This window comes from Cynocephalus volans, chromosome 10 (genome assembly GCF_027409185.1).
Source record: "Cynocephalus volans isolate mCynVol1 chromosome 10, mCynVol1.pri, whole genome shotgun sequence".
Lineage (NCBI taxonomy): Eukaryota > Metazoa > Chordata > Mammalia > Dermoptera > Cynocephalidae > Cynocephalus > Cynocephalus volans.
In genome coordinates this window covers 94,195,355-94,317,250 of record NC_084469.1, presented here as the reverse complement: position 1 = coordinate 94,317,250, position 121,896 = coordinate 94,195,355, and the positions used below count along the sequence as shown (strand labels likewise).

The following is a 121,896-nucleotide window of genomic DNA, read 5'->3' as shown; positions in this document are numbered from 1 at the left end:
GGTGAGTTTCATGGTATGGGAATTATATCCCAGTTTTCAAATTAATACGAGGAAAACCAAGAAAGGGAATTGTGTGTGTGGAACCTCAGCGCCTGGGAAGTGCGAAGGGGCCGTGCCCGGCTGGAACCCAGGCAGAGACGCGCGGTGTTCCTGGGGACAGATCCAGGTCCCGAGGAGCACAACTGCTCACTCCGTTACTTTCCAAACTCATTATTTTCGCCAAAATCCCAAAGGCAATTTTGTTTTTTGGAACTTAAAGTAGTTCTAAAGTTCATCTAGCATATATACTTATAGTAGTCAAGAAAATACAAAAGCAATAATAATGGAGAGGAAATTATCCTAGCAGATATTACAATTACCCTATCTTGGGCTGGCCAGATAGCTCAGCTGGTTAGAGTGCGGTTTTATTTATTTTATTGTTTTCTTTAAAAAGATGACCGGTTAGGGGATCTTAACCCTTGACTTAGTATTGTCAGCACCACGCTCAGCCAGTGAGCTGACCGGCCGTCCCTATGTAGGATCTGAACCTGTGGCCTTGGTGTTGTCAGCACTGCACTCTCCTGAGTGAACCGCAGGCCGGTCCTAGAGTGCGGTTTTATAACACCAAGGTCATGGGTTCGGATCCCTGTACCTGCCAGCCACACACACACACACACACACACACACACACACACACACACACACACACACACACACACACACACACGCAAAGAATTACTCTAACTTTATAAGGTACATTAAAAGTGATGGTAGAATAGGCAAATTCCTAGCAAATTCAGAAACATATCTGTGTATAAATATTATTTTCAACCTGAGTAGAGGGTTATACGGTGATGGAATAGGGGGTTCACTTGTTATTTAAAATTTTTTTTTCATTAGAGCCTTACCTAACACCATACATGGAAATTAAACTCTCTAGTTTATCTCACATGTAGTATATAAAAAAAGAAAACTGTAGGGAACCAGAATAAAACAGAGGTGAATATTTACATAAATACCCAAGTTCATGAGCTCATCACCAAAGGGAGAAAGTGTCAAGAGAAAGATTGATTAGAATCAAAACTAAAAATGAAAATGTTAAAAAAAAAGATATCAAAATCACTGTAAACAGAGTCAAGGACAGACAACAAAGCAGGAGAAACATTTTGTAACATTTATGACCAATTATGTAAGTTACGTATAACACAAGCTTTTATAAACCACTATATAAAACGTTCATAAACCAACCTGTAAAAAGTTTTTGTAAACCAATAAGAAAAGACAATGTCCCAATGGAAAAAAATGGACACAGGATATGAAATTGGCCGTATAAATGGTCAATAATGCAATAGGTCAGTGAAGATTTTTCTCTATGAAATGGGTAGATAAGGGCCGGCGGGTCAGCTCAGTTGGGCAGAGCGGGGTGTTATAACACCAAGGTCAAGGGTTCGGATCCCCGCACTGGCCAGCTGCCAAAAAAACAAACAAAAAAATCATAAATGATATAAAAACCATACTTGGTGTTGGGGGATGATGTGGGAATGGAAACCATCAAACATGCCCATGGAGGTGTAAATCGGGACCTGCTTGCTCGCTGCAGGGTGGCCCCCGAAACACCCGACCTGCCCTAGCTGGGTGGGAGGGCAGCGGGGTTTACAATTGGTCACAACCGGTGACAGAATTCTCTGTTCCTTCTGCACTCCCACTGCTTCACTTGACTCATATGAAAAAAAAAAAATGATAAAATTGAATTTAAAATTTTTAAAAAGTATAAAACCCAAAGCAAAACAAAGAAACTGCCCTAAATCTCACTCCCTCTGACACCAACACCGAGTGTGGCGTTTTATTTATGTCAGTGATTAGGGATGATTATAAGTTTTCAAGCAGAGAAATATTTACTGTGGGCATAAAATGACAGCAATGGCCGAGAGGGGATTCGTCCCATTACAGGGCCCGTGAAGGGCTCGGTTCTCACAGAGACAAGATTTATCTGGAGCTTTTTCAGACCCCATCCTCCTGCAGAGACAGCTCCCAAACTCCCCCCAAGATCCTGACCACCCAGACCTTATCCCCTGCCCGTATCTCCATCTCCAGTTTTGGTTTTTTTTTCCCTGGTGTCTGGCCAGTACGGGGCTTGAACCCTGGACGCTGGTGTTATCAGCAACACGCTCCAACCAACTGAGCCAACCGACCAGCCCACTGATTAATTTTTAATTAGAATTTAAATAGCCACATGCGGCACGTGGCTCCCAAGTCCAGGCAATTCCTGCCCCGGTGTGAAGACTTCCAGAAACTGGTTCTGATCTTCAGAGACACCCTGGGGAGCAGTTCTTGGGTGCCAAAGGCCGCCTTCTGGGCTGTTCCACCTTCTCTGTCCCGGCCATTGGGACAACACAGATCTGCAGCCCCTGCTAGGTGCCTCCCGGCGTGAGTGTTCAAGGAGAGGCTGGCCCACAAGAACCTTCCCGTGACCCCCGTTCCTTCCACCCCTGCCCCAGCACACCTCCTGCTGGATGAGTTTTGGGGTAAACTGGCTGTTAGGATGAGGTGTTCTTGTGGCCCGTGAAGGGAAGAGTCCTAAGGATCCAGAGAAAAAGAGAAACTTGATGACACAGAGAGACTACGTACTCGCAAAGGGAGAATTAGCTCACACGCTCACCACGTGCAGATTCACACACGATGCCACCGTTTGGGGGGAAATTACCCAAGAAAGTACTGCAAGACAAGTGAGACCTCGATTAGAATAAAGTGTCTCTTAACTTGTGTGTTTCAGGTCGCCGAAGTCAGTGGGCCCCACCGTGTTTCATTTGCAAAATATTTCCTTATAAAGGGTGTGTGAGTGTCCTATTGATGCTGTAACAAACGTGGTGGCTTAAAACAACATACATGTATTATTTTACAGGTCTTGAGAGCAGAAGTTCTAAAGTCAAGGCACGGGCAGGGCTGGTCCCTCTTGGAGGCTCCAGGGCAGGACCCGTGTCCTCCTTTCCCAGCTTCTGGAGGCGCCCACAGCCCTTGGCACGTGGTCCCCTCTGTCTGCAAAGCCAGCAGCGCAGCATCTTCCAGTCTCTGCCTCTGACCTTCCTGCCCCCTCTTATGAGGACCCTGTGAGGACACTGGGTCTCCAGGTAACCCAGAATGACCTCTCATCTCAAGGTCCTCAACTTCATCTCATCTGCAGAATCCCTTTGCCATGGAAAGTGACATATCCACAGGTCCCAGGGATTAGGACAGGGACGTCTTTGGGGGCTGTAATTCAGCCAACCAAAAGGTGATGGTTTAGAAACCCTGTAAGGTCCAAAATTCTTAAACTGGCTATGGAAAGAGTTGAGGTTTTGCATTTGCAAAATCAAAAGGTCAAAAAACAACAGTGGGAAACGGTGGGGTGGCCTCCCTGAAAGGCACTTGCCAGTCACCCGCACTTTGAGGGAGGGAAATCTCCTCTTCCCAGCGGCGCTGCGCCCTCTAGGGGCGGGATGTTGCCATGTGACACCTGAAGGGGCGCTGGGCTCAGGGTTCGCGACCCGCAGGCCCCGCGGGGCGGCCTGCATGTGGCCTCTTCCCGACCTGCCCACCACGGCAGACCCGATCCGTGAGTCAAGCTGCTCTTCCCTGTCAGCCCCAGGAACCACGACATTTTACGTGGAAAGGGACCCTTGAGATGGTCGTCCCTTCCCCAGGTTTTTCACGTATAAAAACGCAAGTCTTAGGGCAAATTCATCCCGTGTTTAAGGCCACAGGGCTGACAAGTGACCGGCTGGAACACAAGCCTCCTTCTGTCCGCTCCCTCCAAACCCAGCCTTCAGCACGTGGTTAAGTTTTGTTTCCTTCTCTTTGATGGAGCAAACAAGGCAGAGAGCTGAAGTCACCTGTGGCAGGAGCGGACAGACCGGAAAGACACAACGGAGATGGGAAACTGATGGGGGCCTGTCGCCAGCTTCTCTCGGGTCTTTTTCCTAAGGCCCCGACCTCCCACTCCATGCAACTTAAATTCCACAGGCATGCTGTGTACCGGTTTACCTGGGAAACCATTATGATACCTAAGACTTTGGGGGCCCCAAGAGCCAAGGCCCCCGTGGACCAAGCCCCGCTACTGGGACGGCATTAATGGCCACCAGCAGCCATGGGTACCAAACGACACAATTTATTCCGATGTTCGTATCCGGGTCGGGAGGGTGGTCTCGGGCACAGGCACCCTGCCCACTGCCATGCCCTCCTTGGCTGGCGTGTGGCTGCAGCTCCACCTCTACCCTGTGGCAAGCTGCCGGGAACACCCCGTGTCCTCGGGAGGTCATGGTTGGGGATTTGCGTGTTGTGGGGTGAGGGAGATACATTCAATCCAACACTTCCTGGTTCATGAAGTCCTGAGAGGGCTGGGCCGTGCGGTGCTTCTCCGGAGGGCTCCAGTGGTTTCTGGAAGGACCAAGGGTGAGTTCCTGCAGCTTTGGGCTTAGGCGGCGACACGGTGTTAACTGCACCTGTTCAGTTTCCTGGCAGGAGCCAGGAGACAGGGGGACCGGCGCCCTTGTCTTCTGCAGACATCCCAAACAGAGATGATCAGAGTTCTGTGTCGTCTGGGACGGTGCAGGGGTCAGGCAGGAAGGGCCACTGAGGTCAAAGGCCACTGAGAACTCCGGTGACGGGGAGGTGGGTGGGTTGCGGGGGGCAGGAGGCGGCTTCCTTTGGTCAGGGGCCCCCTCACGCCTCCCCAGGGTCTAGGGGAGGAAGTGCTCTTGGATTTTGGTCCTGTCACCTGACGGGACACACAGACAAAGCATTTTGAGAGAAAGTTCGCAGGCATCTGAAGAAAGGCCAATTCCAGCAAAATGTTAGGCAGAATTCAAAGACCCCACAGCAGGGCGAGGTGTTCGTGAGAAGATCCGCTCCTGGGCTGGTCGTAGGGAAGAGCACGTGGTTCTGGACACGGAGCGGCTCACTATCTACTGGTTCTAAAAAAAGCCTTTTTACAAAACATCTCAGGATGGTCGTCAATGAGACTGTGTGAAAATGAAACCTCTGAAGGTACACGAAGGGGCCTTTGGGGAGGACACAGCACTGGGATTCCTGACGCGGCTGCGGCCGGGGGATGCGGTTGGTGGATTGTAGCTCCAAGGCCTGGGGGAGGTGGGTTCTTGCCCTCGGCTGACTCGGGAGCCCCCAGCTTCTCCAGAGACAGGCCAGGAAGGGCCAAGGCCACGGGCAGCGACTGGAGTAGGTCAAGCTGGGGTGGGGTGGGGGTGGAGGCAGAACTTCCCGAGGGGCTGGCTGGGGCCACCTGGAAGCTCCCCAGCCTCCCGGGAGGCGGGAGTGGTTTAGACGCACAGTGGTTTTCCCGGTTGCTGACAACATGCAGAATTAGAAAGTTCAAGTCCAATCTCCCCCCAACAAACGAGGAGACCGAGGCTCAGGGAGGCGGTGCTGAGTGTGGGGACCCACCGTCGCCGACACCCCGTGCAGAGGCCCAGTGCAGGACACCAGGGGTGCGGAGCTCCTAGATGCTGAAGTTGGAGGAAAACACCTCAGTGTTTCCAGATGTCCTACCCGGGGTCTCTGAGGCCAAGGGCGTGCAGGTGCAGGGGTGCGCAGGGCTCTTAGTGGCACATCCGTGTGGTCATTTCTTTCTGTCAAGAGCAAGTGGGACATTGGGTATCAACAGATGTCCACACAGAGGGGACGTGAATGACATGCACATGGAAAAGCAGGGGATTGCGAGGGTGGGGGACATGGGCTTCACCCAAACCCCAAAACTGACAAAACATAAGACTTAGGTCAGGGGAATAAACTCAGCTCTGCCTGGTAGCTCAAATGCCGCCACAGACAGCTGGTAAACTGAAGACACCGGCCCTCAGTGCCAATAAAACTTTATTTACAAAGCCGGCTGTCGCCCCAGGGGCTGCAGTTTGCCAACCCCTGCCTCACACAGCCCACTGGGCACTGGAAGGAAACCTCTGGAAAGCAGCCTGGAAATAATGATGACCCTCTTGCTACCTTTGGACTGTCAAGCACGCACAGTATAACGTTAAATCCAGTGAAATGTTTACTGACAGGCAACGCCCACAAGGGGGTATACAGAGATGAAAAAGCTGTGTGAAATGTTTTAACCATTTTTAAAAGTTGTAAAAGAATAGATTTTTGAAGATCTGAGTTAATGGAGGACTCCAGGTGCCCTGAGAGGAGTCACCTCAAAGTGGAACTCAATCCTCCCCGAGGAGGAACCTGCAGGCCCAGATCCCACAGGCCCTGGATTAGTCCAGCATTTCCAAGCTGGAGATGCCCGAGGAGGGACCGTAGATGCTCCTGTTTCCCTCTGTGACAGCATGGAAGTCTCCGCCGAGAGAGGCTCGGAGCTCCTTCCCTGCGGCCGGCTGCTCTGGCCCCGGCAGGCTGCCCCCGGGATGCCCGAGTCCCCCAGCTCTGCCAGGGCCAGGCTCACAAGGGTCCCACCGAGCCCTGGGGCTGCTGCCTGTGGGGACAGGGGCTCCCTCCTGGGGATGTTCTGGACCCTCTGAGAGTGACAGTGGCTACCCGTTGCCCTTTGACCTCACAGGGCCAAGATCCGGCAGGGCCTGCTCAGAGTCCAGCAGCGATACAGAGAACCCCGCGCTGGCAGTCTGCAAAGCATCAGACCCCTTCACTTGTACTGAATGACTGCAGCAGAGCCCCCCAAGCTGGGTGCCTGGTCACGCCCACATGACAGGTGAGGGCCCCAGGGAGCCCATTCTTGCTACCTAGCAATGGCCAACACCAGCGATGTGGCAAATCCACAGAGACAGAAAGTGGATTCGTGGCTGCAAGGGCTGGGGAAGGGGACGGGGAGTGACTGCTATGGGGAAAGGCCTTCCTTTTGAGGCGATGGAATGTTCTGGAATTAGAGGGGATGGTTGTACAACCTTGTGAATGTGCTAAAAAGCCACTGAATTGTGCACTTTAAAATGACTAATATTAAGCCATGTGAATTTATGTTTTAACCTAAGTTAAAAACAAAAAATCTCAATCTCGGCCAGGTAGAGGAGCTGGGCTGCTGGTTGCTTACGGTCTCCAAATAAAACCCAGGGAAATGGAAAACGGGCAGGCGAGGCCAGCCCCTCCCGCCCTCCAAGGCCACTGCACGCATCTGGGTTGGACTCTCATGCTCGCTTGCTGGTCCCTTTAGGAAGTGACACCCCCTGGATGTTTTCTGGACACCCCTGTGCTCAGGTGGGCAGCACAGTGTGGCTCGGGGAGGTGGCGTCCTGCGGGCAAGCTCAGGACCCCTCCCGTCTGTCTCTCTGTCAGGCACTGGGCTCAAGGGGTCCTCCTGCCACCCAGTCCCCAGTGCAGCCCCTGCCACCCCTCGGGCCGACCCTGCTCACCAGTGGCTCCAGCTCCTTGGTGTCGATGAGGCCGAACTCCCGGACAAAGTAATAGAAGTGCTTGTAGCAGGTGTTCACGTGGGCCTCGGAGCCCAGCTGCGCGATGCGGTCAAAGTGGTGGATGTAGACATGCACGAACACGCGGAACAGTCGCGACAGGATCTTCCTCACTGTCTGCAGGAAGTTCTTGGGGAACGGTGTGCCTGGATGGGCAACGGGGTGGGGGACAGGGCCGGTCAGGCCGAGTCTGCCTGGGACCCTGGCTCCTGACCCAGTGCTGAATCGCACAGGTGTGAATTGATAAGGCTCAGAGAGGTTAAGACACTTGCCTGAGACCACACAGCCTTCATCCCGATCACCTGGCTGGGTTTCCTCTTAGAGCCAAGTGCTGGCTCTGAGCAGGAGGCACCCGTCTGTCCCTGGGAAGAAGCCTCTTCTTCGGGATGAAGGTGACAGCCTGCGTCCCCCAGATCACCACCCTAGTCTTTTGCCCCAGCTCTCTCCAAGGATCTCCCTTGGAAACCCCTGTCACTGTCACCCCCAACCCACCAAAGCTTCATTGTTCCTTCCTCCCATTGGACTTTGCACAAACCCCTCTGTGATACCAACGATGCGATGTTAATGTACATATTTGTGAGCCTTTTCCATGGACAGGAGAGGCCACGTAGTCACTCAATCCTGCTGGCGTTCCTGAGCGCCCCCTGTGGCCAGTAATGGACAGACCAGCCTCTGCCCTTGAAGGACACACTGGCACATGACTAACTGCAGAGAAAGCCACAGTGTGCCCAGGCCACACCTTCTAGAAGATGGAAAACATCAGTGCTGGACAGCACTGTGCTTTTCAGGCCACGGGGTCAGCTGAATGAGGCCCCAAAGATGTCCCTGTCTTTATCCCTAGGACCTGTGAACATGTCACCTCACATGGCAGAAGGGATTCTGCAGATGGGATGGAGTTGAGGACCTTGAGATGGGAGGTCATCCTGGGTTATCCAGGTGCCCAGTGTCCTCACACCTCACATGAGGAGGCAGGAGGGTCAGAGGCAGAGACTGGAAGACGCTGCGCTGCTGGCTTTGCAGACGGAGGAAGGGGCCACGCGCTGAGGTCTGCGGGCACCTCTAGAAGCTGGGAAGGGAGGACATGGGTCCTCCCCTGGAGCCTCCAGGAGGGACCAGCCCTGCCCATACCTTGACTTTTGCCCAGTGAGGCCCATGTGGGACTCTGCCCTCCAGGACTGCGAGGGGACAAATGTGTGTGGCTCTGAGGCATGCAGTTCAAGGTGACTTACTGCAGCAGCTGCTGGAGAAGTTCACAGAGCCTTCGGCCCTTCTGCACTGGTGCCTCCTCTGAAACCCACTCTGAGCCCAACTTTGCGGGTGAGAAACCCGAGTCCACGCTGGGGCCACCAGATGCCCAGAGCCGCCCCCCAGGCAGTGGGGAGCCGTGACTAGATCAGGTCTTCCTCCTCTCAGAGCAGAGAGCACCGTGACGTGGTGGTAGCACAGTGGTGAGGCTGGGACCTCATCCGAGTGGGGCTGTGAGGCATGTGGGTCGTGCAGTGAGGACAAGGGTGGGCCGGGGTGGCGTGGGTGGTGGAGGGGACCCCTGCCTCGTGTCCACGGACAGAAAGAAGAGGCTCGGCCGGGGCGCTGGGAGAGCTTCACGGCCGTGAGCGGGAGGCCACACGAATCCTTTGGGATGAATCCATGCTGGCGTTCGCAGTGTGTCTGGGACACTAATGTGGAGACGGAAAAGGGGAGGAGGCAGGCTGCACACCGGACAGGACGGGAGCGCTCAGGAGGCCACGGTGAGCAGACGCAGGATGCAGGGGCCCGGACACACCACGGCCACCACGTGAAGACTGCAGCAGGTTAATCTCCCTAAAACATAGCTCTAGCACATTCCCGCTGGATTTGTGCCTTTCGCCAAGGCTGAAGCCCAAGACATTTCGCCTGATCTGTTGTCGGAGCCCCTCCCAGGCCACCCGCCCTCCTCCCTGCCTGGCAGATCTGTCTTTGGATGCCCCGAGGGTCGCCGGCCTCTCTGTCCACCTCTCAACGCCCAGAGATGGCCAAGTCCTCCAAGATGATCTTTGGCCCTGAGGCCCCGGGGCCCTGGGAGATGGAGACGTGGGCCCTTCCAGAGGGTAGCAGGAGGGGTCCAGCCCGGTGGTGCCTGCCTCCAAGATGCATGGGAACCACGATGCGCCAGGGCAGCAGGGCAGCTTTTACCAGCGAGCTTAGGTTCTGACCAGTCCATTTCAAAACGCCCTTCCCCTGGACATAAAGGGACAGGAAGGGTCTCCCTATGGATGGAAATTATTGGCAAATACTTAACAGCAGGATTTTTCTCTGCAGATACTTTGAGCAGCAATCCACCCAGGGTCCTGGAAAAGAGAGCGGGCTCCTTTTGCCAATTATGGAAAAAAAAAAATCTTACATCTTTTAGTTCAAAAGATTTGTAGAAGAACATTTTCAACACCTTATGAAGAGTTAACTTACTCAATAATGCTTATAAATCAAGAAAAGGAGGGCTGGCCTGTTAGCTCAGCTGGTTAGACTATGGTGCTGATAACACCAGGGTCCAGGGTTCGATCCCCATACTGCCAAAAAAAAAAAAAAGTTACGCAGAGATGCTTTATCTGTTTAGCTAACAAAATGCAAACTAACAAAAGGTGGATTTCACACGTCAGGCTGGAGAAGATGGAGTTGCTGGATTTCCAGGCCTGCTGCGGTGGGCAGGCCGGGCACTGTGAACTGCTGGGAGCTTTTCCGCAGGGACCCTGCGGTATCTGCCTCAAGTTCACGTCCATGTCCCGCAGATGGAGGAATTCAACTTGCAGAAGCTTTTCCTACAGAGTGTCACAAGTGCACAGAGACACATGTGCAGGGACGGTCTCAACAGCAGTGTCTGTAGTAAGACTGGGGCAGCCAGTCCCTGATGATGGCAGCTGGCCCCGAGGGACAGATCTAAGACGTGCGGAGTTAAAAAGGCAGATAAGGGATTTCTGAGATTGCCGAGACTCCAGTGTGACCTCAGGCCCTCCACGCTGAACTTCAGCACGGAGGTTCCAGCACCGGCCCGCTTCTCTGTCTGTCTGCAGGGACAAGTTCTCTCTGAAGCTGTGTTCTCTGTGTGGCACCTCGCCACCGGGAGCTCGCTGCATGGCTTATGTGTTGCGGACTTTAAGCGTCTGTGAATGTCTTTGTGTCACAGAACATGGGGCTCCTGGGGACCCATTCTGTGGAAGGTTTGGCCACCATCAGGGAGGACTCTGGGATTCATTCCCCCTCCATAGACATGACAGGAAAGTCGGAAGAAAAGGTACGCACCACGCTCCAGAGATGTACTCAATCGCCCACAAACCCACATCTATGGGGTGCCCTTGAAAACCTCTGAAAGCCACGGGAGGTATTACAGACGCCTAGCTGGGTGGGACACCACATCGAGGGGGTGGTCACTTTGATGGACTGGGGTGCTCTGTAAAAGTGGCTCCAAAGTCCAAGAGCAATGTCGAGCCCGAGCCAGGAGCAGTGCCCGGTTTGGCATCTGACCCTGAGGGTTCCAGCTGACCATCGCAGCCTTCTCCGCTCTGTCCCCTATGAGGGGGGTCAGGGTGACGAGGCGAAGGAGGAGCTACTTAAAACAACCGGTTCAGGAGAAGGATTTAGAAGTGGAAAAGGACATCTTTGCCCACACTTCTGATGACAGTCTCATAGGGATCGCAAACTACAACCCAAGGGCCAAATCTGGCCCCACTGCCTATTCTTGTAAATCAAGTTTTATTTGCACACAGGTCTGCCCTTTGTTATATATCGGTAGCTTTTGCATTACGACAGCAGGGCTGAGTAGTTGAGACAGAGACTGATTGACCTGCAAAGTTGAAAACATTTACTATTGGCCATGTACAGGAAAAGTTTGCTGACCTCCAGCCCAATGTCATAACCCGTCAACTGAGAACGGGGCAGGTGGTGCTGGGGCCTTAAAGAGGCACAGGCACGAATGCCCTGGACCAAAGGGAGACTGGGATAAAACCTCAGCCCCACCCTTCCTTTGCTCTGGCAGGCTCAGGTACTCAGAAATGCCACTGATAAGAAGCAAAGAGACCCCACTCTCTGCACGAAACATTTCATGCCACCCAGTTGGCTGGGAGGCCTTGGGTAGTTTCAGGGTTGAGACAGGGCTGGGGGCTACGAGAAAGGTCAGGGGCTGGCCCCAGGCTGCCCGCTTGGTGGCGTGTGACTTCTGTCAAGGTTATGTTTTCTCACTCTTCTGTCAGTGTCCTTGGTAAAATTACAAAAATTCACCTGCTGCAGGCAAGGGCCACTCAGGGTTTCTCCTGCTCTGAGGTTCTAGGATTCGGATCCCTCAGGAGCTGGGTGGGACTTTAGGGGGTCCCAGCAAGGCTGTGAGTCAGAAGGACAGGAAGCCTGGGCATGCACAGACCCTGGGCCTGATCATGGAGTAGGGAGACCCAGGAACCCCCATTTTGGGAAAGCACCAACTCTGGGGCAGCCTTTTTCCAGATGGGCACCTGAAGGTCCTCTGCCAGCGTCCAGCCCTTTCCCCTGGACAGAAGCAAGAGTGGTCCGGAGCAGTGAGGAGCTTGGTCTGGGGTGCGCAGCCAACGGCGTCCAGGGGCTGGGGCCCAAGACGCCCGAGGACACATGTCCTGCCCCGTGGGTGTCAAGCGCTGCCATGCTGACGCTGCAGGTACAGTGAGGAAGACGTCTGTCCCCTACAGCCACTGAGACAAATCTCCACAGACGCAGTGGCTTAAAACAGCACAAAACTGCTCTCTCACAGAGCTGAAGGCCAGGAATCCAAAATCCATCTCACTGGGCGAAAGTCAAGGCATGGGCAGGCCAGGTTCCTTCTGGAAGCTCCCGGGGAGGACCCGTGTCCTCCTCTGGAAGGCACAGCGTTCCCAAGCGCATGACCCTTCCTCACCCTTCCTCCTCTGCCCTCGTCATCTAGCCATTGTCTTCCTTGTCTGCATGTGAAATCTCCCTCTGCCTCCCTCTTATAAGGAGCTCCTGATGGCATTTAGGGCCCACCAGGATCATCCAGAAAACTCCCCGTTTCAAGATCCTTAACTTGGTGCAAAACGTGGTCCATCCACACAGTGGAACGTCACTCAGCCATGAACAGGAACGAGGCTCTGAAACACGCTGCCACATGGTGAACCTTGAACAGGTCACGCTCAGAGACAGACGCCAGACACAAAAGGCCACACAGTGTTTGACTCCATTTACACAAAATGTCCAGAACAGGCCGATCCACAGAGACAGAAAGTGGATTCCTGATTGCAGAGGCTGGGGGACGGGGATAGGAAGTGACTGCTAACGGGGACGGGGTTGCTTTTTGGGGTGACGGAATGTTCTGGAACTAGACTTTGGTGATGGCTGCACAACTCTGTGACTATACTAAAGCCACTGCATTGCATGCTTTAAATGGGTGAATCTCACGGTGTGTGGACTATGTCTCAATAAAGGCATTAAAGAAATAAAAAGCTGAGCTGCTCCCGCCGGTCCTTTCTGCTCCCTGCTTGGGCCTCAGCAGAGCAGGGTGGCCCGGGGTGCCAGGACCCCACCCGCACGAGCATCCCGGCCGCGCCGCCCCGACTCACCGACGTTGGTGGGGAAGATGCCCTCATCGTTGATCTGCACCTCGATCCAGTCCATGAGCAGGTCCATGTAGCGGGGGGCTGACAGCGCTGCGGGCTTGCGGAACTTATGCTCGTCCTGCCAGCGGTACTCGTACCTGGGGCCCCCCGACATGATGGGGCAGGACTGCTCGGTGCAGCCATCGCTGATGGTGCCGTAGATGAGGTTGACACGGTTGAAGAAGTCCACCACGTGCACGGCCACCCAGTCGTGCAGGTCCTCGCCCGGGGGCAGCTGCACGGCCAGGCGCAGGTCCAGCCCCGCATGCAGCGACGCCTGCGCCTTCTTGTGCAGCTCGAAGCGCTGTGTGCCCGGCTCGAACTTGCGCTTGGGGCGGAAGGTCTTGTCCTTGTTGAAGACCTGCTTCAGGAAGGGGTTGGACATCTTGGCCACGCCCGCTGTCCCAGGCAGGACACAGAACGCTCGCTGAGCCCTGCGGTGCTACCTGAGATCTGAAACACAGAATGGGGAAGGACTGTCACCTGCTCCTGATCAGAATCAGAGGTGTGCCTGGAAATTCTGTTCTGGAAGCATAAGTGGACAGGATGTGGGGTGTCTCCCAGGGCTTTTGGTTTTAAGGAATTTCTCCAAAAGGGCACCAGGGGACAAAACTGCCACGTGGCCTGGCCTAATGGCCTTGGATCAGAAGTCGCCTACAGCCAGGCCCCAAGTAATAGGAGCAGCCGTGTCCTTCCCCCAGGCCTGACGAGGGTCAGGATTCCCATTCCTGATGCTCCTTGTAACAGCGCAGAAGAGCAGGCCCGGAGAGTGACAGTGGCCACAGGTGACCGTAGTGACTGAACAGTGGCCACTGTGGAGATGCCTGGAACCTGCGTGTGTGACATTAGGTGGAAAAGTCGTTTTGCACCTATGTGACAAAGATAAGGGTTTTGAGATGAGATTGTTCTGTATTATCTGGATGGGTCCTAAATCCAATGACAAGTGTCTATAAGAGACAGAAGAGGAGAAAGATATGGAGAAGGCTGTGAAGACAGAGGCAGAGATCGGGGTGATGCTTCTACAAGCCAAGGAGCACAGGGACTACGGCAGCCACCGGGACCTGGGGACAGGCCTGGCGCAGATTCTCCCTCGGCTCAGAAGCCAGCCCTGCTCCCCCTGATCTCCAACTTCCGGTCTCCGGAATTGAGAGAGAATCAATTTCTGATCTTTCTGGGTTCTCCCCAATGTGACTGTGTCCCAGTAGGGCCCACCTGAGTCCCGTGTGACCTCATCTTAATTACATCAGCAAAGACTCTACTTCCAAATATGGTCACATTGTGAGGTTCTGGGTGGAGGTAAATTTTGGGGGGACACGATTCACCCTAGTACACCATGAAAATAAAGGAACCTCAGTGAGCTTGCCCGAATCCTGCCCACCGCTAAGTGGTGACTCATGGGACGTGCCTGCCGGTTTCTCTGGGACAGGGCCCCTGATCCGGGGTGGGGGCTGTGGCTGCCTGTCCCCCCGAAATCACAGCCCGTGCTGGAGCCCCAACTTTGACCTGCTTCTCCCTGAAACTCCTCGCTTAGTAAGTAGGACAAAAACTGACTCTGTGCCCGGGGGGGTGAGAGGATTAAATCATCCTACACCACACGTGTGCCTGGCTCACACACAGAGTGCAGTCCCTGCAGCAATGCCATTGTCACCATTGTCACTGCTATGGTGATGGCATGGAGGCTCTGTGGCTTGGTCTCCTTTTACATGCCCAGAGTGGAAGCTGAGTCCACCTGCTCTGCTGCATGTGCCCTCCTCCTGGGACTGGGGGCCTGACCACGACACAGAGGCGGGGTGGGGGCCCCCCACCGCAAGGAAGAGGAAGCAGCAGAAAGGGGAAGTCGTGGAGAGAGGTGGGTAAGGGAAGCCACGGCGTCTGCACCCGCCCGGGGCCCCTGGCTGTGCTCTCCTGGGTCCTGTGCACCCTGCTTATGACTAATAACCATTTATTGTATTATAATAATCCCCACCACCTGTTCTTTCTTTCTTTCTTTCTTTTTTTTTTTGCTTAAATTGCTGGAGTTAGTTTCTTTTACTTGTGACCAGTAAGTCCTGTCTTGTGCCCCATCTCTCGAGACCCAGCACAGGCTCCTATTGTGTCCTGTGGCTGCTGCAGTGACTGAACACAACACACACTTATTACACAAGGTCTAGAGGTCAGGAGTCCGACCCAGGCCTCACTGGGCTAAAGTCAAGGTGTGGGCAGGGCTGGTCCCTCCTGGGGGCTCCAGAGGAGGACGCGTGTCCTCCTTTCCCAGCTTCTAGAGGCGCCTGCAGCCCTCGGCTTGTGGCTTAGGCCTAGGGTTCCCTTGTGACACCTCCTTCTGCAGGGACTCTGCTCAATAACCCACGCTGAACAGGATGGCCTGCACCAGAGGACGGTCTGGCCCCAAATGTCAATAGTGCCGAGGGGAGGAAGTGTGCATGAAATGTGTGGAAGAAAACCGAGTTAGGTGGGGACATTTAATTGGGGAGGTCATCCTGGATTACCTGGGGGCCCAGTGTCCTCACAGGGTCCTCATAAGAGGGGACAGAAAGGTCAGAGGCAGAGACTGGAAGATGCTGCGGTGCTGACTTTGCAGACAGACGAAGGGGCCACGTGCCAAGGGCTTCTGGCACCTCTAGAAGCTGGGAAAGGAGGACATGGGTCCTGCCCTAGAGCCTCCAGGGGGGACCAGCCCTGCCCCCACCTCGACTTAAGGCTTCTGATCTGTATGAAAATTAATTTGTGTTGTTCTAAACCATGAAGTTTGCGGTAATTTGTTACAGCAATCATAGACAGGTCAGAATAATTCACAGTTCATCTGATGACATCCCCCAGGCCCTGGTTAAATGTGGGCTGAGGACCCTCCCCACCGACAGGTGAAGCCCACTCACTCTGGGACTGCGGGTGTTGGACGGCAGACTCGAGGTAGCACCAACAGCGGGAGACACAGACACTGGGCATCACCGACAGAAGATCCGACAGCAGACAACAGGGCGGGGGGCGTGGGGAGGCCAGTGAAAGGGGACAAAACAACCGCCCTTTGCTCGGACAGCTGTGATCAAAGAGGGGCACTCGCGCGTGCTGGCCAGGATGTGGAGAGATGAGACCCTCACGCACAGCTGGCGGTGTGTGAAGTGCTGCAGACGCTGCGGGAAGAGTGCGGTGGTTCCGCAAAAGGTTAAACCTAGAGTCGCCAACTGACCTCGCAATTCTGCTCCTAGGGATCTACCCAGAGAACTGAAAACACACGTCCACACAAAGACGTGTCCACCCATGTTCACAGCAGCGTGAGTCACAACAGCCAAAAGGTGGAAACAGGCCAAGTGTCCATCAGCTCATGAATGGACACACACAGCGTGGTCCATCCGCACAGTGGAACATGACTCAGCCATGAAGAGGAACGAGGCTCCGACACACGCTGCCACGTGGATGGACCTTGAACACATCACGCTCAGTGACAGACACCAGACACAAAAGGCCACACAGTGTGTGACTTCATTTACATGAAATGTCCAGAACAGGCCAACCCACAGAACTCTGAATATGCTAAAAATAACGAACTGCACATCTTAAATAGGTGGATTATAGGGTATGTGGTTCACATCTTGATAACTCTGATATCATAAAAAGCACCAGCGGGCGGGCAGGAGCCCAGCCTCTGCTGCACACGCCACAGGAAGAGAACTAAAGATGCTCCGCTCGGGCTCCAACTCAGGCAAACACCATCTTTTAAAAAAATATAAATAAAATTGACAAACCATTAGCATGGCTAACTAAAAAAAGAAGAGAGAAGATCCATATAACACAAATTAGAAATGAAAAAGGCGATATTACAACTGATTCATCTGAAATACAAGGAATCATTCGAGACTACTATAAACAACTATACGCCAACAAATTTGAAAATCTGGAGGAAATGGATAAATTTCTGGACACAAACAAGCTCCCAAAACTGAGCCAAGAAGACGTAGAAAATCTGAACAGACCAATAACAATAAAGGAGATTGAAGCTGTTATCAGAAGGCTCCCAACAAAGAAAAGCCCAGGACCAGATGGATTCACAGCAGAATTTTACCAAACATTCAAAGAGGAATTGACACGGATTCTTTACAAACTATTCCAAAAGATTGAAACGGATGCAAATCTCCCAAACTCATTCTATGAAGCAAACATCATCCTGATACCAAAACCAGGTAAAGATGTAACCAAAAAAGAAAACTACAGGCCAATATCCTTGATGAATATAGATGCAAAAATCCTCACTAAAATACTAGCAAACAGAATACAGCAACACATACGTAAAATTATTCACCACGATCAAGTGGGATTCATCCCAGGGATGCAAGGTTGGTTCAACATACACAAATCAATAAATGTGATACACAATATTAATAAAATCAAACACAAGGACCATATGGTCATCTCTACAGATGCTGAAAAAGCATTTGATAAAATTCAACATTCATTCGTGACAAAGACCCTCTATAAGTTAGGTATAGATGGAAATTATCTCAACATATTTAAAGCCATATATGATAAACCCACTGCCAATATCATCCTGAATGGGGAAAAGCTGAAAGCTTTTCCTTTAAGAACAGAAACTAGACAAGGATGCCCACTCTCACTACTCCTATTCAACATAGTGTTGGAAATACTAGCCAGAGCAATCAGAGAAGAGAAGGAAATAAAGGGCATCCAGATTGGAAAAGATGAAGTCAAACTGTCCCTGTTTGCAGATGACATGATCCTGTATATTGAACAGCCTAAAGCCTCTACAAAAAAACTCTTGGAGTTGATAAATGATTTCAGCACAGTAGCAGGATACAAAATCAACACACAAAAATCAGTAGCATTTCTATTCTCCAATAGTGAACATGCAGAAAGAGAAATCAAGAAAGCCTGCCCATTTACAATAGCCACCAAAAAAATAAAATACTTAGGAATTGAGTTAACCAAGGATGTGAAAAATCTCTATAATGAGAACTTCAAACAACTGCTGAGAGAAATTAGAGAGGATACAAGAAGATGGAAAGATATCCCATGCTCTTGGATTGGAAGAATCAACATAGTGAAAATGTCCATACTACCCAAAGTGATATACAAATTCAATGCAATCCCCATCAAAATTCCAATGACATTTTTATCAGAAATGGAAAGAACTATTCAGACATTTATATGGAATAACAAAAGACCACGCATAGCCAAAGCAATGCTGAGCAAAAGAAATAAAGCTGGAGGCATAACACTACCTGACTTTAAACTATACTACAAAGCTATAATAACCAAAACAGCATGGTACTGGCATAAAAACACACACTGATCAATGGAATAGAATAGAGAACCCAGAAATCAACCCACACACCTACAGCCATCTGATCTTTGACAAAGGCACCAAGCCTATACACTGGGGAAGAGACTGCCTCTTCAGCAAATGGTGCTGGGAGAACTAGATAGCCATATGCAGGAGAATGAAACTAGACCCATACCTTTCACCATACACTAAAGTCAACTCAAAATGGATTAAAGAATTAAATATACACCCTGAAACAATAAAACTTCTTAAAGAAAACATAGGAGAAACATGTCAGGAAGTAGGACTGGACACAGACTTCATGAATATGACCCCAAAAGCATGGGCAACCAAAGGAAAAATAAACAAATGGGATTATATCAAACTAAAGAGCTTCTGCACAGCAAAAGAAACAATTAACAGAGTTAAAAGACAACCAACAGAGTGGGAAAAAATATTTGCAAAATATACATCTGACAAAGGATTAATATCCAGACTATAGGGCCGAGCCCGTGGCGCACTTGGGAGAGTGCGGCACTGGGAGCGCGGCGACGCTCCCACCATGGGTTCGGATCCTATATAGGAATGGCCTGTGCACTCACTGTCTGAGTACCGGTCACGAAAAAGACAGAAAAAAAAAAAAAAAAAAATCCAGAATATACAAGGAACTCAAACAACTTTACAAGAAAAAAACAAGCAACCCAATAAAAAATGGGCAAAAGAGCTAAATAGGCATTTCTCAAAGGAAGATATATGAATGGCCAACAGACATATGAAAAAATGCTCAACATCACTCAGCATCCAGGAAATGCAAATCAAAACCACTCTGAGATACCATCTAACCCCAGTTAGGATGGCTAATATCCATAAGACTGTGAATGATAAATGCTGGCGAGGTTGTGGAGAAAAAGGAACTCTCATACATTGTTGGTGGAACTGCAAAATGGTGCAGCCTCTATGGAAAATGGTATGGAGGTTCCTCAAACAATTGCAGATCGATCTACCATACGACCCAGCTATCCCACTGCTGGGAATATACCCAGAGGAATGGAAATCATCAAGTCAAAGGTATACCTGCTCCCCAATGTTCATCGCAGCACTCTTTACAATAGCCAAGAGTTGGAACCAGCCCAAATGTCCATCATCGGATGAGTGGATAAGGAAACTGTGGTACATCTACACAATGAAATACTACTCAGCTATAAAAAAGAATGAAATACTGCCATTGGCAACAACATGGATGGACCTAGAGAGAATTATATTAAGTGAAACTAGTCAGGCACAGAAAGAGAAACATCAGATGTTCTCACTTATTTGTGGGAGCTAAAAACAAATAAATAAATACACAAAAAAATCGGAGGAGAGGGAAGAACACAACAATTACAATTCCTTGAAGTTGATATGAAAAGCGAACAGAAAGGACATTGTTGCGGGGGGGAGATGGGGAGGGAGATTTTGGTAATGGGCACAATAATCAACCACTAAGAGAAAATAAAAAATAAAATAAAATAAAATAAAACAAAAACAAAGAAAAAAAAAATAAAATCTTTTTTTTTTACTGTGAAATGTAACAAAACTACAGAAAAGTATACAAAGTACAAGACACAGGCCAGTGACTTATCACAGAGGGAAGCCCTTGTAAGCACGACTCAGGGACACTGTTCCAGGAGGCCCGTCTTCAGAGTTCTGCTATCGTCCCCACATCAGTTTTAGAACATTCTCATCACCCCCAAAAGAAAGTACCTACCAGTCACTCCACGTCCCCTCCCCCAGCCCCGGCAACCACGAATCTGCTTTCTGTCTCTGTGGATCGGCCTGTGAGCAGGAGCAGGGAGGACACGGGGCCTCCTGACCACCTGCGGTGACTAGAAAGGCCGGAACTTCCTCAGAGCCGTCCCTGGGGCCTCACCCTCCATCCTTACTTCCTGCCACCTGGGTTTGCACCCGACTAGGTGCTTTACACATTACATGTTCCTGGGAGAAAAATGCTAGCTCCATTTTATAGATGGCAAAACAGAGGTCCAGACAGGTCTCCCCCTTGGCACTGTGGATACTGAGGCCGGGTCCTTCTCTGGGGGGGCGTCCTGGGCACTGCAGGTGCTGAGCAGCATCCCTGGCTTCCACAGCCTCCATGCCAGGAGCACCCTCAGTTGTGACAACCACAAATGTCCCAAGACACAGCCCAGTGTCCCCTGGGGCCACATCACTGTGGGCAACACCCCTGGGTAGAAGATAATGGCAACTCTTTGTGTCAGCGTCTGAGGCCACATAGCTGGCAGGTGGATGAGCCAGGCTTGAACCCTCGACTGTGCCGTGAAGCTGCGGCTCTTTCTGCCCTGCCCCGCACCTCCCTAACACAACAACTCCTAGATATTTGGGGGTCCAGCTATCTCATCCCAAATCTAGTGACACGCACCTCTAGGCCATGGCTGCTCCTCCCCAGGGTCCCCTCCATGCTCTGAGCAGAACTGTGGAATGCTTTGTGGCTCTGAGGCTCTGAGGCCAGGGGCAGATGCCCTTCCTGGTCTTGCTGGCCAGGTGCAACCCCAGACACCCAGGGGGCCACAAATGTCCCCTGCCTGCTTCCCTTCCGCCTAGGAAGGAGCAATCCTGCAGCCCAGCCTCAGACCTCCCCAGCAAACGCCTGATTAAAAGAGCCGCCTGGGCCTGCCCTCTGTCTCTGTGACGGGTCTTAGCTGGACGGATGAGGATGTAGTAGTCACGGCAAGAGCCAGGGTGGGGACCCGGCGGTCCTTCCCCTGAGACTGCTGATGGCTCCAGTGCCCTGCACCTGTCCAGGTGATTAACTCTGCAAACCAGAGGTGCCCTCAGGCCACTCCTTGTGCTGTAAAGAAATCTGCTACAGGGGATCCTGTCTCCCATGTCCACTGATGGTCATTTCCAGAGTCCACTGTCTGCCAGGTGGTGAGTGGGACGCTTTTTCAATCTCCAAACACCGGCCCGTATGGAAACGAAGCAGGGGCACTAAATCCCTTGTCCACCGAGCGGGGGGCAGAGCTGGGCCAAGCCAGGCCCACCCCCAAGTCTCCTGCTGGCTCCTGCTTTACTTCTGGGTTCCTTATCGGTCACGCAGCTAACTTTCTTTTTTTTTTTGGCAGCTGGCTGGTACATGGATCTGAACCCTTGACCTTGGTGTTAACTTTCTAACACCAATGGAAATCACAAGACAAAGAAAAATCCAACCTGCCATGGCCCGGTGGCTGCTGTGTGTTTATTTTAGGGCTTCTCCAGTGACAGTTTTGGGAGGCTCGCCTCTGCTGGTGTCACCTGGGCAGGGCTGGCTGCACAGTCAGGAGTGGGGCCTGCGAGGGGGCACGGAGGGTCTTCCAGATGTCTCCACAGCCTGGCTGAGCTCCAGCCTTGGGAGGAGACGTCTGTCTGGGTGGGGTCTCAGGGAGGTGACTATCCCCACCGGCCTCGGCCCTCTGAGATGACAGGTTTTTCTAAGGGGCTTGTCTTTTCCACACACTTTTCCGCTGTCTACCAGACTGACACCAGGACCCTTCTAAAACATGGGACTGGGTGGTGGAAGGGGTTTGCAAAGTTCCTGCTCACGTTTCTATCTCCTCTCAGAAAGGGGAAGAAATTATTTTCTGAAAAACTGCCCAAATGGGCAGAGTTCACGTTAAAAGCAGTTTTCTATCAGAAACACAAACAGGTTCCACGACTGAGGGGCGATCGGCTGCAGGAAAGTGCCTTTTCCTACAGAAAGGGAGGCCAGGCCGGGCCCCCAGGGGACGACCTCCCCCGCTGCTGCCCCCCAGTCCCGGTTACCGTTTCCAGGAATGCCTTCTCTCTGCTCCTTCTAGAACCTTTCCGAGGTCTGCACGGGGAAGAAGCGTTGGGATGAGTGTTTCAGACGTGAAGACTGACCTTCTCCTGGCTTGCCCTGTTCCTCCCACCGACGAGATGTGAGTGGCTCTTGGAGACTTCTAGAGGGACAAGTGGTGAGATGACAAATGCCCCTGCCCTGACACACACACCCTTTTTCTTTTTTTTTTTCTGAAAACAAAACACAACACAGTTCCTCTAAGCAACCAACTGGCATGACCCCTCCCTGGCCGAGGTGCGGTAGCTCACGGCCCACAGTCACCCACTTCCTTCTGGAGGCTTCTACATCCTGTCACTGCTGTGGGGGTCGCTGCCCCGGAGCTTGAGAGGAGCCAGAGACAAGCCCCGAGTTCAGAGGCCGGTTCCATGTGTTCCAGATCAGTGCTGAACACTGGCTCCCGGCCGGGCAGCTCTGATATTTGGCTGGAAGATGCACACAGCTCAGAATCTGTCCTGTTAAAAAAGGTGGTGGTGCCCCAGAGCTGTCTTCCATAATCTAAATGTTTATTTTAAAATACTGCAGCTGCTCCTAGTGCTGGAAGGTCCCTCGGACCTGCAGAACACACAGGGGGATGGCTGTGGCCTCCTGAGTCACCGACGTGTGTGTTCTGCTGTTTCGTGCCCCGTCTTTGTTACTGAGTGAAGTTCTACAACTTCTGCTGTACTGAGGCGGCCGGGCAGGAGGTGAGGTTGTCAAGGGCAGTCCAGGCCAGGTGCTGTCAAGAGGTGAGCATGTTTTTCTAACCCTCCTGGTAATCTTGTCTTTTTTTTTTCAGATTAAGATAATTCACATATTGCAAATTTCAACCTTTGACAGTAAGCTATTCAATGGTTTTAGTAAAACCAGAGCTGTGCAACCATCTCACCATCTCATTCCAGAACATTCTCATCACCATAAAAAGGAACCCCATCCCATCAGCAGTCACTCCCCAATTCCCCTGTTGGAGGTTGAACTGTGTCCCCCCAAAAGATACGATTGAGTCCTAAGCCCTGGCACCTGTGACTGGGACTGGGACCTCACTTGGAGAAAGGGTCTTTGCAGATGTAATTAGTTAAGATGAAGTTGTACTGGAGCACGGAGGGCCCTACATCCAGGGACTGGTGTCCTCACAGATGAAGGAGATTTGGACACAGACACACAGGGAGATGGTCACGTGACGATGGAGGCGGAGATTGGGGCAGTGTGGCCACAAGCCAAGGACTGCTGGCCTTCCTGAGAGGCGGGAAGCATCCTCTCCTGGAGCCTTTGGGAGCTCAGCAGATGAGGAGGTGAACGTGGCATTTGAACTCGGGTCTCCCTACTTCTAACATCTCTACTCTACCAAGACAAGGAAAGAGAAGTGTGGGCAGACAGACCGAGCGATTATTCTACAGCTCCTGAAGGAACTCTGGATCTGTCTCCCTTTGCCTCAGTTTACCACAGGGTAAGGTCATGTCACCTGAGGGACAGTCACAGAGAAATGCGAAAGCCATCTTAGATGCCCATGGTGCCTGTTAAGGGCGTCCTGCCTCTTCCTTCAGAGGTTTCAAAAGACACCACCGGAGATTTAACTGCGCAGGAGGATGACAAGGGTGATAAAGAGGAAGACACAGAAAGAAGACCCCCAACTCCCACCCAAACATGGCCCGGCGCTGCTCGCCATGGGAGTTTCCTTTCAATGTCAGGACCCATGGGGCTGGACTTGACTTTACTGCTCTGGGAGCCAGGCTGCACAACCAGGGCCCTGCTGTGCCCCAGGTCCAGCTATAAAGAGCTCTTGGCTACAGCCATGGGTCTTGTCGGGGCAATTCTGCCCCCCAGGGGACATCTGGTCATATCTGGGGACATTTGTGGTTGTCATGACTGGGGGGTGCTCCTGGCACAGAATGGGTGGAGGCTGGGGACGCTGCTCGGCACCGTCAGTGCCCAGGATGCCCACCACAGAGAAGAGTCTGACCCCAAATGTACATAGGGCCAGGTGGAGATCCTGCCCCATGCCCCGCACGGGAAGTAGATAAGGGTTTCTCAGTGCCCGCCGGGCTGCGCGTGGTGAGTGCAGCCTGACATTAAACATAGCAACGATAAAAACATGTGTCATGTCTTAACATAGCTTTTAAACAAAAAGTCAAAATATAAGCTCTGCATCCAAATCAAGAAGACATGAGAGGAAAAAAACCACAACTTGTGGGGGACAAAAGAGAGAGAGATCCAAGTGAGATTAACCCCTGCACAGTAAGTAACTGAATGACCGGTTACTGCCATGCGGGTCCCGGGGAGACCTGGGAGCACACCGCTTCCTACAAAGTCATCCCCAAACCCACTGGGCTAGAGAGAAAACCCTTAAACTTGAGCAAAAACCTCTCAATCCTTGTGTAATCAAAGATGACACATCCACATGGTCTTAAAAAGAACAAGGCACAGGCCCCAACGAGGAAGGACTTGCAACATCTGCTACGTCAAAAAATTAGTTGCAGTGCGGTACAAACATCAGGACTTTTTTAGTTTAAAAAAACATTCGTGAAGTGTTACACCCGTGTAAAAACAACGATGGGGGAATGTTTTCCCTGGAAGTGAGGTTAAGCGTGAGAGTCCCTTCCTATATAGTACATAGATCCATCCCCTTGGATCTTTATGATCGACATACATTTCATTTTCCTGGTCTGGGCATATAGGAAAAAAATAGAATCTTGATATAATACAAAGGAAAAGGGAAGGGGCCGGGTGTGGCAGCCGGAAGGCACCGTGTGACAGTCCCAAGAACATGGAAGGCACTCTTCCCTGGAGGGGTCAGGCACACACCAGCATGGCAGCCACCAAACCGTGTGTTGCCGGAATCTTCTCTGGGACTAGGAGCTGCAGAAGAGAAGGTTCCCTTCCCAGAATTGGATTTCTGCCGTCGGATTCGCCTTTTCCGGTTAAGCCATCTGAACCTGTACATTCCAGGAAAACAGGAACAGAGCTCACCCGCTGGGGAATGCCTGAAACTTCCCCAAGGACAAACCCAAGTTCCCAGTCAGCGACACGGGGAATTTTTCTGAAACTTCCATCTTATGCGGCACTTAAGATGGGAGATGATTGATGGCCTGACTGACCATGCAAAGAATGTGGTGGCCTAGGACGTTTTTCCACATGAAGCTGACCACATTCCTCTCGTTCAGAATATCAAGCGTTTAAAAAGCTCAGGAACTAAACTAGCGCTTTTGCAAACTTCTTGCATTTGCTGAGCAAGAAAGAGAGGTGAATTTAGAATTCAGTGTGTCATTGTCACTTTGGGGCACCCGGTATGCAAACACCGTGGTAGACTTTGCAAGACAGGAGGACACGACGACACAGTTCCTTCCTTCAGGGAGATTTATTTATTTTTGGCGGCTGGCTGGTACAGGGATCCGAACCCTGGACCTTGGTGTTATCCGCACCATGCTCTAACCACTGAGCTAACCAGCTAGCCCTACAAGGAGGTTTAAGTGAAAAAGTATATAAGCCATGAAAAGACAGGGAGGAAACTTAAACACGTATTAAGTTTAAAAACCCAATCTGGAAAAGCTACACACTGTATATGATTCCAACTCTATGACATCCTGAAAAAGGCAAACTACAGAGGCAGTAAAACATCAGTGATCATCAGGGGTGAAGAGGCGGCACACATGGGACTTTATGGCAGTGAAGCTCTTCTGTATGATACCGTAATGGTGGACACAGGGCATTAAATGTTTGGCCAAACCCATAAAACATACAACACCCAGAGTGAACCCTAATGTGGATGGATGATGGACTCTGGCAGAGAATGATGTGTCCGTGTAGGCCGGTGAATCATGACTGCAGCAAATGCCCCACTCTGTGCATGTGTGGAGGTGGGGGGTGTATGGGGAATTTCTGCATCTTCCCCTCGGTGTCGCTGTGAAACCACAGCTGCTCTAAAAAGCAATGTCTATTTAAAAATTAGAGCAAATATTCATTCATTACTATACACCAAGCATCTGGCTTATTCACGCACTTAAGAGATAACTGGGTTGGCGGTGGCTCAGCTGGTTAAGAGCATGGTCTTATAACACCAAGGTCAAGGTGCTCGGATCCCTGGACAGGCCAGCTGTTTTTTAAAAATAAATAAATAAAGCCACAGAAGCAGAAAACGACACACCTCATGAAAACCGGGGCCCGACACCTATTTGCTGAGAAAATAAATGCTGTGGAAAGCACTAGAAATACGACAGGGGCTGCATACATACATTGTTTCCAATTTTCCAGGAGCCACATCAAAAAGTAAAAAGAAAAAAAAAAAACCAAACACGTAAAATCAATATTAATTACATATTCTATCGAATCCAATAGAGCCAAAATATCATTTCAACACCTAAGGCATGTGGAAAATACGGCGGAGCTACTGCCGTCCCGGGATCGGGTGTGTGTGTTAAACTCAGCACGCGTCCCAGTTGGACCGGCCACATTTCAAGGGCTCGACAGTCACAGGTGTCCTGAAGAGCTCAGCGCTACAGGGAAAAAATGAACCTGCAGGAAAGAAGCCGGATGGGACACAGTGGAGCAGGGTTTGGGTTAGGGACGGTGCCAGGAGGAAAAAGGCACCCACCCCCGCCAACGCTGGCTCTGGGCACAGGGAGCCCAGAGGTGGGGGCAGTGGCAGGGACGCAGGGGACTTTCCCTTTCTCTGGTGTCACTCTGTAATCAGTAGATGCGTGCAGTGAGTCTAGTAACAGATCCCCGTCAGGTGGGGGTTAAAAAACCGGACTCCTGGTTTGGTATCAGCGTGAGTTTGCCTCATAGAATGAGTTTGGGAGAGTGGCCTGGGTTTCAATTTTTCGGAATAGTTTGTAGAGAACTGGTCTCGATTTCTCTTTGAAGGTTTGGTAGAACTCTGCAGCGAAGCCACTCGGTCCTGGGCTTTTCTTTGTTGGGAAACTGCTGATGACAGCTTCAATCTCTGATTGTTATTGGTCTGTTCAGATTTTCTACGTCTTCTTGGCTCAGTTTGGGGAGCTTGTGTGTGTCCAGAAATTTATCCATTTCCTCCAGATTTTCAAATTTGTTGGCGTATATTTGTTTATAGTGGTTTCTAATGATTCCTTGTATTTCTGAGGTATCGGTTGTAATATCACCTTTTTCATTTCTCATTTTTATTTGTGTCCTCTCTCCTTTTTTTAGTTAGCCTTGCTAATGGCTTGTCAATTTTATTTCCCTTCTCAAAAAACCCACTTTTTGTTTCATTGATCTTTTGTATCATTTTTTGGGTTTCTATTTCATTTAGTTCTGCTCTGATCTTAATGATTTCTTTCCATCTACTAACTTTGAGTTTGGATTGTTCTTGTTTCTCTAGCTCTTTAAGGTGAAGCTGTTTACTTGCCATCTTTCCATTCTTCTAAAACAAGCATTTAATGGGATAAATTTCCCCCTTAGAACTGCTTTTGCAGTATCCCACAGGTTTTGGTATGATGTGTCATTATTTTCATTAGTTTCAATACATTTTTTGATTTCCTGTTTAATTTCTTCTTGGATCCATATGTCATTAAGAAGAGTGTTGTTTAATTTCCATGTGTTTGTATAGTTTCCAGATGTTACACATATATTAAGATTTACAAACATTACAAGTACAGCTGGATGAATTTTTAACCTATGCGCACGACAGGGAACCACCAGTCACATCAAGACTGACATTTGCATCCACCCTGAAGCTCTCCTGAGTCCTTTCCCAGTGGATGCTCTACCTTCCAGGGGTCATTACTGATTTCTGACTTGGTCACCACCGATCACCTGTTCTTGAAATTCATATAAATAGAAATCATATGGTATGCACTCTTTTGCAACTGAAGTCTCGTGCTCAATGTAACATTGTTTTAAAAAGTCAGTACTTTGTGGCCGGCCCGTGGCTCACTCGGGAGAGTGTGGTGCTGATAACACCAAGGCCACGGGTTCGGATCCCACGTAGGGATGGCCGGCCCATGGCTCACTGGGTGAGCGTGGTGCTGACAACACCACGTCAAGGGTTAAGATCCCCTTACTGGTCATCTTTAAAAAAAAAAAAAAAAAAAAAAAAAAGTCAGTACTTTGTTCTTTATACCGCTAAGTGATATTGCATTTTATGAATATATCCCAGTTTTTTAAGCCATTCTTCTAGACATGTGGGGTGTTTCCAGTTTGGAGCTATTATGAACAGAGTGGCCATGAACATTATTGCTCCAATCTTTTTGTGTATATATGGACTCGTTTACTTTAAATATTTACTTAGAAGTGGAATTTCAGAGTCATTGCATAAGCATATGTTTAATTTTATTAGAAACTGCTAAACAGTTTTCCAAACTTTCCACCAGCAATGTGTGAGAGCTCTGTTTGATCGACATTTGCATCAATGCTCGGTAGTATGAATCTTTTTGGTTTTAGCCATTCTGCTGGGTTTGTAGCATTATTTCATTTTGCATTCAATTGCATTTTCCTGATGACTTGTGATGCGGAGCTCTTCTTCATATATTTATTGGTTATTTGCATATTTTCTTTAGTAAAACATCTGTTCACATTTTTTTCTCCCATTACTACTTGGACTGTTTTTCTTTTTCTTATTAATTTGCAATAATTCTTTATACAGTCTAGATTAAAGTGCTTTATATGTAAAATGTAAAAAACCAAAAAAACAAAAAGCAAACCTGGTTCCTGGGGCTGGTTGGTTAGCTCAGTTGGCTAGAGCGCAGCATTACAACACCAAGGTCACAGGTTCAGATGCCCCAAAACAAATAAAAAACAACAAAAACCAAAAACTCAGTTCCCGGAAGCTCACAGAGCTGGGGCCCTCCCTGCCCAGCCCACTCACCAGTCCCTCCCTTCTCAGGCCCAGGCGACAGTAAGGTCAGAGGAATCTCCCCACCTACTTACTGCTGCCCCAGATGCCACCTCCCCAAATCTCTCTAAAACAAACAAGCCAACAAGTGAATGTCACCTTTCCTACACTAGAGGAAGAGTTGGCCTGAAAAGGCAGCGAATCCACAGAACAGAAGAGGAAACTGAGTTTTATCCCTCAGGTCAAAAGCCAGATGACCATAAACACGCAGGGAAACGATCACTCCGTCCTTACGACATGCCTGGGGGGAGGTCTCCCGGTGGCACCCCAGCTCCTGCTCTGGACAATGGGCCACCGAGCCCCTGCACGAGTGCGGGGAGGGGGAGACGGCCGGCAGGGGCTGACACCCCTGGGCCGCTGCAAAAGTAGTAAGTCCTAGACCAGAAGACGCAGGTGGGCACGGGGGTACGACGCACACACAAAGTCTGTCACCTCTCGCTCATGTAAACCTGTCCCCAACTGTGCCAGCAGTAGGACAGACCGGAGGCCTCAGCCCCAGATCACGAGCGGCTCTGCAGGGTGGCCCTGGGCACGTCTCCTCTCCCTCTCCTGTCACTTCTGATAAAACACGTGGTCACTGCACAGCTTTCCCGCCTCCGGGCAGCAGGAAGGGCGCTCAGAGGCGTCTCCCAGGCCCCGTCACCCGTTCAGGGGTGCGGGACCGGCCGCGTCGAAGGGTTCGGGGGGACCCGGGATCCTGCGGGATGTGGATCCAAACCAGGAGGCTGGGGGTCTGCAGAAGGCTGCTGAGCGGGCCAGGGGCTCACCGCAGATGGACATTTGTCACCACGACGGCAGCGAGGGCCGCCCGCGTTCATCCCTCCCGAGGGAGGCGGCCGCCCCGCCGCCCGCCTTCGCGTCCCCAGCACACACCTGCCGCCTCACGCCCGCGGCCGCTCCTCTGGGCCGCGCCGCCTCTGTCCTCTGGCCGCCCCGGTCTCGCTGCCGCCGCCGCCGCCGCGGAGGGACACGGTCCGCGGAAGGACACGCGACAGCCCAGCCCGGCCGCACCCGCGGAGCCGGACCTACTTCCCGTGGGGGACCCGGCCGGCGGGAGAGGCGGAAGCCTGCTCAGCGCGGAGTGGGCGGGGCTCGTGCCGTGGGGCGGGGCCTCCGCAGGGCCCGCCCCTGGAGGAGGAGCTCACGCCGGTCTCCGGCCCAAGCGAGGGGCGGGTCGTGGGCGGGGCCTGGGTGGAGCCGGCCCCGTCATTTGTCCGTCGAGTGAGGGCGGAGCCTCTGCTGGGGGTGGGGGGGGCGCGGTCAGTCGGGGCGCGACGGAGGGCGCGGCGCGGGGGCGCCGTTGGTTGGTGAGCGGAAGCGGAGGGGACCAGCCGTGGCCCTGCTGCTGTGCGTGGGCAGGATGGCGGCGCTGGCCCGCGGCTGCCTGCACTGGTGCGGCAACATCTCGGAGAAGTTCTTCTACCGCCACCACGTGTACCTCAAGTCCTGGGGGATGGGCGACAGCCCCGCGTCGGGGGCGCCGTTCACCGGCTGGAGCGAGGACACGAGGAAGGAGCTGCACCTGGCCATCCCCGCGGAGATCAGTGAGTGCCACAGCCCGGCCCGGGGTCGGCCCCGACCGCCCGGCGAGACGGGAGAAGCTGAACCACGTGGCGGCCGCCGGGTACCAGAGGATGGATCGGCTGTACCAGGGGAAGATGTACTTCCCGGGTAAGGGCGGGAAACTGAGGCAGGGCCGGCCCGACCTCCGTCCCCCGTCCCTCGCCCGAGCCTGACCTTCCTCCTCCTGCCTGCCCCCAGCAGGGTATTTCCCTAGCCAGCTGCTAACCATCTTTCGTAAGCAGGTGCTTGTCATCCAGGTGCCGTCATTGCAAGTGAGCAGATGCGGGCTCTCGGGCCAGGGGTGCTGCCCAGGGCCTCAGGACCGAGTGCTACGAGACCATCTCAGAGTCCCCACAGGGCTTGAACTCCTGCCATGCTGGGGGCCCCGCACCCAGGCGTGGTTGAGGCCGGAGAGACGGCACAGGACAGAAAGGGGGAGCATGGCAGCTCCCCAGGGAAGGGCCCTTCTCACCAGTGGTCCCCCGCCCCGCGCGGGCAGGATAGATACCACTACCTCCCTAGGGCCTCCCCAACTGGTACCCTGGAGGCCCTGGGAGTGTTGCAACTGTCCCTGCCCCCGCGTTTACTCCGTTCCATACTGGGAGCCACCTTGGGAACCCCTTCCCTCTGGGTCACAGGTACACGGCCCTGAGCCTGTGTCAGACTTTGGGAGGTGGGCAGGGCTGGGGACGTGGTCAGCACGCGCTGCCATCCTGTCCTCCCACAAGCCACATCGACTGTGAGCGTCACTGTGGTAAGTGGGCCTCCCACCGGCCAGCCAAGGGGCACGTGGCAGCCCTTCTCCGCAGGTTGCAGGCATCTTCCAGTACGACGCCATCTCCTGCAACAATTGCACAGACTCTCACATCATCTGCTCTGGCTACAACCGTGAGCAGGCTCAGGGGCTGGCCCAGGCTCTTCTTGGCGGGGTGAGGGGGGCTCCCCCTCCACCTTCTACTTGGCCATCATCTCCTGGGCCGGGTGGGATCTGGGGGTTGGGGGCGTGCTACCTCCAAGCTCCGTGTCCTACAGGACGTTGGCGAAGTGGGTGATAGCTGTGCTGTGCAGGGCCTTGTTTACTTGTGAGTTGGGGTCTTTGGGAGGCAGCAGCTTGCCACCTGGGATCAGGGAGGGGACATGGACCAAGGCCACTTGGCCCCCTGACCCCAAACCCCCTGTCGTTGTAGAAATAAGTGGCACAAGTAAGCCCCTCTTCTCAAACCCAACACAAGCTTTGCCACAGTGTGTGTGTGCACAAGAGTGCTCCTGGGGTATGTGTGGTGGCAGGGTCCCGCAGCTCCCAGCTCCTGGAGGGGCCACTAAGATGCAGGACCTGGCCCGTGTTCCGAGCAGGTGCAGGAGGCAGCCCCAGCCCCTGCCTCCCTCAAGCAGACCATCCTGGCTAAAGGGTCCCCAAAGTCTGGTCCTACCCTGAGTCGGTGGCAGAATGGTGGTCAGAGCCCGGGAGGGCTCCCCACGATGGCTGAGCGCCCCATGGAGGGCTCCCAAGCCTGGGGTCTAAGTGGGGCCCTGTCATGTCTGTCTTTCAAAGAGGACATCAAGATGAGTTAAGGCTGCCCTGGCCTGCCACAGGGAGGGGCGGGCAGAGGGAACGAGGAGAGGGTGCTGTGGGGTCCTCTGGGTCAGTGGGAGCGGACGGGGGCATGGCACCACGAGCAGCGCTGTCTCTGGCTGCTGCATCCACACCTGTGTGGTCGTTTCATGCATAAACTTTGCGCTGCTCCTGCTCCTCGCAGGACTGCAGAACCACCCCAGCCTTTTGAGTGACCCAGAGAGTGGCCTCTGAAGGCAGGTGCGCACCTAAAGCAGAAATCAAAGCCCCATGGCCAGTTTGCCACAGGCCTCCTCCCCCATCCCATTTGCAGCCACAGTCTGGAGAGTGCAGGGACGATGGTGGGTGCGGGGCCTCGGCCACACAGGACCGCCAGGTGTCCCGGTTGGGAAGAGGGGCCCAGGCCCCAGCAGAGGCCCACTGGGGAGAGGGCAGGGGAGGGCTGAGGAAGGCTGAGGGTGCCCTTGTCCCCCAACCAGGTAGTGCCAAGCTCCACAGTGTCTGGAGCCCCAGCACTTGGCCAACCTGACCTTGGAAAGTGCCTCCAAGTGTCTGGCCCAGCACTGACAGCCCTTGCCTGCCCCAGCATGTTGCCCTGGAGCAGGCTTGCTGCCACCTCCTGCTCCCCGACCCCCACCCACAGAGCAAAGCAGGCAAAGGTGGGAGCGAGGGGGAGGGGAGATGGGTACACAGCAGGGTCACAGAGCCATTTGCTGGAATGATTAAAGAGCCCTGATATTTCTCTTCAAAGAACAGTTCTTGTTGAGACATGAGAAGCCATCTGGGGGGCTTAGGGAGCTGGCAGGGGGCTTCTGGAGAGGTCAACTCCAACTAAGCAAGACAGGACCTGGCCTTGGGGCCACAACTGGGAGGCCCGGCTGATACGGTGCCACACTCACGGGGCCTCAGGGAGTGGGCCCAGGGACTCCCAAAGGTTCCCGTGCCCCACCAGGGACTGGTAGTCTCGTGGGAAGACAAGCTTCCTGGGTAAGTGGGTTTTTATGCAAAACGAGGTTGCAGTTTTGTGAAAGCCAGGACAGGAATCCAGAACCACAACTCTGTCCGTTGTCTGTCTGTGGCAATGACTGATGCAGACGGGGAAGGAGACACCGGGGCTGGTGTCGTCTGTGCAGCTGCTGTGGCCTGGGTCTGTGCGGTCTCCTTGCTGCCCGGAGTTGCCTGTGGCTCCTGTGCTCTGGCATGCAGGGGTGGCAGAACCCAGGTGACAGCCAACATGTTCACCAGAAAGCACTTCCGAGGGGATGCTGGGAATCGTGTTGAGAGCTGTCTGGCCGCTGACCTGGCCACCTGTCATGCCGGGTCCTCACTATCCCTGCCACTGACATCTAAGTGCTTCCTTCTGGGGCCTTCAAGGGACACCAGCCAGGGGCTGAGAAAGACATTAAGAATAATGGGGAAGAGGCTCCTCACGCATTTTTGCACCGATTTTGAAGAAGGGACGCTGTGTGGGGCAGGGGCACCCGTGCCGGAGCGGGGCCTGGGTCTGGGGTCTGGTCTGTCAGGGCTGCTCATCTCCCACTTACAGCCTCGCCAGCCGTGCAGATTCTTGCCCTCTGCTGCCCCGCGTGTCCTTCCTCGTGGTCCCTGGTCTCTGCAGGGCCAGCAAGGCCAGCAGAAACATGGCAGTGCACACGGAGGACCAGGCACTCTCCCCTAGGAAGGAGGGAACAGCAGGAGACACTCTGGCATGCACGTTTCATGGGGACTGCATGGGTGGAGGTCAGGGTTCCCTCAGCCGTCAGCACCCGCCCCGGGAGCTTGACTGGCACATCAGAGACTGTGGTGGCCTCCCGAGGGGACATGAGCTGCAGGCACATGAGGCGCAGTCTCCGGCAGCACCTGTGACCCCAAAGCAGCTCAGGCCGTCCAGAGCCCGGGGCCAGATACTGCTCCCTGCCGAGGGCACACACGGCCACGGGCAGGAGAACCCACATGTGAATGTCTGTTTTGCAACTTTATTGGATCATCTTGACACAAAATCATTACAGCAGAGTGATATGTCTCTCTCTTCTTTATACGGGAATGTCAATAGCAAATAAATTCTTATGTAACACATCATACAATTTCAAAATTCTAGAATCACTGCACAGGATTCTGTAATAGATTACTCTACATGCTAAAGTGACAGTTTTCATCAAAAGGGAGATTTAAACTGTCACAAAGGACCATGGTCATCTCAGGAAAATCCAGTCTCCTGCCCAAGCTGGCCAGCCACAGGGAACAGGCTGTGCCAGGGTCCCCCTTGTGCTGCCCAGCAGCTGCTCTGCCTGTGAGCGACTCTTCAGGTCCGCCCTGGGCCCTCCCGACAGCTATGGGTATGACGCAGACAAAGCCCTGTGGTGCGCACAGTGACTAGCAGGGGCACAGAACCCCACAACTCCAACAGTCCACCCTCAACAAACCCAATGAGATATACTTCCACTGAACAGGAAAAATGAAAACAAAAAGGTCCATCCCTGGCCCGTCAGTGGTTCTGACCACATCCTCCGCCCTATGTCCCTGGCCCTTTCTGCCGCAGCCTGGCCTGGGGACACTGGGGCTGGGCTGCCAGCCAGCCCACGGGCATGCAGGCAATGGACAGCAGCCTCATGACCGTTTCTCGCTGTGGGTTCTGGGGAGGGAGAACCTCGGTGACGGCAGCCCAGTCCTCACCTTCCGGCAGACGGCACCAGTCAGGACATCTGGGGACAGAAGCAGCCACAAGGGCTCTCCCAGAGGAGACGTGGGAAACACAGGGGCCACGGGAGCCCCGCCCTATGTGCTGGGCACCCCTCACCCTGATGGCCACCAGGTCCTGGCGGTCCTCCCGGATGGCAGTCCTGCTTGTGCCAGGGGCAGCCCCTGCTGCTGCATTCCCAGAGTCGACCCCTGCACAGAGCAGGGTGCAGAGCCAGGCTGGGGGGACCCCTTGCTGGTTTGGAGACAGGAACGGGGCTGCTTGCCGAAGAGAGTGAACAGAGTTGGAGTAAAAAATGATGATGAAACAAACCAATGCAACATGGACCTCTGTGTCTGTGCAGTGGACGAGGGTGGAGTTAGGGTGACGCTTGAGTGCGCCCTCAGCAGGTGGCCAGCGTGGCCCTCATCTCCTCCAGCAGGTTGGCCAGCAGCGTGGCTTCACTGCACTTCCCGTCCACCGAGACTGAGCTCTCGCCCTGAGAGAGAGGAGACAGATGTTTCTAAAAGCTGCACACACACCTGCCTCTTGAACTTCGCAAAATGCTTTCTTATCTGTCAGTGACCTGGTGATTGTTAGAAAATAAGACGGGAGGGCTTTGTGTGAGGTGGAGTGAGTACTGCACCTGCCGCTCTGGCAGCCACAGAGAAGCCACAGCCATGGGAGGACTGGGGACCAGAACTGGATTCCAAGAGCCCCACCACAGCTGGCAAGTTTGGCATTATCTGGCCTCCTGCCCTCCTGCCCCTGGGCTCAGATGCAGGTGCAGCTGTGGAAGAGGTCGACAGTGTGGGATAACAAAAGCCCCCGCCTTCTGTCCAGGGAGCCCCAGAGAGGAGGCCCTGTAGAGGAAAGTGCCCTGGAGAAGTGCTTCTGAAGTGCTGGGTTCAGCCTGTGCTGCACGCAGACCTCACCCCACAAGAGCACAGCAAACATGCTGAGTCAGATGGACCACCACCCAGTCCTGGACTGGCCATGGGGCACACACGAGAGGCAGCACTGAACAGCAACAGAGGCAGAAGTGGCCTGGGAAGCACGGTCCCCAGAACGCGTGGCTGGAAGCTAGGCACCACATTCTCCACAGGGCTCAGAACGTCCAGGATCCAGTCCAAAATTACTTGGCACGCAGGAACCAGGAAGATCTCAGCTTACATGGAAGAAACCATCCACAGACAGCACTGAGATGAGGCACAGGCTGAACTGAAATTACCCGACCAAAGCTTTAAAGGAGCGCTAGAAAATGCTCCAACAAACCACCACCAACACTGTTCAGGAGAAAACCAGAAAGTCTCAGCAAAGAAAAAGAAGAACCAAATGGAAATTTTGGACCTGAGAAATAAAATAACCAAAATAATAACTCACTGAATGGGCTCGACAGCAGAATGAAGTGGAGACAGAGAGAGCAAGTGAACTGGACAAATCTGAACAGGCCTCAGGGACTGAGGAACAACACAGAAGGTCTGAGATTCCTGTTGTCCAGATCCCAAAAGCAAAGGAGAAAAATGCAGGCCTAGAAGAGGATCTGAAGAATCACAGCTGTCCCACAGCCCCTAGGAGGGCTACACCATCGAAACCCAGAGAATGACAAGAGCTGGTGAGGACAGGAACGGGACGGAGCCTCCTGCGTGATGGGTAAGTGTGAGGTGACACGGCCGCTGTGCAGATAGCATGGTGCTTCCTCCGAAAGTTCAAAGCAGAATCACCACATAACCCAGCAATTCCGTTCCTTGGTATGCCCAAGAGAACTGAAAGCAGAGTCTTCAGGAGACACACACCATGTCCACGCAGCATTATGTACAGATGCCCAAAGGTGGAAGCCACCCAAGTGTCCACCACAGATGGACAGACAAACACAGCATGGTCCATCCACACACTGGACTATTACTCAGCCTTGAAAAGGAAGGGAATCCTGGCACGTGCCACAACGTGTGATCTCAGTGAAATAAATTGGTCACAGAAGGACCATGTGATTCTACTCACAGGAGGTCCCTAGAGTTGTCAGATCCACAGAGACAGAAAGTAGAATGAGGGGTGCCAAGAGCTGGGGAGGGGGACGGGAAGTGAGTGTTTAATGGGGACAGAGTTTCAGTTTGGGAAGATGATAAAGTTCTAGAGATGATGGTGGTGATGGCTGCACAGCAACGTGGATGTGCTTAATAGCACGGAATCGTGCACTTAAATATGGTTAAGATGTCAATTTTGTTATGTATGTTTTACCACAATAAAAAAATTAGAATAAAGAATAGATGAAAACTTCCCAAATTTTAGGAAAGACAGAAACAGAGATTCAAGAAGTTCAGCAAGTTTATAACACCAAGGTCCAGAGTTTGGTCCGTGTACTGGCCAGCTGTGTGTGCCCCCACCAAAAAAAATTCAGCAGACTCCAAAATAGTTAAACCCAAAGGAAATCATGCCTAGAAGACACATCATAAAGTACTGAAAACTAAAGACAAACAAAACCTTACAAACAGAGAAAGACAATTAATTCCCTATAAAAAGAACAGTGGTTTAGATAACTAGACTTCTCATCAGAAAGCGCAGGTGCAGAAAGGAAATGGCATGACACATTTAAAGTATGGACAGAAAAGAACTGCTGAGCCAGAATTCTATCTTTAGCACAAACAGCTTCGAGGAATGAAGGTGGAACAGGAATGATCAGATGAGGTAAAGTACGGGAACCAGGGGCTGGCAGACCTGCTGTGAAAGAATTGCTGAAGGAAGTTCTTCAGACAGAAGGGGAGTGACCTGGAAGACACTGGAACATGAAGAATGGACACAGAATGGAAATGGTAAACATTGGCAAATGAAAGAGACTGCTCTTCCCTTGAGGTCTTTAAAATTAGTTTTGACAGTGTGAAGCCAAAATGACAACCTGGTGTGATAGTGTTTCCCACAAACATAAACACAACACCCAGGACAACTGGTAAATAATAGGTCCCAACGGGTACTGAGGATGCTACGTTCCACTTGAAGTGGTAAAACTTTACCTCCAAGGAGACGACGAAAAGCTGAGTATGTATAGTGCAATCCATAGACACCTGTACTTACAAAATACAAAGACAGTGTGTTAAAGACACAGTAGATGCTTATGAACTGAATACTAAATGATGTTGACATAAGCCAAAAGTAGGCAGAAAAAGGAAAAAGAGGAACAAAAAACAGAAGAGACAACTGGAAAACAAAATAGTAGAAGAAAATCCATATGCTACCAGCAGTTACTTTAAATGTAAACAGTCTAAACACACCAATTAAAAGACAGAGACTGGAAGAATGGATAAGGAAGCATGGCACAAACTAGAAAGTCACTTTAAATATGACGAGGTGCTGGTGCATTAGCTCACTTGGGAGAGTGTGGTGCTGGTAAGGTCAAGCTCAGCTGCCAAATAAATAAATAAATAAAATAAATAGAACAATGAAGGCTACCAGTGAAGGATATACCATAGAAACATCAATTGAAGAAAGTTGCAGTAGCTATATTGGCAGCAGACAAAGCAGACTTCAGAGCAAAGGAAATTACCGGAGATGAAGAGGAACACTGCATATTGACAAGAGTCAGTATACCAAGAGGATATCAGAATTCTAGCTGTCTATACATCCAACAACAGGGCTTCAAAACCCATGAGGCAAAACCTGACAGAAATGAAAGGAAAAATAGACAAAGTGAAAACTGGTGACCTCAACACTCAAAAGAATCATTTGATAGGACATCAGCAAGGATCCTGAAGAATGGTACAAGGCCACCAACCAACTGGATCTAAGTGATAGTCATTCAACATCCCGCTTAACAAAAGCCGACCGGTGGGGCATTTACCAAGATTAACAATATCCTGCGTTAAACACAGACCTCGACAAGTGCAAAAGAAGTAAAATTCTAAGTAGGATGTTCTCTGACTACAGTAGAACCAAACTAGAAATCAATAATAAATAAATAAATAAATAGAACATACCACAATTTGTGGGATGCAGCTAAAGCAGGGCTCAGAGGGAAATTTATAGTATTAAATGCTTTTATTAGAAAACAAAGTTGTCTTGGAAAGGTCTATGCTTCCACCTTAAGAAACTCACAGAAGAGCAAAATAAACCCAAAGCAAGCAGAAAGAAGGAAAACAGGTAAGAGCAGAACGTAAAGAGAAAGATGAAAAACTTTCTGAAACTGAAAACAGAAAGATGATAAAGAAAATAAAACAAAAAATTGGTTCTTTGAAAAGAGCAATAAAACTGATAAACCTCTAGCCAGGATAACTAAGAAAAAAGAAAATATGCGAACTGCCAACATGATGACTGAACACAATCCCATGGACATTAAAAGGATAAGGGGGATCCTATAAACAAGTCTACACCTATAAATTCAGTAACTCAGAGAATAACTTAGACTAGTTCTTTGAAAAGCACAAACTACCAAAACTCACCCAGAATGAAATAGATAACCATTAAAGAAAGTGAATTTGTAGATTAAAAACTTCAGCAAAAGAAATCTCTAGTCCCAAATGGTTCGCCTGATGAATTCTAACAAACACGTTTTATGTCTAAGGAAGACATAACATTAATCACACACAATCTCTCCCAGAAGACAACCAAAGAGTAAACATTTCCCAACTCATTTTAGGAGGCCACTCTACCTGGATGACAAAACCAGACAGCCAATACAGAGAAAGAAAACTAAATATTCCCCACGAGCACAGACTCAAACACTCTTCACAAGACAGCCGCCAACTGAACTATGAAATATATTCAAAGAGAAGAGGACCCCACAAAACCTGGCTGAGAGAGGCCAGGGAGGAGGGCAAGAGGTCACTCTGGACACAGAGCAGCGGGAGGTAAGGTCACATACCTGGGGCCTCCGTGGCTGCATGTAAGTACATGGGGGTGGCCTAGTGCCCTGGAAGCCTTCCCACTGACGTGCCCAACCCACACCCATGCTGCTCCCTTTCAGTCTGGGGACAAGCAGAGCAGGAGGAGGAAGCCCTGTTTTGAGAGGGCAAATCTGGACTGCTAGGTATGGGGTGGCCCTGTCCCCTTCCCTGAGCCCTCACAGCCCTGGAGCTCAGCTCAGGCATCAGGCCATGCAGTGGACCTGGGGTGGGCTCACCTTCTTCACCAGCAGGCAGATGTGGTGGCCCTGGATGGAGCGGCTGTACATGGAAGCACAGGAATCCACTCGCTCCACAACTGCAACAGAACAGGAGGGTAAGGCCCCACTTCTTAGGGACACTGCGACAGCACACAGCAGTATGCCCTCAGCGATGGCTCCAAGAGACCCCTCAGGAGCAGGAAGAGGCCCTATTAGGTCCCGGGGGTCAGGGTCCCAGGCCCGATGGCATGGGGACGCCAGCGTGTGAGCCTCAGGTGCAAGGGCTGCAGGCCAAACTCCAGCAAGGGAAGGGCTGCTTTGCCAGGGCCGAGACACATGTGTGTAATGTGCACGTGAATACCGTGAAACGGAGCAGGTGTACCACACCCCTTACCAGAAAAATGGTGATGGAAACAGATCTTTGCCAGAAGGTTCTGGAAGGACATGGTAATGCCATCGACTTTGATTGAGCCCATGCTCAGGTCCCCAGACTCCAGCAGCTTGGCAAAGGCGTCGCTGTGGGGAGGACAGAGGACAGAGAGGTGATGCAGGCAGGGGCCAGGACCCTTGTGGTTCCCTGGCATCGACGCAGACAAAAGCCCACCCTTCCTCTGTGTGCCTGGGGCCCGGGAGGTCTCTGAGGGTCTTGTGAGATGCTACAGGCTGAACTGTGTTCCCTCCCAGCAAAAATTTGAAAATCCATATGCTGAAGTCTTACCCCCAGGGCCTTAGAATATAACTGTATTTGGAAAAAATAGCCTCTAAAGAGGTTGTTAAAATAAAATGAACTCATTAGAGTGACCCTAATCCAATATGACTGGTGTCCACATGAGGAGATTAGGACACAGACACAGAGGAATGCCCACAGAAGAACATGGGGAGAAGACGACGTCTACACACCAAGGAGGGAGGCCTCAGGAGGAGCCAGCCCTGCCAGCACCTTAGGTCTTGGCCATCCAAGTTCCAGAACCAGGGGCAGTAAAAGTCTATTGCAGAAGCTGCCCAGGCTGTGGTGTCCATCAGGGGGCCAGGCAGATTCAGACATGAGGCAGCCGCACCCCAGCAAGCTGGTGGCCTGACCCCGCCTCCATCCTTTCATGTATTAGGACCAGAGGTGCTCTGAGGTGACTGCCCAGAAAACCCCCGACCACAGGACAGCAGCGCACCTGTAGCATGGTGTGGTGATCAGGTACGAAGTGCAGCTGAAGTGCAGCCGGAAGTCCAGCTTCTCATGGGTGGCCCCTTCGTCATTCTGCAGAGGAGTGAAGGCAGCAGCTGGGCGGGGAGGTGGCCCAGCTCAGGGCACACCAATGCCCCACGGGGATGAGAGGAAGCACTCCCGGCCTGCAGGGCTGGCTCCCTGCGGTGCCTACCTTTGCAATGAAGGATAGGGTCCCCTTGAGCTTCTGGGCCATGATGATGCTCTGGACAGTGAACACAAACTGGGCTTCATTGGAGACACCTGGTAAGGGTGGGCAAGGTGGTAAGTGGCAGTCGAGCCAGCAGGGGAGGCCCCTGGTGTCCCCGCCAGGCCTGGGCCTGGTCCCACCACCATCTCACAGATCGCTGGGGCTGCGAGACTCAGGAAGGCCCAGGCCCTGCCCAAGTCCACATGCTCTTCAGAGAGCCATGGTCCACTCGGCCAAATGAAATCCAGACGACCTGGGAACCGCCAGCCTCCGTAAGTGGGACAGGCTGAAACAGGGACAGCAGGAGGGACTCACCTGGAGGCAGCTGGAAAGGCACGGGGACGCCGTCATGCACCGAGGAGCCCTCTGGCCGGGCCATCCTGGCGTTGAGCGAGTCGAGCACGGTGAGTTCCATGCTCTTCAGAAAGCTGCTGCTCTGGTTCTCCAGGATGATGGACACGGTGACCTGGCTGTCCTTCTGCAAGCTGCCCTGGATGTCATACGTCTGCACAAAGTAAGGCCCAGGGTCAACCGGGGGCACAGCAGAAGCCCCAGCAACTGGACCCAAGGGGGCATGAATTCATGGCTGGAACGAGGACCAACACCTTTCATTGTGGTTGGTGACTGCAAAAGCAACGGGTGTCCCCTGAGTGCAGAGAGGACCAAGCGTGCTACGCCCCCAACCCTTGCCTGAGAGCCACACTAAAGGCTGTTCATGGCCAGCCACTGCCTGCTTTTCTCTGTGGACATGCTGTGGCAACCTGCACATCGGCCACCTGGCCCACAGCGAGCAGGCCTCCACAGTCACACCAGCCAAAGTGTGGCTAGGCCCGCGCTGCTGCCTCAGGAATGTCTTCCAGGAACACAGGCCCTGAGCCATGTGACACCTGGGGCCTCTTGAGCTTTCCACACAATCCTCATGTCAGCAGGAAATGAACCTGTCCTGCCTCCTGCCCCCTCGGTCCTGCCCACACACTCACCATTTTAATGTAAGAATTTTCAGCGAGGAGGGAGTAGCTGGACATGGGCTGAGGAGAGAGAAGATGTGTCAGCTGTGGGGGACAAGGCCCATGGTGCCACCCAAGGCTCTGCATCTAAAGCCACAACTCCCAACACTGAGGAGCTGGGAAGATCCGAGAGCACAGCGCGCAGCCCAGGAGTGAGGGCGCGGAGGGGACTGTGCCGCCTGCAGGCAGGGGTGGGGACTCCGGGTCTGCTGGCTCCCCAGCCTCACCGGGAGCGGCTCCTCCTCCAGCGCGCCGTTCTGCACGGGGCCCGCCGCGCTCTCGGGCTGCTGCCGCTTCTTGGGCTTCTTCCTGTCTCTGGGCCGCTCCTCCTTCTTGTGCTTTTTCTTCTTATGCTTGGAGGGATTCTGCCACAGCAGGAGGGCCTGCAGTCAATTTCCAAACCTCCCCAGCGAGGGGCCCACGACAGGGCACTGCTGTGGCCCCCAGGAGCAAGTGCCCTGCGTTTTCTGCCCTTGGGGCCGACTGTATCAAGGTCACAGGGACACAAGCCAGGTGGGATGGCAGCATAATGCCACAAAAGCAGCTGACACCCTGAATGACACACTTGAGCCAACTGACCTTCACAACTTGAGAATCTTACCTCAATAAAGCTCTTACTAAAAAAGAAAACTGTAACGACAGTGACAAAATCTGACAGAAAGCGCGATCTGGGCTGCCCTGCCCAGGGGGATTCGGGCCACAGGAGCCCTGTCCCGTCACCACATGGATGGTGCTGCTCTGTGGCAGCAGGCAGAGGACCCCTCCTGCCAGTCTGGGGCCTCCCCTACCCATACCCTGCAGTGGGGACGCGCCTGCCATGACGCACCTTGTCCGGGCCTCGCTCACCAGCCTCTCCCTCCTCATCCTTTGGCTCCTCCCCTCTGGGTTCCTCACACTCGTCTTTAGGGACGACAGTGGTTTCCACACCCAGCTCATCCTGCAACAAGGCATTATAGGATGGTTAGGGCTGGAGGGGGCCCAGGGCTGCCCGCGGGATGTTCACAGCTCAGCAGCGAGGGCCCCTCCTCCATGCCACTCCAAACAGCTCCTGCAGCCAGGCTCAGCACTCAGCTCTCCCCAGCCCTAGGAAGGGACAGAGGGGCTCAGGGCAGCTCCCTTAGCCAGGCTTGTCCCTCGCTCCATTGAGAAGATGACGACACCCTCTAGGTGACAGAGGCCTGGCTGCCCCCACCCCATCCCACATGTCTCATCAGGATATGGGAAGGTAGCTCCGGCCCCGGACAAGCGCTTCGTCCCGAAGCATGGAGAGATGCTGAACAGGAAGTTCAAGAGGTCTGAGCATGACCTTTCAGGACACACTGGGACCAGCACACAAGCTGCCTGCCAGGCTCTTACCGAGGAAGGGACTGGGACAGGGGCAGCGGCAGGTGGTGGGGTGGTAGACAGCCAGAAATCTAAGTCCTCGCCCTGAAACCACAAGAAAACAGGCTTTTGGAAAAGACAGTGGGCCGGGACCCCAGGAAGAGGGTCACAGGAACAGCAAGGCCAAGGGTGGCTGGTCTCACAATGGCTGGGCTGCCAGGACCCTCCTGCTGGCCACCCCAGGTGGCCCACCCACCCTCGTGGCCCCAGGACACAGGACTAACTAGCTCTGCAGAACCTCTGAGGCCAGGCGCTGGTGACAGTGCTATGTGCCACAGGCTACCAGCTCTGGCTGCTGCTGCTTGAAGAACAATCGCGGACCCGCATGCAGACCTGTGCTGCTCCCAGTGGTCAAAAAGCCAGCAACAGCGAACACAGCGGCTGTGCAGGACCGACACGGAGTGCACAGGCTGGCTGGAAAGCCCTGCTGCTAAGCAGCAAAGCAGCAGGGCCCCGCGGGCTGTCCCTCTGATCCACACATTTTCCTTCCCCTAACTTGGGTGCAGGGATGGCTTCGTCTCCACCCAGTCCCCCGCTCCAGTCTGCCCCGTCCTGCAGCCCTCGGCCTGCACCCCCTTCTCCACTGTGCCCGACTCAGGCTCCCACGACATTGGGGTGAGGGAAGGAAAGTCCAGAACCCGAGCCCCGGGATACCTCCTTCTTCTCTGCCTGCTTCCCTTTCTCTTTCGCTTTCTCCTTGTGTTTCTTCTCCTTCTTAGGTTTCTTCCTCTTTTTCTCTACTACGGGAACGTCCTCTTTCTCGGGGGATTTGGAGGTCTCGGCGTTTCTGTGTTTCTGGACGGGAAGCTTCTCGCTGTCAGCTAAGGGCCTCAGGAGGGGACAGGAGGAGAGTGGGGTCACCAGGCTAGCAGCTGGCCTCGCCACCCAGGTCTGCGCAGCACCCTGTGTCTTCCCGCCCAGGTCATGGGGCGTGGGACCTGCTCCTCCAAACGTCCCCCTCCCCTGCGCCCTGGGGCTGGAGCCCTCAGAGCCTGCCTGAGGGTCTCAGGAGGAACGCTGCTTGGGGAAAGCCCCTGCAGGGAGGCCCGCCTGTCTGTGGTGGCCACAGGGTAGCATGGCCCACCCACGTGTCCCCTAAACATCCACCCGGCTCGAAACTTACTTATCCAGGTCGATGTCCAAGGCCCTGTAGGGGTCGTTGGGGTCTTTGTCATCCTCATCACTGGGCAGAGCATTCTAAGGGGGTGGAGAGGAACTCAGTGCCCAGTTCAACCAGCAACTGCAGAACCCCCAGGGGCCTGGCAGAGCCCCTCCCCATCTAGAATGTCTGAAACAGTGGAACTGTCAGAAACAACCACACCCGTGGGGTCCTGACGCACACAGAACATCATTCAGCATCCACACACGCAGGGTCACAGTGACAAGTGGACATGTGTCCCCCTTGAGGCGAGAGGGGCGGCTGGCCTTGCAGGGCGAGTCCGTGGCAGGTGGAGCCACCTCCACGCCAGGCAGACAAGCCTCCTGCCTCTCGCTCTCTCCAGACCAGGAGTGGGGTCAGCCACCAGGAAAACAGTGACCAGAAGAGACTCAAATGTGTGTGCCCCATCCCCCGCAGAAGGGGACCCACAAATAACCGTTTCATCCAGGGCCAGACCCCTCCCACTGAGGACCAAAGAAGTGACACCCCAGCTCCAAGGAGGCCGCGACCGTGTGGGGGGCGGACCTCAGGCATCTCCTCAGTGACGATGTCCACCCGCTGGGCGGGGGCGATGTCCTCGTCGCTCTCTGTGGGCAGTGAGCTGTGGCGGTGGTGCCGGCCCCGCCTCGCCTTCTCCTTCTTCTTCTTCCGCCTCTGGTCCTTCTCCAGCCTCTGCTGGTGCCTACGTTCCTCCTCTAGCTTCACGTACTGCTCAGACATGGGCATCCCTGCAGGCGGGCAGGCAGGCACTCAGCCCCAGGACCACGGCTCACGCGGCCATGCAGCGGGGCTCGGCCACTTGCACGCCAGCAGCACTTGCCTGGGACTTTCAGAGGCACCGAGAGGTCAATCTGCACCACAGGTATGTGCTCCACGCCCGGCATGTCCTGGTACCGCTGCGAAGGCAACATCAAGGCGTTATTGGCTCGTGAGGCCAGGTTATTGTCTCATGAACGATGAGCCTGGGGATGCAGGTGCCCTGCCCAGTGTGATAAGGGCATCTGCAGCAGCAAGGGGCCTCCCCAGAGACACTGGGACTGTGGGGCATGGGTGAAACTCATCTCTGGTACATGTCTTAAAGACCACGGGAAATTATGTCATTTGAGCAAAACATCATGAGTCTGTCACAGAGGGCAAAGCACGTTTTTATCAGTTTTATCTGATTCCTTATTTTCTCTCCAAACTGAAAAGTAACGTCAGCCTACCCCCACCAGCACAGTGGGAGTCAAAGCCAGACAGTGCTGCCAAAGAGTGGAGACATCGGGGCCCTTGTGCTGGAAGAAGACCCCATGTGACCCCATTTCTGCTTCTAGATCCAGCCACAAGCACGGAAGCACCGAGGCCCCGGGGCAGGGAGAGCATGAGTGCTGAGCAGGCACTGCCTGTGTGTGACCGGGAGGCTCTTGATGGGCAGCCGGAGCAGGGCACACCAGTGGCACTGGGCACCACCCCGAGATCTAGAATGTGCTGTCCCCAGACCCAACCCCATGTGCACCCCTTCCCCTTCAAGAGGCACCAACCCCCCCGTCAGCTGGGCGTGGACACGTGCACTGCGTAACGAGGATGAGCATCTCCTTCCAGCTCCTCCTCGCTGCAGCATCTGGACCTTTGTGCTGCTGTGCGGCAGCTACTGCCTCAGCCACGTGGACCCACCCCACGGGTGTACCCAAGCACTGCTGGTGGCTGAGGGCACTGGCCCCTGGGCACCTGTCTGGAAGGGGTGCCTGGGGACAGGGGAGGCAGATGATCACTGTCCCGTCCGGGTGTGCAGGGACAGGCCTCACCTTCTGTGGGGATGGAGAGCTCTTGATGTAGAATGGGTTGTTGGCCTGCTCCTGCTTCCGCGCCTCTCGACGCTGTGGGGGACAGGGCTGGACATGAGCACGTAGGACACCGGACAGGAATGCCTAGGGGAACAAGCCACCTCCAACGGCTCCCTGAACACCCTGGGTGAGGAAGCTGGATCTCTGATTTTTACTGTCAGCCTTTTACTTCCAGGGAAACTGAGGCTCAAAGTTGGAAAGAGCATGTGTTGGGAAAAAGGAACTATTACTAGTCCTGGAAGTGGAGACAGCCTCGACCTCCACTTCAGGGATCAGGGCTCAGAGAGGCTGGGTGACCTGCCTAAGGGTGCCCAGCTCCTGAGGGCAGAGCAGCACAAAGCTCAGCACCCAGATCCATCCCCTCCATGTACCTGCCACTGCGGGGTCCAGGACAGGAGGGACTTGTGAGAGGATCTGCTCCTCTCCCCTTCTGGAGAGCAGGATGCAGAGAGAGGTCACTAACTTCAGAAAGGAGCCCAACACAGGGAACTAGGGATGGGGCAGTTTTCCAGCTCTGGAGACAGGGCCCCCGTGCAGATCAGGCTATGGCGGTTCTCTTGGGGGAGGATATGGGACTGGAGAAGCCACTGAACGTTTCCATGAAATTCAACCCTAACATCAGGTATCTGCTTGGCGCTCCTGGGCGGACAGCGGGACGCAAACCCCTGATCCTGCGGGCTCAGGTGAAAGGAGCCAGTGCCTAAGGCGGGGTGCCTGACTTGGGGATGCCCTAGGACGCAGAGGAGCGGTGCTCACCCGGGCCAGCTCCTCTTCGTCGGCCTCAGGCGGCCGGGGCCGGGCCTGCCTCTGCTCCTCAGCATGGAACATAGCCGTGGGCTTCTCATCCTCTGACTCGCTGTCCGAGGGCGGCTCATTGATCCAGGCATCCAGGTCCAGGCTGCGTCAGACGGACGGTCACACTGTAGCACCAGCCACCCTGCCAGCCAAGCACTGCACCACGATGACAGCAGGGGTCTACCCAAGTGGGGTCACCAAATGCTGTCACCCACACAGGACCCATGAGCTGGGGCATCACTGTCCCCACAGAGACAAGACACAGATGGGGATGCTGTGGCTGATCAGGCAGAGCCTCGAGGCTCAAGGGTGGGAGCAGACCCCAGGGAGCAGCGCTGGGCACAAGTTTGGCCCCACAGAACCAGCCAGTGCTGGGGTCTGTCCACATGAGCGGCCCACCCAGCCTGGGGCTGCTGCTCTCCCCCTCCTGACACCAGGGGACCACATCAGTTGGTGTGGCCACAATGCCCTGCCCTGTCCCCGCTCCCTGGTCCTTACCCTACAGGGACTGGAACCTTTTTCTGCGCCTTGGGAGCCACTGGGTTTAGCTCTCCTGCAAAGAGGGCGCTCACTTCCTCTGCAACAGGCACATCTTTGGCCTGCAGCTTCTGGATGTGCTTGACCAGCTGCAGGATGCAAGACGCCTGGAGAAGAGGGTGGGGAGTCAGATGCACGTGCCCTGCAGGCCACTCGGCCACCGCCAGGGGTATGCGGACAGCCTGGCCCCAAGGGACAGTGGCTCATGGCTACTCCCTGTCAGAGCCAATAGGCTCAACAAAAGGCCCCTTGCAGTGGAGAGACCCAGCCTCCATAGCCATCTTCTTCACCAGGAGGCAGTGGAAAGAGACAAGTCACGCACAATGGGGGCCACAGAGGGGACTGTGCTCCACATGTGAGAACACTCCACAAGGGGGAATTTGCCCTGAGACAAGTGGCACCATGTCCACAGGGGTTGCTGCCCACTGCTTGGCTCTGCACAGCCAGACTAATGCCCACGTGCAGCAGGGCCCAGGTCGGGCCTCACGCAAACCTCTGGGGCTCATTGGTCTCCTTGGTCATTGGTCTCCATTGGGGCCAACATCACATACCTAACGTCCCCTGCAGAAGTCCAGGATCCAGCAGGCACTGCCTGGCACTAGCGCGTGGCCTGGTTCTCTGAGAACCCATGTCACCGCAGGGCATCAGGAGGAGCTACAGCCATCTGCCATAATCCCTGGGCCACCCAAGTCCTAATGACTGATCCCCAAGCCCCAGCTGGCATGAAGCCATGACAAGAGGATCACACCAGTTCCACTGCTGGGAAATAGAAAACTGCAAGGTAGCTGAGAGCTCCTTCAGAGGCTCAACGCCATGGAGCTGGGGCCACAGTACGGGCCGTGTGCACCACACGCCTGGCCTTACCCGTTCTTGCACCTCCAGGTCCGCGCTCTGCACAAACTGGGGCAGCCGGTCGACCATGAGCTGGGTGACCTCTTGGGCTGCCTCGGTCTCCGTAGCCTGCTCCTTCTGCTGCAGGATGGACGCGTACAGCTTGACCACGTTCTGCACATACACAGCCTGGATGTGGCCGGGCAGCGTGGTGACTTTGGGCCGCAGCATGGCCTCAAGGGTGTGCTGAGGTTCCTGTAGATGCCTGGGGGACAAGCGGCAGGTGAAGCCTGTGGATGCCGGCCCCAGAAGATACTTATCCCAGCTCCCAGCAGGTGAGAAGCTGAGAAAAGGGGGCCAGGCTATTCACAGGAGGGGTGACCCTGGGGCTCTCCCATGTCCTGAGCAGGCACCAAGGGCTGAGAGATGGAATATAAGGGAACCAGGAACTGTAAATGGCCTATAACATGGAAACGCAAAGATAAGAAACTCACAGAGCAGCCGAATGAGAAAAAAAAAAAAAAAAATAGGAGAGGAAAACCCTGGAGACACTGAGGGCTGCTCTGGAAAGCTCACGACCTTAACAGGTGAGGACACAAGGGAGACGTGGGGAGAGGCCGGCCCGTCTGAGCGCGAAGCACCCTGTACAGGGCGGCTCACTGACACTTGATCACATTTCTTGTAATCAAGAAGAAAATGACAGAACTACGCATCTCCAGGATGGAGGCCTGCTGGGATTCCCTTTTGGGATTCCGGGAGATCAGGCGCCCTCAGGAGGGATGGGGACAGTGGTTGGCGGACAGGGCGACTGCCTCACAGTGCCTTCTGGACCAGGCCCAGGAGCGGGGGAAGCAGAGAGACTAGCAGCAAAGCTTATAACTTCCCAAGGGAAATGTGAAATCTAGGTTTTTGTGTGACAGCTCCTGAGATTCTTAGTGACAAATTCAATCCTAGGTGGGGCTGGAGATCTGAGACTGCCTGCACAAGGGCCATCATCTGTCTCTGGGAGCCAGTGTGTCCCTGGAACCAGGGAACCCAGAGAGAATCTAAGGACAGTGTTAGATAGAGGTGTCAGGACCTCTTGGGCCACCCATCCATGGCTGCTGGAACCTGGTATGAGACCACTGTGTTCCCAGAAGGACCTGGCAGCGGATGGGCAGGTGCAAAGTGCCAAGATCCCCACTTGAGGGACAAGCTGGGGAGGGGTGGGGGCCCCACGCCCACTCACTCCGAGAACTCCCCGCAGATCCAGGCGGCAGCATAGAGCACCTCACAGATGCCGTTTCGCTGGGTGCTGCTGGCCACCAGGTGGGCGCTGTCAAGCAATGCGGACATCTGGGACACAGCAAACCTGCGGATGGCCTTCACCCGGATGGCCACGTCCAGCATCTGGGCAGCGATGAGATGGCCATGGCGGGTGCCCTCCAGCCGCGTCAGCTCCACCAGGATGCTGATGTACCACTCGAAGTTGGTGATGTGCTGGTAGTTGGCCTGGCTGCAGATGTCAATGATCTTAGTGAGCAGCTCGTCGCGGTAGGTGGTGCCTTCAGCCTTATCAACGTGTGTCATCAGCTTCTTGACGATCTCCATCAGGTTCTTCTTGGACACCTGGGCCAGGCGCTCAATCACTCACGGCCGCCAGAACCAACCCACCAGCCTACCTTGGGAAGCACCAAATCCCTGTTTCTTAAGACAGAATTCACAGGACATGGGCGGGCCCAAACACACAGATCTGCACAGGGAAGCCGCACGTCCCAGGGGTGCCTGAGGTCAGGTGTGTTGCAGGTGGCCCGGCTCAGCCTATTCAGTGGGCTCTGCCCTGGAGCCCGCAGCCCCTCCCCGCCCCTCTAAGACAGAGGCTCTGTTTAACTTGCCAGGGTAGCTGTCTGACCGTGAATGTGAGGGGACTTGTGAGGCCCCTCCAGTTAACACCCCCCTTACAGAACGATGGCCAGGAGGAGAGCGGACACACCATCCCGTAGAGCAGGTCGAGGGCCCGCAAGCGGATTGACTCGTCCCTGTCGTCTAGGCACTGCAGGACGAGGTCTTTGTGTGACTGCACGGACTTGGGGTGGGTCTTCAGGATCTTGGACATGGCCAAGAGCCCCAGATACTTCACTGTGGAGAGAAGGCTAGAGGTGACTGGCCAGGGACCCAGAGCAGGGCAGTGGGCATGGCACACAGGCCCGTCTCCACCTCAGGCCACTGCTCAGCCCTGACAAGCTGGGAGCACGCAGAATGTGTCCCTCTGGCTGGCATGCTGTGGGCGGGCCATCGCTTTAGTATGGCCCCACCCTGGCAGCAGGAGTGGAGGCCATGGACTCTGCCCTCCTCCGGCCATCCCCACAGGTGCCCTGGATGACACAGTCCACACGAGGCACCCTTGGGAAGGGGCAGTGGGAGAGGCGGGTGTCTGGGCAGGGAAGGGGAGAACCCAGACCCCCATGGCAGCGATCCCTCCAGAAGCCCTCCCCTTACCACTCACCACATCTCAGTAGCTACCACTAGAGTATGGCAGTGATGGTTAACAGCCCATCAGCTGCCGGCAGGCCTGTGTGGGCCTCACAGGTCCTGGTGCTCACTGACCCACCTCCCCACCCTAACTACACCAAACCCAGCTTGCAGAGGACGGAGAGTCCAAGGTGAACACATGATCCTCCAAACCAGGGGCCACAAGCAACGGCCCCAGCAAAAGAGGGTTCTCTAACCCACAGCCATGCCCACCTGTTCATGCATCCTCAGCTAGGCCCCACCTCCCCGTGTGCACGTGCACGCGACTCAGCACAGGATCCTCCTGGGGAGCTCCTGGCCTGGACCAGAAGGCTGCCTCCACGCGTGGATGAGGGCAATGGGCATGAGGGAGCCAAAGGGTGTGCACAGAGGCTTGTTCTGAGCCAAGCTGTCAGCCTGCCAACACCATGTCGAGGGAGGAAGAGGCCCAGTGCTGGTCATGCTGTGGCCACCTTTCTCTGAAGCTGAAGACAGCCCTAACTGCACAAAGGCTTAAGACACGGAGACAAGAGAGCCTGCAGGGAGGGGAGCAACTTACAGTTTTGATCGGAGTCTTCTATTAATATCCTTAGTTTCTGAACACAAAGCTGTAAATAGCAAACACAATGCTGGTCACTTTTAAAGCCAAGGGTGACGTCAGCTGACCCTGGGCCTGCCCTATGTCCCCTCCATGGCCACCCCCACCTGCTCTCAGGCCCAGGGATCGGACATGTCCCGCAGCCCAGAAGCACGAGAGAGGAGCTAGCAGGGCCCAAGCAGCGCACTGGGGGTTGGACTGTCTGTGGACATGGCAGAGCCCCACTTCATGGGGGCACAGCCTGGCATGAGGGGCAGCAGAGCCCAACAGCGTGGACCTGCACCAGACACTCTGTGTGGGAACATACGCGGGGCAGGCATACGTCCAACCACACGGGGTGCCCCCTGGCGGGGGAATGGGATTTGGGGACTCACTTTGCACATTTCTTTTGTAATTAAAATATCACTGAACCAAAAACTGGAAAAGCAAAGGAGGTGACCATCCCGTGGTCTCTAGGCGAGGCCAGTTAGGAGCTCCTGAGGCCTGAGCTACAGGGTGTCTGCACATTTTACAAAGGTCACAGAAAACAGCGTGGCAACTGGGGGGTGGTTAACCCAAGGGACAGAGAACAGCTGTCTACAAACCCTACTGTCTACAAAAAGGATCCAGAGACACACCAGGGTGGCTGCAGGCGAGCAGCCATTACCCCTCGCTGCCTCAGCTCCACCCATGCCGTGCAGACACCCAGTGGGGCCAGGTGCAAAGCTCACAGACAGGGCACATCCCTGGGGAGGGACAGCCCACGAGCACAGGGAGGGAAGCACAGCTGGTCCTGAGGGCTCAGTGACCGTGCAGGCCACACCCCCACCCCCACCTCCATATCCCGAGCCTGGGGTTGGGGCTGGCTGACACGCACGTACCTGGATGCTGGCACTGTGGTTGGGCATGCCGGAGGACAGGGAGATGAGCACTGCAACAGACAGCCTATGAGTCCCGCCACGCCTGCGTCACGCCCACCCAGCACCATCCCCCGATGGCCACTCATGTCTATGAGCACCTATCCCTTGCCCAGTGGGAGGGACACAAGATGACAGTGCCACTGTGCTCGGCCCAAATGGCATCTGAGCAGAACAGGGCTGGCCCCGCAGGCCCAAGGCTGCCTCCTCAGAAAGACGGCCACGCAGCTGACTCCAGGTAGCATGAGGAACCTGGACCTCGGGGCCCCACCCTCACTGGCAGGAGAGGCTCCTGGGCCTACACTGCCCATGCAGTATGGTTTAAGTTCAACCCGCCTTCCCTCTGGAGTCTGAAATCTTGCACCTGCCAGGCAGAGAGGACTGCATGATCCCTCCCAGAAGACCCCCAGGGTACTGGGACTCCATACGCTTCCCTGGGATGACACCTCACACACGTCATCACGGCCCATTACTGGGGATAGAGCGTGTCCAGTGCAACTCCCTTGGGGGAGAATTCTGGAAGCCATGTCTGGGCTCCCCCAACCCAGTCCACCCCACACGCCTTTTCCCTGAGCCAACTCTGCTCCGGTCCTTTTGCTGTAATAAGCCACAGCCAAAAGGATGACCACGCTGAGTCCCAGGAGCCCCCCAGTGGATCACTGTGCCTAGAGTGGTCCTGGGACCCCAACTTGCTGTCTGTAACTCCAGGCCTGGCTGTCCTCCTCCTGCCACCCTCAGCCCAGGTCCCAGGGTCAGGAAGGCCAAATTCAACCCCCCAGGCTGAGAGGGAGATCCCAGCCCCAAGAGCAACGGGCATCCCTGTCCAGGGAAAGTTCTGTAGAACGTGGGCCACTCCAGGTGTGAGGTGTATGTCCCACATGCACGTGCAATCACCCCAGCCGCCCCCAGCCTGGGGCTTCCTAACAGCTCTGGGCAGGGACAGGCAGGGCCAGAAACAGAACCTCATCCAGCCCGGCTCTAACAGGCAGTCCACAAGAAACATGTGGGGCCAGAAGATGGCCAGCCCCGTCCAGGAGCAACGATTCCATTTCTCTAATAGACAGACGGTGCAACCGAGGGGCGAAGGCCCCTCTGATTTATCAACAGTAAGGAAACACAGCAGCAAACGCACTGCGTGGCCCTTGCTGGACCCCGAACTGAACAAGCTGTCCTGAAGAGACCCTCTGAGATCAGCTGGAGTGGACAGCAGGCCCTGCGGATGCCGCTGGGTGTGAGGCACATGGGTTTTGGCCTCATGAAACCTCTTGCTGTGGATGCTGACACCTACGCATCTGTGGGCGAGCTGACATGGCAGCTCAGGCGTGTTTAATGGCTCAGCAAAGTGCAGTTCCGTGGGAGCGGCAGAGGCCCACAGCTGTGCAGGCCCCAACACCCAGCCTTCCCCTCTGCCCTGCAGGGTGGCGCTCGAGGACACCAGGCTTGGCACCCTCTTATCCCCCCTCTGAAACCCCAAAGGTCTCCCTGCTAACGACCGCTGGCTGCCCTTCCAGAGCAGGGCAAGTGCCGGCTCTCACCTGCGATCACGGTGTTCACACATTCGTAGAGAAGGGACATGGCAGACGTGCTGCAGAGACAAAAACAGGGAAATGGTGTGAAGACCCAGGCCCGTAAGTCTCTCAGACCCACGGTGACAGTGCTCTGCCGGAGGCTTGGCCTAGGTGGCCTCCCAGAGAACAGCCAGCAGGAGGAGGATGGCAGCTGCCCCTCCACGGCCCGATGGCGCCACTCGCCCTCCCTGGGTGGGGCTGGGGCTGGGGCATGGTCCTGGCTCCTCTGCAAAGGAAGAAGCCTGAGCCTCCTACTGCGTCTCTGGACTGCCCCACGGTGTCTCAGCACCTGGCACCTCCACCCCCACGTCAGTACAGTACAGCCAACCACACTCCCACTAGCATCATTAGATTCTGTGCAAGGGACAAAAGCATCCCCCTCTAATAACCAAAGACAGCCGGGCCCAAAAAGCTCCTGCCACAGGACCCTCTTCCCCTAACCTCTCAACTTTGTGATACCCACGAAAAAAACCCGAATTCCCTTAGCGTCTCTGGCAGCATGGAGAAGAGTCCAGCAGCCCACACCACCACCATGTGGTTCTACTCCAACAGGGAGAGCCCGAGGGGCAGCTGCACATGGCCGTGCACAGATGGGCAGAAGGTGTGGCATCCACAGCCCCAAGGCCAGCAGCAGGGATCAAACGACGACTAGGACAGACCCTGCAAAGGGCCGGAGCAAGGTGGCAGGAACCAGAGGAGTCCACTCTTATTTTCTCACAGGGTGACACTGTAGACCCCCAATTGGCAAGCCCCAGAGGTGGCGGCGCGCGGGCTGGGCGTCCAGGAGAGCAGGCCTGTCAGAGCCGGCTCATCTCCAGGTCTCAGAAACCCACAGCTGCTTTTTCATCCTCTCTGAGAACCACAACCACACTGTCAACTCAGTGTTTGCTGTTTGTTTAAAACCAAAAATGTCCCAAGCCCAGACCAGAGGTTTATCTAATTTTCAATGTCTGAACCATCTATGACCTAAAGAACCATCTATGATCTAAAGAACTACATCTCAGGAGATAGCAGAGATCTGACCCAGGCCCCAGGCTCAGCACAGGAGCCTAGATCGGATGCAGACCCTGGCTCCTGGCTCCTCCCGCGTCCACGACGCCTCCGTGTGAGGCCCCAGGAGGAGGACTGCCTGCAGCACCTGTCATGAGCACCAGGAAACCCGAGTGTGACCCCCACACTGTAGGCACCCTAAGTAGTTTGGAAGCTCCTAGAACAGTTGGTAGGTGGCCAGTGACAGGCCCAGTTAAGGCCACCCAGGCCACAAGGCAACAGAGGGCCGTGCTTTGCCTACAACACCCAGGCCCATCTCACTAGCTAACTGCTGTCCTTCTGTTTCCTTCCGCCATTGCTCTTTCAGAAAGTCACTTAACAGGGTAAACCCCAGGCCCTGGGGTCCCAGAAGAGAGAACGATGCCACAAGGCACAGCTCGGTGATGGGAGCAACCTCAACAGGGCTGTGCGTGCTTTTTCTGTGATGACCGCATTCAGGATCCTGTGAGGCCCCACTCCAGGTAACTCCCTTCCCTACCCCCAGCAGGCGGCAGCAGGGGCCAGGTGCCTACCTGTGGATCAGGTTGGTGAGAGGCTCGATCAGCTTCTTGCCCAGCCTCGGCTCCAAAGGCGTCAGAGCACCAAACTACGGGACAAGCGGAGCCACATCACTCACAGCAGGTAGCAGCTGGATGTGGCCTTTGTTGTGACTGTGTGGACAGGGACACCACACCCTCCAGGGCTGCCAGCCTGCAGGGACCCCATCCCAAGCAGTACTTGCCAGTTTGATGATCTTGATGAGGACCCAGTTGTTGGTTGAGGATGTCATCAGCTTGAAGAACAGCGGGGCCAGGGACAGATAGTTCTTGGGGTTGCGCCTGGCCAGTTCGCAGATGACATTCACGGCTGCTGACTGAACCCCTGTGGATGAGGGGCATCCCCATCAATATGAGGGGTGTCTCCATAAATAAGGAGAGGTGTCCCCATCAATAATGGGGGCATCCCCATCAATAAGAGGGCGGTCAACATTAACAAGGGGGGGCATCCTCATTAATAAGTGGGGCCATCCTCTCAAGGGAGGGACGTCCCCATCAATAAGTGCGGCATGTCCCCATCAACAAGGGGGGCATCTCCATCAATAAGAGGAAACATCCCCATCAAAAAGGGAGGGATTCCCCACCAATAAGGGGCATGTCCCCATCATAAGGGGTCCTGGGGTTGGACTGGAATTGCAGGTGTGGGAGCGAGCTCATGGCTGCTGACACACACAGCTCACAGACACAGCAGTGCACACAGGTGTGTGGGCTCAGGTGTGCAGGTGTGTGGGCACAGGTATGCGGAGGTCCTGGTGGAGGCACGCACAAGATCCCCAGCTCTGCGTGCTGAACAGGCTGAGCAGCGCCAACGCCCCAGCGCCTGGAGCACCCCTGGTGTGCAGAGCTTGGCTTCTACACACCATTCCCCACAAAAGAACCAGGGCTGCTTGGAGCAACAGAGACCCCAGGGCCTGAGCAGAGAAGGTGGATGTGAATCTCACGTTGTGTGGGGCCAGAAAGCAAGGAGCTGGAAAAATAAGGGGGATGCCAGGTGGGCAGAGGAACCCACACAAGGGGTCCAAGAGCCATCAGCAAAAATGGGAGTAAAACACATGGATCATGAGCCATAGAATCTGCCCTGATGTAAACAAACAGGGGAGTAACTGTGTGCATGGGGAAGAACAGAGGATTCTTCTTGCACAGAGTCCTGACAGACAAATGAACAAACAAGGACAGAAACAGAAAAGCACCATCCGGCACACCCCAGGGCTGCATGGTTTCATGGAAGGGTCATCCACAGACACAAACTGGCAGGGAAAAGCAGGCTATCTACAAGGCTCAACACAGCTCCCCACGAGGCACTTATCAATTACTAAGGGAAAGGCTCAATGTGCCCCCAGGGCAGCCTGGCAGGTACCACTGAGCCTACGGCCCAGGTTAACGTGGACACCGCAGGCCACCCCGCACGGGGCCGAGCAGGACACAGCACCATGGCTTGGAGGATCCTGCCCAACATGCAGAACTCAGTCCAATCATGGGAGAATGCCCGGCTGAGGACATCCTACAATATATGTTATACCCCAGGCATAACAGACAGACAATGAGGGACTCAGGTCAAAAAAGGTCCAGACCCTTGACAGGGAAATTCCCCAGACCAGCAAAGGGCCGTGGGTGGAACAACTGTGCTGTTTAATGAAAACTGCCTGGTCTTCATCCTGTCCCAGCGAGAGGAACACCTGTCATCCATGAGCCCCAGGATCACGGTTGAGTTCATGACAGGGACTTGGTCATCAGGAAGACTGCCCCTGGGATGATCAGAGGGTGGGGAGCTTTGAGCCCATGATATCAGCCCAAGGTTCAACCCCACAGCCAGGAATCCCATCACTGTACCCTGTGTACAAAGCCCCATAAGGACCAGGACCCTGAAGCTGGGGCCTCCTGGCAGGTGACCGTAGGGTGTGCTGGGGGTGATGACCCTGGCCCTACCAGGCACCAATGGAAGCCTGTGTTAGAACCCCAGACTACGCCCTGTGGTCCCTGCGTGTAGCGGCTCCTGAGCTGTGTCCTTCACAATAAAACCACCATCATGAGCAAGTGCTTCTCTGAGTTCTCATAGGTGTTTCAACAAATTACTGAACTGAGGGGGCCGTGGGGATCTTCAAATCTGCAGCCAGTGGGTGAAGTGGGTCAGAAGGGTGGATGGCACCTGTTGGGGGCTGTGCTCTTTCACCTGGGGGGGGTCTGTGCTAAGAGCGGGGGGTGAGGGCCCAGATGCTGTCCAGGGCACGAACTGTGCCTGGGTGACTGGCCAATGGGAGTAAAGTCAGTGCTTGGCCATGTCAATGTCCACTGCCTGGTCTTAATGATTTCACTTCTGTTACATAAGACAGAAAATTTGGGAAAGCCAGGGGAGGGCATGTGGGAATTATTTGTACTATTTTTCAACTTTTTGTAAATCTGACGTTACTTTAAAATGAAAACTTGGGCCGACCCCGTGGCGCACTCGGGAGAGTACGGTGCTGGGAGTGCAGTGACGCTCCCACCGCAGGTTCGGATCCTATATAGGAATGGCCGGTGTGCTCACTGGCTGAGTACCCAGGTCACGAAAAAGACAATAAATAAATAAATAAATAGATAAAATAAAATGAAAAGAACTTTTAAAAACTTTAATTAAAAAAAAAAGGCAATTTGGGAAAAAACCACCCCCCAAGTCAGCTTCTAACAGTGTAAATTCAGCTCATGTATGAGACGGGGAAAGGGCTGGATTGGGTGGAAGGGCTGTGGTATGACAGAAATCCTGTAAAGTGCTTTCGATAATCATGTGCCTTCCACCCTCCCAGTCTTCATGACCAAAGAGGAGGGTCTGTGGGCTGCGGCAGCTCCCAGAAGTGCCCTGGCTCTGTCCCCTCCTTGTGTCACAGGGACACGAGTCCACAGGCTGATCTCCTGGGGCAAGGGCACAAGCAGCCTGCCCATAGGTGCTCTGAGAAGGCAGGGTACCAAGGCCACACCACTAGATGGCATAACTGCCAGGAGCGAGCACAGGGGAGGTCATCCCATGCTCAGCACAGCCCCAGAAGATGGCCCCAACCCCATGTCCTTCCACCAGGTCAGGGAAGAGAACAGGGCTGGGATTTCAGCCACAAAAACGGGCCCAGCCTCAGCCCGGTGGGCGGGTGCAGGAGTCCTCAGTGTCTGAGCCTTCCCGCCATGACTACGTCAGAAACCTTAGGATTCTTCTTGGCAGCTTTGGTCTCTACAGACACATGTGGTCTCGGGCCATGCTGCCGGTGCGGTGCCAGGGCCACAGTGGTTGTTCAACTTCAGCTTATGTCAGTGGCCTTCACAGTCGCCACACTACAAATGCTCCACAGCCACATGAGGCTGGAGGTAGCTCCTGTACAGGAAGGTGTGGTCCAGAACATCCCCTGTACCCAGGGAGTTCTCCCTGGCAGCACTAGTCCTGGGCAGGGGAGGCAGGCACATCGTCTAGCCTGTTCCCCACCCCATCTCTAGCTTGGGGACACTGTTGGCCTCACCACTAGGGCTCTTCTTGTCCCTACTGTTAGTTTCCTGCACGGGATCTTACTGTCCCTCCAGGCCACAGAGGAACCCACAGCCTCCCACATTCCACGCCAGGGTCACCTCGCTCAGTCTGCTGCAGCCGTGGCTGCCCCGGTCCGGCCCTCCCCACCTCCTTCCTTCCTCAACACCCACCACCTTCCCCGAGTGCTGGCTGAGCTGCCCCAGAGTTGAAACTCAAGTGCACACACCGGGGTCGGGGTCCTCCAGCTTCTCTTTGAGCCGGGGAAAGGCGGGACGCAGTGACTCGGGGTACTTCAGGAACACCTTGTACATGATCAGCACAGCCTTCTTCCTGATGTAAGGCTTCGTGTGTGACATCTGCGGAGAGAACGGCCACCAGCCTGCACCAGCTCTTCTGTGCTCCTGGCCCCACCCGCAGCCCACCCCACCCCCCATCCCCACCCCCACATCTCATCTCCTACACCAGGAGGAAACCCTCCCTCCAGCCCCTCCAGCTCCCGGCCTTTGGGCTGTGGCCTGCACCCTGTACCCTGTGCATTGCCCGCCCACCCTAGGGCCCAGAGAGCGGCATCTTGGGCAGAATGGAAACCTACTCCCTGTGGCATGGACCGGCCTGCCCTCCAGAGGCTGAGGCCCACCCCCTCCTGCTCTGGTGGTCTTAGAGTCCTCGGAGGGGCACAGGGAGGCCCTGGAGGGAAGATCAGGTAGGGAAACCTAGTCTGCCTGGAACAGAGCCTGTAGACCCAGCATGTGTAGCCTTGGGCTCTGCAGGCTGCCAGGCCTGTCCAAGAGCGGGACACAAGTGGCGTTCCAGACTCCCCTTGCTGGGGCCTCAACCACCCCACCCCACCTTGACTAGCCTGATGTCCATAGTGTGTAAATCATAACCCGCTGCAGGCTCCCAACTGCTTCAGTCTAAAGGGGCTGGCACAGTCTAAAGGCTTTGCAGACAGTGTCTTTGGCTTTGTGGGCTGGACGTCTCCGTCATGATCATGTGGCTCCGCGCTGTACCGCTGTGGCCTCCATGGACAACACTTAGGGCAAGGGCGGAGCCGTGTGCCCATAAAGTCTGGTTTACAACAGGCAGCACTGGTGTGCCTCCGGGGCCCAAGTTTGCTGACCCCTGATCTAGATGCTGGGCAGGTGGTACCAACAATCTTTGAGACTACCAGCCAAGAACTAAACATCTTCATGGCAAGCAGGCTAATCACACAAGGACAGAATCCCCCAGGGAGGAATCCAGCCACCTTTCCAGCTGACGTGTTGCTGTTTTTTAAATGAAAGCACAAAAAGGTCCTCCTAATGGGCTGCAGATTCACCTGGGCACACAGTCCAAGGACTACAATTTCTAGAGGACTTCTGTGTTTTAGAACATCACCTACGACACCTCTGAGATTGGGACTAGCCTGGGGTGTCTGCCTTTATGACTAACTTCGCAGCCACAAGAGGTCAAACTGTGGTCAGGGGAAAAGCAAAGGGTGCGAGCACAGAGAAGGAGAGAGGATCACAAAGAAGCTCACTGCTGCTGGGACAACTGCCGCCCCATCTGCACCTCAGGCAGAAAACGGGTGGCCTCGGGGCACACGTCCTCAGCCAGGCTGGACCTGCCAGGGCCATCCCACCTTCCTCCTCCCGGAAAGATGATTTCAAAGGTGAACTCAGAAACACAGGAACAGAAGTGGTCCAAGGCCAGGCCCCACCAGGTCACGGAGGGGGTGACAGTAACTCGGTCCCCATCTCATCCAGGCCACGCACCAGTGACCCCCGCCCAGTTCCGCAGCCAAGTTCCCTTGGCGTGACGCTTTAACCTCAGCTCTCCAGGCCCCATCCATGGAGCGACAGTGAAGGGTCGCGGCACATTCGCAAACTCACCAGTGTCATGATGTCATTTGCCAAGTCTCTGGCAAGATCTGGGGTAACAAAACAGGACAGACCAGTCAGTGCAACTCCAGTGTCGTACTGGCTGGGGCTGCTCAGGTCCTGGAAAGGGAGGGGAGGAGGGCTCAGCGGGAGGCGGTGCCACGCGGGTGCAGCTATGCCTGCCTCCCCGCTGCAGGGGTTCTGGAGCTAACTTGGACAAGGAGGGACAGCTTAGAGCCAATTCCACACCATCACCGAGAAGGGAGCTAGGACAAGCCTGTCTGTCCCCAGGACAAGGGGAGAACCCAGTTTCACAGTTCCTCCGGGACAGAGACGCTCATGTGCAGAACCCCGCAAGCCCCGGGTGACAGTGGCCCTGGCTCTAAGCACAGACCAGTGTCCCAGGGATGTGATCATGGCCACGCTGCCACCAACCATGGGCTTAGGGACAGCACGGAGCTTGCCCCACTGTGCAAAAGCACAGGGTGGGCAGGAAGCTCTGCAGGACACAACCCTGGGAGACTCTGCTTACACCGGGGTCCCTCCCACAGGCTCAGAGAAGCTTTGGCCTGAGGGTCACTCATCTTTCTAGTGAACAGGAAAAGCAGCCCACGACACAAGAGGAGGAGCTGACCACTGCCGCAGATGCCCTGGCAGCTCTGGATTCCTACAGCTCCCACCAAACCCCAAGGCACATGCTGCTCAATGCCACACTCAGCAACATGCTCCTCTGACGTCACAGCCTTGCTCCTGGGAGGGTTTCTTAAGGAACCTCCCCAAACCATATGTACACACACAGACACACTAAGAGGCATTTAAAGAGCTGCCTTCTAGACTGCGGTGATAAACATGCAAGCCCTGGCCAGGAGGTACAACAGCACTAGAGCCCTTAGCACAGCCCTCGGGACCTTTACCAAAAGGCTGAAGAAAAGCAGCAGAGGGCCAGCTGGTTAGCTCACTGGGGACAGGGTGGTGCTGAGGTGCTGATAACACCAAGGTCAAGGGTTTGGATCCCCAGACCAGCCAGCCGCCAAAAAAAATGCTGTAGGAAGAGCAGCAGAAACGCTGTGGAAGCTGCTAGAAGACATTGTAGAAAGAAGGGCTTGTCGAGTTTCAGAAAGTCACCGGCCTGACATGGACTGACTCACGCAGTCCCCCACCCCAGAAGGTCTTTCACGGGGGTTATGTTTTAGATGTCACGGGGACTCCTAACGTCTGGGGACATGCTCCTGTCAGGTCTCACATGCACAGAGTGGAATGCTGATGGGGAGGTGGGGCTGGAACAGGCAGAGGTGGGAGCGGCAGTGGGAGGCAGCTGTGGCCACCCCATCTTTTTAGCAGAGCTGAGGCACCAGAGTGGGCTCCATTCATAAGGGTGCCTTGGGCTGCAGTCATCCCCAGCACACGGGACCTAACCCACACCTCAAATACATTTCCTGGTGATGCAGGGACAGATCTATGTCTGTAGTGAGGGGCGGGTGGGAGACAGGGCTATGCCAAAACAGCCAGCACAAGACCCAAAGCTGGGCCTGAGCCCTGGCCACGTCTAGACAGAGGCTGACATCCAGGTAAGAGCCCTATCAGCTTCCTCTTCCCTGCTGGGCCTCCAGCTTCTGTCTGGGCAACCCACTTCCCTCCTGCCCCACCAGACCCCTCCTGTGTGGCACCCGACCAGCAGCACGGGGCCGACTGTGCCGCTTGCAGCCCCATGGCAGCTACACTGGTTGCCACCTGCGACCCAGGCGAAACACCCAGCTCCGTGACCTTGCTTGTGTCCACCTTCCCCAAGTCACGCCATGAGGGGCCTCCCAGCACTGGAGGCACAGCACAGCCAGTGGCTTGGCTACCCCTCGTCCTGTGCCAGGTGCCCCAAACAGTACCCATACAGCCAGCCCCATGGCATGCCCTGGGAGCCCCAAACCCCATCACCCTGCAGTGGCAAGGGCACCTCATGGGGTCCAGCCCTTGCACCCGGCCATCGGCGAGCACGGGGCTGTGGCCCTGACGTGTGGTCTGAGCTGGAAAGGGGTTGGCTGTCCGTTTAGCAGGTGGGCCTCTGGCTCTCCTACACCCCTGACTGCTCCCTAATGAGGCAGGACACAAAAGATGCCCCAAGTGCTGAGGCCATGGAGGAAAGCAATTACTCAACGGTCTTCAAAGACCATTTCAAAATGGAAAAAAGTTTATGTGTGACTGAACACCTGCACCTTGTCGCGAAAATGAGAACAAAGGTGCTCAGCAGCTCTCCAGCATCCCAAACCCGCCAGAACAGACCGTGCGCATCTCCTTGTGTCTGCTGAGAAAGCACAGCGGCCATGTGGGACCCTCCTGGGGGCTGTGGGCACCCGAGGTCAGTTGACCTTTGGGGTCAGGGGGTCTAAGAGGCTGGCCAGTTAGCTCAGTTAGGTAGAGTGCAGCTTTGTAACACCAAGGTCATAGGTTCTCCATCCCAGCCAACCACCAAAACAACCAAATAGAAAAAGGGATCCCAGCACATCCTGCTCACCACAAGTAAATGGCAGGACAGCCAGGGTGGAGACAGACAATCGAGCAGCGGGGGACAGCACTGCAGGGGGCAGTGGGGCCTGCGGGTTCACAGGGCAGCCTACCTTGCGGATCTGGTTTGTCGTCAGCATGATCACGTCGGTGCCTTCGTGGAAGCACTGGGAAGCAGCAAGGTAGCCAATGCGCTGTGGAGTCAACAGACAGGCATTGGAGCCGGGACATGGCCCAGGCCCCGCCGGGAAGCCCCCAGCCCTCCTCCCAGCCCTGCTCCGGAGCATCTGTACCAAATGGCCCCAGGCCCCGGCAGCAGCTTCCTGCAGCCTGTACACCTGGGCACACAGGTGGGCGGCAGGTCCCTTAGCTGGCCAGGGCACCAGGAAGCCATCTGAGAACCAAGCTGAATTTCTTCAAAACTCCAAAACAAGGAAATCCCCTCAAAGCTGGGAGCATGTGATTTTTAAAACTTAATGCCCTTTTAAAGTCTGCCCAAACCATCAAGTCCTGGTACTAACATTCTGCATTTCCACTAACTTGCAGGCAGCTGGGAACTGCTTTTATGAGCCCATTTGGCGAGTCCTGATGCTGGTTTTATGTTGGCTCAGACCTCTCTCTGCCAGGGTGAAGTGTCCCAGATGCACACAATGATCTAAATACACGTGCAGAGGGAGCCACCCCAATTCTGGTGAAGATGGGATTTGGGATTTCACCTCTTCCCAGAGACTGACTTGTAGGCAGGACGACCACGTCTGCCAAAGCAAGCTGAGCCAACCATGGCAACGATCCGCAGACAGGAGCTCAGGGCTGCAGCAGCCCGGACAGGACCAGATGTGAGATCCCACAGAACGGCAGCACAGCCAGCCACTGTCCCGCAGGTCAGACATGAAGAAAAGCTGTCATCCAACCCAGGAAAATCCCACAGGTGTGAAAACTACTTTCAGAAAATTGGCTGACATGGGGCACATGCTCGTGTTATGATACTGAGAAGAAAGCAATGTCCAAAGCTGTTCACAAGGGCCGAGCCCGTGGCGCACTTGGTAGAGTGCTGCGCTGGCAGCGCGGCGACGCTCCCGCCGCGGGTTCGGATCCTATATAGGACCGACCAGTGCACTCACTGGCTGAGTGCCGGTCACGAAAAAAAAAAAAAAAAAAAAAAAAAAAAAAAAAAAAAAAAAAAAAAAAAAAAAAAAAAAAAAAACGACAAAGCTGTTCACAAGCAGGATCATCACGATGTGAAAGAAAAATGCTGAGAACGTGTCCAGGAAGCAGTGGTGCAAGAGGACAGACAAGTGGGGCCTCTGGGTGCAAAGGTTAGTGCTGGATTTGTTCTTTTGAAGAGTTACAAATTCCTTGTAATTTATAAAATTTAAAATACAGAATCAGTCCTACAAACCCATCACTTTATTGATATTAGTTCAAATTGAAAGAAAAATATTATGGACACAGTATTACATAATTTGACAAAACCATGAAGGTGGCGTTTGCGTGGAGAAAGCCTGGGAAATACTGGGACAGGTCATTAGCGGTTTTAGGTATTTTGGTCTTTTGGGGTTTCTTTTGCTTTTTTTGTAACTCAAATTTCAGTTAATGAATATTGAAATATAGAAAGGCTTTTAATAAGATAATATCAATTACATAAAAATAAACTTTAGTGGGAATAATATTAATTATTGCCACAGTTGCCGACAGTTTCTCTGAGGGACGTGATCATGTGGTCTCCCCACCCACCTCACCTCGCTGCGTAATTCCCACATTTTCCTGACTTTTCAATAATGATTTTCAGAAAGAGGTTTGAAAAAGAGGATTTAATAAAAAAAAAAAAAAAAAAAAAAGTAAATCATCCTGGACATAAATTCGCCATCTGAAACCCAGCGAAGGGGCCGGTTTGGGGACAGGGGGCACCGGGCTCATGAGGGTTGGACTCTCCGCAGTGCCGCCCCTTACCCGACACTCACCTTGAATGTGAACTTAGAGGCGCTCATCACCTCTATGATGTTGAAGGCAGCCCAACTGATGTCATATCCCAGCATTTGTAGCTGTTGAGGAGGAAGACACTGTGACTCCTATTCTCAAGCCACAGCGGAGACAAAGGCATTCAGCCACAACCTCAAATATTCCCTCCCAGCTCATGGAAGAACTAACTGTTCACAGTCCTAACACTCAAACTTCATCTAACACGTACACCAGGGCCTTGTTTCTTCTGACAAATGACTCTTACATTTAAAAACTACAGGACTGGGCTGGCCAGTTAGCTCAGCTGGTTGGAACGTGGTGCTGATAACACCAAGGCCTAGGTTCCATCCCTGTACCGGCCAGCCACCAAAAAAACCCTACAGAGACAGGTTAATAACAAACGCTGAAAGAGAACAAATATCCTGCAACTGAAAATCTAGCATTTACTTGTACTGGTTAAAATTCCCCTACCAACAACAGGTGAATCAGCTCCTCCTAACAGGTCTAATGAGACAAATGCCAGCACCAGGGACCCCCCCCCCCAGGACAAGCCCTCTGTCTCCCTATTCCCAACAAGGAAACAGGCCAGAAGGGTGGGGAACTCTGCCTAGCAGAGAACTTGCCCCAGGAAGGTTCAGAGGTCAAGCTCCACCCACCAGGCATCCTGGTCCAGCCTGTGCTAAGAGCTGGGACTGCAAGGGAGAGGCAGCGTTCCTGCCAGGCCACCACCATGTCCCGTGTCCCACCACTGCCCACGCCAGCCATGTAGTGGACACAGTCACAGCACACCTCTCCCACAAGTCTGAGTCAGCCCTGCATGGCCACCTGACAGCAGAAAGCATGGACGGATGTCTGACGGGCATATAGACAGACGGACAGGGAGACAGACAGAAGGATGGATAGAGAGCGCAGGGACAGACATCAGACATGGAGTACACAAGAAGCCTGAGGGCGCCGGGGCATGCCTAGCCACTAGGAAGTACTCACATAGGTCAGCTTGCAGACTGCGTTGGCTTTCACTGCTATATTATCCTGCTTCAGCTCTTGCTTGATTTCATCAATGCACTGAGAGATGTATTTTGCCTACAAGAGAAACAGAATTACAAATGTCTAGCTAAAACATTTAAGAATAACTGTTCCAGAATACAGCCAGGCGCAAAAGGCCATATAGTTTGCGACTGCATTTACACGAAATATCCAGAACAGGCCAATCCACGGAGAAAGGAAGTAGATTAATGATTACCAGGGGGTAGAAAGAGAGATGGGGAAGGTACAGTTTCTATGTGGGCTGATGAGAATATTCTGGAACCAGATGTGGAGATGGCTGCAAGATATTCCAGTATGCGTGTATGTGCTGCACTTATTCATCCATTCATCAGTGGGCGCACAGGCTGACCTTCTCCACCTTTGGCAGCCGTGACTCAAGCTACCATGAATATTTGTGTGCAGGTTTTCGTGTGGACGAACATTTTCCATTCTCTTGGGCTCATTCACTCATTCAGCATGTCTACTAAAACACCACTGAGGACAGTTTTGACCCAAGCAGGCTGACGCATGAGGTCCACAGTGATAAGCGGACGTCCCCGCAGGGAGTGGCAGGCACAAGGCTCCATCACATTGCGAGAGACAAGCAACCACGTTGCCACATCAGCCCCAAAGAGAACCCAAATCTCCCATGAGGAGAACAGTGGACACTGAGGGGCTGGGGGTGCCTCTAGCAGACAACGTGAGGTCCCACACCTGTGAGGCCAGCTTGCCTTGGCCCCCACTTGCCCAGCACCCCACAAAGCACAGGAGCCCCCTCCATGATCTGACAATAGGACCAAGAGCTACAACCACTGGAACCCATCCCGCCACCCCTGACGGCAGGTTCGATGCTCCTCCTTCTGCACTGTCCAGGTCAGCAAGCATGCCCATCAATGCTTGTCCCCAGCCCCTGACGTTGACCTCGCACCCTCCAGGTGCTGCTCTGCAGGATGGCCCCATCACCATGTACCACTGGTGTCACCCAGGACCACACCCGGCCCGGCCTGAGACCCTCAGCCACCACCAGCCCAGACGCCCGGGGAGAGGAGTCACAGCTACTCAGGTGCCCTCTTGACCACAGCACATTTTGGTGAAGATTTTATGATCAAGACTCAGAGCAATGAACAAGCATCATTGTATTCTTCCAATGCGCTTCAAATTACTAAATACTGCTCTAAGATCCTCAGTTCCTGTCTATGGCGCAAAGATGAGCCTTTCCAGCACCTCAATGGATCGTGACTGTTAATGATTTAACAGGGAGAGAACAAAAAGACAATCAAGTGTTGAAGTAATTGGAAACTTGCACACAGTGGGCAGGATATAAAATGGTGTAGCTGCTGTGGAAGATGGGCTGGAGCCTCCTCCCAAGGTTAAACACAGGAGTCGTAACCACATGACCCAGCAATTCTGCTCTGAGGTGTACGCCCAAGAATACTGAGAATAGGCGTTCAAATAAAAACCAGTACATGAACACTCATAGCAGTGCTAGTCATAAGAGCTCAAAATAGAGACCACCCAATGTCCAGCAACGGACGAAGGAATAAACACAATGTGGCAGATCTGCACCTGTCTGTTTTCTAGGTAGTCCAGGGACCCTAGAGCAAATCACAACTCTGGGACTCCCTATCGGCTCTTGGGAGGGCCTGAAGGTGCTCAAGCCTGTTGACATGTCAGTAGCTCCTCTCGGACCAAGCCCTCTGCAGACGTTTTCCAAAAACAGTTATCAGGGGGCAATGAAGCACAAGCAAAAGCAACAGTCCTTGGTAAGCGTCTGTTTGTCATGGCTTTTCTTGAGCCCCACCCAGAGCAGCCAGAGATAAAATGGAAAACCTACCATCCAACTGGCTGGAAGAAGAGGCAACAGAGTGTGGGGTGAGCACAGTGCTGGGAGGCAAGGACATACTTCCCAAAGGAGAGACTGTAGGTGGCACCCACACTCTGCAGGTGAACTCAGCCCAAATCTCTTGCTGACCCCAGAACAAGATAGGTGTGGGGCATGCTTCAACAGCCCAGCTGAAGCTGAAGGAAATACACATCAGCTACTTCCTGTCCACTGCAAGGGAGCAAACTAGGAGCTCCAGCCCAGTCAAGCAAACTGCCTGATGAACAGATACCACCGCACCACTCCCACACAATGCTCATCCAGAGTCTACAATGCATCATTACCAACGTCCAGGATACAACCTAAAATTAACCAAAACAAGAAACAGGAAAACACCCTCTACTCAGGAGAAAAGATGGCCAAAAAAGACCAGCCCAGAGAAAACCCAGATGTTGGAACAGACAAGGATTTCAATTCAGCAACAAAAGCCCTGCTCTCTAGGACTGAAAAGAAAACATGCTCATGATTAACAAAAAGACAGGAAACCTCAGCAGAGAAATAAAAGCTACATAAAGTAACAATATGGAAATGCTAAGATTGAAAAATAATACCTGAAATTAGAACACTCACTGGATGGGCTTAACAGCAAATTGGAGAAGACAAGAGAGTCAGTGAATTTGAAGGCAGAATAGCAGAAATCACTCAGTCTGAACGAGAGAAGAAAGTCTGAAAAGGAGATGAACAGAGCCTTGGGGACCTGTGGGACAACATCCAAAGGTGTGACTCACATATGACTGGAGTCCCGGGAGAGAAAGAAATGGGAAAGAGAAAATATTTGAAAAATAATGGCGGAAAATTTCCCAAACTTGGTGAAAGACATAAATCTACAGGTTCAAGAAGCTCAGCAACCCTCCAATCAGGATACGTACAAAGAACTCCACAACTAAACACATCACAGTTCAAATGCTGAAAATCAAAAATAAGGAGAAAGTTTGAAAGCAGCCGGAGAAAGATGGCACTTTAGGCTCCAAGTGGTGGCTGATGTCGTTGGACCAACTGAGGCCAGAAGACAGAGAAGGGCAACTTCAAAACCCAAGAGGAAAACATGTAGGCTCAGAAGACATCCAGAGAAAAAGTCCTTCAGGGATGAAGGCAGAATAAAGAGCTCAGTGACCTCGGTCACTCTGCACCTGAGAGCAAATGAGAGCAGCGGGCCTTGCAGGACGACCCTAGTGGACAGACCACCTGAGAGCAGCCACGAGATGGTGAGAGGCTCAAGGCAGGCGGGAAGGGAGAGAACTGAAAAATACTGACCACCTGGAAAAAACATCCATACTCACTTGGAAGTGCTTAAATATTTACCTCAGACAGTTATATGAAGTTAAAATAAGAAATGTAAGAAAAGGGCAAGGATATCAATCTTTTATTTCCATGCAGCATTGCTGACAGAAAAGCAGAAAATTTACTCCCCTTTTTACAAGAAGGGGGTAGAAATGAATTGGTCAGGGTACAGGGACATGATCTACACCCAGAAGATTACATTAAAAACATAAATTAGAAATATTTTAAGGTAGACAGTGTAAATGGCTACATACCCTGACACTTAAAAGAGAAAAAAAAAAAAGGAAACTAGAGACACAGGGTGATTTAATTTCTCACAGGTCTCACCCAGATCCACACAAAACTCACACTTCTCTACAGAGCAAATGAAGCACCTGACACTGACGCAGGGTTCCCCACCTGTGTAACTGCTGCGTAATTTAACACAGGACTTGCTTCCTTTACCCTGAACTCCTTGGGGCTATAAGAAAGCTGCCCATCTCAGCCTTGGCTGCACAGCAGAATTCCCTGGGGCCCTCTTCTTCTCCCTAGACAAAGCCAGCCAGAATCTGCGGTGAGACCAGAAGATCTGCACTTTCACAAAGCTCCACAGCTGATTCTGGGGTGCGATCCTGCTCAAAGACCACTGACTTGGACGTTTGGCATTTTCCAGAGGTACTTCCTGTGTGGCTCTAGATGTGCCAGACATGTCACTGCCTACACGCTCTGCCACACACAGGCTGCTGAGCTGAATGCTGCTGGCAGGCCACAAGCCCAGGAGCCCGCCACCACCAGAGGGATGGCCCACCCCATTCACGAGGGAAGCCCAGTAAGCCTCTGGTCTTGGGGGGCTCTGCTGCAGTTCAGACCAACAGAACCTTCTGTGCACAGGATGTTTCAGTGATAGGTCTAAAGTGGAGATTCCAAGCATTCAAATGTTTACAACTAACGGGGGCGGGGGGGGCAGTGGAGGGCTCACCAATTACTTTACCCCTCTTACGAGAATAACAAAGTCACTGTAACAAAGTCACTGTCCACGATCACTATCACTTCAAAAGGAAAAGACATTTTAACACCCAAAAGCAGGAAAGTCAGTCCACAAGTGAAGAGAAGTTCTATGGAATCCATTTTCACTTTTGAAACAACTTAGGGTATTGTCCTTGTTTTTACTGACTTGTCATGGACGGGCTCAAAGCCCTCTGCAGTCAAGAACACCTACTGCGACCCTGAAGAAGCACAAAGCCGGACGCTTTGCACACCCAGACCTCCAGACCTATCATAATTCCAGCGATTAAAGGTGGTGCGGGACTGGTGCAGGGACAGGCACACTGACCGCTGGAACAGGACAGAAATCAGACTCAGCCTCATCCAGTTCTGCCAAGCTGGGCCTCCCACCCCGGTCCATCCCTAGCCCCCTCCATCCTCCAAGTCCTCTCCTGTGTGTGGTCAGCTCCTGAGACCTCATGTACACACATCAAGCAGCTCAACAGCAACGAAAGGTTATGTTCAATGCTGGGACTCACGTCACCCTCAGCTCAGACTAGATGAGGCCCAGGAGGTGGCACTGCCCCTATTAAAAACCTTTTACTCAAACCCACAGAAATGACGGATTACAGGTCACCAGAGTACAAGGTTTTTTTCGGGGGTGACGGAAATGTTCTAAAATGGGATTGTGCTGTTGGTTGCACGCTTTTGTAAGCATACTGAAATCCACCGGATTTCACACGTAAAACAGGTGAATGTTACGGTATGTACGTCATACTTCAAGGAAACTGTTCAAAGAAAACACCAACTTGGCTCAGCTGGAATGAGGCGGCACTGGGCATCTGGCCTGGCTTTCTGCTCTGTGACTCGATCCCACCACACCACTTCCATGCGCACTTGCAGTCTGTGAGCTAGCTCATCCCTAAGGTGGACAACAGCACCTGTGAGGCTTCAGTACTGATCATCTGCCTGCACCCAGGCAGCGCCCAAGGCTGAAAGGCATCCACCCAGTGGACTCAGGAGGCTGCTTCACTCTCAAACAGGCAGCAGGAGGTGGCCCAACATGCACGCCACACAGGTAGTGGATGGCGGACAGGACTCTCATCTTGGCCTCCAGGCCCTTGAACTGGGCACTGCCCAACACCACCATTCTGGACAACATGAGGTCTGTGTAAACAGCTCTGGGGACAAAAACTAGGAAGGGGCAGAGAGGTTCCACCTAGGGGACAGTCCACAGGCACCAGCCATGGATTGGGTGGGGGTGGGGCAAGGAGGCATCAAGGAAACCTGAGCACAGAGCAGCAGTGCCATGGAGGGGCAGCAGCAGGCACACCCCAGCCGCCCACCTCCACCTGTCTCTCTCGCTCACACACACACACACACACACACACACACACACGTTCTCACCCACACACCCACCCCCTCGTCCACCTGCTCACACCCCCTCAACCAACTCACACCCCCACCCCCACTCACACACACGCACACCCCCACTCACCCACACACCCAGTCAAGTCTCTCATACATGTTCACACTCCCAATCACACACCCACTCCCTCACAGCTGCCAACCCACTCATCTTGCGCACTCTCACACATTCTCACGCACACGGTCAAGGCAGCCACCAGCCGATCTCAGAGCTCCTGCAGCAGCGGTTCTCAGTGGGCGGCCCTGCCCCCTGGGGATGCTGGACAACGTCTGGAAAGCTCTGTGTTGTCATGACAGGGCGGGGGGGTGCTCCTGCATGGACGGGGAGGAGGCAAGGATGCTGCTCAGTATAGTGCCCAGGACAGCCCTGCCACAGAGGATGACCCAGCCCCAATGCACACAGTGTCAAGAGGGAGAGACCCTGATCTAGGGAATGATGGATGTTATTTAAAGAAAAGAACCTCAGTTCAAACTTGATATCTTTATTTTCCTCTTAAGTCATTTAAAGGAATCTTACAAAAATAGCAGCCAGCACAGACTGAGTGTTTACCCTGTGCCAGACATGCCAAGGCCTTCAAGTCACAGTCCCAACGGTGGGGCCAGGATGATGCACCCCAGCCCTGCACACTCTCATAGACTGAGGGTCACACCTGAGTACAGTCTGAAAGTGCCATTTTTCAAGTCAGAAGCAATAGAATATCAGCACTTTCATGCTTCAGTCTTTATCCTAGATTTCAAAATTTTATTCTACAATTCCCAACTTCAAATTATTATTCCATACAATTAAAGTAAATTTTAATAAAACAAATATTCAGAAACATCAAGTTTTCATACTCAAGTGAAAATACTCTGATCTGATTTAGGGCAGGAGGAATCCAGAAAGGCCATGGCTTTACTTTGATAACAAATCCCAAAGACGATCTGGATACTTGCTCCTCTACAGCTCTTGCCCACACCTCTCCCTCCCTGCCCCTCCCCAAGGAAACGGGCCCTGTGCCAGGTTTCCCTGAGCACTGACACGGCAGTACTCAAGGGACGTACTAGATAGAACCTGGACAAATGTGACATTGTGGATGCGGCTTCTGCAAACATCTAGGTGAGAGGATGGTGTTCTCAATTAAACTCCAGCAGGGAGGCACGGAGACCAGAAAAGAGGCTAGAAACTGGCAAATGAGTGACCGGGAATGGACAAGGCCTTTGTACATGCCCTTTCAGTGAATGGTGGAAGGACTGGAGGTATGGGAGGGGCTGTCTGGGCCCACTGAGCATGGGCCATCCCAAGACCTCCGGTGGCTGTGTGCAGGGGACAGCCAGACAGGCAGGTGCCGAGCTCCATGGTCTGTGCTGGAGACGGAATGAAGGAGCAAGGCCAGAGGACAGAGACTCATCAGATGCCAGGTGGGGGGAAGGGAGGGAACCCAAGGACAGCGTCCATGGCAAGACCAGGACAGCCATGGTCAAATAGCAAGCAACCAGAGGAAGAAGGATGGGGAGGCCTCATCACAGGAGCACAGAGAGGAGCTGACAGTGGCCCTGAGCATCACGGCCACGAGGTCTGGTGAGCAGCTGCTGGTCACACACAGCCTCAGCCACTCAAAATGTGGCTCGTCAAAACTGAGATGCACCACGAGGGACCAACACATGCTGACTGCAAAGGTAGCACAAGAACACAGGACGTGAACCAGCTCCTTCGCGCTTTCTACACGACCACGTGTGATGTGGCGGCACTGGGAGCTGCTGGGAAAGATAAAACACGTTGTTCCAACTAACTGTGCCTGCTACTCCCTACTGTTTTTTTTTAAACATTGCTATGGAGGACTTTGTGGCTGGCAGTCTCTGCAGACAGCAGTGGCACCGAGGGCCAGCCCCACCCGCCACAACAAAGTGACCCCACCCGGGGCGCCCCACACACTCCAGCCTGGGAGCTCTGGCGCCCCAGCGGCTGGTCTGGGCAGGCAGAGAAAGGAAGGCCCGCAGGGATGCACTGTATCCCGGGGTGGCCAGCTTAGGACACCGGCCCAGATCGTTTCCCCTCATCCACATCGCCACTCGTGTCCCCTGCCCATTTCTCCACAGCCGTGACCCTCTTCACGTGCACATGAGTGAGACCAGCTGCTTGATGTGGGCTAGAAGAACTTGTCCCCAACTAGCCACCTGGCCTTTCATTTTGTTCTGGGCTATTTCAGTGAACAGAAGTTTTTTGTTTGTTTGTTTGTTTGTTTTTAAAGATGACCAGTAAGGGGATCTTAACCCTTGACTCGGTGTTGTCAGCACCACGCTCTCCCAAGTGAGCTAACTGGCCATCCCTATATAGGGATCTGAACCCGTGGCCTTGGTGTTATCAGCACCGCACTGTCCCAAGTGAGCCACGGGCTGGCCCCTAGTGAACAGAAGTTTTAACTTGATGTTGCAGAATCTCCTCTTTCCAAATGATTTTTTTTTTTGAGAGAACTGTTTTAACATGTTTAAATGCTGATAAGGAAGCAGCAGCTGAGGAGTGGGGAAACGCAGGGGGATGGAGTTACTGCACCAGGTGACCGTGACAGACCAGGGCTCAGGCTGTGGGCGCGACCACTGTGGGGGAGGAGGAGGGACTGCCAGGCCAAGGGCTGGTCAGTGGGAAACAAGTTACCACAAACGTGGTGGCCGAAAACAGATTTACCTGCTCACAGTCCTGGAGGTCAGAGTCTGACACGGGCCTCACTAGGCTAAAGTCAAGGCGTGGGCAGGGCTGGTCCCTCCTGGAGGCTCCAGGGCAGGACCCATGTCCTCCCTTCCCAGCTTCTAGAAGTGCCTGCAGCCTGTGGCACATGGCCCCTTCCTCCGTCTGAAAAGCCAGCAGCGCAGTGTCTTCCAGTCTCTGCCTCTGACCCTCCTGCCTCTCTCCCGGATAACCCAGGATGACCACTCATCTGGAGGTCCTTCATTTAATTAATCTGTGAAGTCTCTTTTGTCAGGAAAGGAGACATATCCATAGGCCCCAGGGATTAGAACGTGGGGATCTCTGGGGACCAATATTCAGCTGACCAGGCAGGTCACCCAAGTCACCCAGGGCCTGGGGAGAGACCAAGACCATGAGGCAGAGGGCTGGGACAGAGAGGCTACAGGTGGAGAGACAGCCCCAGCTGCAGAGAAACAGGCAGCAGCACAGACACCCAGAGCCTCAGGGGAAGCAGGCCTCACCTGGAGGGCACAGCCACCCCGGAAGGCTGGCCAGTCCCAACCAGGCCCTGAGCAACAAGGGGACCCAAAGAGGGCTTCAGAGGTTTGTGACAGGGAGCCAGCGAAGAGCTGAGGGGCCAGCACCCCAGTAGCCTTGGGCACCAGAGCAGTCACACAGCCGCAGCTTACAGGGAGCCAGGCCAGTAAATGTGCAGAGTAAAGGTTCATTCAAGGGCCCAGCTGACCCCAGGATGGAGCTACCCATGCCTGGATTTTGTTGGCAATATCTCCCGTGAGAGGCTGGACGGAAGTCGCCCCTGCTGCTGGCCCTGCAGTCTAAAGAAAGTTCAGCAAAGCTGTAAAGATCAATTCTAGGTGTCAACTTGATTAGGAGTGCCAAGAAACCTGGTAAAGCTATCCCTTTAGGTGTGTCTGTGAGGTTGTTTCTAGAGGAGATTAGCATGAGAGCCTGAGTGGACTGGGTGGGAAAGACCCACCCTCAATATGGGCAGGAACCATCCAATCTGCTAGGGGCCCAGAAAGAACAAAAACAGAGAAAAAAGGCAAATCTCTCTATCTGCTGGAGCTGGGACACACTCTTCTCTCCTGTCCACGGACATCAGAGCTCGAGACTCCAGCTTTTGGGCTCCTGGACTTACACCAACTGCACCATTGGCTTCCCTGGTCCTGAGGCTTTGGGCTTGGACTGAACCATGCTGCCAGCATCCAGTCTGCAGACGGCCTATCACGGGACTCCTCTTCACAATCGCGTGAGCTAATTCCCCTAATAAATCCCCTCTCATGTACTTATAAACATATCCTATTGGTTCTCTCTCTGGAGAACCCTGATTAATACAAAGGCCAAGGTCCCCTGTGTCCCCCAAAGGTCCGCCTCGGTCCCCTGTGCGCGCAGTCACTAACTGGGAGCAGCCGTGGCAGTGTGTCCTCTGGCAAATGCGGTGACAAAATGGAGAGCCCAGCAGCCATGCCTGGAGTCAACGGCCCTCCCATGGCTGGAGGCCTGGGAGAACCACCCCAGGGTGCTACCAAGAGCCACTAGAGGGAGAGGCACCAGCCTGGGAGATGTGACCGGAAGCTTCTGGGAGTCGGACGCACCAAGCAGCGGAGTAGCAGGTACCACCACTGCAGAGGCACGCGGGTCCTCTGTGACTGGCAGCACACCTGAGAGGACCTAGTCTCCCTGGGTCTGCAGAGACAGCGGTGGCCCAGGAAGTGACTGCAGCACCGTCTGAGCCACTTAAATGCCCATCACCGGGGAGTGGCTAAAAAAACTGTGGGACACCCACTCCACGGAGGCATCAGAAATAGCCAGGCAGGTCCTCCTGCTCTTGATGGCAGCGCTGAACAGCCAAACTAATCTCAACCCACTCAGAACCACTGCAATTTTTATGCATAGGAAAAACTCAAGTGTGTCCACCAAACAGGCAGAAGTGGTCACTCTAGGGGGATGTATAGAGGGGAAGACATTTGCACTTTTTATTTAATAACACTGAGCTCATTTTTTTTTAAGTTTAAAAGTTATGGGTATATTTTGTAATTAAAAAAATTAAGATTAAGAAAAGTTTTTCCCAAAATATAAAGTGCCTGTGAGAATAAAATATTAGGTCAACTTGGCTTTTTTCCTAGTCAGAGCCAGGTTTTACAAGCAATGGACATTCCCAACTGGATTTCCACCTGCCTGCCAACAGTATCTTCGCTGTATCTCAAGGATTCAAGCAGCCTCCAAACCCTACAAATCAGACCACCATTTTGCAACTTTGTGGATACATTTTAAGAAGTATATTTTGCACGGTAACCCAACACAGGGCCATGCACATAAGCAAGAACACATGGAAATGAAACTTTCAGGAAAGGACAGTTATTCTATGCACCTGAAGTCTGGTATTTTCTAGTTTCTTTCTCATTCAACATAACCCACTAAACTGAATTTACAACCCACTAAGCAGTCACAGCCTGAGGTTTGGGCGCCATGGTGCCTACAGAGACCATGCCACCCACATCCTTGTAACCATTCAGCAAAGGGAAAGGCGACTGTCACCCCTCACAGATGAGGAAACAAAGGACTCTCCCAGGCTGCCCAGTTAGGTAAGCCCAGGAACTTGGGCTTGGGTCTCGCACACTTCATACAGCACAATTTCCACTCAACCCCTCTGCCTTTGCACGGGCTCTCAAAGTCACTGCTTCCTCATCTGCACAGTGGTAAAGAAAAGATAAATAAATAAAGCTTGCTATGCCTCATTTCTATGATGCCGCACAGAAGTTTGAAGCTAAAATTTATCATCCAATGGAAACTTTTGGGAGGAACTATATTACTGCCAAAAAAAAAGTATACTGTCAGTAGCCTTCATTGGGGATGCAGCAGGGTAGGAGACAAGAGCCTACTATGTAGTCTACAGGGTAGCTGGTTTTTTAAAGAGAGCGGGGGTGGGAACTGGAACAGTCACTGAATTATCATCCCCTGCTCTCCAAAAGTTGGAGTCAGAAGCGAACACCTGAGTACCAACCCCCAGGTCATAAAGATGGTCTCCTGATGAGGAAACCAGGGCCCTGACTTGACATGTCCTGGCCGGAATTGCCAACAGGCCAATGGCAAGGGCCAAGAGGAAACCCGGGACTTTCAAGGACTTCCAGCACCAGTCTAGGCCTGTGCTATTTAAAAATGCTTCCACAGGGCTGGCCAGTTAGCTTAGGTGCTTAGAGCTCAGTGTTATAACACCAAGGTCAAGGATTTGGATCCCCTTCCAGGCCACCCACCAAAAAGAAAAAAAAAAAACAACAAACTATCATGACCAAAAAAATTTAAAACAAAAAAAAGCTTCCACCTTCCCCGCCCCCCCAACACCCCCATTTAACAGGCCCCATACCTGTGGGGAAGGCGCTGCCAATTCACATCAATTCCAGATGAAGAAACCAAGGCTTGGGGGACATCCTGGTGACAATGGGCACACCCCCCTAAAAATGTGGTACCCTAACTAGAGTGTGCAGTCCTCTACTGGACATACTCGGTGGCCCATCCTCAGGATCCCAGACAGGCTGTTCAGTGACATCCACTGAATGGAGAGGGGAGAAAAAACCCAGGAGATCCTGCCAGTGCAGAAAGAGTCATCTGATGGAGCAAATCACATTTCAAATTTCCTTAGGCCCACTCAGTAAATAAAATCCAGGCCAATCAGCTACTCTTTCAACTAAAAAAGAAACTGAAGATCACACAAAGTGAGTCAGTTACACCTTGCAAACCACAGCAGCTAGGGCTTGCTCAGGAAAAGACACAAGGTGTAGCCAAAGGCAAGGGGAGGGGAGCTGGAGATGAACGAAAGTAACCTCATCACACCGTGGTCAGATCAGGCCACTTCTGAGAGGGACCAGGCCAGAGGGCACCTAGTGTCTCCCAGCAAATTCCTTCCTTAGCTTCTCTCCCTCTGGGCGCAGCTGTGAAGAGAACCCAGATAGCATCTGGCAGGAGACCTGCTGGGCAGGTATCAGACAGCCGCACTTCTTCAGGACAGGCTGCTGTCCTGGTGTGAAGGCCGGCCGGCAGGCAGGCAGGCAGGCAGACATGGGGCGAGAGCCCTTTTAACGTGCCCCCTGCCTAATAAAGCCAGACATTCAGTGGCCACTTGCTGTCCCCATTCTTACCTAATCTAGGTCATGTCTTGGAGGGAGAGAAGGGCGGGAAGGAAATGATACCCGCAGCTACAATTTTACTTCTGGAAAACAGTTTCTTCGCCCTGGACTTGGGGTTCCTACTTGACCTCGGCTTCCCCATTCCAGGAGCCACCGCCCCCGCAGCCGCTCCTTCCCCGGGCCTAGGCGGCGAGGCCCTGAGACCCCGCCCGGATCTGCGGCAGGCGCCGGGGAACGACCTGGACTAGACACGCGCTTAGCCGGGGTCTCTCCGGGGGGCGACCCGGTCCCCCTGCCTCGCCCTCCCACGGAGGGTCCCCTAACGCGGAGTCTGGGGCGGAGCCCGGGACCCCGCATTTTTAACCGCTGATCCGGACGTGCAGACAAGTGGGACGACCGCCGCTCGGGGACCCCTGACGTCTCTTCGGAGGGGGGTCCTTCCCCGGGGATGGGGCGGCGGGCCCGGATCTCTCTCCGAGCGGGTAAACTGAGGCTCGGGGAGGGAGGCATCAGCGGCAGGGCCGAGGACGCCGCATTTCTCACAGCGCTTTCCCCAGAGGATCCGAGAACCGCTGCTGGGGGTGGGGGGGGACTTCTGCGGTCCGGGGTAAACTGAGGCTGGCGGAGAGGAAGGGGATGTGGGGCGCCCCAGGCCCCGGGCAGGCAGGGTCGGAGCCTGGAGCGGGACCTCGGGGGCGAGCGGGGACGGGCTGGAGGCCACAGGACCGACGGGCAGGGAAGGGCCGGGGCCGGGCGGTGGCCGGGACGGGCCGTCCCGCTCGGCGCGCCGGTCTCACCTCGTCCTCCTTGTGGTTGCGGATGCCGCGGACCAGGTCCTGCAGGTTCTTGTCGAACATGCGGTCGATGCTGCCCTTGACCATCTTGAGGGCCATCGCGGCGACCCTCGGGCTCCGGCCCCGCGAGGCTCGCGGCCCGGCGCCGTGCGGAGGCTCGGGGGCCGCGCCTGCCGCCCGCGGAGCGCTGCGCTGCCGGCCGGCGCGGCGGGGCAGACGCCCAGGCCAGGGCGGCGGCGGGGACGGGGGCGGCGGCGGCGGCGGCAGCGGCGACCCGCTGGGCAGGGGCCGTGCTTCCGCTCCGGGCCGCTGGCAAATGGCGGACAAGATGGCGGAGGGTCAGCTGACGGCGGCGCCGGGTCCCCGCCGCCCGCCCCCGGAAGTCCCGCCTCCAGGAAGGCCCGCCTATCAGCCTGGGGCGGGGGTGGAAACACCACGTTTCCCTGACGACGACGGCAGCCCAATGGAAACGCGGACAACGCGCTCACCCGGCGGCTAGGCCCCGCCCCTTCCGTCTCAGAGCTTTGCGCGCTCATAGGTTAGTGCCCTCCGCAACTCCACCCTCTTCCTCTCTTCGGTTCTAACCACCCCCATAGGAGCGCCGGCCCTGCCCCGCCCCTTTGCTAAGTGACAGCTACGGGCGGGGCCGAATGTGGGCTTGCCCTTAGGTGGGCGGGGCTCCCACGTGGAGCTTCTCCGGCAAGTTCCCGGGGAAGGATCTTGCTGCGTCTTTTCTGGATCTAAAAGCTGACGCTGCGTTGAACAGATCCTGTTTCCTGCAGCCTCACAAAATCCTGTGATATGGTCAGAACAGGGATTAATATGCCCACAGGAAGAAACTGAGGCCAGAGTTAAGACACATTCGATGCATATTTATTGAGCGCCTAATACGGGCCAGGCATAGTGAGGGGCACTGGACATACAGCAGTGAATGAGATACTCTGGGTTCCTGCCCACCGGGACACAGCATGAAGACAGTGAAAAGCAAGCCACGAAGGGAAATTAGATATTTATGATACACTTATCTGGCAAAAGACATATCCATGGGGCTGGCCGGTTAGTTCAATTGGTTAGAGCCTGGTGCTGATAACATCAAGGTCCATCCAGGGTTTGATCCCAGTGCTGGCCAGCCGCCAAAACTCACCAATAAATAAAAAGGACATATCCAGAGTACACTCGACCGAAACAAAGCAGAACCAAACAAAAATTCCTGTAAACCACAAAGAAAAAGACAACCCAGTCCAAACATGGCAAAAGACAAACACACATTTCACAAACTGATGTATCCAAATGGTGAATAGGTATATGCGAAAGGTGTTCTGTATTGTTAGTCATCAGGGAAATGTTAATTAAAACCACAATGAGGTAGCTCTACACCCCCTACAGGAACGGCTAAACTTAGAAAGACACACAATATCAAGAGTTGCTGGGGGATGGCAGGTCAGCTCAGTTGCTTAGAGCATGGTGTTGTAACACCAAGGGCAAGGGTTCAGATCCCCATACTGGCCAGCCACCAAAAAAAAAAAAAAAAAGGGTTGCAGAGATGTGGAGCAACTGGAGTTCTCCCATCATGTACTCCAGGTGTGATTGTAAAACATCACAACTACACTGGAAAACCTGGGCATTATCTACTAAAGCTAGCATATATGTATACCCTATGATCCAGCAATCCCACTGCTTTTCCCACCAAAGACTTGGACAAGAATGTTCATAGCAGCTGTATTTATAGCAGTCAAAAATCCAAAACAGCCCAAATGTCCATCACCAGAAAGTGGATTAAAAAAATAGTATTTTCCTATCATGGAATACCATGCAACAATGAAAAAGAAAAATTGATCTGACCAGTTGGCTCAGTTGGTTAGATCATGGTTCTGGTAACACCAAGGTCCAGGGTTCAATTCCTGTACTGGCCAGCTTACGAAAGAAAAACAAAGAAGAAGGAGAAGAAGGAGAATAAAAGAAAAAAACTACTGACACAGAACAAAATGGATGAATTACACAGACATGATGCTGAGCAAAATAAGCCAGAAACTGGGTAAGTAAATTCCGGTACATCCATGCAATGAATCCTGACCAGCTGTTGAAAACAACGCCTAAACAACTGGAAAACTAGACAAATATATGAAACCACGGTTTCCAGGCAGTGTAGGACTGTGATCCCTGACTGCAGGGAAAGAAACGATCGCCCCAGCCTTCTACTGGAGGCAACTTCCCAGCTGCAGCTCAGGGCAGAGAAAGTGACACAGAACCCAGTGGTCTCAGGAAGAGAGTGGACAGAGACGTGAGATAAAGAAGGCCACAGTGGCTAGAATTGCAGGACAATGTACTGGAGAGCAGGGAACCACACTAAGGAAGAGCACTCACATTTTCATAAAACTTCCCTTGAGTCTTTGGCTGAATATCAAACTGCACACGCATGTGGTGAAACTCCAGTAGCCCAGGCAAAAAACAAGTGCTGGGGATAGGGCAATCCCAGTCTGGGAATTCCTGGAGAACCCACCAGTGAAGGTGGAGAAAATTCATTGACTACATAAAGCATCCAGCAGAAGCCTCAGAGCAGTTATACCTTATTTAGGGCTAACCTAGCCCTGGAGGGAAGTCTGTTCTAAACCTGCCCTAAAAAAGATTTTTAAGTCTCAAAACGACCGAATAATCTACGAGTAATGTAAGTGACAGCCAGAACAAAGTCCAATATTTTCTAAATGAAAACAACAAAACCTAGGATTTAACACAAAACTCATAAGGATGAGAGTTCAATGAAAATTGAGGAGACACGTGAAGAGGCAAGAAAATATAACCCATAACCACGAGAGGGAAAAAGGACGAGCAAAGCGAAGAAATGATGGGGACGAGGGAATTAGCAGAAAAGGACTGTCACGTGCTTAGAAGAAACAAGCAACGTTCCTGAAAGCCGCAAATTGCCAAAACTCATTCAAAAAGAAATAACAAATTTGAATAGCCTCATATCTATAAAAGACATTAAATTTGTAATAAAACAATCTTACCACAATAAGTCCTGGCCCAGATGGTTTCACAGGTGGATTCTATCGAACATTTAAGAAGAAATACAGGGGGAAAGAAGGAATCAAGAAAGGGCCGCGAAAAACGATGGCGTTGTATATTGTTAAATATGATAATTATCCAATTGGAGCATCACATGTCGCACACAGGCATTCATATTGAACTCTGTACCCCACAGATATGTACGATCAGCTATGTTACAATAAAAATTAAAAATTTGTAAAAAAAGAAGAAATACAGAAACTCATACCAGCCAGATGCCAAAAAAAAAGCAAAAGGACAACCAATATTCCTCATGAATATAGATGCCAAACTTTTTAAAACAGTATTAGCAAATCAAATCCAACAATATATAAAAATGGGCATATGCTGTACAAATTATATTTATAATAAAACATTTTAAATATGACTTTATATAATTATAATAAAATATTATAATATGTATAATAAAATGAAAAATATAATACAGGTAATACATCATGATCAGCTACATTTGTCCAGGAAGGCAAAGTTTGTTTAACATTAGGAAAAAAAAAAATCAAACAGCATTATTCGTGAGGGCTGGGTGGTGAGCTCAGTAGAGTGTGGTGCTGGTAATACCAAGGTCAAGGGTCTGGATCCCCATACTGGCCAGCTGCCAAAAAAGACCAAGAAAATAAAACAAAAATCAAGAATTTCAAAAAGCAATTGAATTGAGATGACTTTTTAACACCGCACTCTAACCAACTGAACTAACTAGCCAGCCCTAGATTTTTAAAAAACTCAGCAAATTAGGAATAGACAGAAACTTCCTAGGTCTATAAAGAGAAACTATGAAAAATGTACAGCTAACAGCATTCTTAGTTGGAATTTGCATTTGTCAGAGATTTCTTGGCAATCACGTTCAGGTCCTGCAAGCTCGGCGCGAATCCGACAGAAGTCAATGTTGTGCCCTCCTCAGTGCCCCACATCCGGAGGCATTTGAGGTCGATGTCTTATTGTGGTGACCTTGACCTTGATCGTTTGAGGAAGGTGTTGTCTGCTGGTTTCTCTGCTGTCATGATACTGTGTTTCCCTTCATAATGAATAAGTGTGTCCAGAAAGGCACTTTGTGACTCCGTGACTGTCTTGTTTCTCACCTCATTGCCCCCCAGAGATTTTAGCATCTAGTTTTTATTCTTACCTGCAAATGTAACAGTGTAGTCTCCCAAGGGTAATTTTTTCCACTTCCATGCTTCCTTTTACTTTTGCTAATTAAAATGCAACAGTTTGCTGTCTGTCATTCCCCATTTTAAAGTTCTCCATTCAATTTATATCAGTATGGACTTGTGGATATTTTTATTTTATAGGTTATAATCCTTTCTACCATGATTTATGTTCCTGTCAGATACTTTCAATGACCCACATCACAACCGGGGCCACTCGATAGGTGCAGATCCACCGTTCTGTACAGGCTAAGTCAGATCTTTTGGCTTTTCTGTCTCGGGACCTTCTCCAAAACCCCTCAACCCCATGCCCCAGATCCCCCTCTCCACAGGAAAGCACTGTTAGTGGTTTGGGTTGCGTTCTTCCAGACCCTTCTGCCTGCATTTACACACACTGGTCTCTGCCTGTTCCACTTGTGGGTGAAAGTATTTTCATACAAACAAGATCTTTTCACCAATATGTCCTGGTTGCTGTGGTCGGCGGAATAACAGCCCTCAAAGACGTCCATGTCCTAATCCCTGGAACCTGTGAATATGGTACTTTACATGGCACAACAGGTAAGGACCTTGAGATGGGAGGTCATCCTGGGTTACCTGGGGGCCCAGTGTCCTCACAGGGTCCTCATAAGAGGGAGGCAGGACGGTAAGAGTCAGAGAGAGACTGGAAGACGCTGCGCTGCTGGCTTTACAGATGGAGGAAGGGGCCACATGCCCAGGGCTGTGGGTGCCTCTAGAAGCTGGGGAAGGAGGACACGAGCTTCCAGTTGGAGCCCGCCCTGCCCACACATTGATTTTAGGACTTCCGACTTCCAGAATCTTGCAAACTAATTAGGTGCTGTTTGTTTTTTGTTTTGTTTTGTTTTCCTTTGTTTTGTTTTTTCTGGGGCTGACCAGCACTGGGATCCGAACCCTTGACTTTGAAGAATCATGTGCTGTTTTCAACCACTGATCGTGTGGGGATTCATCGCAGCCGTCATAGGAATCTTGTACAAGTACCTTGGTGCAATCGTTTGTAAAGCTGTCTGGTTTTCTGACTCTAATCGCGAGTGGTCGTTTTAGTTGCTCCCTGTCAATGGACAGATGTATGACTTCCAGTGTTTTCCCTTCACAACCACTGCTGCCCAGGATGCAGGGCTACGGGGTTGAAAGCCCAGGGGCGAGGGGCACACTGGGCAGGAGGGCAAGGGGAAAGGAGGTGGGGAGACGCGGGCAGTGTGTGTGTGCAGAGGCTGGGCCAGGAGCTGGCGCTGGAAGGGTGGCAGAGGAGGGCACTCGGGGACAGGCTGAGGAGAGGGTTTTGGGGGAGGGAGCTCCCTGCTCCCCCTGCTCTGAGCACGGACAGGGCAGTGACCACGTCTCATTCCTCCTTCATCCTGACACCGAGGGTGGGCCGAGTGTGGAATAAAAGTCCACGATGGAACTGGCTGGCTGGTTAGCTCGGTGGGTCAGAGGGTGGTGCTGATAACACTAAGGTCCAGGGTTGAACCTCTGTACTGGCCAGCTGCCAATACATAAATAAATAAATATGGTATTATTTAAAAAACCAAAAAAAATAGCAAGAGTAGAGAGGATGAGAAGAAATTGGAACCCTTGTGCATTGCTGGTGGGATTGCAAAGCAGTGCGGCTGCGAGGGAAGACAGTTTGACAGTTCCTCAAAGGGTTAACCACAGAAGGCAGGCCGGTTGGCTCAACCGGGGAAAGCACGGTGTGACAGCACCAAGCTGAGGGTTTGGGTGCCCAGATCGGCTGACTGCCAAGAAAAGGAAACAAAACAAAACAAAAATGACAAAAAAGTTAGACATAGAATTACCATATGACCCAGAAATTCCAGTTTGCGGTATATAGACGCAAAGTAATTAAATAGAGGCACTTAAACAGATACTTGTACACCCACAATCACAGCAGCATTATTCCCAGTGACACAGTGGAACATTACTCAGCCATGAAAAGGAAGGAAATCCTGACACATGCTACCATGTGGCTGAACCTTGAGGACATTATAGTTAGTGAAATAAGCCAGACACAAAAGGACAAAGCCTGTGTGATTCTACTCACAAGAGCACTAGACTCTAGGACTCCAGGACTTTCCCTAGAGATTCATAGAAACAGAACGTAGAATGGTGGTTGCCAGGGGGCCGAACTGAAGATTAATCCAGTAATTCTCTCTCTCTTTTTTTTTTAAAAGATGACCGGTAAGGGGATCTTGACCCTTGACTTGGTGTTGTCAGCACCACACTCAGCCAGTGAGCAACCGGCCATCCCTATATGGGATCCAAACCCGTGGCCTTGGTGTTATCAGCACCACACTCTCCCGAGTGAGCCACGGGCTGGCCCAATCCAGTAATTCTCACCTGGGGAGATTCTGCTGATGGGGGACACAGGGCCATGTGTGGGGACATTTGTGGTTGTCACGACTGGGGGGTGCTCCTGGCATGGAGTGTGTGGAGGCCACGATCGTCAGCATCTGCAGTGCCCAGGATGCCCCACCGCAGAGAAAGACCTGGCCCCGAACGTCCGTACTGCTGAGGGGGAGAATCTCTGCTCTAGAAACTGCAAGCTGCTCTACAGCAACGGAAAGCAGATAAGATTGCCTGGGGACAGAAGACAGCAAGGGGAGGAGTGTTGCAGAGGGGCACGAGTGCGCCTGTGAGGGCGACTGTGCTGACAGTTGCAGGGGGGTAGATGAAGTCAACACTTATCAAACCATATCATTTAGACACGTGGAGAACATGTTCTATTTTATGGAATGATGTGTTGCCCAATTCTGGAATCACAATAAAGCCTCCTGAGATTTGAATATACATATATGCATCTTGTATGTCAATTGCACTATTTTAAGAAAATGACATTCCCGTGATAGTCTCTGCTCCTTTCCCTGCTGGATTTTTCTTCTTAAACCTTATTATCTTCTAACACACCATATATATTACCTAGTTAATTTGTTTATTATTGGTCTCCACCACTTCCTCCCACCTGAACACAAGTTCTGTGACAGAGACCTTTGCCTTTTTGTGTGCCCTGTGAGCAGGCGCTTGAGAAAAGTTTACATCGATGAAGACTGAAGAACAGTTTTGACAAGAGCTGATTTTTACATCACTGGGAGCTAGTGGGCTTCCTGCAACCCCCAGGGCAGCCAGCAGAGAGCAGTGGTAGCCAAGCTCAGAAAGGCGGGGGGTGACGGGGAGATCCTGGAGCCCATCCATGCATCCATTCCCCCACCCACCCACCCATCCATCCACCCACTCATCCATCCACCCATCCACCCACTCATCCACCCACCCATCCACCCACCCATCCATCCACCCTCCCACCCATCCAGGCAGACGTCAGAACAAAGTGAAGGGTTAGAAGGAGTGTGGCATGTGCGAGAGCAGAGAGGAGGCTGGTGGGACCTAGAGGGCAGTGTAGCAGTGGAGGAAGGTGAGGTTGGCAGGGTTGATGGGGTCCAGCTCAGGCATAGCCTCACAGGAGCATTGGCTGAGTGACTATGGCATACCTCGTGTGTGTTCTATTTTTATCCTCACGACAATGGGTTGAATGTCATCTCCATTTTCTCTCTTCTGTTTTTTTTTTCCTGTGATGTTCCTTCTTATAAGTATCAAAGCTCATACTGAACAATGAGTTCTGGGTTGCAAAAGAGGATTTTCTTTCTTTCTTTTTTTGGGGGGGTGGGTACCAGTCTGTAAGTCTTTGTCCACAAGTTAAACAGAAGCAAACCTAAGTGCTATTCCATTCTCTCTTAACAGCATCGGCTCAAAGAAGTGGGGTCCATTAACCAAAACCTCACAATTTCCAGATTTGAACCTATATCTCAAGCTTTTCTATCCCTCCAAGCTATCTTTGGACCCAACGCTGTCACCATTAACAGGTTCTCTCACCTGCACTGGGCTTCAAAGTTTTGAAGCACTCTCAGTCCAACAAGGTGGCCACCTGGTGTAGTAGTCAGCAGGAGTTGTAATAGTGCTGTGTAACAAACAACCCCCAAGCTCAGTGGCTTACACCATGGTTGCCTGCTCTCACCTGTGGGCCAGCTGGGCATGAGCAGATCTTGGCTCACCTGTTCTTGGTGCCAACCTTTGGGTTTGCTCCAGGCACGTAGAGAAACAAGGACCACGAAGGGTGTGCTGGTAAACATTTAATAGGCTCTTGGGGTGGGGACACATATTTGTCATCTCTGCCAATATCTGTGGTGTAAATGCTCCCACTGTGGCTGATTTCAAGATCATTGAGTCATCTGTATGTGCAGAGTTGGAAAGAGATGGCTTTTATATATTATTTCCACCCTGCAGGTACAATAGACATAAACAACCTGAAGTGCATAGAAATTGTAGTAGATAACACCAGGAAAAGAGGGAAAAAATAGAAAAATAAATAGCAACAGTGAGTTTTCAGTATCGATGATCTTTGTTTTCAATATAATTTAATTAATTGTATGTGTATATCATTGCTGTGGATTGAATGCTCCCCCAAATTTATTATTTATTTATTTATTTTTTGCAGCTGGCTGGTATGGGATCCGAACCCTTGACCTTGACGTTATGGCACTGCACGCTAACCAACTGAGCTAACTGGCCAACCCATGCCCCCAAATTCATTGACGCTTGACCCCCATTGTAACAGTGTTAAGAGGATAGGAAATCTGATTATGGTGTATTATGTGGGACCTTCAAGAGGTGATTGGATCGTGAGGACTGTGCCCTTATGAATGAATTGATCCATTCATGGGATAATGTGTTGACGGCTTAGTGGGGTATCAGGGAGTACTCCTGATGGCTCTATAAGGAGAGCAGGTGAACAGGTGAGCTCTTGCTCAGGCCATCCTCGCCATGACACCACGGTGGTCCCCGGGCCTCGTACAGAGCCCCCTGCCAGACGGAGGAAGGCCCTCACCAGATGCGCACCCTGGACTGAGGACTTCCCGGCCTCCAAAATGGTGAGAAATAAACTTCATTTCTTTATCCTTTGCCCAGTTGCAGGTGTTCTGTTCTAAGGGACCAGGAAGCCAGCAGAGGCCGAGCTCTGCTCACAGCAACACGCCCTGCAGGCAGCCGAGCCTTTTCGGAGCATCTCCTGCCCATGGCCTCTGCCATCAGCCCACTGGCCAAAGCCAGTCGTGGCCACGCCCCCACCCGTGGGCGGGAACTTCAACTCGGGTGGCCACGTGGGTGGGGGGGTCCAGGGACGGCGACAGAATTCGGAAGAGGAATAAAAGGGGATAGAACAGGAACTGGGTCTGCTACCGCTCCGGCCCCTTTTTATTTCTTTTTCCCCACCTCCTTCTTTTTTCCACACCTTCCCCTTTTAAAATAACAACTTTATTGAGATATCATGGACCCATCAAAACCTTCACCCTTTTATTTATTTATTTTAAAGAGGACCGGAAAGTGGATCTCAGCCCTTGACTTGGCGGCCTCAGCACCACGCTCTCCCGAGTGAGCCACGGGCCGGCCCCACATTCGCCCTTTTAGAAGGGGGTTGAGAGGGTGAGAGTCGGCTGTTCCAGAAGCTACTGAAATAGCCCACGCAAGAGCTGACGAGACACAGACCAAAGCCCTGGCAGGATGCTGAAAAGAAAACCGTAATGTGAGGTTTCCCTAGACAAGAAGCTGGCAGGACTTCGTTCCCCCCTGACTCATTCACTCATAAGCAGCAGCCTCTGCCCTGTATGTGGGGGCACACGTGAGGGAAAGTGGCAAATCAGCAGATGGTCTGCGGTGCGTGTCCTCCACGCTGTCGCAGCAGTTTACCGGTTCCACAAGGACTAGATAACTTACCAAAGGAGAATAGTCCCTTCTATCCGGTAACGGCCGGGCTCAATCCTGCAAGAGGCCTGCATGTGTGTGGCATGAAGAGGAGTCGAGGAACAGATCCCAGAGGCCTCACCTGCCTCATTAAGGGTTCAGACCTTGTCCACTAGACAAAGAAAGCCATCGGCAGGTTTCAAGCCAGGTACGCCACTTAAGAAGTTTACTGTGAAAATCATGTGGAAGACAGATTGGAGGTGGCGCAAGACCTGAGGCAAAGAACAAATACAAAGGCCAGTTTGATAATACAGGTGAGGTGAGGATCACTTAAGGAACGGAAGGAACGGAGTGGAGCACGTAGATAAGACAGACTTAGGAGTTTGAATCGATAAGACTGAGTCATGCATGAGAGGCCTGAGTGGAACTACAGACGGCGCCTTCCAGATTCTGGAATGGTCAACGTGCTAGACAGGGAACACCAGGAAGGGGGCAGCATTCATGGGAAATATGATGTTTTAGGCTTCGATTCTGTTGAGTTTTAGGAACCTGCAGAAACACCAAGTGGAGCTGTCTAGTGAGTGGATGAATAAATGACACTGAACATCTGTAGCATTGTCTGGCAAAAGATACAAAAAAGACCTGAGAATTACTGGATATAGTTTGCAGTCTTATTTATGAAAATCAATCAGAATGTGTAGGAAGAGTGTATTTATTGAGCCCGGAAGAAGTTGATGGACAAAATTCTGGGACACTCTTCACCCTGATGGGCGAGACTTCATGACGTCCACCTGAGAACCTCTCCAACCTCGTGGCTTCTGCCTTATAAATCTTGCCGTGTTTTTCTAACACTCCAACCTCGTTCCAATTTAAGGTCGTTGCACTGGCAGATTCTTCTACAGAAAGTGTTGGGCTCAGTGGCCACTTGCTCAGAGAGGACATCTCTGAAGACCCTGTGTTAGGTACCCCCTGCCCACATCCCTGCTATCGCCATCACATTCCCCCCATTGTATTATCTTCCTAACACACAGCACTGTGACTTTATTTGATCGATCACTTACGTGGTACCCCACTGCCTCTGCTCACCCCCCCATCTTGAAGGTCCACGAAATAGGTTCTTGCCTGTCTATTTTGTCGCTGAACTTCCAGTCCCAGATTTGTGCCCGACATGCAGTAGGTGATTGAGAAATATTTGAGTTGTGAAAGAATGCCAAATTCCTTACAACAGATATGATTTAATCTATACACATGATATATAATTGTCAACTTTATTCCTAGTCTCAAATATATATGCATCTACGGAAAGACCAGGACACTTTTTTTACATTCATATATCTCATAGTTTTTGTCTGACCAGCGTATATTACTATAGTACCTAACTTCAAATATTTTTATAGTTAGATTTCATAAGCTCAGTAGAGATTTTATTTATCTTTAGGTGAGTCATTATTTGCAACACTTGAGCCACAAAATTTTTGACAGTTCTCTTCCAAAAGAGATGAGATTTTGTTTGAATTTTTCTATTTTATACTCCAAAAATATGTGACATTTATTTAAAATACACAGCACACTAATAAAATCAACATTCTCGAACTCACTATACCAAGAACGGGATCATTATCAATAGGTAGATTTATCTATTTATTTCCCGCTTGCGCTCATCTCCAGAGCTCAAAGCTTAATAAGACTCAAAAGGCCTCACGTGCCTCTGAAATCGTCAGGACTTCCTTGTCTCCCGCTGGCTCCGAACAATACCCGGTGTTCAAAACCGTTGCTCAACCTCATTCTGTCTGTATCTTCCCTTCCGCACATCTCTCTACTCTTAGAGAGAATTGAGGGGGAAAAAATCACTGTCCTCGGCATGTCTCCTACTGTTTAAAAATCATATGCACTTCGGGCTAAAAGGAAAGTTAGAGTCGCTAGGGGTTCTTATAAACTCTGCTTGCACATGTCCAGGGATCGAGAACTCGCTGTATCCTGTGGTTTTCTGTGCTATTTAACACACCCGAAATATGTCTCCCTACCACTTTTTTCTTTATCAGTCCTATAGAACCATATAGAAAAAGTTCACTCCTGTTCTAGCAGTTCATCAGTTGTGGGAAGATTATGGTGGCCCTCTAGGTTTTCCCCTGGCCAACTAAATATCCCAGTATTTTCAGTATTCTTGCTTTTGAAACCCTTTGCCATCCTGACCCTTTCCCCCATAGCACTCTATCATATGGGTTAAAAACTTAAACGCCAGCAGGCATCAGGCAGGTAATGTGAACGTATGAATTTAACCTGGGGTGTGTCAGAAATGTTGCACAGTAAACATTCAGGAGTAATCTTCTCTTCCATTAAGAAAATGTGTATGTGTGTATATGTATATATATATGCTTTTATCTATTTATTCATAAACGCGTAGCTAGGTCAATCATTTGTTTTCCCACTTTTAGCAGAGACACGTGTAAAAGAATAGATTAGCTTAAATCTTAAGTCTTAGATCTAAAATTGAAACCTTTTCTACTTAACTCTTCCATATGAGAAAAGGAACAGTACAAACATGATGATCAAGGTCATTGACGTTTGGCTACAGCGTGAGGGGGCAATAGTTTACAACAGTAATCCTCAAAATCTGGAGGAAGAGCTCATGCGTAATCTGAAGAGTCAAGAGCGTCTCCACGTGGCAACATGACCCCGACCTTGTTAGAGCTTCCAGCTTCAAACCAGCCTGGGAATCCGTTTTGGTCTCGTTTGTCTTTTTATGTGATATTTTCTGATTTTTGAATTTGGTTTCTCATCGAAAGAAAGATAAAAGGGAGGAGGGAGGGAAGAAAGGAGAAAGAAAGAAAAAAAGAAAGAGAGAGAAAAAGAAAGAAAGATAAGACGCTGTGTGTCAATCCTGTGCTAGCCAAACAAAACGTGCAGACCAGACAAAGCCAATTTGGAATTCCTGCTTACCAGTCACTGCTACAGATGTTGTTTTCAAAACTGAAGCCCCTTTGGCAGAAGTGTGGCACAAAAGAGGCACGGCCGGGCTAAGGAGGCTGTGCAAGGGCTGAGCCGGCACCAGGTCCCAGGGCAGTATCTAGCGAGCCAAGATCAGCAGTAGCTCCTGCTGGAGCAAGCCAGGAAGGACCCGGGGCCCACAAGGGCACGGGCGGTGGGCATGGCTTAGAGGTCTGGAATTCGGAGGCAGCCAGCTAAACTGGAACCAGTTACATGGCAGGAGGTAGACGACAGGCAAGAAGGTAAGAGACAGGGCAGATACTAGAACAAGGGCAGACAGCAAGGCTGACTTGATGCTGAATTATTAGTCTAAACTTCCTACATTCTTTATGCCAAGAAGCAGGATGGTGGTGGGTGCATGCACATTGTCACCAGGCAATTTTATTCTTTGCCTAAAACCCCTAGAGACTAAGGATTATTAGAAATGTATAAATAGAGGACCATCCCGTGGCTCACTCGGGAGAGCGTGGTGCTGACAACAAAGATCCCCCTACTGGTCATGTTTTATAAAAAAAATAAAAAATAATAAAAAAAACAAATGTATAAATAGGAACATATATAGAGAGATACAGATATAAGTATCCTCTTTAGTTAGAATAGAGCAATGATAAAACTATTATAAGAAAATATCCAAAACATTGATACAGCCAAGGCTGGGGAGATTTTATACACACACATACATACACACGCGCACGCACACTTTGTGTGTGTGTGTAAAATACATAATCATCTATATAATTATATATAATATATAATAATATATGTTTCTCTCCTGATTAGTAAAACAGTAAAAAATTAAAAACAGGACTTCGTAAGGAAAACAAGGATCCTGAAAAAAAATATGGGTATTTACAGGAAGGAATCTTAGATCAAAAACTTCTATTATACTTCCAGGGCCGGCCCGTGGCTCACTTGGAGAGCGTGGTGCTGACAACACCAAGTCAAGGGTTAAGATCCCCTTACCGGTCATCATTAAAAAAATAAATAAATAACTAAATAAACTTCTATTATAATTTCAACACTTGAAATAATTATAATTCCAAAATTTTTCGCATACAGCTATTAAATTTTTCCTTAGGAAGTAACATCAGCAGGGCTGTGGTCATTTTTGAATGTAATATGCTCTAAAAACTCAACAGGGTTAATTATGAGCCATTATCTGTTTTCCAAAGATAAAGACAGGAAAAGGATCCTGAAAACCTTTACAACGTTTGATAATCACTTTGATCCACCCATATGGTTGAAAGTCACACTGTGTCAACCAAAAAGCCTAATTGATGTTATAATTACAGTATTGATAACCCTGATGAGATTCTGAAATCAACTGTATGGAAGAGAAAGAAAAGAACCCAGTGGAAAATCTGGAGGGCAGGTACCACATCACTGAGTTTGCTTCCACGTACCTGATCTGGTGCGGTACCCGGGGTACCCCGGTACTTAATTAATATTTGTTGAATGAATGAACGTTTCACGATATGGAAAATAATTTAAGGTCTTCGAAGAAAGTTATGAATGAAAGTTCCCTCTGAATTTGTGCTTCTGCAGGATGCATGTTTTCATGAGAGTGGTGATAAACAACAGGTTTAGAAGATTTTGTTTCATCGTGAAAAAATATCCCAAGGCAAGTGTTTGTTATTTTTACTTGCAAATCCGGAAGAGCTAGACTAATGCATTTTAAGATACACACTATTAAATCACAGTCATAAATGAGTACCTTCTCTTTAAAAAACTGTCTTTGGGGGCATAAGCATGTATAATATATATAAAATGGAGCGTTGTAGCCAATTTGGCTCCATTTCATAATCACTGGCAAGGATAATATAGAGATAATAGAGGCCTCACAGAGAATAAGCCCTTAATCTGATTTAGCACCAGCAAGACATTTGCTAAAATGGTGATGAATTATGAGATAAGACTATATTAAACTAAGAGCTCACGTAGTTCCTGTAGCTTGGACCCCAGTCCCTTTCTGTTAAAGCAGATTAATAATGAGACTACCAAAAGAAATACATCCCAAACATCCACCTAGTGAAGGCTAGAAATCGATTGGCCCAAGGAGTTCCCTTGAGCAAGATGCAGCGGAAACAACCTTGAAGAGAGAAGCAGAGATAACAGAAGGTGATGATTTTTTGCCTTTGTATGAAGCTGAGAAGCTCACAGCGAGCTGTCCGGGCTCTGTGCACTTCAGCAGGACGTGAAGTCTCCGTGTGAGCTGTTTGAATGTGTGTCATGACTTTACACCTTGAAACTGAAGTCCAGGTAGCTGGTAAGGCAAGGAAACTGTCAGTCCTAATAGATGGGAGCAACACTGTGTTAGAAGATCAAACAAAAGCCATTTTTTCAGAATAGAAGCTGCTTTATTTTAAGTTCCAGAGCTTTTCTTCGGTGCTGCTGATGGGAACATGTGACCGCTCCCTGAGGTTTTACGACGGAATATCAAGTCCGTGCAGCTCCACTCTTGAGTATTCTACATTTAAAATATGGTGAATAATATTCACAATAACCATTAGGGATGTCATTATAATAGATGTTGATTATTGTGGAGAAATTGGAAGCAAAAGCTAATACTTTTAAGGCTTGTGTCTTATCAGACTGCTCAATAGTATGATTTTAAAACAAATTTTTAGCCACTGATTTTGTGAAAAATAGATCTTACCTCAAAAGTGAAACTATTTCTCACCAGAGCTAACTTTGTCAACTCAGATGCAGTGACAGGGTTTTGAAGCTTTTTTTTTTCAAAAAAAAGAAAAAAAAAAAAAGCCCAATAATGTGGTTTTCACGTAATGAGATTAGCAGTCACTACCTTGAGTTTTAAGAGTATTTAGACTCTGGTTCACGTGGCCGCTCCTCAAATCCACAGTGAGGATATGAGGATCTTAATATAGGACTTTGAAACTTACAAGTGTGTGTATGCAGCGATTATTTATTGAAAATAAATTTTGACTTCATTTGATGGCCATGATTTCATTTAGTGACTCAAACATTTATTTTTCAATGTTTATAATTTTTCTTTTCCAATTGGAAAATTGAAACCTCATGTTGCTTTTAACTAAAGAGGAAATAAAATATTTCCATGTAATTATGTTGGAGGAAATTACCTTGAAGTAAGGCACTGAAATCAATCTTTTTTTTTTAGGTTTTTTTGTTGTTATTGTCACTTGTAGGAATTGATTACATCATATCAACAGATAAATGAGACTGTACACTCAAGACCATCAAAACCATACTCATGAGACCGTTTCTAAGCAAAAATTATCCAGGCTGTTGCTGCTGCTGTTACATGTGTAGGGAGCTCCTAGGCCATCTGGTCAAGTCCCAAATTTCCACTTTCCAAGATGGAAAATCCATGGCCTTACCAGCTGCCTTAGTGAGTGTTCAGTTGGACTAGACAAACCACACTCAGAAAACAAGGCAGAGTCAGATGAACCCAAGCGGGTGGAGTTCAGGATTTCCCATCCATCAAAACCCAGGAGGTGGTGGGAAGGGAGAGCGAGCCAGAGGAAAGGGCCACCTCTAAAGAGACAGTAATAGCCTACATGGTACTAGCTATACGTTCTGTCTTCTATAGAAGCGGAGAAGTGTGCTAAGGCCTTACTTAACACAATGATCTTTCATTTGTTTAAACGGCATCACTTCACATCAAATCCCTGGACTTGGACCTAGATGCGAGGACTGCAGGCCAGGAAGTGTTCTTACCAGAAGATGACACTCCACTTACGAAGTTCCAGTTAAAGGCGTCTTCAGCTTCTATAGCATTTGAACTGCATATGTAATGGCACTCCATTATGGCAAATTATTATAATAAATGGTACTGATTGAATATCTAAAGAAGGAGTTGCATTGTGGACCAAAAGTCTGGTATGACAAGGGTCAGGTACGTTTCCCAAAATTAGACAGTTGCTGCTGTGCATTCATTGATAGAAACGTCAGCATTTGTGTCCAACTTTCTTTAATAAAGTGTAAAATTGCAGTAATTTTCTAATTTGAACTATGCTTGAAATTTTTATGCAGCTGTTAAAATGATGTTTATGAAGTGCTTGACGTAATTAGCTTTAAAAGTAAATTATGAAATTACGTATGCCTTGTGATCACAACCATGTGCAAATATATTACAAAAGACTGAAAGTAAGTATATAAAAATACTAATGATGGCTGTCATGTGATTTTGGAAACATACATTTTGACAACTTTCTATATTTTCCAAATTTTGTAAAGTAAGTATTTATTACTTTAAAGTGAAAAAATGTTCACAGAAATAATGTTGTGCTAGAGAAACTATTGAAAATACTATTGATATGCAGAGAAGTGTTCAATCGACCAGTATTAATTAAAACAATATGAGCACACTTAAGTATATACTATTCATAGAATTCTAGTGATTCTATGATACTTAGGGCTAAAGCAGTCTTAGAAGGATTACTGCTAGTCATGGTGCTAAGAGCTCTGTGAGCTTTCTCGCTAAGTGAGCTCGCTTGCAGGATGAACTAGGACCTCAGTTGGGACGATAAACTGCATGGCGCTATGTCCTTACTAATGAAAGGCACATCTGAAGTAGGGCTGAATATGCTCCAGTGGTTAATACCACAGGGTTTACATCTTTTCTGAGTCTCTATGGAGGAATAAAACTTGCTGTGACATTGGTTTCTTTCTCTGAGCGTTATGTAACCTTAAGGTTTCATCAAATACTTCCACATGCCCTAGAAAAATAATAAAAGATTTTTTAAAAGAAATCATCATCTTTAGGTCCAGTTGAAGCACCACACCAAATCGATTTCAGAGCATGACAACTAGTGCAGAAACATTCGCAGGCTCACAAGTACTGAAAACAGGAAGGAACTCGAGTCCAGCATCGTCAGTAACCACGTGGACGTTTTGCAGGGACTACGGGTGCACATTTCTTCTGATACGTTTAGGGAATACATTTGGAATGTGGATGGTGATTTGTCATGATTGACGAATGTGCTGCAATTCCTACAGGTGCATTCTCAGTTTTGTTGGTGGTCAGAGAAGAAAACCAACATTACAGTTTTGAGACTGCTGATGACTTTGCAGAATACCATGATTCTGAGCCCCCAAATGGCCCTTTTGATGAGCGAGTAGTGGCATGTTTTGCACAGATCCTCTACTTACTGACAGTTAATATGGGACAGAAGATCAAGTGAAGGCTGTGAATGTCAGAAAGCAAGTGCTGACACGCTCAATCCATTCTTTCATGTATTCACTCAACAGACAGTTATCGAGTGACACATGCCAGCTGCTGATCTCAGCCCTGGGAACATACTTGTAAACAAAACAGGCAATGTTCATTCCCTCACGGAGCCTGCATTCACCAGCATTATCACTGTGGATATATCTCAGAAGCTTCTAATATCCTTGAAGACTTGGCTACGCCAGGCACTAATGAGGTTCCCTTCAGGCAGCCCTGTGTCATTAGCCCAGTGTCATTCAAAATATAATGCTGGGGCCACCTGCATCAGAATCACTTGGGACACCTTTTAAAGAATCAGAATCAGACTCTTAAGGAAAAGCCTTACAATCTGCATTTTAAACAAGCACTCCAGGTGCCTCTTCATACGGAAGCTTAAAAACCACTGGTCCAGGCATTTATGTCTAATATTTATTATGAGGAAATAATAGAGAGCCAAGTATTTGATGCCAGAGTAATCTGCAAACCTTGTGACCATAACCAAAATTGTCGACTTGCCATAAGCTGCAGTCTTCCTATTCCAACACTCTGTATTCGGAAAGAAACAGCTGCAGAATGACTATATTAATGATTTCCAGAACACACACTGAAAAATTAAATAAAACACACTTAACAGCATGCTTTAATACTCCACTAAATTTCATCATTTCTCCTCTTCCTGTAATTTTTGTGGATATTTTTGTGTTGACTTTTTCCTTCACCAAAGAACATTTAAAAATTATTCCTATCAGTTCTATGATTATGAGTAAGAGAAGGAAAGTTATTAAGTTCCTAAACAATGCTCTTTTGCTAAAATTGGAGGTAAATAAATAATTAAAATCATAAATGGAATACCTACAATTAAAGCTATAGATATAGCAATAGATATAAAAGTTTCCTTTAAAAGCAGCAGATTAAAGAATCGCAGCTGTTGGTAAAAGCTGTTTTGCAAAGAAATATGAAGTCAAGGGGCGGCCCATGGCTCACTCGGGAGAGTGTGGTGCTGACAACACCAAGGCCACGGGTTCGGATCCCATATAGGGATGGCCAGTTGCTCACTGGGTGAGCGTGGTGCTGACAAGTCAAGGGTTAAGATCCCCTTACCAGTCATCTTTAAAAAAAAAAAAAAGAAGAATGTGTGTCCCACTACCCGATTCAAATTCCAGATGCCTTAGAATGAAGTACAAAACTTCATCGTATGTAATCTGCATTTTAAAGATCCCCTTATTGGTCATCTTTAAAAAAAAAAAAAAAGAATGTGTGTCCCACTACCCGATTCAAATTCCAGATGCCTTAGAATGAAGTACAAAACTTCATCGTATGTAATCTGCATTTTAAAGATCCCCTTACTGGTCATCATTAAAAAAAAAAAAAAAAAAGAATGTGTGTCCCACTACCCGATTCAAATTCCAGATGACTTAGAATGAAGTACAAAACTTCATCATATGTAATCCAAGCTTATCTTAATCTATATCTCAATGAACCTCCCATGCTCTTAATTTTTCCATTCCAAAAGTCACAGTCTTTCTTAAATGCCATGTTTCTCTGTGTCTAATCTTCCAGCATAATGATTATTCATATGTGTCTGGCATCTTTCACTGAGCATGATGTGTTCAAGGTTTGCCCACGTGGTAGCGTGTGTCAGAGCCTTGATCCTTTTCATGGGTGAGTCATATTCCAGTGTGTCGATGCACCATATTTTATTTATTCATTCATCAACTGACAAGCATATGATATGTTTTTGGAAGTTGGGAACCTATAGAGTGCCAAGAGAGTATAAACCCACCAGGCCCCAAACCAGATCAGCGGTATCATGGAAGGTGTTTAAGCTGAGAGTTACATAGGAGTTACGGAGGCTGGGGGCTTCTTGGCCCAGCCAGACATTTTGACTTGCAAGACTGCCATGGGTCATATTTGTGACCTGTGACCTTGGAAGACACCAGACATTTTTCTTCAGTGGCAGGGGTCCTTGTACAGCCATTCAGGTGACAGCTCAGGTGCCAAAAGTCAAGTCAAGTTACATTACAACTGGACAGTTACAAGTCTGGTTATGGCAAGCCTGATCAGGGGGACCCTTAGCTGCAGGTGAGGCCAGGTAGGGCCTAGGGGCAGGGCAGGCAAGGGGGACCCTAGGAGCAGGTGAGGCCATCGGGTCCCTTAGTGCCAGGCCAGGCCAACCCAGGCAGCAATAGGGGCAGGCCAAATAAGGGTCCCTTTGTCAAGTTTTATAATTTATACTTGGTCAGGAAGTTAACTTTTACTTTAAAATATCAAATTTATTTATGAAATGTTTATTTCTTAGGTATCCTTATTTTCATAGTTTCCTTGGGATCTGTAGGCACATCATTTTTTTTCACTCCCACATTTGTGTATTTTTATTTGAATCAAATTTATTTAATAAAAATAAACACTGACAGTGAGGGCATGTTTTTTGATGGATCTTTATGATTCAAATAACAAGCTTTCAGATTTATTAATCTGTCAATTCTACCATTTTCTCCTGATAATCTGATTTTTTTTTATATTTAGTATATCCATTCTCCTGTGAATCTTTGGTTTCTTATTATTTTCTTAATTTCTTATGATGAATTAATAGTTTTAGAATATTTTAATTTTTTTTGTTTAGTAATGACATATAAGGGAATGAATTTGCTTTAGAGAAGAAATTTGACTTTATCTAATTCCTTTTAGCAATTTAACTATAATGGACTTTAGTATGATTTTCTCCTCCTTTCTTTTTTAATCCTAGTTGGGGTTTGCCAATCTACTTGGAGTTTCTTGAGTCTGTGGATTGACGTATTGCACCCATTTCGGAAAATCCTCAGGCATTACACCTTCAGGGATGGCTTCTGCCCCCTTCTCTCTCCGCTCTCTCTACACACACGCACTTGTAATGAGGCTCGTCCAGCTCTGCTTCTTCTGTCTTCCTCAGGGAAGGCCCATCAGAGACTCGGATGGAAAGTCTAGTGGGTAGCTCTAGTCAAGCATGAAAGACTGTGGCAAATCCACTCGTGGCCTTTGGAGGTTTCAGCTTGCTGCTTTAGCCCCCATGCCCTGCAGCTTTAAAATGATACCCGACACTGGGTAATTTATAAAGAACAGAGGTTTATTTGGCTTACGATTCTGGGACAGCTGCATCTGGCATGGGCCTCAGGCTGCTTCTACTCATGGCGGAAAGTGGCAGCAGCTGACGAGCACAAGCAGATCACGTGGCGAGAGGAAGCAAGAGAGAGAGAGGGGAGGTGCCAGGGTCCTTTAAACAATCAGCTCTCGCGAGAACTCATAGAGCGAGAACTCACGCATTAATCCCCCTCCCCCAGGGAGAGCATGAATCCATTCATGATGGATCTGCCCTCATGACTCAATCACTTTCCACACTGCCACATTGGAGATGAGATTTCCACATGCGCTTTGGAGGGGACGACACATCCAAAGTCCATCAGGGACCAATCAGCAGCCCTGTCCCTCTGGGGAGACATTCTGTCCCAGGCACTTTGAGACTCAGGCAGATTTTACGCTGACTTGTAGGAACCCTTGGCGTGTCTCCTCATGCTCCATGTTCTTCTCCACAACACACAGAATGTCTTGTGGAAAACACCAGCCACACCGGGAGACAGGAGGTGCTCAGTCTCCCTGGGTCCGGATTTCCAGACGTGCCTCTGGGTTTCCAACCGCTCCCCAAAGCCTCAGGACCCTCCTCAAGGCCCTCCACGACAGGAAAGCTACCGCTGCCAGCTACACCTATTTTCAGCTCCCGGGATCAGTGAAGACACCCTTGAGGAAGGGGGCGAGTGGAGAAGCATCTGGAGGACTGGACGGGGGTCTTTGGAGGAGGTTTGTGGGATGAGAAAGTCTGGGGCAGAGCTGTGAGGAGTCTGGAAAGGGACTGTGAAGTGACACACTTTTCCCTGCTGTCCATTCCTCGCCCACCTCCTGAGCCCTGGGTCCTGAGGCCCCAGGTCAGGGGTTGAACGGGAACAGGAGGGTCCAGGGCGGGGGCTGGAGAACGGCCTCTCTGCTCTGCCAGGTGCCTCAGATTCTGTGACGGCCACCGTGAAGGGTCACACAGAAGCTGCATGGGCACCGAGTGACAGCCCCGCCCCTTTCCCCCAGGGGCCCCTCCCTGGGGTGGGCGGGGCCGGCTTTCATTGTGACCCCACCCTTCCCTGGGTTCTGGCCACGCCCCCATTCCGTCCATCTTTCTCATCCACCAATGGGCTGTGAGCATTGGGGCCACGCCCACCTACCTGTTGCCTAGCACCGGCCGCTCCCAGCTGCTCTGGCTCAGTCGCTGGTCCGTGCCTTAGCTGGAGGGAGTGACTGTCCAGTGCTTAGCCATGATAAGGCGGAAGTACCCCTTTCCTTTTCCCTGCCCCGAAATGTCGGAGGAAATCCGACAGGAGAAATTGGCGAGGGCCAAGAAGAAGGTATAACATGCTGGGTCGCATCCCCAGAGCCAGCCCGAGGCCCCTCCTATGGTGGGACAGGGGCAGGACTCGGTGTCACTTCTGAGGCACACGGGGATTGCCCCTCTGTGCCTCTTGACTCCCCCCACCAAAGTCTTCTCAGCCATCCCTGCCCCCTCAGCTGCCCAGACCCTGCCCTTGCCGGCTGTCCCCGGGTGACTTTGGCCAGTAAGGTTACTTCCAGGGCTCCCCACCTGGACTCAGCCCTGGCCTCCTGCTACCCCAAACCAGACCTTCCTGGGCTCCCTGGGTCCCCTGCGTTCCCGTCTCCAAGGACCTCGGTCCTGGCTCTGTGCTCCACTTCCCCACAGTGTTGCAGTGACTCTGACATTGGTAGGAAGGAGTGGAATGTTGTCACCTCACAATCCCATTCCAAACTGTCCCAATCCCCCTGGGAGGTGTCACAATCCCTCAGGAACTGTCAGTACTGCCTGGGAGGTTTCTGGTTCCCCTTCCCCCCTTTACTTAGACATTGCCTACCTAAAAAGCCTGCACTTCACCAGTGAGCTCAAAATGTTGACAGTATCTCTGGGTGACCATTGGGAGAACGGGTTCGGTTTGCTTTTTTCCTGGGTTTCTACTCTCTAGAGACACTTAACAATTGATTTCTGAGTCTGGATCTCACCTTAGAATTCCCTAGGATTCTGGGACCAGAGCACCTTTCAGTCACTACTCTCTGGAGGGAGATGTGCTTATCTTCTGTGGGATAAATCCTGGGCAACTGAACTTCACAGCTTGAATCTTGCCCAGATCCTGTCAATCTGGGGTGCCACAGGACTCAGGGGGCCTCTTTCTGAAGCATCAGATTTGCTTGATTCTTTTGAAAGAGAAAAATCCTCTTAATGTACTTAGGGGTGACATTCACCTGGATTTGTAAGCTCATAATGGATTTCTCTGAAATGATGCTTGGGTTGTCCTCTTTTTGTGAGGTCCCCAGATCCCTAGGGGTGTGCCCTCATGACTTCTGCCATTAGGGTACATTGACATAAACGTTTGAGAAGTACTGGGGTGCAGCTCTCAAAGCTCTGTGAGGGAGGGCCCCGATGTCTGATTTGTATTTGGCCCGCCAGCAGCTGCTGATTCATGACAAAGCCCCAGAAGACTGAAGTTCAATTCCATTCTTGCCTTTTTCTAATCATGCTATCGGTCCATTTCTTCAGCCATTTGGTGATCATGACAACACCTTATAGGGTTGCTGGTGGCATTAAATCAGATGGTACAAGTAAGAATACTTTGTAAAAACTGTAAAGTAGGTGACAAACATAGGGGCTTCCACATCTCCTGAATATTACGGCTTTTCCTTTTCACAGTTAAGAGAGTTCCAACAAAAAAGGGGCCTAACTGGCAGTAGGCCCCAGCCCAGCACTTGTGGGAGGTGCCAGTCACCTCAGGAGGTGAGTGTTGGCTGGTCAGGCTCCTGGGAACGGGGGCCTCAAGGGGCAGTAGGGGGTAATGGTAATGACCATGGAAGAAGTGTCAGGGACTGGGTAAGAAGTCTGGGTTTGAATCCTATGTCTCCCTCTGCTCGGGATATGACATAGGACTCTTCTCTGAGTTTCTCCCTTGAAGCTGTGCACACAGATGGAGCACGAGTGTGGCTGTCTCATTGGATCCTGCTGCAGGAAGCACAGGATGATGTTGACAACACCAAGGCCCAGGGCTCAATCCCTGTACTGGCCACCACCAAAAAAAAAAAAAAAAAGTGCAGGATAAGAGCTGCTTGGGAGGGGAGGGATGATTGGGAAGTGAGACCTTGAGAAGTGGGCACAGAGGGGCTACAGGAAGAGGGCTGGTCAAGGTTAGGAAGAAAGGACAGCAGAGGGCTTAGCCATTGAGGGGCAGAGCACCTCCATGTGTGCTCTCATCTCTTCCAGCCCCCATCATCCATCACTGGGGAGGCCTTGAGGACTTCAACTGACATTAAGGAGCTGGAGGTAAGTGCCCTCCAGGCCAGCCCCCAACCACCTCCCATGCTGGGGGCTGGGGACCCCCTTGCCAACTGAGACAGCCGACACCCAGTGTTGACAACACCAAGGCCCAGGGCTCAATCCCTGTACTGGCCACCAGCAAAAAAAAAAAAAAAGTGCAGGATGAGAGGTGCTCGGGAGCGGAGGGACGGTGAGGAAGTGAGACCTTGAGAAGTGGGCACAGAGGGGCTACAGGAGGAGGGCCTGGTCCAGGTTAGGAAGAAAGGACAGCAGAGGGCTTAGCCATTGAGGGGCAGAGCATCTCCATGTGTGCTCTCATCTCTTCCAGCCCCCATCATCCATCACTGGGGAGGCCTTGAGGACTTCAACTTACATCAAGGAGCTGGAGGTAAGTGCCCTCCAGGCCAGCCCCCCGACCACCTCCCATGCTGGGGGCTGGGGGCCACGCTGCCAGCTGAAACAGCCAACACCCCCACCCCTAATGATCGCTCTCTCTACCTCTCTCCCAACCCTCCTCCAACTCCTCCTCTCTCCATGTGCCACAGAGCCGGTGCCTAGTTCTGCAGGCAGTCCTGGACTCCACCTATGCAGTAAAGAAATATATAGAGAGTGTGGTGCAGGAACTGGTAAGAGTCCGGTGGCGTCCCCTGGTTCCACGCTGCCAATCCTGGGCTCCAATTTCCCCTTGGGGCTTTGAAGAAAAGGGGCTGGGGGTTCCCGTGCCAAGGGAGAATGGGGTGCTCGGTGGCCTAGTTCTCAGCAGGAGGGACCCCAGACCATGCAGCATGGCTCTTCCTGTTGCTGACCTGCCTGCCCACTCTCTTTTCTCCAGACACCCCTGCTTGAGTCCTTGCCGCATGGGCTCTGGGCTGTTGCCCTGTTGGAAACACTAGGCTGACAGTTGTCAGGAGCCCTGTGTTCCCACCCTAACTTAGTTCCTGCTTTGCTTGGTCTTTGGTTTTGGACAAGCCACCTCTCCTGCCTGGGCTTGAGTGTCCTGAGATAGAATTAGAGGGTGTCAAAGGTCCCTTGCAGCTCTAAGAATGAAAGATTTCTAGGCACACACGAGACATCAGGGAGACAGGGATCTTGCCTGCCCTTTTCATTCCTGGATCCCTGCTATTAAGATCAGTCCCTGTCCTTAGTGTGTGGTTCATGGTGAATACATGCACCCTTGTGAATCACAAGCTGGGAGAAGGGTAGTCTTTCCTTTCTCAGCCTCCATTTCTAGAGGTTTCTGTGGTTGTCATGTAAAGAGAATCAGGATTCAGATGTTCAGCTCTGAATCCAACAAAGACCCCAATTCTCTTTCCTTGGGAGTTCAAGGACAGTTTGTCCATTTGCGTCCCCATAGGGTCTGAGAGCTTTTCCTTGAAAATCCATTCCTGGCCCCACCACTTCCCAGTCTGGGGAATGAACCTGAGGGGACAACCTCAGTCACCTTCCCGTGACTCTCCACATGGAAAACCTGGCACCAGGAAACTGGATGAAGTGGAAAGAGGGACATGATTTCTTTGTTCGCTCCTTCCATGTCTGACGGGTTTGGGGACAGACTGAGATGGAGAGGCCGCAGGCTCGTCCTGCCCACTCCCAACCTGGAGAAGGCTCCCCCCTGCACCCCACCCTCAGCACCACGGGGTCCCCGAGGATCTGGTCTCCCTGGTGGGCCTGTCCTGGGCCATTGGTGGCATTCCTGGGGCCCGTCCCTTGCTGTTCCATCTCTGCCTCCCTGGTAAGAGATGTTTCTTTCCTCTTCCTACAGAAGGAGAGTCCGTGTCAGCAGCTGGACTCCCTGCGGGAACAACTGCAGGTGAGTGGACTCTATGGCATCCCTCATGTGCCCTAGAGAACCTTCCTGTCCCTCTCTCACCACCTGTTTGGCTTTTCTCCCAAAGGCTCAGATTCGGACCAACGCCATCTTAAAGTCCGAAAAGGAAGAGATGGAGAGAGCCCTGGCCGATGCTCGTCAGGAAGCCCGGCAGAAAGCAGGTGTGGATCTGGGCAGCCTTCCTCCCTCAACCTGGTGCCTTGGCAGGCCTTCAGGGGAGTCCTTTGGGTTCCATCTTGACCTCTGTCATTCCAGGAGAATGTCAACATCTGCGGACCTGCCTGGACTCCCGGGAAAAAGAGATCCAACAGCTGCAGGGGAGTCTGACCGCCTTCTCCACAGGGCAGGAGGACGCCGAGAGGGTGAGTCCAGCCACCTGCCCTCACGCTTGCGCCTCCGCCCCCAGGGGGAAAAATGGGCTTAGAGAATTAGATAGACCTGGATGTTCACATCCCGGCTGTACGTGATCTTAGCACTTAACCTCTAATACCTTGCATTTCATCTACAAAATGGAGCTAACGATAGTAACTCCCTCCTGTGGTGGTTGTGAGGATTCGATGGATTGTTAGCACGGTGCCTGGTGCCGCACGCAATACAGAGTCAGACCATGGTGATGACAGTCCTAACAATGGCAACGTGACAGGCTATCCCTGGGCCTCCGTCGGCCAGCTGTCAATCAGATCTCTTTCCCTGCCTCTTCCACCCTTACTGAGGTCTTGGGAAAAGCAACTGAGAACATGGGCTTGGAAATGCCTTGAAAAAGGTGTCAAGTGTGATTCAGGGGGAGGAAAGGTCACCGCTGAACGGTTGCTGTAGGTGTCGGTGTTCGTGTGCCCCGACTCCATCTTCTCCCTGCCGAATCCTGACTTTGCCTTTCTGTATTTGCAGTCCTACCGCAACCTCAAGAGCGAGCGAGATGCCCTCTTCCTTCAGCTGGAGGACAACAAGTAGGAGGGGGACGGTGGGTGGCAGGTCTGGGGGGTCCTCGGCACGGGTGATGTGGTGGGAGGTGGGAGGGTAGAGGTGAGCACGATGAGGGCGACGCACAGGTTTGGACACGTGCAGAGCCAAGCTGTGGCCCCAGCTGTGCCAGTGACTCGTGTGTGGCCTCAGGCAATTCATGTCCTCTCTGTGGACAGGCACTTGAGAGTCCAGGTGTCCCCTTCCCATGCCATAGTCCTCTGGTTGTGTGGCAAAGTCAGTGCATTGATGGCAAAAGTCGTCCTTTCTGTTCCTCGTTCTTTACATTCTCCACCACCTCTGGCCACAGGAACAACTATGAAGTCCTCAAGGCCCAGCAGGCCCAGCTGAAGGGCAAGATTCGCGTCCTTGAAATGGAGAAGGCGGCCTTACAGGTCCAGGCGAAAACGCTCGCAACATCCAAGCTCCTGCCAAACCAAGTGAGTGGCTGCAGCCCAGGGGGTTGGTTTTATGGTTGTGGGGTAGAGAGGAAGGTGGCAGCCTGTCCCTCCTGCAGCCACTCCTTACACGGCTTATGCCCCTGTGCTCTGGGCAGGTGCACACTTCAAGCTGAGCTGCAGGCTCGCGTCATCGGGCTGGCGTGTCACCCATTCTGCCTGCGTGTCCTCCGCACTCACCCCCTGGGCCTTTGTTCCCCCACCTCTAAAATGGGGTGCTGGAGACCTCACACGAAATGGTACAGGGAGGGCCCCCTGTGTGCCTGTGCCGTGCCCCTTCCCTGTGCCGTGGGTCTCCGGCTGCATCAGGTGGCCACCGACTGCTTCTCTCCATCCAGACCAATTAGAACATGGAGGTCCCCAGTGCACTGCATTCAGGGCAGCACGTGAAGATGGAGCTGGCTGAGAAGTTGGGCCAGCTTCGTGAGAAGCTGGGAGACCTAAAGGAGATGGGAATCGCTGCCCCATTCAGGAAGGGCTAGGAGACAGGCACCAGCCTCTGAGGGGGGTTCCAGAGCCAGCACAGAGGCAGCTCCAGCCTGGGGGACAGGTGACCCCAGTCATGCACTGCAGTCCTCTGACTATTCATTGCTCCCTTCCTTCTGACCACACAGCTGCCGCAGAACATACAGAAATGCCAGGAGAACCAAGGCTTCAGCAACAATCTCTGCTTTCCATTGTTTTATCGAGCAGAAAAGTATCGTGACAGTAACATCATGGACATCTGAGATGTGGGGCCCAGGGCTCTGCCCCCTCCCAGTTCCTGCTACCCTGTCCTTGCCACCATGTCTCTGCCACCCTCTTCCTTCCACCCTGTCCCTGCCACCCTGTCTCTGCCACCCTGTCCCTGCCACTCCTTCCCAGTCACCCTTTTATCATGTTAAGACCCCTGTTCTTTAAAAAAAAAAACGAAAAATCCAAAAAAAACAAAAAAAGGAAAAAAGGAAAAAAAAACTTAAAAAAGGAAAAAAACAAAAAAAAGAAGACAGCACCCAGAAAACACTGAAAAGAAGAAGACAATGCCCTGAAAATACTCAAAAGAAGACAACATCCAGAGAACACCCAAAAAAAGACAACACCCGGAGAACATCCTAAAGATGATAGCACCCAGAAAACCCCCAAAAGAAGAAAACACCGAGAAAACACCGAAAAGAAGAGAACACCCAAAAGACGATGACATGCAGAAAATACTCGAAAGAAGATATCCAGAAAACACCAAAAAGAAGAAAACACACAACCCAGAAAAAAAAACACACAGAAGAAAACACCCCCCAAAAAGGAAGAAAACCTTTACAAAAAGAATAAAACCCAAACATAAAGAAACAAAACCCAAAAGAAGACAACCCCAACAAAAAGAGAACCCCAACAGAAAGAAGAAAAATCCCCCCAAAATAAGAAAACCCCAACAAAAAGCAGAAACCACCCCACATGAAGGAAACCCCAACAAAAATAAAACCCCACTGATAAGAAGATAACCTCTCAGAAAAGAAACCGCCCAAAAGAAAACTGGAAAAGTAGAACCCCCCCAGAAGAAGAAAACAGCAACAAAGCGAAAAAAACCCACAATAAAAGAAGAATCCCACAAGAAGAAAAACCCCAGTAAAAAGAAGAAAGTGCCAGCAATAGGAAGCCCCAAAGAAGAAATTCCCAATGAAAAGAACAAAACCCTAACAAAAAGAAGAAACACCCCCCACAAAAAAGAAAAGTCTCTACAAAGAAGAAAAACCTCTGAAAAGAAGAAAAACTTCCAGAAAAGAAAACCTCAACAAAAAGAAGAAACCATGCACCCCAAAAAGAGAACCCCCAAAGAAGGAAATCCTAACAAAAAGAAAAACCCCGTAAAAGAAAAAAACACCCAAATAGAAAAAACTCCAATAGAAAGAAGAAAACCCCCCAGGAAAACAAGAAAACCCCCCAAAAAGCCCCAAAAGAAGAAACCCCCAAAGACGAAAACCCCAACAAAAGGAAAACTCCAAAAGAGAAGCCCCCAAAAAGAAAACCCCCCAAAAGAAGAAAACCAAAAACTCCCCGAGAAGTAAACTCCCACAAAAAGAAAAACCCTGCAAAAAAAAAATCCACACAGAAGAAAACCCTAACAATAAATAAATAAATAAATAAATAAAAATCCAAAAGAAGAAACCCCCTAAAAAATGTACAAAAATGTACAGAAATATACAAAAATCAAAAAATGCAAAACAGACAAACAACAGCAACAACAACAACAACAACAAAAAAAACAGGAAAAATACTAAAAGAGAGATAAAGAAAAAAAAAAAAACCATAAAAGAAAAACCAAAAATAAATATGTAAGAAAACAAAAAGAAAAAAGAAAGAAAGAAAGAAAGTAGCAGGGTGCCCTCACCAGTAGTCCAGCCTCAGGGACCCATAGGGGAAGACCAGTAAAATTGGTCCCTTGGGCAGGCCAGTCAGGGGGCCCCTTAATGCTGGGGCAGGCCAAGGAAGCACTTGGGGCAGGCCTGGCAGGCCCTTAGCGGAAGGGGGCCCTTAGCAGTGGGGGGGTCCTGAATAGTAGGTCGGGCCATGGAGGCCCTGAGTGACAAGTAGGCTAGAACAGGGGTCCATAGTGCCAGGCCAGGGGGCCCCTAGGTGGCCAGACCAGGCCAAGGAAGCACTTGGGGCAGGCCTGGCAGGCTCTTAGCAGAAGGGGGCCGTTAGCACCAATCAAGCCAAGGGGGCCCTGAGGTAGGCCATTCGAGGGGAGTCCTTAGTGGAAAGGCAGTCCAGAGAGTTGGCTGGGGGGGGGGGAGGCACTTAGCAATGTTTTATCATTTATACTTGGCCAGAAAATTTTCTTTTTCATTCAAGTATCAAACTTATTCATAAAATATCTATTTTAATAATTATCCTTATTTTTGTAGTTTCTTCAGAATCTACTTTACGTTTTTCTCCACTCCCACATTTGTGTATTTTTATTTGAGTCATATTTATTTAATTAAAATAAAGACTGAAAGTGAATACATGGTTTTTGTTTGATTTTTATTTTTCAGATAAACAGCTTTCAGATTTATTAGTCTGTCAATTCTGTCATTTCCCCTCTCTGGATCATTTGATTTCATTTTTCTGTGTGTGTTCAGTATATCCATTCTCCTGTGAATCTTAGGTTTGTCGTGATTTTCTTATGATGAATAAGTAGTTCTAGAATAGTTTGATATTTATTATGTAATCATGACATATACGGGTGGGAATTTGCTTTAGAAAAGAAATTTGACTTTATCTCCTTCGTTTCAGCAATTTAACTACGATGGACTTTAGTATGATTTTTTCTTTTCTTTTTTATTCCCAGTTGGGGTTTGGTTCTTCAATCTGTGGATTGACGTATTATACCCATTTTGGAAACCCTCCATGTCAGTGACACGATGACACCCACCCAGAGGGTCCTCATGGGACCTGAGTAGGCGGGTCAAGGGCCCTCACTGTGGGTGCATCTGCAGACTGAACCGAGATGGGGTCCGGCCCCGTGGGGGACACACATACATACCGGGGCCACCCGAACGCGTCGTAGTGGGCCACGATGATGATGGTGGGAAGGTCCTCTCCACCCAGCCCCGTCAGCCGCCCCTGTGGAGACACAGCCTGTGAATGGCCAGCAGGGCCTGAGGCTGCCCCCAGGCCTTGCCACTCCTGGTTCCCACTCGGTGGGAAGACAGAGCAGGGAGTGACCCGAGTGTGGGTCTGGAAGACCCCTCCTGCAGCGGCCACATGGAGCAAGGACTGCCCTTGTTCTGACACCTTCTGGGGCACCAGATCCCCACGTGAAGCTCTTGCCGCAGACTCTGGGAGCCCCAGGGAACTCCCCCAGGGAAGAGGTGGATGCCAGGGAGGAACCCACCCAGGCCCCCTGTTCTACTCACAAAGTGTTAACAAAAGAGGGGGGAGATGTGATGAAAACAACTTTCCTGTAGGAAAGAGATCAGGCCCCTCACCCCAGCACTTGGGCTCTCCGAGATCTGTGCCCACCCTATTCTGCTCTAGCTGGGGGGCCAATAAACTTCCCATAAAGGGCCCCTCATCACCAGGGGTCAGCTCCCGCCCCTCCCCCATCATCAGGGGTCAGCTCCCACCCCTTCCCCATCACCAGGGGTCAGTTCCCGCCCCTCCCCATCAGGGGTCAGCTCCCGCCGCTCCCCCATCATCAGGGGTCAGCTCCCGCCCCTCCCCCGCCTCCTCCCCATCATCAGGGGTCAGCTCCCGCCCCTCCCCCATCATCAGGGCTCAGCTCCCGCCCCCCGTCCAGCATCAGGGGTCAGTTCCCGCCCCTCCCCCATCAGGGGTCAGCTCGCGCCCCTCCCCCGCCTCCTCCCCATCATCAGGGGTCAGCTCGCGCCCCTCCCCCGCCCGGCCGGGCGCCCTCCCGTCTGTCTCCTGTCCCTGCTTCAGCTGGCGCCGGAGCCTCCTCGGGGCAGTCCCCTCAGGGACTGACTTCCACCCGCACGGTTCGGGCTCCATTCCCCCCACAGGCCCGGCGCCCGCTCCCACGTCAGGAGCCCCTTCTTGCCCCCCGTGACAGACACGAGTGCGCTCTGCGGCCATCGGAGCCGGTTCGCACAAGACGCCGCCCCGCCGGCTCCTCGCGGCGCGGCTCGGGGCGGAAGGAGGGCCGGGCCGGGCGCGGGCGGCGCTGCGGGGCCTTTACCTGAGTTAAGACCCGGCGCCCGCGCGAAGCTAAAATAACCGCCGGCCGCCATCTTCGCGAGTCCCCCGAGCGCCGCCGGCCCGTGACGTCACGGACACTCCCGGAGCTGCAGGCCCCGCCCCTTACCCGGAGTCCCTCCTCCTTCCCCAGTCAGACGCCCGCTCTCTCTTCAAGCCCCGCCCACGCCACAAGCTCCGCCCCGACTCGGAGACGGGACCTTTCTTTCAATGACTCTGCCTCCGGGGTCTCTGCCTCTCGCCCCGCCCTGCGTCGTGGCCCCGCCCCTTCCTCAGCCCGTCTGCCCGTTGACCTCTCGGATGTGGGGTCGCTGCACCCCAGGCCGGCCGTGAAGGCGGTCTTTGAGGCTCCCCTCTCGGGAGCTGGTCCTTCGGTCCTGTGGGCTCACCTGCCCGTCCCCTTCTGCCTGCGGCCCCTCTTGGTAGAGGGTGGCTTTACCTTTTGCCCCGGTTGGGTGGGTTTGGGAGCCCTGCTCACCACCTCCTGGCTGGGTGAGGTTTTGCTGACACAGCCAAGGCCTGCATGTCCCTGCGGCGTCCCCCTGGGGGCCAGCCTTTACGTGGCGACTTCTAAAGTCCCACGCAGCACCCCAAATTCAAAACCTTGGTACCTCTAAATGGATGTTTCACAGCCATGGGCAATTTGCCCCCAGAGGACACTAGGCAATGTCGGGCGACATCTGTAGTTGTCAGGACCGATGAGGAGGGTGCTCCTGGCATGGAGTAGGTGGAGGCCAGGGACGCTGCTCAGCACGTGCAGGACAGCCAAACCACAGAGCGTGATCCAGCCACAAGGTCCGCAGTGCCAAGGGGGAGAGACCCTGGTATAAAAGTAGCTCGTTTTGAGAGATTTAATGAGCCACCTACTATGGGCTCGGCCTTTGGAGGATGCGGTACTGAGTAAAACTCACATTATACCAGACCTCCAGGAACTTAGAATCAGACAGACAGATCCTAACCAAACGTTTCATTGCAATTATGGTGCTTTTAAAATTAATAACAGCTTCCTGGAGCGATAGTTCATATACCATACAATTCACTCACTGAAAGCATGAAATTCAGTGGGTTTTAGTGGTTTTATATACACAGGGTTGTATAACCATCACCACTATCAGATTCCAGAACATCTTCATCACCCTACAAAGAAATCCCACATCCATTAAAAGTCACTCTCCCATCCCCTCCCCCAGCCCCTGGCAACCACGAACCCACTTTCGGTCTCGTGGACTGGCGCGTTCATATAAATGGAATCCTACACTGTGTGGCCTTTTGTGTCTGGCGTCTTTCACTGAGCGTGATGTGTTCAAGGTTTGCCCACGTGGTAGCGTGTGTCAGAGCCTTGATCCTTTTCATGGGTGGGTCATATTCCAGTGTGTCGATGCACCATATTTTATTTATTCATTCATCAACTGACAAGCATATGATATGTTTTTGGAAGTTGGGAACCTATAGAGTGCCAAGAGAGTATAAACCCACCAGGCCCCAAACCAGATCAGCGGTATCATGGAAGGTGTTTAAGCTGAGAGTTACATAGGAGTTACGGAGGCTGGGGGCTTCTTGGCCCAGCCAGACATTTTAACTTGTAAGACTGCCATGGGTCACATTTGTCACCTGTGACCTTGGAAGACACCAGATATTTTTCTTCAGTGGGAAGCGGTCTCTGTACAGCCACTGAGGTGACAGATTAGGTGCCAAAAGTCAAGTCCAGTTACATTACAACTGGACACTTACATTCCAAGTCCGGTTATGGCAAGCCTGATCAGGGGGACCCTTAGCTGCAGGTGAGGCCATCGGTTCCCTTAGTGCCAGGCCAGGCCAACCCAGGCAGCAATAGGGGCAGGCCAAATAAGGGTCCCTTTGTCAAGTTTTATAATTTATACTTGGTCAGGAAGTTAACTTTTACTTTCAAATATCAAATTTATTTATGAAATGTTTATTTCTTAGGTATCCTTATTTTCATAGTTTCCTTGGGATCTGTAGGCACATCATTTTTTTTCACTCCCACATTTGTGTATTTTTATTTGAATCAAATTTATTTAATAAAAATAAACACTGACAGTGAGGGCATGTTTTTTGATGGATCTTTATGATTCAAATAACAAGCTTTCAGATTTATTAATCTGTCAATTCTACCATTTTCTCCTGATAATCTGATTTTTTTCTTTATGTTTAGTATATCCATTCTCCTGTGAATCTTTGGTTTCTTATTATTTTCTTAATTTCTTATGATGAATAAATAGTTTTAGAATATTTTAATTTTTTTTGTTTAGTAATGACATATAAGGGAATGAATTTGCTTTAGAGAAGAAATTTGACTTTATCTAATTCCTTTTAGCAATTTAACTATAATGGACTTTAGTATGATTTTCTCCTCCTTTCTTTTTTAATCCTAGTTGGGGTTTGCCAATCTACTTGGAGTTTCTTGAGTCTGTGGATTGACGTATTGCACCCATTTCGGAAAATCCTCAGGCATTACACCTTCAGGGATGGCTTCTGCCCCCTTCTCTCTCCGCTCTCTCTACACACACGCACTTGTAATGAGGCTCGTCCAGCTCTGCTTCTTCTGTCTTCCTCAGGGAAGGCCCATCAGAGACTCGGATGGAAAGTCTAGTGGGTAGCTCTAGTCAAGCATGAAAGACTGTGGCAAATCCACTCGTGGCCTTTGGAGGTTTCAGCTTGCTGCTTTAGCCCCCATGCCCTGCAGCTTTAAAATGATACCCGACACTGGGTAATTTATAAAGAACAGAGGTTTATTTGGCTTACGATTCTGGGACAGCTGCATCTGGCATGGGCCTCAGGCTGCTTCTACTCATGGCGGAAAGTGGCAGCAGCTGACGAGCACAAGCAGATCACGTGGCGAGAGGAAGCAAGAGAGAGAGAGGGGAGGTGCCAGGGTCCTTTAAACAATCAGCTCTCGCGAGAACTCATAGAGCGAGAACTCACTCATTAATCCCCCTCCCCCAGGGAGAGCATGAATCCATTCATGATGGATCTGCCCTCATGACTCAATCACTTTCCACACTGCCACATTGGAGATGAGATTTCCACATGCGCTTTGGAGGGGACGACACATCCAAAGTCCATCAGGGACCAATCAGCAGCCCTGTCCCTCTGGGGAGACATTCTGTCCCAGGCACTTTGAGACTCAGGCAGATTTTACGCTGACTTGTAGGAACCCTTGGCGTGTCTCCTCATGCTCCATGTTCTTCTCCACAACACACAGAATGTCTTGTGGAAAACACCAGCCACACCGGGAGACAGGAGGTGCTCAGTCTCCCTGGGTCCGGATTTCCAGACGTGCCTCTGGGTTTCCAACCGCTCCCCAAAGCCTCAGGACCCTCCTCAAGGCCCTCCACGACAGGAAAGCTACCGCTGCCAGCTACACCTATTTTCAGCTCCCGGGATCAGTGAAGACACCCTTGAGGAAGGGGGCGAGTGGAGAAGCATCTGGAGGACTGGACGGGGGTCTTTGGAGGAGGTTTGTGGGATGAGAAAGTCTGGGGCAGAGCTGTGAGGAGTCTGGAAAGGGACTGTGAAGTGACACACTTTTCCCTGCTGTCCATTCCTCGCCCACCTCCTGAGCCCTGGGTCCTGAGGCCCCAGGTCAGGGGTTGAACGGGAACAGGAGGGTCCAGGGCGGGGGCTGGAGAACGGCCTCTCTGCTCTGCCAGGTGCCTCAGATTCTGTGACGGCCACCGTGAAGGGTCACACAGAAGCTGCATGGGCACCGAGTGACAGCCCCGCCCCTTTCCCCCAGGGGCCCCTCCCTGGGGTGGGCGGGGCCGGCTTTCATTGTGACCCCACCCTTCCCTGGGTTCTGGCCACGCCCCCATTCCGTCCATCTTTCTCATCCACCAATGGGCTGTGAGCATTGGGGCCACGCCCACCTACCTGTTGCCTAGCACCGGCCGCTCCCAGCTGCTCTGGCTCAGTCGCTGGTCCGTGCCTTAGCTGGAGGGAGTGACTGTCCAGTGCTTAGCCATGATAAGGCGGAAGTACCCCTTTCCTTTTCCCTGCCCCGAAATGTCGGAGGAAATCCGACAGGAGAAATTGGCGAGGGCCAAGAAGAAGGTATAACATGCTGGGTCGCATCCCCAGAGCCAGCCCGAGGCCCCTCCTATGGTGGGACAGGGGCAGGACTCGGTGTCACTTCTGAGGCACACGGGGATTGCCCCTCTGTGCCTCTTGACTCCCCCCACCAAAGTCTTCTCAGCCATCCCTGCCCCCTCAGCTGCCCAGACCCTGCCCTTGCCGGCTGTCCCCGGGTGACTTTGGCCAGTAAGGTTACTTCCAGGGCTCCCCACCTGGACTCAGCCCTGGCCTCCTGCTACCCCAAACCAGACCTTCCTGGGCTCCCTGGGTCCCCTGCGTTCCCGTCTCCAAGGACCTCGGTCCTGGCTCTGTGCTCCACTTCCCCACAGTGTTGCAGTGACTCTGACATTGGTAGGAAGGAGTGGAATGTTGTCACCTCACAATCCCATTCCAAACTGTCCCAATCCCCCTGGGAGGTGTCACAATCCCTCAGGAACTGTCAGTACTGCCTGGGAGGTTTCTGGTTCCCCTTCCCCCCTTTACTTAGACATTGCCTACCTAAAAAGCCTGCACTTCACCAGTGAGCTCAAAATGTTGACAGTATCTCTGGGTGACCATTGGGAGAACGGGTTCGGTTTGCTTTTTTCCTGGGTTTCTACTCTCTAGAGACACTTAACAATTGATTTCTGAGTCTGGATCTCACCTTAGAATTCCCTAGGATTCTGGGACCAGAGCACCTTTCAGTCACTACTCTCTGGAGGGAGATGTGCTTATCTTCTGTGGGATAAATCCTGGGCAACTGAACTTCACAGCTTGAATCTTGCCCAGATCCTGTCAATCTGGGGTGCCACAGGACTCAGGGGGCCTCTTTCTGAAGCATCAGATTTGCTTGATTCTTTTGAAAGAGAAAAATCCTCTTAATGTACTTAGGGGTGACATTCACCTGGATTTGTAAGCTCATAATGGATTTCTCTGAAATGATGCTTGGGTTGTCCTCTTTTTGTGAGGTCCCCAGATCCCTAGGGGTGTGCCCTCATGACTTCTGCCATTAGGGTACATTGACATAAACGTTTGAGAAGTACTGGGGTGCAGCTCTCAAAGCTCTGTGAGGGAGGGCCCCGATGTCTGATTTGTATTTGGCCCGCCAGCAGCTGCTGATTCATGACAAAGCCCCAGAAGACTGAAGTTCAATTCCATTCTTGCCTTTTTCTAATCATGCTATCGGTCCATTTCTTCAGCCATTTGGTGATCATGACAACACCTTATAGGGTTGCTGGTGGCATTAAATCAGATGGTACAAGTAAGAATACTTTGTAAAAACTGTAAAGTAGGTGACAAACATAGGGGCTTCCACATCTCCTGAATATTACGGCTTTTCCTTTTCACAGTTAAGAGAGTTCCAACAAAAAAGGGGCCTAACTGGCAGTAGGCCCCAGCCCAGCACTTGTGGGAGGTGCCAGTCACCTCAGGAGGTGAGTGTTGGCTGGTCAGGCTCCTGGGAACGGGGGCCTCAAGGGGCAGTAGGGGGTAATGGTAATGACCATGGAAGAAGTGTCAGGGACTGGGTAAGAAGTCTGGGTTTGAATCCTATGTCTCCCTCTGCTCGGGATATGACATAGGACTCTTCTCTGAGTTTCTCCCTTGAAGCTGTGCACACAGATGGAGCACGAGTGTGGCTGTCTCATTGGATCCTGCTGCAGGAAGCACAGGATGATGTTGACAACACCAAGGCCCAGGGCTCAATCCCTGTACTGGCCACCACCAAAAAAAAAAAAAAAAAGTGCAGGATAAGAGCTGCTTGGGAGGGGAGGGATGATTGGGAAGTGAGACCTTGAGAAGTGGGCACAGAGGGGCTACAGGAAGAGGGCTGGTCAAGGTTAGGAAGAAAGGACAGCAGAGGGCTTAGCCATTGAGGGGCAGAGCACCTCCATGTGTGCTCTCATCTCTTCCAGCCCCCATCATCCATCACTGGGGAGGCCTTGAGGACTTCAACTGACATTAAGGAGCTGGAGGTAAGTGCCCTCCAGGCCAGCCCCCAACCACCTCCCATGCTGGGGGCTGGGGACCCCCTTGCCAACTGAGACAGCCGACACCCAGTGTTGACAACACCAAGGCCCAGGGCTCAATCCCTGTACTGGCCACCAGCAAAAAAAAAAAAAAGTGCAGGATGAGAGGTGCTCGGGAGCGGAGGGACGGTGAGGAAGTGAGACCTTGAGAAGTGGGCACAGAGGGGCTACAGGAGGAGGGCCTGGTCCAGGTTAGGAAGAAAGGACAGCAGAGGGCTTAGCCATTGAGGGGCAGAGCATCTCCATGTGTGCTCTCATCTCTTCCAGCCCCCATCATCCATCACTGGGGAGGCCTTGAGGACTTCAACTTACATCAAGGAGCTGGAGGTAAGTGCCCTCCAGGCCAGCCCCCCGACCACCTCCCATGCTGGGGGCTGGGGGCCACGCTGCCAGCTGAAACAGCCAACACCCCCACCCCTAATGATCGCTCTCTCTACCTCTCTCCCAACCCTCCTCCAACTCCTCCTCTCTCCATGTGCCACAGAGCCGGTGCCTAGTTCTGCAGGCAGTCCTGGACTCCACCTATGCAGTAAAGAAATATATAGAGAGTGTGGTGCAGGAACTGGTAAGAGTCCGGTGGCGTCCCCTGGTTCCACGCTGCCAATCCTGGGCTCCAATTTCCCCTTGGGGCTTTGAAGAAAAGGGGCTGGGGGTTCCCGTGCCAAGGGAGAATGGGGTGCTCGGTGGCCTAGTTCTCAGCAGGAGGGACCCCAGACCATGCAGCATGGCTCTTCCTGTTGCTGACCTGCCTGCCCACTCTCTTTTCTCCAGACACCCCTGCTTGAGTCCTTGCCGCATGGGCTCTGGGCTGTTGCCCTGTTGGAAACACTAGGCTGACAGTTGTCAGGAGCCCTGTGTTCCCACCCTAACTTAGTTCCTGCTTTGCTTGGTCTTTGGTTTTGGACAAGCCACCTCTCCTGCCTGGGCTTGAGTGTCCTGAGATAGAATTAGAGGGTGTCAAAGGTCCCTTGCAGCTCTAAGAATGAAAGATTTCTAGGCACACACGAGACATCAGGGAGACAGGGATCTTGCCTGCCCTTTTCATTCCTGGATCCCTGCTATTAAGATCAGTCCCTGTCCTTAGTGTGTGGTTCATGGTGAATACATGCACCCTTGTGAATCACAAGCTGGGAGAAGGGTAGTCTTTCCTTTCTCAGCCTCCATTTCTAGAGGTTTCTGTGGTTGTCATGTAAAGAGAATCAGGATTCAGATGTTCAGCTCTGAATCCAACAAAGACCCCAATTCTCTTTCCTTGGGAGTTCAAGGACAGTTTGTCCATTTGCGTCCCCATAGGGTCTGAGAGCTTTTCCTTGAAAATCCATTCCTGGCCCCACCACTTCCCAGTCTGGGGAATGAACCTGAGGGGACAACCTCAGTCACCTTCCCGTGACTCTCCACATGGAAAACCTGGCACCAGGAAACTGGATGAAGTGGAAAGAGGGACATGATTTCTTTGTTCGCTCCTTCCATGTCTGACGGGTTTGGGGACAGACTGAGATGGAGAGGCCGCAGGCTCGTCCTGCCCACTCCCAACCTGGAGAAGGCTCCCCCCTGCACCCCACCCTCAGCACCACGGGGTCCCCGAGGATCTGGTCTCCCTGGTGGGCCTGTCCTGGGCCATTGGTGGCATTCCTGGGGCCCGTCCCTTGCTGTTCCATCTCTGCCTCCCTGGTAAGAGATGTTTCTTTCCTCTTCCTACAGAAGGAGAGTCCGTGTCAGCAGCTGGACTCCCTGCGGGAACAACTGCAGGTGAGTGGACTCTATGGCATCCCTCATGTGCCCTAGAGAACCTTCCTGTCCCTCTCTCACCACCTGTTTGGCTTTTCTCCCAAAGGCTCAGATTCGGACCAACGCCATCTTAAAGTCCGAAAAGGAAGAGATGGAGAGAGCCCTGGCCGATGCTCGTCAGGAAGCCCGGCAGAAAGCAGGTGTGGATCTGGGCAGCCTTCCTCCCTCAACCTGGTGCCTTGGCAGGCCTTCAGGGGAGTCCTTTGGGTTCCATCTTGACCTCTGTCATTCCAGGAGAATGTCAACATCTGCGGACCTGCCTGGACTCCCGGGAAAAAGAGATCCAACAGCTGCAGGGGAGTCTGACCGCCTTCTCCACAGGGCAGGAGGACGCCGAGAGGGTGAGTCCAGCCACCTGCCCTCACGCTTGCGCCTCCGCCCCCAGGGGGAAAAATGGGCTTAGAGAATTAGATAGACCTGGATGTTCACATCCCGGCTGTACGTGATCTTAGCACTTAACCTCTAATACCTTGCATTTCATCTACAAAATGGAGCTAACGATAGTAACTCCCTCCTGTGGTGGTTGTGAGGATTCGATGGATTGTTAGCACGGTGCCTGGTGCCGCACGCAATACAGAGTCAGACCATGGTGATGACAGTCCTAACAATGGCAACGTGACAGGCTATCCCTGGGCCTCCGTCGGCCAGCTGTCAATCAGATCTCTTTCCCTGCCTCTTCCACCCTTACTGAGGTCTTGGGAAAAGCAACTGAGAACATGGGCTTGGAAATGCCTTGAAAAAGGTGTCAAGTGTGATTCAGGGGGAGGAAAGGTCACCGCTGAACGGTTGCTGTAGGTGTCGGTGTTCGTGTGCCCCGACTCCATCTTCTCCCTGCCGAATCCTGACTTTGCCTTTCTGTATTTGCAGTCCTACCGCAACCTCAAGAGCGAGCGAGATGCCCTCTTCCTTCAGCTGGAGGACAACAAGTAGGAGGGGGACGGTGGGTGGCAGGTCTGGGGGGTCCTCGGCACGGGTGATGTGGTGGGAGGTGGGAGGGTAGAGGTGAGCACGATGAGGGCGACGCACAGGTTTGGACACGTGCAGAGCCAAGCTGTGGCCCCAGCTGTGCCAGTGACTCGTGTGTGGCCTCAGGCAATTCATGTCCTCTCTGTGGACAGGCACTTGAGAGTCCAGGTGTCCCCTTCCCATGCCATAGTCCTCTGGTTGTGTGGCAAAGTCAGTGCATTGATGGCAAAAGTCGTCCTTTCTGTTCCTCGTTCTTTACATTCTCCACCACCTCTGGCCACAGGAACAACTATGAAGTCCTCAAGGCCCAGCAGGCCCAGCTGAAGGGCAAGATTCGCGTCCTTGAAATGGAGAAGGCGGCCTTACAGGTCCAGGCGAAAACGCTCGCAACATCCAAGCTCCTGCCAAACCAAGTGAGTGGCTGCAGCCCAGGGGGTTGGTTTTATGGTTGTGGGGTAGAGAGGAAGGTGGCAGCCTGTCCCTCCTGCAGCCACTCCTTACACGGCTTATGCCCCTGTGCTCTGGGCAGGTGCACACTTCAAGCTGAGCTGCAGGCTCGCGTCATCGGGCTGGCGTGTCACCCATTCTGCCTGCGTGTCCTCCGCACTCACCCCCTGGGCCTTTGTTCCCCCACCTCTAAAATGGGGTGCTGGAGACCTCACACGAAATGGTACAGGGAGGGCCCCCTGTGTGCCTGTGCCGTGC

The 121,896-nt window shown here is 51.9% G+C and overlaps 2 protein-coding genes and 1 non-coding gene across 5 annotated transcripts; all 3 read right to left on the bottom strand.

Moving 5' to 3' along the window:
• Positions 1–1,238: 1,238 nt before the first annotated feature.
• On the bottom strand, positions 1,239–29,969 carry MOB3A (MOB kinase activator 3A). 2 transcript variants are annotated; one of them, XM_063110619.1, is made up of 4 exons: positions 29,813–29,969; positions 12,959–13,447; positions 7,332–7,534; positions 1,239–5,600 (listed from the first exon to the last, which is right to left on the bottom strand). In XM_063110619.1, the coding sequence occupies exons 2-4, from the start codon at positions 13,377–13,379 to the stop codon at positions 5,571–5,573; spliced, it is 654 nt and encodes a 217-aa protein (XP_062966689.1). In that variant the 5' UTR covers positions 13,380–13,447; positions 29,813–29,969; the 3' UTR covers positions 1,239–5,570. The 2 variants fall into 2 exon arrangements, with proteins under 2 accessions (XP_062966689.1, XP_062966690.1); XM_063110620.1 differs by lacking the exon at positions 29,813–29,969 and adding an exon at positions 22,062–22,140.
• A 4,066-nt stretch (positions 29,970–34,035) lies between these two features.
• On the bottom strand, positions 34,036–80,098 carry AP3D1 (adaptor related protein complex 3 subunit delta 1). Of its 2 annotated transcripts, none has more exons than XM_063110471.1 (31): positions 79,912–80,098; positions 66,715–66,810; positions 65,730–65,810; positions 63,882–63,962; positions 61,285–61,392; positions 59,640–59,769; positions 56,112–56,251; positions 55,903–55,976; positions 54,308–54,357; positions 52,737–52,786; positions 51,838–51,886; positions 50,761–50,906; positions 50,017–50,396; positions 48,822–49,053; positions 47,919–48,064; positions 47,382–47,523; positions 46,587–46,658; positions 45,623–45,698; positions 45,328–45,530; positions 44,767–44,840; positions 44,298–44,472; positions 43,617–43,688; positions 43,087–43,197; positions 42,488–42,625; positions 42,234–42,281; positions 41,569–41,758; positions 41,218–41,306; positions 41,011–41,096; positions 40,239–40,360; positions 39,863–39,942; positions 34,036–35,251 (listed from the first exon to the last, which is right to left on the bottom strand). In XM_063110471.1, the coding sequence occupies exons 1-31, from the start codon at positions 80,005–80,007 to the stop codon at positions 35,156–35,158; spliced, it is 3,633 nt and encodes a 1,210-aa protein (XP_062966541.1). In that variant the 5' UTR covers positions 80,008–80,098; the 3' UTR covers positions 34,036–35,155. The 2 variants fall into 2 exon arrangements, with proteins under 2 accessions (XP_062966541.1, XP_062966540.1); XM_063110470.1 differs by having other exon boundaries at positions 50,140–50,396; positions 79,912–80,080.
• Positions 80,099–87,692: 7,594 nt separating this feature from the next.
• On the bottom strand, positions 87,693–87,840 carry LOC134389855 (small nucleolar RNA SNORA40). The gene has a single exon (XR_010024812.1). It is a non-coding gene; the product is annotated as a small nucleolar RNA SNORA40 (small nucleolar RNA).
• Positions 87,841–121,896: the final 34,056 nt, after the last annotated feature.

Excerpts from the sequence above, each read along its gene's own strand:
- AP3D1 (XM_063110471.1), bottom strand. The coding sequence starts at position 80,007 with ATGGCCCTCAAGATGGTCAAGGGCAGCATCGACCGCATGTTCGACAAG. Across the intron at positions 65,811-66,714 it reads CAGTCTGCAAGCTGACCTAT|CTACAAATGCTGGGATATGA; the intron begins GTGAGTACTTCC and ends CCTCCTCAACAG. Across the intron at positions 45,699-46,586 it reads GCTCTCCATCCCCACAGAAG|CGGTACCAGGACATGCCGGG; the intron begins GTGAGGCCTGTC and ends TTGCCTTCGCAG.
- MOB3A (XM_063110619.1), bottom strand. The coding sequence starts at position 13,379 with ATGTCCAACCCCTTCCTGAAGCAGGTCTTCAACAAGGACAAGACCTTC. Across the intron at positions 7,535-12,958 it reads CATCTTCCCCACCAACGTCG|GCACACCGTTCCCCAAGAAC; the intron begins GTGAGTCGGGGC and ends TTGCCCATCCAG. Across the intron at positions 5,601-7,331 it reads CCAAGGAGCTGGAGCCACTG|AAAGAAATGACCACACGGAT; the intron begins GTGAGCAGGGTC and ends TGCTCTTGACAG.